General features: G+C 45.5%; 4 protein-coding genes across 4 annotated transcripts in view; 3 read left to right on the top strand and 1 right to left on the bottom strand.

The window, feature by feature from the left end:
• CPNE1 (copine 1) overlaps positions 1–19,268 on the top strand; it is a 39,209-nt gene extending 19,941 nt beyond the window's left edge. The window contains 21 exon segments of the mRNA XM_041407161.1: positions 97–225; positions 691–764; positions 766–800; positions 803–855; positions 1,592–1,666; positions 1,879–1,950; positions 2,591–2,674; positions 3,127–3,168; positions 3,170–3,217; positions 8,487–8,585; positions 9,589–9,615; positions 9,617–9,676; positions 9,758–9,817; positions 10,256–10,350; positions 10,352–10,375; positions 10,988–11,041; positions 11,121–11,171; positions 15,352–15,389; positions 15,392–15,486; positions 17,156–17,392; positions 18,128–19,268. Of these exon segments, the coding sequence (XP_041263095.1) occupies positions 97–225; positions 691–764; positions 766–800; positions 803–855; positions 1,592–1,666; positions 1,879–1,950; positions 2,591–2,674; positions 3,127–3,168; positions 3,170–3,217; positions 8,487–8,585; positions 9,589–9,615; positions 9,617–9,676; positions 9,758–9,817; positions 10,256–10,350; positions 10,352–10,375; positions 10,988–11,041; positions 11,121–11,171; positions 15,352–15,389; positions 15,392–15,486; positions 17,156–17,392; positions 18,128–18,244 (1,569 nt within the window). The 3' untranslated portion in view covers positions 18,245–19,268.
• An 18,351-nt stretch (positions 19,269–37,619) lies between these two features.
• Positions 37,620–76,421, top strand: LOC121337208 (fer-1-like protein 4). Its single transcript, XM_041407156.1, has 45 exons — positions 37,620–37,698; positions 37,798–37,853; positions 38,814–38,902; positions 41,478–41,577; positions 43,759–43,850; positions 44,446–44,487; positions 44,594–44,758; positions 45,036–45,096; positions 46,258–46,389; positions 46,508–46,570; positions 47,579–47,663; positions 47,942–48,101; positions 48,320–48,503; positions 49,274–49,460; positions 49,667–50,031; positions 50,374–50,482; positions 51,237–51,435; positions 52,189–52,309; positions 52,931–53,031; positions 53,584–53,671; positions 54,983–55,099; positions 56,235–56,387; positions 56,627–56,804; positions 57,412–57,536; positions 57,919–58,053; positions 59,799–59,972; positions 60,218–60,334; positions 60,641–60,802; positions 61,115–61,274; positions 62,000–62,103; positions 62,502–62,633; positions 63,222–63,270; positions 64,454–64,560; positions 64,909–65,040; positions 65,758–65,868; positions 66,301–66,428; positions 66,888–67,058; positions 67,832–67,986; positions 69,891–70,069; positions 71,033–71,118; positions 72,056–72,154; positions 72,420–72,661; positions 74,583–74,860; positions 75,608–75,708; positions 76,241–76,421. The coding sequence occupies exons 1-45, from the start codon at positions 37,620–37,622 to the stop codon at positions 76,419–76,421; spliced, it is 6,054 nt and encodes a 2,017-aa protein (XP_041263090.1).
• Positions 76,422–81,764: 5,343 nt separating this feature from the next.
• On the bottom strand, positions 81,765–114,133 carry ERGIC3 (ERGIC and golgi 3). Its single transcript, XM_041407155.1, has 13 exons — positions 114,014–114,133; positions 113,826–113,896; positions 113,231–113,318; positions 112,993–113,112; positions 111,009–111,102; positions 109,696–109,861; positions 107,989–108,046; positions 95,309–95,340; positions 94,571–94,667; positions 92,849–92,913; positions 91,905–92,041; positions 91,011–91,066; positions 81,765–88,426 (listed from the first exon to the last, which is right to left on the bottom strand). Exons 1-13 carry the CDS (start codon positions 114,099–114,101, stop codon positions 88,347–88,349), a joined length of 1,152 nt encoding a protein of 383 aa, XP_041263089.1. The 5' UTR covers positions 114,102–114,133; the 3' UTR covers positions 81,765–88,346.
• On the top strand, positions 82,726–85,638 carry LOC121337211 (CMP-N-acetylneuraminate-beta-galactosamide-alpha-2,3-sialyltransferase 2-like). Its single transcript, XM_041407162.1, is given in 8 exon segments — positions 82,726–82,756; positions 83,152–83,333; positions 83,627–83,832; positions 84,113–84,225; positions 84,496–84,681; positions 85,077–85,118; positions 85,248–85,366; positions 85,489–85,638. Coding segments are annotated over 8 exon segments (1,029 nt in total).
• Positions 114,134–131,012: the final 16,879 nt, after the last annotated feature.

Genomic DNA, 131,012 nt, shown 5'->3' with positions numbered 1-131,012 from the left:
GCCCCGCCCCGCCCCGCCCGCGCGTGCCTCCGCTCCGCCGCACCGGGGGCGCGCGGGGTCCGGGCCGGGCCGTCTGACGCTGTGCTCTGCCCGCAGATGGCCTCGTGCGTGTCCCGGCTGGAGCTGTCCGTGGCCTGCCGGAGCCTCCTCGACGGGGACCTGAGCTCCAGGTCGGACTCCCTCTGCGTCCTGCCGCAGGACGCGGGCGATGGCCGCTGGGCTGAGGTAAGAGCGGCCCGTGGCCGCGCGCTGCCGGTGGGTGTAAACACGCCGAATCTCCCCTTTTCCATCCCGTAGGTTTTCCTGGCAGGTGTATGACATACTTAATTCAGATTTACGATTGGTGAGCAGTCCCATTGCCCACACTCGAACATTTAGTGTTTTCTTGAATTGCTGACTTGTTTGCTCAGAGTTGTCTGTAAGGATGGATGTGACTTGCCCTAGAGCACACACTCCAGAATACATTGTTTCAGCAGTCTTTTCCCCTTAGTTTTCAGACTTTTCCCATACAATAGTGTTTTTCAATGCCGTTTCCTTTCTTGGTGAGCCCAATTTGTCACTGAGCATGAGGCGTGGTCTGGGGTGTGTAACCTTGCTGGTGCCTGTGTCCACCTGGTGCAGGTAAAAAGCTCTGTGGGAGAATATGGGCTTCTTAGTCATTGTCAGCACTTTGCTCCTATGTTTGTGCAGCTGGATCTCACAGAAAAGGTCAAGAACTGCCAAGACCTTGAATTCTGCAACAAACTGGTTGTGGACTACTACTACGCTGAAATTCGGCGTGTATGATATTGATAACAAGTCTTTGATTTAAATGATGACGACTACCTGGGAAGAATTGAGTGCACGCTGGGACAGGTACGTGTAGACGTGTTAAGTGATGTACAAAACAGCAGCGAGAGTTGGCTTCGTTATGAAAAATGAAGTGAAAATCTGCGTTGTCAAAGGCTTCAACATATTCAGGTTTGAAAACACTGTTAAACATGTTCATTTGTGTTACCATTGAACGTGGTTAAAAAAAAATCATGTCGACCACAAACCAAAAGTTAGAAATACATGTATTTTGTAATTAATTGCTTAACTTAGGAGGCACTTAGCACTAAAGGTAGTCTAGGAGTAAGGAACCATGGTGCTTGGAGGGGTCTCATGGAATTTCCTTTGCAAAAGTGACCATCAGGTGGTAAATCAGGGGGAAATAAGGCTGCTTGAGATTCTGTGTTCATTTCCTGAGAAGGGGTTTATATAGCTGTGTAGGAGAAGAAAAGTAGGATTCATATTATTAAAGAAAGTCTCAATAAATTAACTAGTATTTTAAGTTTTAGTAGCTTTTTGGCTGCTTGTGATGACAATGCCTCTTGTGTCTAAGAGGTAGCAAAAATAGGAAGCTAAAGTTAAGTTTGGGGCACTGTTTCCTGGATAGTGTGAGAATATAATTTTCAGACTGTTCAGGAGCACAAACTGATGGCTGTCACTGTTGGAAACACATTTAAATATTTTTAGAACTTTTTTGAGAGTTTGAAAACTTTGCACCTGAAGAGTAATTCTTTCCTCTTTGTCTAACATGACATTTTTATTATCTGTCTTCTAACCTTAGGTTATGTCCAGCTCAGTGTTCACCTGACTGCTGGAATTGAAGCAGGAAAAGCCAGCAGGAAAGGGCACTATTAAGGTAGATAAGTTTTTTGTTTAAAAAAACACTCTCATTATGTTGTCTGGGATAAAGTGGCTTTTCTGGTTTCTTGTCAGTGTATCTTCAAATGCTACATATATCACAGGAGAACGATATTTAAAAGAAATTACCGTTTCTTTCGTGGACAAAATATAAGCAAAACTCTGTGATTTATTGTTTACATTTTTCCCCCCTAAATTTCCATGGCAGAGATTTCAGCAGAGGAGATTAAGGATACCAGGGTTGTGTACCTGGAAATTGAAGCCCAAAACTTGGACAAAAAGGTATTGATTTTTTAAAAAATTATCTTGCATGCTTCTCTAGTAATTACATTTTGTGCCTTTTGGCCAGGAATCTCTGTGTTTGCAGACATTAAGCTAAGCCAGTAATTCGTTTGTGAGCAAAAGCTTGCTGTGTTTTGTGTTATTTACAGTGGAGTAAGTTGGAGATACAATTACATGTTGAAGTCCACAGTGTCAAACTAGAAACTCAACTGCCAGGTTTAGGTTTTAAGTTATTATTTTGCCTTTGGAATATTCTCTATATGAATACAAATCACTTATATAATTGTCTCAAGTGCACTGATATTTCTGTATTTTTGTTAAAGAAGAAAAGGTGGAAATTTAGGTGTTCTGCTCAATGTTATTTTAAGCCAAAGAACAATACAGTGATTTAGTCACCTAACTCTCAGTTAGCAAAATGATGTGATTTATAGGGACAAAAGTGGTTTGAGGAGATGATCTTGGAATTGGAGCTGATAAATGCTGATGACTTACAGAGTGCAGCAGTTTTAAAAAGGGAAAGAAAATTAATGCATAGTTTGTTTGACTTTGTTCTTTTTTGAAGTATTGCCTGCTATTTAGTTAATTCTTTACTCCATTTGGTAAAATATAGAGGAGGCTGCTTCTGGGTTTTTGTGTGCAGGATTTCTTAGGTAAATTGGATCCATTTCTGGAGTTTGACAAGCAGAGCAATGCTGGAGCATGGCAGCTCGTGTACAGAGCAGAGGTAGAATTTCCACACAATGTTTTCCTTGAGTTGATCAGACAATTTATTCTTACACAAAGTGAGAGTCCCACTCCTGGTCATGCTTTACACCAGATTTGCAGAGAAAATATGCTATAATAAGGTATTCTGCTCACTGTGGCTGCAGCAAATTTTTTATTTGCTGCCTAGTGACTGGATGGAGCTACCTGAGTAAGGAGTCTGACCACGGACAGCGAGAGAGAAGTGGATCTCTCTTTTCCTTCTCAATGGTATTGAGCTTGGCTCTAAAATTTAACTTCACTGGGAGCATCAGGCTTTTATTTCTTGCAGAGCTGTTGCTTGGCCATTGATACGTGCCAGGATTGAACTGGTTGAGGCTGTTCTTAACTTGCCATGAAGAGCCCTCATGTCATCATTCCTATTGAGTTGCATGCTGTATTCCTCGTGTGACATTATGCTGTCATGTTTTTAAGGTCATCAAGAACAAGTTAAATCCATGCTGGTGGAAGTTCAGTTGTTCCCTTACAAATTTTCTGTGGTAGAGATTTGAATAAACCTATCAAGGTACAGCCTTTAGAAATTCTGTTTGTTGTTCCAAGTCATCAATTTTCTGTTGATGCTAACTATGAGTTATCAGGTTGTCTAGTCATATTTAAGTTATTAGATTGCCTTTCTAGAATTGTAGTGTGGCAGATAAGTGATTATATGTCTGTTTTAAAATATGATGAGTTGTCAAATTGAGAAGTCAGGAAATGCAGAAGTGACACAATTTCCAATGATTAATCATAAGAAGAATTGTAACTGTTTTTTTTTTCAGTATTCTTTCCAGGGTTTCAAGTTGAGCTTTGGTGGTGGTGTCTTGTTTGGTTGGGTGATTGGTTGTTTTGGGTTTTTTTCATTGTGGCTTTCTAGCACTGTTTCTAAGTTAACTGAGAAACTTGCAGATACTGGACAAACTTAAGTGCCTTGTGATTATAACACAGAGAGGACTTCGAGGTATCTGTCAGATTTATCCACTCAAGAGACATTAAGGTTTTCCCAACTCTTTTTCTATCTGTTACAAGTAGAAATTTAGTTTGAGTCAGAATTGCATTCCCCTGTGGTCTTGCAAATGATAACTAATTCTCTGTGGCTCTGCCTTGTGGAGGTGTAGAACAGCTACATCTTTAACATGTTTCTACAAAAGAAAATCTGATAGCAACTTAATGTGTTAATTTTTCTTCTAAGCAATGCATTGATGATTTAAAGGCATTTAAATCCATAGATTGTTCTGTGTAAGTATAATTTCTCTCTACTTTTCTAACACCTAAATGCTTTACATTTGCAGAATTTTACTTCTTCATCCTCTCTCTGAAGAAATCTCATGCTGAAAGCTTAATATGTAAGATTTAGCAAAATGCATGCATGCTGATGTTGTTCTTTGTGCAGTATGGTAGTTCCTAATTATTACTGAGATTATTAACCTGGAAGTAGATGTTCAGGTGTACTGTAGCAGGAACCTCAGAACAGCAGGCTGGAACAGCAGAGGTGAGCAGACCCCGGGTGGCAAACAAAGTGTAGCAAAAAACCCGAAGCTCTGGCAGGAGCAATGGGGGTCCCGCAGTGGCAGCCGGGCTCCCACAAGCAGCAGGAAGGTGCTCCCTCCAGAGGGGGAGAGGGGTCCTGGGTTTCCCCTGAGGCACCCAAGCACTTGATGGGGGTCTCTCCCAGTGAGGTTGTTTGTTGAAAAGGTCCCAATTCAAAGGCTGCTCTTATGAGCAGAGGCTCTCCTAGGGTAAGGAGAAGCAGTGAAGGACCAAACTCCGCAGTGGTAAAAAGCATTTGGGCAGCAGCAGTCCAGCACCAAAACCACAACCATGACCTCTGATCCCAAGAGTGAGACTGCGAGAGGGCTGAGTTCAGGCCCTGGCCCCCAGCTAAGTCTTGGTATCTCTGCACTTCGCAAGAGAAAATCTCCCCCAGCTACCAAGCTCACTCCCCAGCTAAGAGACTGCAGCCGACTGCAATTCCCTGAGAAAGAAAAAAAAAGGAAAAATCCAAACATCCAACAGGTGTGCTGGGCTTGTTGGTAGGTGGCAGTGTTCTGAGAGGTGTTTGTGAACTCTTATTGGTGGGGAATCAACTGTCTTAGGTCAGAAAGAAGTCATCTTCGTTCAAAAGTGTGCAGGAAGGATATAGAGGAGGTGACTTAAGAGGTGCGTATGGTAATTTGTTAGAACTGACATGACATGGTTTACACATGCTGTTTTGTCGGGCTATATTTGCTATAGCCCAAAAATATTTGTGTTGTTATTTTGTGTTGTTTGTTTTTTAGAAGCTTTTTATGTTTTGGAATCCACTTCAGAAGCATCTACTTCTTCAAAAGGATAATTTTTTTCTGTTAGTTCATTTAAGCCAAAATTCTTGATGCATGGGCAAATAATCTGTGAAATTTCCCAATGCAGCTGTGAAAAAGGATTAAACTGTTCATATCCTTAAGATGCTGGGGAAGTTAATCAGGGGAGTCTAGACTGACAGGCAGGAGTTTCACTAACAACACTGAAATATGCAATATTGCACAACTGTTTTATTTTTAATTTGGAATTTGTTCCTCGAAACCTCTTGTTTGAGGCTTCCAAAAATTTACCTAGTGGTGAAACCTTTGGGCAGCATACAGCATTTTGGTGTATCCCCTAAACAACAACTTTGCCAGCTGTGTATGAGGATTACATGCTGAATATGTGTGTGAACACAAATCTTTTGATCAAATGCTACCTAGCATGGCAATTCTTTTTTCATTGTGATTCAGAGTGATGTTCCCCTTGTTCTGTGTTAAGAACAGCTCATATTTGTGACACAGCCTAATCTTTGTGACAGTTTGTGAAAAATAAGTGAAAGCAGCGGCTCAACCCCATAGTTGCTTAAATGGAAATAAGAAATGTAGCAAATAGAAGTAGCAAAATAGAAATTTGTATGTGTTGGTATTCACGGGTTTCATGGCATATGCACAAAGGTAAAATAATTTTCTGTGGATTTTGAAAGTTCCTCCTGTGTTGTGGTGTGTTTTTTTGTTTTATTAGTAGGTTTATTGTTTGATTTGTAATTTGGTGGTTTCCTTATGCTGTTTTCCTTTTTGTTCTTGTCTTTTCCCAGAACTTTCATCACTTTTCCTGTTATTAGATGCTAGTTTCTATTTCTCCAAACTCTTATTAGTTTACAGAAAATGTTTTCCTCCCTTGAAAATTTGTATTGGTTTATACATTGTATTCCCCGCCTGGTTTTTACTCCCGATTCTCCTGATTTGTTAAAGATTGTACCCTCCCCTGAGACCTGCCCCCCCATATAAGTCACTGTCTGCTCTCAGTTCAGGGTGCCGGGACACAGAAGAGGGAAGTTTTACCATCAAATAAAGTCACCCCAGGACCGATGTGCTGCTCTGTGTTTTACGCTGCGCCGTCACTGTAGCTGGGATTCAGCTGGGCTCCAGGGGGATCTGCTGCCCACCCCTCTTGCCATCAGCTAGCCGGGAGGAGCGGCACTCCTGTAGATGAAAGGGGCCTTTTCCTTGCTGACTTTATTCCATGGCTTGTAATGAGTATTGGAGAGTTCATTTGCGAAGAAACAATAAATAACTCAATACAGTGTCCTGCAGTATTGGAGGGTTTTGTTTGCAGCAACAACACTTTGGGCTGCCTGCCCAAGAGAATCTTGTTCAGTCTTAGAAAAAAACCCTTGTAAAAAGAGGTTTGTTTTAAGCCATACGATGTTGTGAACTAATAACTGAACTGGTCCTTGGCATGGCTATGAGGGGAGTGGGAGCAGGAAGGAGGGGAGAGGAGGTGTCTGGAGATGGCAGTGGCTGGATTCCCTGAAGCTCTCCAGGTGTACTGGCATAAAGGAGACCCTTCACTGGGAGTCAGCACCCTGGCTTGTGCACGAGAGAATGCCTCCCTGGCATGATCCAGTCACTTTTGGGTGATGTGCAAACATCAGAATTGTTGGGAGAAGCCGAGTAAAGTTCAGGCAGGAGGGGTGGGAATTGCTTCATGGTGGAGTGTTTAGATGGGAAGAGCAGATGGGGTGAGAAGGGGGAACAGTCTCTGTGGTGTCTTTTGCCATTAAGATACTGAAGGATGCCATGGTGCTTCCCATTTAGGTGATCACATTAAGCCATAATTCACCTGGCTGTTTGTATGGGTTTTCCATTGATACCAGTGGAAGACCCCCAGTAGATCTGAATAGTCCTTTAAAGAACCCTGTGTCAAATTCAGATATCTAGGCATTGAATTTGACATCCTTTTCAGAGTGTTACTCATGGGTTCATCTTGTTTCCATTGTCCTTAGAAGGATGTCACTGTGGTTTATACTGGAGTAACATCAACTTGTTGATTTCTAAAGGCAGATCTCATAAAGAGAATTCCTGAGTCTGTGTGGCATGTGAGCTTCAGAGGAGGAGGCAGCTGCTTACAGCTGTCCCTTAGTTGACTGCTTCTGGAATTATTGGTTTTTTACCAATATTGCCGAATGGGACGTGCCTTGGCCTGTCTGGCCCCTGCTGCTGAACCACAGAGCAGCACCTGTGGTGTTTCTCCCCAGAGATGCTCTGGCTAGCTGTGGGTCACAGCTGGGCATGTTGGGGCAAACCCAGGCATGCCCGAGCTCCGATGGTTGCAGGCTGGAGCTTACTAGTAGAAGAGGGTCACTCCTCAGGCCTCCCTGTGCTGGAGAAGCTTTTAAGGTGACGGTGAAGGAATGAGTCAGTCCTGAAGGAGGGTTTAATCCAGAGGTTTTGTTCTGGGCCGCGTGGCCCCTGAATGTAGCAACAGCTCCAGCAGGACTCCTCGCTGCGTGGTGTGCCCGTCCCTTTACCCAGGGGAGAGGGGCAGGGGAGGGAACACAGGGAGCACCAACCAGGTATGGGGGGAGGGGGTCTCAGGTGAGAAGGACACCTGGATGGGCCAATGGCCCCCCAGGGCGTAGAGAGCATCCTTTGAATCACTTGACGCCCTTCTGGAATTTCTGGGTTGATGGACAGTATTCAGCAGAGGTCAGGGAGGGGGAAAGGAGAGGTGGTTGACACACTTGGGGGAAAACCGCGGTAACTGAGGCAAGCCATGACATCACACCACAACATGGAGTTACTTGTGTTTTGCCGTTGAACATGTTAGAAATGCTCCTCACTGGTGATTTTATGGAGAGTTATGATACCATGTTGCTGTAAACCAGTTATTAGTATATTTTTATTTGTATATGCATTGCTGTTTTGCATTATCTAGTTCTGAAGCCTTCATTCTGACATAAAAACTACTGTTTATTAATAAACTGTTTATAATTTGGTTGGTATAAGATGCAGAAAGAGACAGACTTACTGTTCCACGGAAATTAGAATTTCCTTGTAAATTGATACTATTGTTGGACAGAAGAAAAGAGCATAGCTTATATAACAAAGTTTTAATTGCTTGTTCCCATTACCCCAGTTGCATATCTTGTCCTGAATGACCTCACATTCACACATTTGGACTGTGAAATGTTGAGGGGGTTTAACGTTTCTTTTAAATATCTATTTATTTAATCTCTTACATTTAAACCAGGGAAAGAATTTTTTTTTTACATTTTCACCATGCATACTTAAATGGGTGAGGAAGTGAACATGCTCCTCTCTTGAGATTCACTCTGGCTGTGTGTCTGCTCCTTGGTTTCAGTTAGTGATGTGGTCAACATCCCCAGTCCTGATGGCATGGGGCAGTTCACCAGCATGGATGCAGAGCTGTCATACAGTAGATGGGGCAGTGAGCTGTGGCCAGTCTCCCTAATGCAGGACACCTGCCCATTGCCTGCTTCCTCCTCCCTTCAGGTGCAGCGTGCAGATCATGACAGTGATGGCTCACATGACTTGATAGGCACTTTGAAAATGACCCTGGTGCACATGCAGACAACTGATGCTGGCCCTCTGGTGAGCTTCCTCAACCCCTACTAACTTAGTCCAGATTTCAGGCTTTCAAACCCTTTCTAATATTTCTAATATTTGACCCCAGACATGCACTTTTAGCTCTTGCCTCCGAACATGCGTATTTTTCAATTACTAAGCCAACATTTAAAAATAATAAAAACTGGTGTGGGAATTATATTTCTTTGTTTTCTTTGGGTTCTGTTACCATTCCTATTTCTAAAAATATCCTTGAGCCTGTTATCTGCTGGCTCTGTTGTCTGCTGAGCTACTTTTCCCAGCAGTTCAGCTTGCTTTGGCCTCTGCTGAGTCAAGTGAAAACAGAAGTGCTTGTTGGCGCTGTAACAGATGAGTCCAGAAGCACAGCTTGTCTCATAATGTGTGTGCTGGAGCTGGTCACCCTCCTGAGCACTCTGGTCACCTTGCCAGCTAACAGCTAGCAGCAGTCCTTCCAAGGGGCACTTGTCTTGTTCATCCGGTCTAGAGTAAGTTGAGTCACATGCTGATCGTGCTGGTTTTGGTTTGTTTGCAGTGAAAACCTGACATCTCGTTCTCCTGGAGATTGAGATTCACCTGAATTGAGGCAGCTGTATTTGCACACAGGACGTAGCCCAGGACTACTCCAGTTGCCAGCCAGCTTGATTTGGCATAATACAAAATAATACAAAAGTGGGTGGAAAGTTCTTGCCTTTTTTCTAGCCCTTGTGAATTCAGAACCAATGCAAATGGATCCAAGCAGGGAAGCACTGCCACTGGGAATCTATGGCCCAGGCTTTTTTAGCCTCTCCACCCTGAGAGTTTTGCTTCCTCTGTCTAGTGCTGGTGGCAAAAGCACCAGTTTAGCTTGTCAGATAGCGGCCAAAGTAGTTGCAGACCTTTCAAAATTAAGTTTCTTAATTCTGCTGGGTAACTCTGAAATTGGTGGATGTGTGGCACTGTCTGTTTCAGTAATTTGCTCTCCTGTAAAGGCACATATTTTAGAACTTGCTTCTGTGTTTGCTTTCTGTAGGTGGAATATGAATGCATTCATCCTGAGAAAAAAACAAAAGAAAAACAACTACAAAAATTCTGGCATTATTAGGATAAAATCCTGCAAGGTAGGAAGATTTTTGTTGGTTTTTTTTTCTATTTTCTGATCGCAGTGAAATGAATAGGTGTTACAATATCTGTTCCTCTAGATTGAGACAGAATATTCATTTCTGCACTATGTGATGGGAGGCTGCCAGATTAATTTTATGGTGAGTTGTTCCCCACTGCTTGTATTGGTAGACGACAGGACAAAAGCAGTGAGGTTGTGTTCAGTACTTTTATTGGCAGCATGAGTGACTGCAAATGCAGTATGAATTTGCAGTGATGAAGTCTGCAAAACACTAAAGGATACTGTATTTTTGCTTTTTGTGATCAAGTAGCACTTCAACGGAACTAGGGCTTCTTAAACTTCTTTTGAGAAATTGGTTTCAGTGGAAAGGATTGCTATGGCTTGGAAATCCCTGTACCCAGGCGGGAAAAGGGGTGCAGGCTTGTGTGCATGTCCCTGTGTAGGGTTGCTGTGTGCATGGGAGAAAAGAAACTGTGTGGGCCTGAGCTAACCCCCTGTTTCTGGATATATAGTTTGTTCTTCTCATTTGTTTGTGCTGACATATCAGTGATTTGCTGCCATCATGTTGCCTGATCAGGTGGGTGTAGCCTTCACTGCCTCCAGTGGAGATCCCAAGTCACCAGATTCTTTTCACTACATCAGCCCAGATGGGATAAATGAGTACCTGATTGCCAAGTGTAGTCCACAATTATGATATGTGTAATGATCTTTACCGATCTAGTCACCATGTCAAAAATGTGACTAGAACAGCTTGTTCTAGCCCTGCACTGCTTTAATGATTGAGGGGCTGCCTTTCTTTGGGAGATCCCTTTAGGAGCTACTACTGTTTCCTCTTTCTTCTGTCAGTGCCAGGGAGGGCAATGGCAGCCCTTCATAATTTGGCGTATTTGCTTGGCTTGTCCCTTCTGAGTCCCTTGATGCTTCAGCTGGGCACTGATCCCTTGTTGCAGATGATGCATTGCAAACATGAATGTCCTATTTGGTTCAATGGGAATGGACATTGGGAGACATGGGAGCAGACATGTTTGTCTGCTTTGTCCTGTAGCCAGGCTGGGACTGGTGTGGCTTTTCTCTTGCTACTTTGAAATCTCCTGAGAGTCCTGTGGGGTGCTGCGCTGAGAGAAATTATCTAACTCTCAAGCCCAAGCCTGAAACCATTGGATACCTGGTGCTAGGCCATGGGCAGCTAGATGATGTACCAATTCCTTATGGCAGGAATTCTGCCTTGGTCTCCAGCTACTTTTGGTGAATAAAACTGAAGGCTGACAAATTGCTCTTTCTCATTTTTGTTGTTTTCCTTTCTTTCCAGCAACAGACTGTTTCCTGCATTTGGGTTTGGAACTCAGGTTCCTCCTAGCTGGCAGGTAGGGCATTCACAATGCTGGGCCCTTGCTCTGTCCACGTCTACATTCCCTAACTGTTTGTAATGTCCCATTTCCTGTGGTATCTCATGAGTTTGCTTTGAACTTCAACCTCAGCAACCCTATTGCCAAGATGAGAACACCTCTTTATTAATAATGTCAGTGAGGAAGATGTTTGAAGTGCTGTGTTTATTTCACAACTGGTGGAAATCAAATGCAGCACCAGGACATTGGGCAAATATAGCTTTACTCTCACTTTGATGCTGACAAAAGCAGATGTGTGTTGATGCAGCCAAACTCCATAACCTTCAGTGAAGGGGTCTAGATTTAATTGATTGTCAATCTGTACTAAAATTTTTGTTGCTTAAAATTGATTACTTCTGCTGGGTTACAGGTGCCAGTGGATTCAGCTCAGCCCTGTGCCTGTGCTTGTTAACATTCTAGAGCCACCATCTGCTGAGGATGTTGGAAACCAGGGTTTCTCCATGAGCAATGTGGATATGTTTGACTGCTCTCTTTTCAGGTGTGTCTTTAAAACTTGCTTTTTTTAATAGCCATCTTCTTCAGAGGAGGTTGTTTCAGGTTATATTTGGTTTGTATGGCAACATTTTGGCAGTGGGGGCTACAGGGGTGGTTTCTCTGACAAGCTGCCAGAGTCTTGGCTGGTATCTAATGGAGCCAATGCCAGCCAGCTCCAAGACAGACTCATCACTTGCAAAGACCAAGCCCATCAGTGATGGTGGGATAACAGATTTAAGAAGGGGAAAAAAAAAAAACCCTGTGTGACAGCAATCAGAGGGAAAGAGTGAGAATATATTAGAGGATCAATACTAGAGACACCAAGGCTGGTAAGTAAGAAGTAGGAGGAAGTGTTCCAAGCACTCCAGCAGAGATTCCCTTGCAGGCTGTGGTGAAGACCATGGTGAGACAGCTGTGCTTCTGTAGCCCACGGAGTCCATGGGGGAGGAAATACCCACCTCCAGCCCATGGACACCCTTCCCTGGAGCAGCATGTTCCTGGATGAATGCATCTTGTGGGAGGGACCTACATGGGCAGTTCATGAAGATCTGCAGCTTGTGGGAAGGACTCATATGGGAGAAGTTTATTGAGGATTGTTTCCTGTGGAAGTGACCTTTTGCTGGAGAAGGGGGAGGAGTGAGGAGAGACTTTCCTCTGGGTGAGGAAGGAGCAGCAGAGATGACATGTGAACTGACCACAGCCCCCATTTGCTGTGCCACTGGGGGAGGAGGAGAGCAAGAATTCGAGAATGAATTTGAGCCTCAGAAGAGGGGAGATGAGGGGAAGATGTTTTCAAGATTTAGTTTTTACTTTTCTTTATCCTATTCTGATTTGATTAGCAGCAAATTCAACTTATTTCCCCATGTTTGCGTATGACAGTGGGTGCTGAGCAATCTCTCTGTCTTTATCTTGACCCATGAGCCTTGTATTTTCTCTCCCTTGTCCACCTGAAGAGTGGGGTGATAAATGGATTTGATGGGCATCTCATATCCAGCCAGGGTCACCCCAACACACTGCTGTATTTAAGGGCAGCTCTCAATGCTAGATCATGACCTTTAAGGGCTGAGATCTCTCAGCATGATGTCACACAGAATTGTTCTTGAACAAGCATTTTGCATGTAGTTTTTTTCTCTGGTCTTAGGCCAGCAAAAAGTGGAATTAAAAATTCAGTGCTAAAATCCAAGCATTTCTTCTCAGTTCAGCCTTGTCTGCCTCACTGGGATCTGGGTCTGTGGCCTTTTAGGGTCCTTGTGCAGCAGTTTTGAGTGGTACCGTGCTAAAAGCTGATGATGGACAATGTAAACAGTGACACATGAAACTGCATTGATACAAGCCAGGGATAGGCCAATTTAGATGGATCCATAGAAGAGTATGTACCATCTAAAATAGGACTCTTAAAAAAAATTTGTTTGGTTAACCTGAAAAAAGCTTTTTGCATTAAGAAACCCATTAGAGATTACCATTTCTGTTACAGAAATGGTTGACTCTTCAATCAGGGATTGTTTTCTAACTTCTGCACAAAGAAAATGAAAAGTTAGTGTTCCCCAGAGCTTCTGAGCTTGTCTAATTAGAACATAACCAATTAAACAAGGTAAATTGACACGGTAGAAGGGAAGAGTAAACACATTCTTCAGCATATCTTTGCTAGGTTATTTTTCCTGCAACTTCATAGAATCATAGATTGGTTTGAATTGGAAAGGATATTAAAGATCATCTAGTTTCAAACGCCTGCCATGGGCAGGGAGACCTTTCGCTATTCCAGGGTTGCTCAGAGTTCTATCCAGCCTGGCCTTGAACACTTCCAAGCGAGGGGCAGCCACAACTACTCTGGTCAACTTGTCACTGTGCAAGGCCACGGGGTTGGTCAGGGAGGACTTGCCCTTGGTGAAGCCATCTATGGGTCCCATAGACTTAAGTACATTCAGATACCTCAGGTGATCACACACCTGATCTTTATTTACAGTGGGAGGGACTTTGCTCCTCCAGTCCTCATCCTGCTGTCTATCCACTCAAGAGGTGTGGAAAGAGAGTTTGTCATTGAAGACTGAGGCAAAAAAGCTATCGGGTACCTCAGCCGCCTCATCTGCTGTTAGTACTTTTCCAGCATTGTTGATCAGGGGCTAACACCTTTGACTTTTCTTTTCTGGTTAATGGGCCTGTAGAAGCCCTTCCTTTTACTCTTTGCCTACTTTGTCAGGTTCATTTCCAGCTCCACCTTGGCCACCCCTACACAACTGAACTTTATACTCTTCCTGGGTGACCTGTCTTAGCTTCAACTGTCTATGCATTTGTTTCTTTCCCTTTGTGGGAAAGAAACGTTTGACCAGCAGTTCCCTACTCAGCTGTACTGGTCTCTTGCCTTCCTTGCCTGATTTCTTTCTCCTGGGGATTGCTAGCTCTTGTGTTGTATGGAAGGCTTCCTTAAAAATCTGCCAAGCTTCTGTTCTTCTCCCTTGTCCCCAAGGGCAGTATCCTAGAGGATCCCATTGACTGTCTCCCTGAAGAGCTGGAAGTCTGCTTTCCTAACCTTTGGGGGCCTAATTTTACTCTTACCTGACCCATATTTCTCAGGACTGCCAATGTCACCAGTGCATGATCACTGCAGTGCAGGTTGCCTCTGATCTTGATGTTCCCAATTAGCAGCCTTGTGTGGGTGACCAACAGATCCAGTAATGCATCCTCTCTAGCAGGGCTGTTGATTACCAGGGTCAAGAAGTTATCTTCCATGCATTCCTGGAGTCTCCTGGATTGCCTACAGCTCACTGTCCTACTTTCCCAGCAGACATCAGGACAGTTGAAGTCCCCCAGCAGGACAAGAGCCTCCCGTAGCTGGAGCAGAAAGGTTTCATCAACAGGCTCCCCTTGATCAGGCAGCCTGTAGTGGACCCCAACCATGAAGTTCCCTTTGTTGCCTTGGTCACTAATTTTTTACCCACAGGCTTTCTATCTGATTTTTACCTGCATGGCTGCTCTTCACACTGAGTCTACCTCTTGGTATAGAGGGCAACTCCTCCACCTCTTCTCACTGACTTACTACTGTTCCTTCCTGACAGCCTGTAGCCATCAATAGCTGTACTCTAGTGACAGGATTCCCATGGGTGTCCCACCAAGTTTCAATAAGGGCACAAAGTTGTAGCTTTCTAGGAGCACCAATGGCTTCCAGGTCCTCCTGTGTGTTGCTTGTGCTCTTTGCTTTGGTGTAAAGCACTCAGCTGGGCTGTTGACTGTATCGCCTTCCTGGAGGAACATTCATCATTCCTTTGAGATAATTTTCTGCTGTTTCCCTTGTGCCTTTTATTACCATAGGAGACCTTGGCTTGTCTCTGTAAGTGTGCAAGTGTGTTCCAGTGATACTCACACACTTAAAAGTTAGCAGGGTATAGATGCACTTTAGCTGGGCTTTTGATTTCGCCCCCAATGCTGACATGTCAGCCATAGGCTCATGTCTGTCAAGTCTGGTCTTACTGCCTTCCCCCTTCAAACCTAGTTTGAAGCTTTTTCAATCAGCCCTGCCAGCTCAAAAGCTAAAATCCTGAACTTCCTGATGTTAAAGGCACAAAGACTGATGCTAAGAATTATAGAATGGGGAAGAAATGTGCAAATCCAGTCTCTGCAGCTGTCCACTGTTTTCATCTCTGTGCTTCCTGAATTTCCTGTTATGCTGCTGCTTATTTTCCCTTCAGGAGTTCACAGCTGTGTCAGTTGTCTTCTGGCTGTGCTGTTTAGTAATGCTTATAAAATAATGACTGGAGGAATTGTGGGCTCTTGTGGCAGCTTTCCTTCCTTGTGTTGTAGGGATCCCAGGAACAGTGGATGCCTACTGCCAGATTCTGCGCAGATCTGACTCTACAGGCCAACCAACTTGTCTCCTATTATAAACCACGTGGCAAGGTTTGCAGCACACTTGCTGCAACAAGGAACTGCTGCAGTAAGTGCAAGTCTTAATTGTGGATCTGCTTTGGGTTGATGTTTCTGTTTTCCATGTTGATGGTTGAATAGAATGGAATAGTAAATTGATGTTATCTTCCTTCCTTCAAATTGCAAGTTTGGTCTTCTGTTGTCAGCCTACAGAGAGCACGTCAATGCTCTCTTGGTACATACTGATATGAATCTACACTGGATAGACACATTAGTTTCATTGCTCAAGTGATATTTATTTCTCTCCCAGTTTGCTGGCACTGTACTTACTGTTGATTGTACAGCTGTGTTGGGTGTTCAACCAGTTGTACTGAGGCAGCAGTTGCCTTGCTCTAATCTCTCTTACCAGGCTCTGTCACCTGTAGAGCATGCACATAGAATAGAGTTTTGTGCTGAACAATTTTGCTGTCAAGAATATTGAGAAAAAACCTCTAATAGGTTTTGACTATCTGTCCCACTATAGTGGCATGGAGTCTGAGAACTCTTCCTTGTGCTGATTGCAGGGCATCTGTGCTTCTTTATGGTCATGGGCTCATTTGTGTGCTGCTGTGGCCATGAATGCTTTTAAAATTTTACTTCATGTCTTTAAAACTTGATTTATTTTACTTAAGAATGAAGGACCTGGAGGTACTGATAGATTTTAGCTGATTTCATTCTGACAGACCAATCAGAAAGAATTTTGACGTATACTGTGCTACTTGTTTTATCACCTAGCTGTGTCAGTATTTTTGGTGCTACTTAATGTTTGTATGTATATCAAATACATTCCCCATGCTGTGAGGCACTTGGGCTAAGGAGATCCATTTCTTGCATTTCTGAGGGTATTTTTTAACTTTCCTAGCACTTTGGGGAAATCTTCCTAATTCTCATAGTGTGTTAAATATCTCTATTTTTTCCTTCAGATTTAAACCTAACTATTTAAATGAAGAAACAGCAATTGGGTACAGCAATTTGTGTTAACTGTGTGCTTTGGAATTGGAAATTCAGTTTTCTCTTATTTTCATTGTGTTTGCCTCCTTTAAAATCTGTAAATAGCGGCTATAAAACAGCAGTTGCTCATTTCAGAACGAGGTACTAAACTTCAGCTTCTGGAAAATGATAGAAATTTTAAACACTTTACCACACTAAGCCATTGGTTTGAGGTACTCCTTTCCTTCTGGAAAAGCCATTCTTCCCTTCATGTTACCTCTAGAACGTCTCACTGCTGTGTTTTGAGAGTTCTAATAGTTCTAATGCTTCTAATTAGACACACCTGAATTAAATTATTGATAAAAAAAGAACCAAGGCATTTTGAGTTATACTGCAGGGATATTAAATATCTCTAGCCTTTCTGAACGCCAGTCAATGAAACAGCACCTATCAGTGAATTTTGTATGCAGCTATGTTTATTTAGTAGTACTTTTTGTCTCTAGTAATTTTTGCCAGTTGATGTAATTGTTCTTTATAAATTGAACTTAATCCTTTCTCTTTTTTCTAATACAGAGAATATTGGAAGTGCACAATGAAAATCATTAGCCATAGGAAAAAATGCGAATGAACATAAGTTTCTTTAATGTTCTGGTTTTATCTCATGCACAGCAACATTTGATTTCTTTCTTAGCATAAGGGAGTGCTCTGCCTTCAGTTATGTGAGCTCTGGTTTTGAAATACCTAACTGTATGCTTTCTCATGTTTTTCAGCAATACTTTATCTTGCTGATCATCACAGATGGAGAGATCACTGATCTAGAACAAACTAGGCGAGCTATTGTTGATGCCTCCAAGCCGCCCATGTCCATTATCAGTGTTGGTGTTCGTGAAGCCAGTTTTAAAGCAATGGAGTTCCTTGATGGAGACAGCGATGTTCTGAAATATGTGACAGGAGAGCCAGCTGCACGGGACATTGTCCATTTTGTGCCTTTCCAACAGTTCAAAAATGTATGGGTTTTTTTTATTTCAGAAGAGTCCCATTGCCAGGATGTGTGCATCCTAAAAATGGCCATGGTCTTGACAAGGCAGCAAGCTTGCATGCTCAGAGGGCATGCCTGTGCTGCTTGTTCCCAGTGAGAGCTGAGATACTGGCTTCTGCCTTCAAAGCTGTGTCTTGCTGTCTTGCCATTCTTGAGAGCCTTCAATGTATAACTGATTTTGCATACTGTCTCTTGGCTATTGCAGGATTAAAGGGGATGTTCTCTGTCCTGGGATACAAACATTTAGGCAAAGAACTGAGATCATACTGTCAGTCTCTGGTGTTGAGGCCCATGAGTGATTGAAGTTGAGGTCAGTCTTCCCTGCTGTTAAAAGCAGTCCAGTCACTCACCAGCTCCCACTTCCACTGTTGGCATTGGTGTTCATGCATTTTGCATGGTCAGTTGGCTTGAGTGATTCAAATGAAAACCCAAAATGAGAGATCTTGCTAGTGGCTGGGGCAGATTTTCACTCAGACTGGGGGCACATAAAGGCTATGTGAGTCTGAGGTTGAGGTGAGAACAAGCGGTTTTCATGAGCAGCGCTCACTGAGACTGACTGGATGTGCTCCTGAAGCTGTAGCAAGCAATTCTAAAACAGAATGAGCAAGGCAGGTGTTCCAAATTCTCTAAGAGAGTATTTCACTAGGCTACCAGATCTGTTCTTTGTGGTGTTTCTGGTTTATTCTCCCCATTCTCTTTTCAGGCTCCCCAGGAAGCACTTTCCCAGATGGTTCTGGCTGAAGTGCCCAAGCAGCTAGTGTAATACTATGAATGGCAGGTGTGGTCCCCTCTGAAATTGCCAGAAATCGAGGTGATGTAGATTCAGGCTAGCCCTGGCTACCTGTATCACTGGGGTGAAGGAGAGCTGCCTGCAGCCACACTCTCCCTTGCACACTGTGGATGCTCAGTGCCTTGAGATTGCACCAGTCACACCACTTCTTTCACCTGCTTGCGCTGAGTCTTTGATCTTTCAAAGATTTCTACTGGAAGAAATGTAAATAAAAAAAACCCCTCCAAGTGCTGGAAGTTTTTGTCACAGAATGATTGATCTTGTTGGTTTTCTACCTTGCAACAGCGACACTTTGTGACACATCACCACACATAGTTGCTTGACGCAGCCCATCTGCTGCTCACTATCAGGGTGGGCCTCTGAACTGAGCTGCTCTAGTGCTGAGCCTGGTGGTAGAAGTGCTGCACCTGTGTTTGCTGTAATGACACTTACCATGTGCTCCTTGATAGGTGTCTTTTATCAAGCTGCATTTGAAATGGATGTGACCAAAGACTGTTGGTTGGATGCCTGAGGTAGTTCCTGTTATCCTCATCAAGTGCCAGTATATTTTTTTTATGTTTCAGTGACCATACCTTTCTGTGTTCATTTAATCACATTTTTCTATTAGCAAAATTTCTTTCTGTGATGACCTGCTTGAAGCCATTGTTGTAGTTCAAGAGCACTGCACTTTGCTTATTTATGGGGGTTGAATGAGAATTAGTCATTAATTAATGGATTGGGGTGAGATTAATGAGTCACATTAATGTGACTTTAAAAATCCTGCAGTTGGAAACACTGAAATGAAGATGCTTTGAGTGAATTCTTTATATCATACAAGTTACAAAATGAAGAAGTAACTTAGCTGTGGAACTCCAAGGAGGTGCCACCTCAGTAGTGTGAAGTGTGCATTACGTGATCTGGGGACTGTAAAACAGGCACATGATAGCAAAGCACAAATGTTTTGAGGAAGATGGTTCATTTCCAATTAGAAATAAAGAAACTTGGGCTTGTCATTGCACTACAAGTATCAACACTTTCAGTTACATAAATAAATATTCTGCTTTGACTTAGATAACATGTCTGGACTCTTATTTCCTTCCTGGACTTTTCCCTTTGTTTTCCAGCAATGTGGATGGTGGTGTTTCAGTATCTGAGTGAGCCTAGGTTCAGTGAGATCCAAAAAAAAAGCAGAACCAGTTGCCCATCACTGTTAATTTTGTTCTCCTTTAATCACTAAGACTGCTGAATCCCACAGCCCTTTCCTGCAGCAAGATAAGATGTTCCTTTACTGTGAAGTTGCAAAAGAATTTGTGTGTTCTACCCGATAAACCAGAAGATGGTGAGAATACATTGGCAGACTGCATCTGTGATCCAGGCCCTGAAACTTCAGTTACAAGCATGAGTGGAGGCAGAATTTGGGGTTGAATTCACAGAATTCCCAGGATGACATCTTCAAGATCATTGAGTCCAACCCATGCTCTAACACCTCAACTAAACCATGGCACCAAGTGCCACATCCAGTCTTTTTTTAAACACATCCAGGGATGGTGACCACCACATCCCCGGGCAGCCATTCCAGTGCTTTATCGCTCTTTCTGTAAAAAACTTTTTCCTAATATCCAACCTATATTTCCCTTGGTGCAGCTTAAAACTGTGTCCTCTGGTTCTATCATTTGTTGCATGGAGAAAGAGACCGACCCCCACCTGGCTAGAACCACCTTTCAGGAAGTTGTAGACAGTGATAAGGTCACCCCCGAGTCTCCTTTTCTCCAGGCTGAACGCCCCCAGCTCCCTCAGTCATTCCTCACAGGGTTTGTGTTCCAAGCCCCTCTCCAGCCTCGTTACCCCCTCTGGACATGCTTGAGTGTCTCAATGTCCTTCCCAAACTGAGGAGCCAAGACTGGACACAGCACTTAAGGGGTGGCCTCACCAGTGCTGAGTATAGGTACAGGATGACCTCCCTGCTCCTGCTGGCCACACCATTCCTGATCCAGGCCAGGATGCCGTTGGCCTTGGCCACCAGGGCACACTGCTGGCTCATGTTCAGCCGGCTGTCGAGCAGTACCCCCAGGTCCCTTTCCACCTGGGCACTGTGCAGCCACACCGTCCCCAGCCTATGGCATTGCAGGGGGTTATTGTGGCCAAAATGCAGGACTCGGCCCTTGGATTTATTAAACTTCATCTTGCTGGACTCTGCCCATCACTCCAACTGTTCCAAGGCTCTCTGCGGAGCCCTCCTACATTCCAACAAATTGATACGCACTCCCAGCTTCGTCTGCAAATTTACTAATGAGAGAATGAACACCCTCATCCATGCCATCAATAAAAACACTGAACAGAGCTGGCCCCAGCACAGAGCCCTGAGGGACAGCACTGGTGCCTGGCCCCAGCTGGATGCAGCAGCGCTCAGCAGCACTCTCTGGGCCGGCCATGCAGCCAGTTCTGAGCCCAGCACAGAGCGCTCCTGTCCCAGCCCTGGGCTGCAGCTTTTCCAGGAGTGTGCTGTGGGAGACAGGGCCAAAGGCCTTGCTGGCGTCCAGGTACACATCATCATCCACAGCCTTTCCTGCATCCACCAGGAGGGTCAGCTGGTCATGAAAGGAGACCAGGTTGGTCAAACACAACCTACCCCTCCTAAACCGCTTCTGGCTGGGTCTGATACCCCTGCAGTCCCGTAAGTCCTGCATGATGACACTCAGTATAAACTGTTCCATCACCTCACCAGGTATTGAGGTCAGGCTGACTGGTCTATAATTACTTGGATCCTCCTTCCCTCCTTTTTATGAATAGGTGTCATATTGGCCAGCTTCCAGTCATCTGGAACCTCACCAGTGAGCCAGGACTGCTGGTAAATGATGGAGAGCGGCTTCACAAGCTCATCTGCCAGCTCCTTCATTACTCTGAGATGGATCCCCTTTGATCCCATGGATTTATGAATATCCAAGCAGCTCAACAGTTCTCTGACTGCCTCCTCTTAGATAGTGGGGGGACCATTCTGCCCCCTGATATCATCAACCAACCCAAGAGGACAGTTGTTCTGAAGGCAAGTCGTCTTCTCACTAAAGACTGAGGCAAAGAAGGCATTAAGCACTTCTGCCTTCTCTTTGTCTGCAGTTACGTTCCCTTCCGCATCTAATAAAGAACAAAGGTTGGTCTTACCCTTCCTTTTACAATGGATATATTTGTAAAAACACTTTATTATCCTTTACAGAAGTTGCCATTTTAAGTTCAAACTGACCTTTGGCCTCCCTAATTTTTTTCCTACATGCTCTAGCAGCCCCCTTAAATACTTCCTGAGAGACCTGACCCTCCTTCCAAAGATGATACATCTTTGTTTTATTCCTAAGCTCCTCCAAAACCTCCTTGCCCATCCAGGCTGAACATTTGCCTCATCGACTCATCTTTTGGCACACGGGGACAGTCTGTTCCTGTGCCCTCAAGATCTCTGTTTTGAAGCATGCCCACCTTTCCTGAAGTCCCTTATTTTTAAGGGCTGCTTCCCAAGGAACTCTGAATAAGTCTGCTAAGTAGGCCAAAGTCTGCCCTCCAGAAGTTCAATGTAAAAGCCTTATTGGTGTTCCTCCTCATTTCACCAAATATCAAGAACTCTATAATTTCCTGATCACTGTGCCCCAAGCGGCTTCCAAACACATCTCCCACCAGCCCACCTCTATTTGCAAACAGCAGATCTAACACAGTCCCTCCCCGGTGGGCTCACACACCGGCTGTGACAAAAAGTTGTCCTTCACAAACTAAAAATTTCCTGGACTGCCTTTTGTCAGCTGTATTCAGTTCCCAGCAGATGTTTGGCAAGTTGAAGTCTCCTACAAGAACAAGGGCTGATGAACCTGAAACCCTAGCTGTTTATAGAATAAGTTGTCCACATCTTCTTCCTGGTTGGGTGGACAATAACAAACTCCCAGTAGGATGTCAGCCTTGTTGGCCTTCCCCCTAATTCTCACCCACAGGCATTCAACTTCATCATCATTAGTTTCAATATCCATGCTGTCCAAAGCCTCCCTAATATAAAGGGCCACCCCTCCACCTCTTCTCCCTTTCCTGTCTCTCCTGAAGAGCTTGTAGCCATCCACTGCAGCACTCCAGCCATGTGAGTCATCCCACCACGTTTCCCTAATGGCAATTACGTCACAGCTCTGCTGTTGGACCATGGCCTCCAGCTCTTCTTGTTTGTTACCCATGCTGCGTGCACTGGTATCCATGTGCCTCAGCTGGGCTGCTGATTTCACCCCTCAATCAGGCTTACCACTTGAGTGGTAAGCTCGGGCCTCCTTCCAGACAGCCCAGCTGCATCCCCTTCCCCCTTCAGACCTAGTTTAAAGCCTTCTCAACAAGTTCTGCCAGTTCATAAGCTAAAAACCTTCTGCCCTTAACAGAGAGATGGAGCTCATCTGGTTCCAGCAGGCCAGGTGCCATAAAAGCTGCCCCATGATCAAAGAATCCAAAATTCTGCCAATGATACCAACCCTTGAGCCACTTATTGATAATGTGAGCTCTCCTGTTCCTTTCACCATTTTTCTCAGCCACCAAAGGGACCAAGGAAAAGACTACCTGCAGCCCTGTCCTATCAACCACTTGTCCCAGTACCCAAAAGTCTCTTTTAATTGTCCTGACACGCTTCTTTTCAATCTCTTCACTGCCAGCCTGGAGTATCAGCAGTGGGTAATAATCAGAGGGCTGAATCAGCCCAGGCATTCTCTCAGTGATATCCTGTACCCGGGCCAGGGAGGCAGCAGACCTCTCTGTGGGGTGGGTCTGGTTGACTTATGGGGCCTCTGTTCCCCTCAGAAGGGAATCACCCACCACAATTACTCTTCTTTTCTTTTTGATATTAGAGATGGTGATCCATCTTACAGATGATTCATAATTGGGAAGCTCACTGGGCAGATAATTTTCTTCTAAATCATCTGTCGACCTTTCCAGATCCAGGGGCTCATAACTAATCTGAAGTGGCACCTGGCTAGGGAATGAGGGTCAGGAGCAATTTTTATTATTACCTCCCTGAGCAGGGACCCATTTCCACTACCCTTCACCTACCAGGTGTCCTTCTATTGTCTGACAGTGGGAGGCAGGGGTGTCCTCTGACTCTTGGTGGGCCTCTCTCAAGGATGGATGGGCAGAACTCCACCAATCTATTTTCCTCTCTCTTTCCCTGATACTCCTTAGTCTTTCAACCTCCTCTCTGAGCTTAGCAACCAGTGAAAGGAGATAGTTCACCTGTTCACACCACAGGAAGATTTCTTCCGCAATGCCCTGAAACCACTGATAAACTCAAGTAGTCCGTGCAGGAATGGGTCTGGACAGGTGCATCCTTTTTGGACGCTTCCATCTGGTTACATACACTCCTACTACTACAGTTTTTGATCGCGTAAAAACCATTACTACCAGAATCCTAAAACCTACCAACTAACAGAAACACCGCAAACAATACACAGTTCACCTTACTAGCAGGAAAAGCCTGCAACCCTGCCTGCTTGCCCTGTCTGTGTGAACTGCCTTGAGACCTGCCGTGCCACACGCTCAGACACGAGCCATGGCCCTGTTTGCCTGCTCCTGTCCACTGTGCTCAGGCTCGCCGTGCTCTAGCCACTAATGGGTGAGGGAGGAAGCTGCACCCTGTCTACCATTATGTAGCTGTGCTTGAAGGGCTGTGGGGTCAGGGCCACTGCTGAGCCAAAATTAATCTATTCTAATTTTTTATTCAAACCTATTTTCACCATGTTATGTTCTCTCAGGTTATATAAACAGCAGCCAGCTTCCTCTAGAGAAAACTGTTCTGTCTTTCTTGACACCTAGCCTGCAGCACCCCATTTTCTTGCAATTCTTGCACTAAGTCTTGCACTTCAACACTTAGTCTTGAAGGAAACCAAGCAACCTCTCATTTGGAGTGGCTGTCTAAACTGAAATGTGTTACAGGTGTGGAAGAGAGGGAGAAAAACTGCCAAGTCATCTCTGAGAAACTCCTCTTTCGGTTGAGAACATCCTTCACTTGTGTTTTCAGCTGCTTACAGAGCAGCTGTAGACAGAGGTCTCCTCTGTTATACACACAAGAAACCTAAGGCTGTTTTTGAGTGTGTGTGTGTATTTTGAAGCCCATTTTGCTGCTCCTTGTTAAACCTCTGCCAGCTCCCATGCAAAAGGGAGTGAGTCCTCTGTGTCTACCCTGTAAGGAGTGAAGCTGAAATAAATAGGGCAGGAGATCTTTCTCCTTTTTAATGCCTTCATTAAAAAAATCAACTCAGGTGGGAAGAAACAACGGGTCATGCCCACACCGCCGCTGCTCTCAGGAGTGGCAGGGAGGAGGAGAATGAGTGCAGCTCTGTCTGCTTGTAGCTATGATATTTTATGAAAAATCCTTTGCTAGGATTTTTCCCTCCTGAGGAGCTGAAGAGCCTCAGGAGAGAAATGTAAACAATAACTATCTGCTGCTGTAGAATGTAACAAGTGCATCTTCCATTGGTTCATGTAGATTGTTTTCAATTGATGACTAATCACAGCCACCTGTGTCGAGGCTGTGAGCAGTCACAAGATTGTGTTGTACATTCTATTTTTCTTTTTTTTAAGTCTTCTGATCAATTTTTTCTTTCTATTCTTTTAGTATAGTTTTAATGTAGTATTTTAATATAATATATATCATAATATAATAAATCAGCCTTCTGAAACATGGAGTCCAGACTCGTGTCTCCACACTTGGGGTTTTCCAATATCTGCTGGTCTGCAGGCAGAGCTGGGGCTTCTGTCCTCAGGAGAAGCAGTAGGAGATTCTGCCTTTTCAGTCTGACATTCGAGGTCCCCTTTCTCGTCAACCTCCTTAAGTTAGGGTGGGAGGTAAAAAGGATCTTAGCAGACACGGACTTAAGTTCCTCACCTTTAGACATCACTTACATCTCTTAATTCCATGGTGGCTCATTGTTTTTAGGGGTTTTCTTGCAAGATTTGGTGAGGGGCTTTGTTGGGGTGTGTTCCTGATCAGTTGTAGTTAAATGAAGTTAAGTTCTGTATGTCCCATCCTCCCCTTTGTGTTAAAAGTGGTTCTGCCCAGTTTGTCTCCTCTCCTGAACCCCTGTCTGTTTTCCTATCACCTCCCTTGTTGTCCCAGCAACCAATGTATCCTTTGTACTGTTCCTCCGTGGCGCCCTGCCTGTCACTCGGCAACCCGACCCTTTCGTCGAGAACCTTCTCTCCAGGGGGTCGAGTGATTGGTTCAGGGGCCAGGGCTTCTCCCCAGGATACCCCAGGTTGGTCAAGCCAAGTTGTCAATTCCCCGTTGTCCACTACCCCTTGGTCCTCTATTGGTTGGAGGCCAGGCCCCTCCTTTGTACCCACCCCTCTTTAAAAGTGACTGTAGCCTTGTTAACATTGTCTCTGCCTTCTGGACATCCTCGCTCCTCCAAGTCCTTATCCTTTAATAAACCCAGTTCCTCCAGGAGTCAGAGTCCGCCTTTTTATCTCTTCTGCCAGAGCTAGCCAAGGCCTTCTAAGGCACACGATCTCTGTCACAGCGGATCAGAGTGTGTGCTCTCAGCACTGCAGCTCGGGTGCCATAGGGCTCGGCTGGGCTGCCCTGACAAGGGACACACGCGGCTGCAGGGCTTCCTCATTTGCATACCAGCTCTGACGTAATCTCCCCCTGCCCCACTACCTGCAGCTTTCAGGTGTCATCTCCCTGGAAGCAGCAGGGGAACAATTAAGCTGATTTCTAACCATTAACAGGTAATTGAAGAAAACTATTAACAACAGGTGATTACAACATGAAGTTATTAACAATAGCAATTGGTTTAACTTGTTAACTCTGCAACTTAAAAAAAATAGATATTTTTTCTATTCATAACAAAGTCACTGTTCTGCAGCAAGCTGAGTTATCTCCAGGTATAGGACTCATTTATGATAGAAGAGACCTTTCCTGTTTTGGGGAGAAAGAGGCCAAGAAGTTGTAGAGGCAGGTCTGAGGAAGTTCTTTTCAGTGTGGAAGCAGACCAGAATTTGAAGGAGATGCTCTTTACCCACAGGTAAGTGGCTGAAATGTGAGCAAGAAAAGGGACACAAGTCCTGTAGCTGTAACTTAGGAGGAAGAGCTGCATGGGTGTGGGCCCATGTGAAAAGCCATGGGAAGCTAAATTTAGAAGCTACTGACCTAGGATGGCAGAATTTTGCCTGTTTTCTGTCTTTTACTCTCCTCGGGGCTCCAGATTTTAGGGAAAGTGCAGGCAGCTACTGGGCACTTTGGTGGAAGAATGGTAGGTCTGTTTCCTGCCACATGTTGCCCTGGTGTAGCTGGAATGCAGATTGATGGCACTGCTGTCAAGTTAGAGGAGAGGTCAGGTTATTTTCCTCAGGACAATGTGTTGTGTATGCTCTCTGTATCCCGCAGTCTCTGGCTTGATTTATCTTCCCGGTGAGCACAGAGAACACCCCAGAACTCTTTTTACCCTCACCAAGATTAAAGAAGCACCTTTATATTTGTGATCCCCAAAGATATTTCAACCTCAGGTCTTTGAAAAAATCAAAAGCTGTTGCATGTGGGAGTTCAGTGGGCAGGATTCCTTTTGCTTCCTGGACATGTGGCAATAAATATTGGTGACATTTCATGCCAGGCTATGGCACACTACCCAGCAGGCAGTGGGAGATAATGCCTTTTTTGCCTGGATAACTGGTTGGGTTAATGACCCTCCTTGAGGTCTAAAATACGCAGGGGACAGTTTTGCTAAAAATAAGGCACTGTCTTCAGGTGGGTGGAGTAATGAGACTGCTTGTGGTGTTTGAGGAAGCCACAGAAACTCCACAGAGAGGTGCTGTCTACTGACCAGCTTTGAGCAAGTACTGGATCCACTCAGCAGCAGCATAATTTGATGGTCTGGATGTCTCATTAAACTGACTAAGTTGCACTCCTCACTCCACTCTACCGATGACTATGTGATAGATATTAGTATAAATTCATGCTCATAGAGATATATATATATATAATAAATCATGCTTGTAGATTATCTGTTATAAAAAGCGGCAAGGTTTAGAAGTCTTACACAGGGGTTGGGAAAGAGATTACCTCACTGGATTGTGAAAACACAGGTGGTCACTGAATAGAGGTCCTAATTAGCAAGTGAAGGAGCTAGCTCCTGCAGAAACTCTGGGTCTTGGAACGCCCAAACCATCATCGGCCAATAGGCCCTAGATAACCGAGGATAGCCCAGAACTCACATCTGAATGACTAGTTCCCAAAACTTGGAATTTACGTGTCTGTTCCTGGACTCTATATTGTTTTCCCAAAGACAGCTTTGTCCGACCAGAAGACAGGATTCTTCCAACACCAGACAGAGGACATAGAACTACATGAATATTCAGGAAAATTAATAGAACAAAAGAAACTTTGCTCTGGACAAGAAAAACAGTATATAACCAAGGCTCACAGGACGGACTTTGTGAACTCGGTAGATCTGATGCGAAAGGGGCTCAGATTTGTGTTCATCCAATGTTGAGTCCCAGGCTCAGCGCTGTCCCTTTGATTGTGGCTGTCAGAGATTGTATTTCGATTCGCAAAATAAAATCTATCTTCTTTTAATTTTAATTTGGCTTTATCAAATTATTTATTTGGCCTTATCTGGTTGCTATCTATAACAACTGGATGTGGGGTCAGCACATTGAGCTTTCTGAGTGTTTTACACTGATGAGCTCACTTACTTGGGTTCACAAAAGTGGTGCCAAATGCTGTCAAGTCTGCTATGTTTTGTTGTTGCATGGTCGTGCTGGTTTGAAAGTAAACTGTGAAACGAACCCCACTCAAAAACCTTAAGAGAGATTACATGTCAGAATTAAAATTTATTAAAGAGATTATGATAAGTATGATAATACAGAGAAAACTGGTTTTAACCCACAATGACTGAATACAACCTGGCACCCTGTTGGTCAGTGTTAGGGATATGATAGAAGTTCATGCCTATGAAATATAGATATATGTATTAAATATGGTATTAAAGGGGGGGGACCAAGGTGTAATCCTAGGATGATGAGACCACAGCTGGCTGACAAGGGCGGAACACAGCATTAACATATGAAGTGTTATAAATGAAAAATGAAAAATAGCCAATTTTAATAAAAATATTTAAAAAAAAATATTTTGCGACCGTAATACAGTCTCGACTGCCACCAACCAAATCGGACAGCGTACCTCCCCCAGGAGGTGATGCGGGTGAACGTGAGATTGGCCTCGCTAGCACCAATTCTACCCCGTCCACACTGGCTGCTCCAAGGCAGCAGTTCTTATACGGTTTATTTCTCCCGCGGCAGGATGTCTTTGTTTCTTTCTGAGTTCTTCATATTCAAGTTGGCTCCTTTCCAACACAAAGCCTCTGTCTGGGAATAGAATAATACACTTCCCTGATTCCCGGAATCTGGCATTCAGATGGAAGGTGTTGATGGCCCTGGTCCTCTCAGATAGGTATCTTGTCCGGGCCATCATCGCTTGGGCGTCACTGGGTGCAGGCTCCTGTGAATGCCCATCTCCTGTGCAGCCAAAGTTTCCTTCGAATGCAAATGTGGTGGTGCCTCTCTGTCCATCTGCCGAAGTTTCGCCATGCTGGGGAAGACTCTCCCCCCCCACCATTGTACACCAGTAGCTCATTTTATACATATATATTTTGATACACCTTTTATTCCCATGAATTACTACCCATATCTATAACAAATCCCTCACCTCTTTTATTAACACATTAATTCATGGGTAATTCTAAAAAATTAAACCCACGTGTTTTATTTTTAGTGGCTTTTTATACACATACAAGTGACCTCCTTCTTAATCATCCTGAGGTATTCCCTGGTATTCCCTGCTGTGCTCAATTTGTTTCTCAAACTGAGCTAGGACGTTAGCTGCCCACCTATGTGGGGTATCCTCCTCTAAGTTCATAATCGTTGAAACTGGGTTAGCCTTTCCTGTTGCCATCTCTGGGTCCATTGGCATGGCCGCTATCTGCATCCCCTGTACAACTGAATGTATCAACCGGATAAAGCAGAGGATCAGACAGGGTAGGAAGATGACTCCAGCTATGGAACAGAGAATAAAGAAGATTAACTTCTTCCACCATGCCCCATCAAACAAATTGTCCCACCAGGATGCGTTTAGGATCGAGTTCCACTTCTGGATGGGCACATGAGCGACCTTCTTTATTTCAGCTGCAAGTCCTCTGATAGTCTCCCCATAATCATCAATTTCAATGCAGCATTCAGATTCATTGAATTTGCCACATACTCCTCCTTCCTCTGCCAGCAGATAGTCCAATGCTATTCCATTTTGTTAAACGAAAGCCCTCATTTGGGAATGCTGCCTTGATAGTAACTCCAAGGTGTCTGCAGTGTGGTTGGACACAATTTCCACCACTGCCTGGAGCCTGATTAACTGGTTCAGGAGATATATCGGGGTATGGTAACCCCAACTACCATCCTGAGCCCAGGTAGCGGGCCCATAGTATTCAATGATACGCTCTGTGGGCCATTCCTCCTCCCCCCCATTTCTGGCTCCCTTCAAAGATCGGAAATTTCTTTCTTACATCTCTCTTTTGACGATCTAGGGTCTCATAGAGAGGAGCCCCTAGTGAGCTACTTTCTGACCAAGGCAAGGAGAAGAAGGCTGGTCTGATCCCTCCCAGGGTGCATGACCCTTTCCACTTCAAAGACAGCTCACTGTATGCTTTCTTTCCACAAATCAAATATATTCCATTTGGTGCTTTCCAATTCTTTACTTCCCTTGGTTTGTCCCAAAAATCTCTTAACCCCCCTAGGGATTGGAAAGGGTTAGCCCCAGCTTTCTTGTTCCAACAAAGTCCCATGTTTTCATTCCATTCTCATTGATTATCTTTTTTCTGACTCCAGTACCCGTAGGGAAAGAAGTTCTGGTTGCCACCTTTGGCTTTTGTTATATGAATTTATGATCAGCTTGGAAATACAAGGTGTAAAACCTACAATTTCCATATATTCTCTTCCTTCTTTACTTATACAAATTGTTCCAATTATTCGCTGATCTAAAATCCATCCCTCGGGTTGTTGAATCAATTTGGAAATTTTGGTGTGATTCCATTTAAGCAGCTGTTCTGGGGTTAACCCTTCTCCTTTCCAAGGCCACTTTTCAGCTGATTTTAAACCCCCACATATCCAGCAATTTGTAAAACCTAATTCCATTGCAATTTCCTGCATGAGGTCTATGAACAAGTTCTTGTCTGATGCTGGCAGGCCAAATTCGCTATATTGTTTTTCTAATTGTTCATAATGCTCACTTAAAGTTTTTAACCTTTCCTGCTCGATCCTACGTTTCCTCATTTCGGACTTCTGCCTTTTTAACTCCTGGGTGATCTGTTGAATTTTACGTTCCGGATTCACCCATTCTTTATTTTGGGAAAAACAGAAAGTTCTGTCATATTGGAGGCAGGCTGGATCATCATGATCTTTGAGTAAACCTATGATGACCGGTTCTTTCCCCAAAGAGATCCTATTCTTGTACTTTAGATTCTCCCCCACCCAATATGTTCTTCCCCCCATGGTACATATTCCCAACTGTTCACTGTAATAACACAACTGGTTCACTTGGAAATAGCCCACAAAAATTGAATCCATTCTTCCCCCAGTCCACACAGTACAATTACATTTATGTAATTATGTAATTATGTAATTATGGGAATCTTAGCAGTTCCAATACTATGCCTTTTTCTGATAAGGGTTGACTTACCCACCCTGGACGTCACCTCAGGTGAGATGCAGATTTTCTCCCCCTCTTTTAGACAAACCTCATATCAAGTGCTGTTTGACCAACAGTACCTATGAGCTGTGCCTTTAGTGCAGTCCGAAGAGGCAAGGTTAGGTAAAGCCTCCACTTCACCTGACCGCCCTTGGTGCAAATCTCGCAAATTCGGCTGGGGTCCCACCGATCTGAATCGGTTTGTGTTTTGGCGAGTGCGCTAGTCATGGGGCACGTGGCTAGACTCAGGCTCATCAGGGTTATGCCGATTATTGTTCCTCTGCCGCTGCTCTCGCCCACTGGGTTGCCTCCAGCGGCAGGGAGTGCCATCTTCTTGGCAGCAGGAATCATTATCTCGGAGATCATAGCTGGCCTGGGCTGCGTACCTTCGCTTAAACACTCCCCACTGGTTGAGCCTTACTGGCCGGGCACTGCAGGGTACTTTGTTCTTTCTTTGGCACTCGATTGATCAAATGTGAGCCCGGAATTGGAGTTTTCCCCTTAGTCCATTTTGGAAAAGCCTAAACCACTGTATAGAGTCTGCTTCAATCACTCCCAGTTCTGTGAGTAACGTCGAGAGTAGGTTAGTCACCTGCACTTCATGGTTAAAGCCATCCTCGCACAAACCCCTAGGTCTCAGCCCCCTGTCACAATGCGCCACCCATGTTATCTTACACTAATAGCACTGAAATGACACAAACCGATAGGCTCTTGACATTCGATCCGGTCAATCTCGGTCATCAGTGTTGTCTGTGCAGGGTTAACTTCAAGTCTCCAGGAGGCGAGAGGACCTCCCACTTGGGTGTGCCTGTTTTAGATTCCACCTTCTTAATTCTGGAAGCGTGTGTCCAGCCCTTTTCAGCAGTTCATACGTTGTATCTGTAGTCAAGAGAACAAGAAAGGGCCCTTCCCAATGAGGAGATAATGGCACATCCTTCCAGGTTTTTATCAGGACGTAATCTCCGGGTTGGACTGGATGAATGGAAAAGCCCACAGGAGTTCCTTGCATTACAATTCCCTGTTTTCTTAGCTCTTGCAGGTTTCGGTTAATAGTTACAAGATGTGGCCTTATTTGCCCATCTTCAATCTTGGGGGGTCCTATCGGCATCCCGTGTTCATAGGGCATCCCGTACAGCATCTCAAACGGTGATATTCCTGTTTCTGAATTTGGCAGAGTCCTGATATTTAGTAGAGCCAATGGTAAGCATTTAATCCAGGACATTTTGGTTTCTAAAATTAATTTTGTTAGCTGTGCCTTAAGAGTTTGGTTCATCCGCTCAACCTGGCCATAGCTTTGTGGGTGCTAAGGGGTGTGATGCTCCCAGCGGATCCCCAAGGCTTCTGCCATTTGCCTTATTATTCTAGAGGTAAAGTGGGTACCCTGATCTGAATCAATATACTTCACCAGTCCATATCTAGGCACAATTTTTTCTAATAATATTTTCAATACTACCTGTGTGGTTGCCTGGGAACTGGGAAACGCCTCCACCCAATGTGTAAGCTTGTCCACTATGACTAATAGACACCAGTATCTTCCCAGCTTTGGCAGATTGGTGAAGTTGACCTGGACCCTTTCAAAGGGTCGATATGCCACTGGTCAGCTTCCCATTGTTGTTTGTTTTGCCCGGTTTCGGTTGATTTTCTGACACACCATGCACCCTTGCACCTCCTGTTTAGCTAATTCATATATTCCTTTACACCCAAAAAGTCTTAGGAATTGATCAGCCAGTGCTTGGGTTCCCCAATGAGTTTGTGCATGTAACCTTTTTAATATTTTCTGGGTGTATTCTTTAATCACTAACTCCCTTCCATCGGGTAATTTCCACTTACCTTCTTCGAATTTTCCCCCTATCTTCTTGTTTTCCTCAATTTCTTTCTCAGAGGCATGTGGGGGAAATTCTCGCCCTTCCTCCTCACAGTTCTCTGGGGTACTTACTGGTAGGAGTGCTGCGTGTTTAGCCTCCTGGTCTGCTAAATTGTTACCTCTTGTTTTAAACTGAGTTCCCCTTTGATGTTCTTTTACATGTACTATAGCGATGGCTTTTGGTTCTCGTATAGCCACCAATATTTGTTCTATTAGCTCCTCATGTAGAAGTCCTTTTCCTCTAGTACTGATCAGTCCCCTTTCTTCCCAAATTTTTCTGAAGGTGTGAACCACTCCAAAAGCGTATTTTGAATCAGTGTAAATGGTTCCAACTTTACCTTTTAACTTTAGCAGGGCCCTTAGCACTGCATAAAGTTCACATGCCTGAGCCGACCACCCTGTATTTAGAGGACCCGCTTCTATTGTCTCCCCGGTTACCCCATCTACAACCGCGTATCCAGTTTTCCGTTTTCCCTCTATGACCCGGGCTGACCCATCTACAAACCATTTTTCCCCTGTTTCCAATTCCTCTTCTTCCAAATCAGGCCGAATTTTGGTCTGCAACTGGACTATCTCAGTGCAATCATGTGTGGGTATATCTGAGGCTTCTCCATATAAGAACTGAGCCGGACTTTGTGCCGTTGTGGTTTTTAATTCTAGGTTGTGAGAATGAATTAAAATAGCCTCATATTTCAAAAGCCTTGCGTCAGTGAGCCATTTTTCTGCTTTCTGTTGCAAAATATTTCTGACGCTATGTGGAGAATACACTTCCAAAGGAGCCCCGAAAGTTACCTTTCTGGCCTCTTCTACCAACACGGCCATGGCTACTATAGCTTGGAGGCATGTGGGTCACCCCCTGCTAAGAGGGTCTAATAGTTTTGATACATAGCCCACCGGCTTCCTTGATCCTGCCCAGTCTTGAGTTAGCACCCCACATGCAGTGTGGTTGTTTACATCTACAAACAATTGAGAGGGTCTTTTTACATCGGGCAGGCTTAGTACCGGAGTGCCTCCTTTAATTCTTTAGAGCTCCGTTCATCTTGTTCACCCCACTTGGGCCTTTCAGTGGTCAATTTCTCATACATAAATTTAACCTTTTTACTATATTCCTCTATCTACTGCCGACAAAACCCTAAAAGCCCCAAGATTTGTCTTACATCTCGGTTTGATTGAGGTGAGGGCAGGGAGATAATCCCTGCAATTCTTTCCGGATCTAGCTTTTTCTGCTCCTTTACTAGCCAGTGACCCAGATATTTTACCTCGGGCTCCGTAAACTGGAGTTTAGTTTTTGATACCTTTAAAGCTCGATCTCCCAGGAAGTTCAAAAGGGCAATGGTGGTCGCCCTAACTCCTTCTTCCTCGGGTCCTGCTATTAATAAATCGTCCACATATTGTAGTAACTTAGTCCCTTTTACTGGGACAAATTAACTTAAAAGCTGCTCAAGGGCCTGGCCAAACAGGTTGTGCAAGTCTACAAATCCTTGGGGCAGGGAGGTCCACCGGAGCTGCTGTTTGCAGTTTGTCTCCGGATCCTCCCACTGGAAGGCAAAGTAATTACGGCTTTCCTCTGCCAGAGGGCATGTCCAGAAAGCATCCTTTAAATCAATTACACTTTACCAGATATCTTCTGGTGAAACATTATTCAGCAGGGTATACGGGTTGGGGATCGTGGGGAACAAGGTTTTGGTTCTTTGGTTCACCGCCCTTAAATCTTGTACAAGGCGATAACTCCCGTCCAGCTTCCGGACTGCCAGGATGGGAGTATTGTGCCTCGACATACACGGCTCCAAAGTCCCCTTTCTAGTAAGATCGTCTATTATTGGTTTTAGACCCCACCGACCCTCTAGTGGGATCGGGTATTGTTTTAGCCTGATGGGGTCTTTGGGTTTCTCCACCTCTATGCATATAGGTTCCATTTCTAATTTCTCTGCTTCCCCCCCCATTACCCGAGGGTTAATTTCTCCCTCATCTTCCAATGTTAGTTTATACAGCCTTACCATAAGCTGTGATTCCCATGCTATCAAACTTATGCCTAAGCGCACCATCAAATCCCTCCCCAATAGGTTATAATCTGCTTCTTCCACTAGCAGTAAATTCCCTAAACACATTTTATTTTCTGTTTCTATTTTGACATTTCTATTTTTTATTTTTATTACGATTGGGCCAATTTTTATTTTTACCCATAACAGTCAGGGTGATGGTACTAGTCCTGTCGAAGTTCTGGTCCTCCTCCAAATCTATCAAGTGGTGGTGCCAGAAGTCCCCAGGCCTAAAGATTTTATATACTCATGTTTGTTAGGAAAATATATCCACAATGCCAGAGGTTTATGTCCAAAAAGGAAACAGAGGAGTCCTGTAGCTTTATTCATGAATGAAGGGGGAGACCATGGGCATTTTCTACAGGGTCTCTCAAAATGGTGGAGGATGCAGTCTCCTATTTTTGCTAATTCCCAGCCAATTTTCCCCTCTCTCTTTTCCCATTGGCTGAGGTACTTGAGAAGTACAGACTTCCCTAATGGCCTAATACAGGCTCCCTTCCAATGTGCACACCACACAACTCCAAGCCCCCACCCCTCTTTTCTTTGTATCTCTGTTCTGTTTCTCTAAGTCCAAGAATTTAGCAAAGCCTTGGGTGAGCAACAGTGTCAACTGGTGGAATTTTTCCGGAATTTATGTTTCTTCCCATTGTTTTTTTCACATATAGCATCTGGCCTTATCTACAAACAGGCCCACAGTTTGTAAAAACACATTCCTCTCATTCCTTTCAGGTTCAGGTGGGGATGCTCAACACCTCCCTCAGGGCGGAGAGTTTTATAATTCAGGAGGTAGCACAGTGAGTCATGGGATATTTTGAGTCCTTGATAGTTTAAATGTTGCAGCTGCCCATTCTCCTGTCCCATTGAGTCCTTTATGACCCATTAGCAGAGATGACCCCTCAGGCTGGATGTGACTGTGCTGGTGCTTCCTTGGTGGGAGTTATCACAGCTCAGTCATTGGTGTGAAGAAAAAGGAACTCTGCCCTGTGTCGAAGGGTTTGCCTCTCCTTCTTATTTAACCCCCGTCTCATAGTCCTGAGGGGTTGGGTGTGCACTGAGCAGCTTCTGCAAATCCATCATCAACAGTTCATCAGAAATGAAGTAGAGGGGGGTAGAATACTCCTGTAGCTAGGACAGTGGTAAAACTGCATCTTCCTACCACAGCATACTTCCACCACCCCCAGCACTGCTTTTCAGGTGGTCCAGGAAGAGCCTGTGAAAAAGGGGAATAAACGGAATACCTGCAGGGCTTGCTTCAAAGCAACTGGCATTACACAGGTATGATTCACTCCTTGGTGTTTGTGGAGCTGAATAAGCCACTCTAGCCTGCTGCAAGGCACTCTGTACAGCGTGTATGGATGGAGGTGTATGGACAATCATGCTATGAAAAGCTAGTGCCGACAGAGGAGACAGAAGAGTCCTGAAACTTTATTTGAATAAAGGGAGAGAGTTCACTTTTCTCTCTTGAGGATTTGCAGGCTGCAGCCTCCTTTTATCCTAAACTCCCGACCACATATTGCCCTCTTCTTGCCCATTGGATGAGGTACCAGGAAGGTACAGCCGTCCTGAACCGCCTACCACGTATTCCCCTTTGAACCTGTCATTTTACAGCAAAGTTCAGAAGTTCAGGCTTGTGTAGACCCAGTTGTCTGTTTCGGGAGCCAAATTGTCTGGGGTCTGCAACAAACCTACTGCCCAAAGTTAGTAGAGACATTAAGACCCATTTCAAGATAACACCCATACCTTCACCCATCAAATTCTTTGTAAAGACATTAGCACACATCTTTCGAATCACCAGTGTTTGGTGCTGGGTGCTGAGAGGCAGAACCAGACCCTCAGGAGGAAGAAATGATCTCCAAAATCTGCTCAGCTCATGTTTGTTCGATAACATAATGTTAAAATAGAAACTATGCTATGTAAGCATAGTTTCTTTGCTTTAATCTGGTCTGAATTTGTGCTTTGAAAGAGTTCTGACATCTCTATCAGCTCTCGAGCTGGATTAGGCCCGGGGGCTGCAGCAGGGAGCACAGCCAGCTTCTGGCACCATGTGCCCCAGGTCTCCCTCCTACCCCTCCTTGTGAGGTTGCCAGCACCCTGTGGAGCAGCTGAAGCTCCTGTCCCACTGCCTGTGGATTTTGATGCTTGTGTGTGCCCTGCAGAGATCTGGCAGCTGGGGTGCAGCTGCTGTCACAAAGTGCTTTGGCATCCTACCTCCACTGAGTAGCACCTCAGGCCGCTGCTCAGGAGGCTGCTGAGCATGTGTTATTTCCTCATGTCAGAGGAGCCTAACCCTCACAATCTGAGCTGCCCTTTCTCACACTCGCTCTGTTTGTTTTGGAGGGTTTAAGCCACAGGACCTGTGATTTTGTGCTAGGGAAGGTGCAGGGCTTGAGCTGAAAGCAGAGCCAGGCTCTGTATTCGCAGCTGGTGTCTCTCAGTTCTGAATTCAGCAGCCCACATCCTTCCAAGCACCAGCTGAAGCATGGCCATGTGATGGGTTCCCTTCTCCTACCATTTCCTGCAGTGCTCCCCGAGGGTCCCCCGCGGCTCAGGGCTCTCTCAATCCACAGAGGTACATTCGAGGGGGTTCAGCCCGGTGCCGTGGGTTGAGGGAGGGAGGCAGTACAGCCAGGGCTTCCCCCTCCTCTCTGTGTCCCTCAGCAGGGGCTGCCTGACCCATGGGCCACTGGGGTGTGGAGTGTCTGGCCAGACCGGCTGGGGGAGTCGGGGTTGAGTCACTCTGGGCGGTGCACAGCTGAGCGAGAGGCAGTAGGGCCCACCACGAGCTCCATGGCGCTCAGCGTCGGTGTCCGGCGGCTCTCCCAGCTGCCGGGCTATGGCGAGCGGCAGGTCCATCTCAGCTTCCGAGGTGGGCTCCAGGTGGCCGGGAGGGTGGGGGTTTGGGGATTTAGAGCTGGGGGCTGCCTTCCCCTGCCAGCCACCTTACACCTCCTCTCTACTTCTCAAGGCTTCACCCAGAAGACAAGAAAGGTCTGCTGTGGCCCAGAGGCCATCTTCAAGGAGGTGAGGAAACTGGGATCATGTGGAACATGTGGGACTGGGATGGGACAGGTCAGTGTCTTGGTCATAAAATCATAGATTGGTTTGCCTTGGAAGGGACCTTGAAGATCATCTTATTCCAACCCCCACACCATGGATAGGGCCTCCTTACACTAGACTGTTTCCTGGAAATTTCTCTGCTGTCTCCTTCTGCTCTGCTCAGAGGGGCAGATGGGTCCCTCACATTGTGTATGTGACCTATACTTACAAGCTCCAGGAACTGAAATTCAACTGAGTGACACTGCTTGGAAGCCTGGGCACATCAAATCTGAAGGCAAAGCTTCCCTTGCCCTCAGAAAGCCAGATTGTCACTGCAGTTGATGCCTTGTGGGGGCAGGAGTGGGACTCGTGTTTGAGTGCATATATGTGTGCATATGTGTGTGTGTGCAGGGGCAGGGATGGGGGTGGCCTGGGAAGCATGTCCGTGTCTCCAGTGCCATCCCCACAGAAGCCTGTGACAGCCCACCTCTCCCTTGATCAAGTCCCAGTGCCAATGTGCTGCCTGGGGGGGAGGTGGGGGGGAGCAGGAGGCACAGCCGCTGTTTTGGATGTGTGGTAAGTTGAAGCCTCAGGGTGCAGCTTTTCTCTAAGCCAGATGACTCCCTGCCTGAGTGATCACTTCTCCTCAAGCACCTCTGTACGTTCCCGTGTTCTGTCTCGCTCCACAACCTTCCAGCTCAGGGACTCCAGCAGGCACAAGAATCCTTCTTTTTCCAGGGTGGTGCCGCTCTGACTTCTGTAGCAGCTGACTGTGCTGCTGGAGGGGTTCTATGCCTGGCCAGCAGGAAAGTAACTTCCCATCACAGCTGCTTTTCATCATGTCCATGGACTTGGTCACCTCACAGAGGAGCCAACCAGCCATGAGACATGGGAAAGTGTGGCTGAGAATGAGTTGTCATCCCTTTCTGCTCCATTTGTTTGCAGCTCTTTCGTTGGCCGCACTATGGGAAGCTTGTCATGGGTGAAATGCTGTCCATTAAAGTTTACAACTGCAGCAAGGTTTTCAGTAACAGGTGGGTCCTTTGATTGTTGGGGTGATCAGTAGAGGTGAGGGACAAGACATACTGGTCTTTACATTGTCTACTGGCAGTAGAAAATGTTTATTGATTATTTGATGGAAAGAAGATGAGCAGAATGCCACTTACAGAGGAAGGATGGAGCTGGTTGTTCTGGTGGGGCAGCAATACTGTATATATTAAGTTAAATAAGGAGAATGATTTAGCTGTGCCAGCAGTAACAGGGACTACGTAAGGATCCAGATCAGACCCTCAACTGGGACAAAGGTTAAAAAAGGCCCTAAAAAACAGCTACAAAGTCAGGTCTTGCTGCAGACTGAGGACCTGCTGTCATCCTGAACATCCCTGTGGTGACTGTGACCATGTTGCACCCAAATTCAACATATCTGCTGGTGAAGAAAAGCCCTGAATGCATTGTGTTTAACCTTTAATAAGACAGCAATTTCAATGTAAAAGATCAGCCAGAATTCAAAATGCTTCTAGGTGGCACAGGCATAACATTGTGAACTCAGTGGCTATTTCAACAGTTGTAAAACACTGCAGCAAAACCCAAGAATAGAGATGACAGATTGAGTAGTGGAACAAGAAAAGCAGCAGAGGCATGTCCTTCAGGACATGTGAAACACGAAGATGCAGGGAAAGGTGCCAGCTCTGATAAGCAAAGTTTAAGAACTGAAGAAAAATGCATCAGCTAATAATGCAAACGTAATAAATTTGTATACAGCTAATAATGCAAACGTTTTCAAAGATGCCAGAGAGGGCATGGAGAAAACAGATGAGCACAACACATGTGAAACACAGATGATGACAGAGCAGAAAGTATGGCAGAATGTTGTGTCACTATTTCCTGGATGCTTTTCTTATGGGAGCTGGATCAGAGGAATTGTCTCTGACTGAAATGTCAACAGAAACTGCTGCAGGACAAAGAGATACCGCAAACAGTAAAAAAACAGTAGGAGCTGACAGCCTGAAGCAAAGGAGTCCAGTGGGAAATGAGTGGATTGACACTATATCCACACACCTCCACTGCTGGGGAGAAGCATAAGAGCAGGTGACAAACAGTACAATTCAAAAGTGTTTGGTTTGGGCACTGGGATGCTCAAAATGAAATAGAAAGAAGGGGAAAACTTGTTACATTGCTGTATCTGTTTATGGTCTCTGAATTTCTGTGTGTGCATCCTTCCTGTGGCAGCAGCATCAAGCTGGCAAAGCTGGAAAGGAGGAGGATGAGCAGACAGCCTCCTTCTTTGGGGGTAGGAAGTTGGACAGGCTCTGTGTCTCAGAGAAAAGGGAGGTGAGAAGGAATACAAGAGATCAACAGCTCACAGCTGAAATTGAGATGTGTGGGGAGCAGTTCCTCTTGTCCAAGTCCTGGGTAGGCTCTTCCAGTGGTGGTTCCCAGCTGGCATTGGGAAGCTCTGCTTCATGCAGGGCTTAGCTTGGCTGCCAGAGAGATGTCATGAGGAGATGGAGGTCCATGTATACATGGGTGCAGATAGTGACACACAAGCCAGGGTTAGGACTGGCAAATGCTGTCCTGCATGCCTTACTGCCACTTGCAGGGAGCCAGATAACCCTTCTCCAGGGAGAAGCCACTTTGGCGTAGGTAAATTCTGGCCTGAATTGCTGCAGACAATCTTGTGGTCATAGCTTTATGTCCTAGTTCTATATTTTCTTGTGTAAAGCTTCTGTTTCCCAGTTGTTTTTTTTTTTTTCTAGCAGAGTCCCCCCAGCTCTGCTGGGTGCCCAGACACACACACTGGCTCCTCTGAAGCCCAACTCTGCTGAAGGGAAGATCTCCTTTGCACTCCATGAGTCTGGATCTGCACAAACCTTTAACCATCAGTGTCAGCTCAGTTGCAAGTAGCTGTCTGGGCATGACTGGGGAAAAGGCAGGACTTGCTGCAGGGTCGGTCTCAAGTATTCAGCTGCCAGACTCCCTATGGAAAACACTTCAGGGCAGCTCAGAGAGGCTGTGAGTGGCAGAGTAGAGGTCCCAGTACTCCCCAGGATGTAGGCACTGATGCTATGTACAGTGTTGTTGCAGTCTCTCTTTTTAGTCCAGTGTTATGAAAATTAATCCACAAACACCAGAGATTTTTGTCCAAAAAGGAGACAGAGGGGTCCTGTAACTTTATTTGAATAAAGGGAGAGGTTATGGACATTTTCCATGGGGTCTCTCAAATTGTTAGAGAACACAGCCTCCTTTTTATCCTGATTTCCCGGCCACATTTCCCTCTCTCTTTCCCCACTGGCTGAGGTACTTAAGAGGTACAGACTTCCCAAAATGCCTAATACCTAAGACTCCCTTGTAATTTGTATACCCCCCCGCCTTTTTTTTCCCCCTTGCGTCAATCAATGGAATTTCTATGGAATGTATGGTTCTTCTTTTATCTCTCTGTATCTAACTTTATTGATCAGCAGACTCACTGTTTGCAAAGACAAATCTCTCATTCCATTCATCAATCAGTGGAATCCTTCCCATTGTTTTTTTTATCTCTCAGTACTAGTTTTATCTACCAGCAAACCCACAGTTTGTTTGTAAAGACAAATCCCTCATTCCTTTCACCAGGCTGCTTGGTACCCTTGTCCTCAGCCTTCAGCACCTGATGACATCTGGAAGGCTAATCCTGCGTGAGTCCCTTGTGGACAAGAGCAACAGAGTCACTGATGTAAGTCCTCCATGGACAGCCTGGCGATTAGTAATCAGTAAGGCTTTTTGGGAAACTTCATGTGGTACTCTCTAGGTGGACTGGGGACTGAGGGGAAATCCAAAATGCTGTTTGAACTGGAAGCACTGTGGCATTTGTGCCATCTCTGCACAGACACTTCATATCCACCAAGAGGTTTCTAGGAGCATCTACAAATGCATGGGTTGGGCTAGGGCTCTTGGAGAACTGTCAAGGGCCTGAATGAACAGAGGGAAGCTTCGTAAAACCTTCTCAAGTCTGGGAAATGGATGTAGGAAGTGGCATCTCCTCTGCTTCATGCACCATGAAGTGCATGTGTATGGGCTGCTGCAGTGATGGAGTGAGGTGGAAGGTGATAGGGTGCCTTGAAACCCCCAGTAAGTTTTTGGGTTAAACACCAGCACTAACTGGATGGCTTAATGAGTGTCTGGGACAGCATGAGTGTTGCTGACACCTGACTGCCCCTCTGCTCTGCGGGTCCTGCTCTCCTCCAGCCCTGGCATTGGGGCTCAGTCGGTCCTTTGCACTTGTAGAAGATGAACACCACCCTAAAATGAGCTCTTTCCTGCTAGCTGGGTGTGCAGGTGCAGCTCAGTGTGTTCCAGACTGCCAGACCTGTGTCAGGGCAGCTGGCAGGCTGCAGGAAGAGCTGAGGCAGCAGTCTTGCAAGGTGCTGCACATGTGTTTACTCTTGACACAGGCAATATGACTAAACCACATGGTGGCACATGGTATGCAAGCTCTGTGGCCACCAGACCACCAGCCTGAGTGGCACAGGCACAAGTTGCCGGTGTTACTGGACTCCTGGATCATGGAGCAGGTCCAGTTAGAAATTGATCACTTCCAGGATGATTTTTAGCCCATTCAGCTCACTGGATAAATGTTCATGCCAGCAAAGAGACAGGGATTAGACTCACCTCTTGGTGCTGTTGCTGGCTTGAAGGGACTCCGTTGTATAAGGTCAGAGGTACACTGACCAGCCCTTTGCCCCGGGTGCCTCTTCCCTTGCACTAACAGCAACACATGTGCTGGTGAGCTGCTCCAACCAAAACCCAACCACATTCAGTTTTGCTGGGTTAGTTTTGGATTGTGCAACCCTGGCTGCACAACAGCTGCAGGGGATAGAAATAGGGCAGGCAAGACTGCTCATCCAAGAGCAGCCTGGGACCCTCTCAGGTCAGCTTGGATGAGACATGGCCCCAAGAGAGAATCTGCTCCTTTAGAAAACTGGAAATCAAGCCATTAGACTTCCTGCTAGTTCAAATCCTGTTCTCCTCTGGGAATAGAGCACCCCTTCTTCTCCTGGTGATTTGAAGGAGTGCTTTTAGGGCCTTAGCTTTTCATCCAGTTTCATCTCAGGCTTCTTCACCCTCCAGCCTTTGCTGCTGCCTTTCCTGATCACCGTACTGCTGATTTCTTGGGCTGCATTTCTTTTCCCAGAAATATGTATTTTCCAGGGATTGAGCTCTGAATCCAGAGTACATCCCTTTCAGCCTGCTAAGGAGTGATCTGCACCATGCTAGTGTTTTTGGCCTCTGCTGGGAAATAATTTGTGTTTAAGTTGGTTTGAGGTCAGGCTGGCCACCTGCAGACAAGGGTGTTCAGACCTGTGTTGGCTGTGCCAATACCCAGCATGCCCTGTACGTCTCTGGCTGTCCTTCCTTGTCTCTTGTGATGCAGGCTCACGATGGTGGTTTCTCCAGCATTTTAATCCAAGCTGTCCTTTCTAGGGATCCTCTGCCAGCTGTCTTGTGCCTCCTCCAGAGAGACTGCTCCAAATCCTGCATGTTATTGTGCAGGGCTCTCCCCAGTTCCCTTGTCAAAAATGCCTCAAGGCTATTCTCAGGGCCTCTTTATGGTAGATTTGTAAAGTTGAGCCAGCTTTTATTCAATCAAACATGGAGTTTGAGAAGCTGTAGAGGGGAGAGTTTTGTTACATCTAGCTTGTTTATGGAGACAGAAAATGGGAGTCTGGTATAAATATGCTTCTTGTGGGGACATGACCACCTTTCTTCTGCATCTTTCCACTAGCTTCTAATTTCTTTTCTTCCATGTCCCCCTTTCTTTCTTTTTTTTTTTTTTTTTTTTTTTTTTTTTTGTTACATTTTTGCCATTGTTTTGTGGCTACCAGACTCTCAGGCCCTTTCACTTTCTACTTTGTAGATCTACATTGAGTTGGATTTGCGCTACCAGCCTCCAAATAGCTCAGCAGGGAGCTGGGTTGAAGAGGATTTTGTCTGTCTTATGAAAGACAGGTATGAAAATCCTAGGAAGAGCAAATTTCCAGGCAGTTTGTACAGCTGCCTTTGTCAGTGGCATCCTTTGGGATGCAATCCAGCCTTATTTACTCTGCACTTCTTGCCTGGCTGATGTGTCTCAACTCCACAGCAGCAATAAGGGAAGGGGGCTCTTGGATAAAGAGATACCTTGTTATCACAATGAGCCTTTGACTGCAATGATCTGCTGTAGGTGCTGGGAGTCCTGGGACTCCCTAGGAGACCCTTGAGAGCATTTATGCAGCCCTCCTGGCTTGTGGTTGCAAAGTTGCTGGCCTCCAGCAACTCCATGCACCCTGCATGCTAGTAGTGCCCAAAGCCAGGGGAGTTGTAGTTTGTAAGTTGTAGGCAGACAGGATGACAGGCAGCAGCAAGGCCTGCAAAGTGTCACTTGTGGAACTAGAGGGAAAACAGCAGACACATGGGGTGGACAGTGGATTAGCTTAGGAAAAAATTGCTGGTGTCCCTGCCAAAAAATAAACAGGGGAGTGGCTGGGGCACTGTTCCTTAAATGCATCAGGGAACAGTCATGGCACACTGGTCTTTAGAGAAAAACATATTTTGTTTTTTACAGTTCGGAGTTAATCATCCACAATCCTGGATTTGAGCAGCTGGAGTAAGTAGCCCTTGAATGTTTTGGCTCACCCTCCTGGGTGGAGGGCAGTGCACAGCCCACTTGTGATGGCTGATGTATGGCTCATGGCATGTCGTGGGGCTTGCAGGACTGCCGAGTGGCTGAGAGCGAAGGAACTGGACAAGAAGGCAGCTGCACTAGGCAGGAAGCTGGCAAAAGGTCTGGAGACTGAGGAAGAAGAGGAAGAAGAGGAAGATTTCTATGATACATCTGAGACTGAGGCCTCAGGCATCATCTTCAGTCCTGTGAAGAGGTATCCATGGCATGGTCTTCTTTCTTGCCCTTGCTTAGGTCCTGGTGTAGAAAGTGCCATATCCTGGGGAATTCCTGCAGCTCATGACAGTCTGCTTTGGCAAAATGTCAGAAAACGTCCATCTCTAAAGGCCCTAGACAGGGTGTGCTGGGGATTTGCTCATTCTCAAGGCGATGGACCACTATTTGTGAGGTTTTCTGTTGCTTCCCTTGGTGGGGACTTACTCAAGTCTATGTTGACAAGGACACCTGCTCATGTGGGCTTTTCTTCTGTGCAGCCGCTCCAGACTCTGCTCTGCACGGGACCTCTTTGCCATCCCAACGCCGCAGAGTTTCCAGGTACTGCAGCAGTGGGTGCATGTCCCCATAGCTGCCTCTGGCCCCGCAGCCAGTCCCTTACTGCCTTGCTGAAGGCCTGGGCTTCTCCAGTTGCTACATATTCTGTCAAGGCCACTAGCATGATGACCATCATGCTTTGTGTGACTTCCCTGTACAAGATGTAAGATACCCTGAAGGAACTGCATCCATGAGTGCTGGCCACAGTATCAGTAAGCCCATGTAGTTAGATATGGATAAACAGGAGAAGGGAATCAGCTACATGTGCCATTGCAAAACACTGACTGAGCAGAGCTTCAGGGAGTACCCAGGCAGGGCTGGTACCTGCCAGCTTTCCCAGGGTCTTCTTTGTATTCCTTAGGGACAGCTGTGGGACATGACCAGGGCCAGAGGACTATGTAGGGGCTTGCTTGGACATGCCAGGAGTCTGCTAGGAAGTGGTGGCTCTGGCTGATTATCTCACACCAGGCTAAATTGATTTCAGGGAGTCTCCCAGGATGACTACGGATTTAAAAGTCCTTCTCTGGTTCTAAGTAAACATGGACTCACATTTTGTCCTATCAACCAAGCATGAAGTTTTTGTGAAGGTTGAATTTCCTACCATCATTCTCTTGAAGCAATCATTCTGTACCTTAACCATGGCCTAATTGCTTGTACTGAGAAAAAATGTGAGAACATTTCTTTCATATCTTAGACTTGTAAGCAGTTGCAGTAAATGTAAGTAAATTGTAAGCAGCCACATTCCAGTCTTTCCAATGGTGTCCGTCTCAGTAGGATTCAAAAAGGAGCATTAACTGAAGATACAAAAAGCTCTGTGGACCCTCCCATGTGGGAGCAGTGGATTTTCAACCCCTTGGGATCAGAAACTGAGAGTACAAGTGCTGGTGGGAAGGTCAGCTCTTGTCAAAAGTACTGGGGCTCTTACACTTTATTTCCTTGCTTGTCTGAAAGAAACAAGTATCTCAAATACTACTTTGATCTGTCCTGGCTGTAGCAGATTTCAGCAGCCATGCTTTTGCCTGCCCTAGGCATTGAGCTCTGCATTGAGACTGCCCTGTACATGTGCATAGTGGTATTCTTGAAACAATCTCACGATGGAGGTGTAAACAAGGAGAGTGCTGATCCAGACAAGGAGAGTGCTGGTTTTCTCCCATATTTTCTCAGGTTGGGATTAATGTAATTGAAGCACAGAAGTTGGTGGGGGTGAACATCAACCCCTTTGTTGTAGTCAAGGTGGGAGAAGAAAAGAGGCACACAGCGACACAGAAGTCAACAAACTGCCCCTTCTACAACGAGGTATGTGATATGGACAGAGGCTCTGTCCTTGCCCCACCAGTGTCCCGAGTGCCTGGGACCATGCTTGCAAGGGATGCCTGGAAGCCTGGGGCTCAGCTGTCTTGCTCTTCTCTTCCAGTATTTTTTGTTTGACTTCTATGAGCCAAAGGACATTTTATTGCACAGACTCATAGAGATCTCGGTATGTATGTCTTCATCTTCATCTTTCACTGGTTAGTGGTACAGCCTGATGTTTCTGTGTGTAGACTCTAGGTGCAATGGGCAAAGCAAGGCTACCAATACCGTTGAGGTGGTCCAGCTGGAATCACCTGCCACAGAGAGTCACAGGGCCTTCATGTGGCTGCACTGGGGCAGAGATCTAGCCCCTGCTCTGAGCCAGTGCTGGGCAGTGTTGCCTTCCCCCCTCCTCCAGGTAAGGGTTTTTCTTCACCTTGTGACTGCAGTGGGGCCTCTGGGGCACTTTCTTCCCTTTTGTCTTGTTGCCCTGCTGTATGGCAGCAATTCCCTACTGCCCCCTTACCCCGGAGTCTCATCCTGCAGGTCCTGAAGGTAAGTGATTGATGTGAGGGGAGCTCAGAAATTATTTGTGCTGTAGAAAAGCCCAGGCAGGCAGAGAGGTTGAAAATCCCTTGGCCCAAAGCACAAAGACTTTCCCAAGACACAGGGATATTCTGAAGATAGCTAAACCCAGCCAGCACATCCTTTGCCAAGAGGTCTTCAGCACTTTCTCCGTGAAAAGCTGCATGTCTCTTCTGCTGTCGAGAGTTCAGCAAGAACTGAGCAAGACTTGGGTTTTGGGAGAGATGCTAGCCTGGTGGGGTCACAGCTCTGCCCTAACCCAGCAGGATATGGACACAAGGACTTCCTGTGAGAAAACAGATCTGTCCTAACTCCATTGTTGGGCTGTGGCTTACCTGGGACTGCAGAAGCTGAACTGTTTGCACATGACTGCCTTGGTCTAGGTTTGACTGTGGGCTATGGGCTGGTGGGCTTTGTGGGAGTGGTTGGGTAGGAATGGGATAGTCCTAGGGCTAACACAGATGGGTCTATCTGCATGAGAGCATGCAACCACTACCTCAGCTGTGCTTTGGAACACCTCTTGGCAGCCCTGTGTTCCTCAGAGATATCTGGATATGTCACCCGGCTGCCCACATCTCATGGTGTTCAGGGGGACTTGTGCTGTCTGCAGGTTTTTCACTCAAAGAAGATACCATTTCTGGGAACTTGCATTGGAACATTCAAGATGGATGTTGAGACAGTGTACAACCAGCCAGGTATGAGAACTGTGCCACATACCTGTGCCTGACCCTGGTGCTGTCTGAAACTGGTCATTCTTTCATGCTCTGATGGGTCTGGTCAAGGCCCTGGCTTTAAAGCACTTAGTTTTCATGAAGATCTGAGCTTGCTTTTCCACCCAGCTCTCTGAAGGCAGGTGACACCTTCTGCACCTTCAGAGGCAGGGTCAGGGCCAGGGCAGTCTTTGTGTGGACAGAGCTGGATGTGAAATGGTAACCTGGCTGCTCCCTAGGGAACTCCTCCTCTTCCCTCTCAGATCACAGGTTTTTCCAGAAGTGGGCAGTTATCAGTGACCCCATGGACACCCGGGCAGGTGTGAAAGGCTTTGTGAAGTGCAACATCTCTGTTTCTGCACGCGGGGATATTGTGGGCTTCCTTCCCACCTGTTCCAGAAACAAGGATGAGGACATTGAAAGGTAAGTGCAGTGGGATCTTGCACGGCCCTGGGGAACACTGCCATGTCTCTCTTCATACTACCTTTTTTTGCCCCATTTTCCCCTCATCTGATGGGCAAAGACCCAGTAAAAAAGACCTGTGGTGAGGCAGGATCCAATCCTCCTGCCAGTCAGTGAATTTCCCATCATTGTGTTCTGTAGACTCCAGGAGGGAGGCAGAACATGAATTTGTCTTTCAGGAATCTGCTGCTGCCTAAGAGAGTGCCTGCAGAGAGACCCTGGGCCAGGTTCTGCATCAAAGTCTATCGTGCTGAGGGCCTGCCCAGCATGACAGCAGGCATCATGGCTGGTATCTCCAAGATCATAGGGGAGAGAAAAGTCTTTATCAACCCATATGTGCAGGTCTCATTCTGTGGGCAGCAGGTGAGTCTGAGGGGAAGCTGTGTTGGGACAGGCTGATTCTCCCTTGGCTGTGTGGCAGCATGTGGTGGGCTCATGGTGCCAGGAGCCTCCATGGGGCACAGCAATCCCACTGAAAATAGGCTGCGAGAGCCCAGGTGTTGCTGTCTTTCGCAGTGGTCTGGGCTGTGTGGCCATGGCTGTGCAATGTCTGAATGAGAAGGCTGTTCTCTGCTTTTGTCTCTACAGAGAGCTGCTCATAGGACATCCCCAGCCCTGGGCACAGCTACTGGCTGAGCTACTGGCTTTGCAGGCAGAGATTCATATCCTTAAATACAGGGATAAATCCTGGAGCAGAACTCCTTTTTCTGTGTCAAGCTGGGCTCAGCCTGAGACCCTTGAGAGACTTTACTGAGATAATGACCCAGTTTTTGCACACAAGGTCAGGGTTTTTGGTCCCACAATATCCATTAATATGAGAATCAATCCCTGACTGGCAGTCTTGTGGGCCTGGAGTGCTCCAGGCAACCCTTAGGTACCTATGAGTCTGCTGCTCGTTTGCATTCCCTTGATTGTGTAGGTCATGCCAGGGCCTTGGGATAGGCCCCCATTAATGAAACAGAGAGGAATTGCAGGAATGGGGATAGGAGCAGGGATGGTGCCACCCCCAGAGCCTGCCTGGCACTGTCTGCAGGTGGTACAAGAGTGCATGCCATTCCAAGACAAGCTCTGAGGCATCCCTTTCTCTGGGCACCATTTGGGACTATGTCACTTTCACACCTTCTCCTTCCCAGGGGGAAACGTCAGTCGAGACCAGCACCACTGAGCCCGAGTGGAACGAGCAGATCAGTTTCATTGAGATGTTCCCACCTCTGTCTAGGAAGATAAAAGTCCAGGTGCTGGATGATGCCAATGTCGGTGATGTGGCCATTGCTACACACTACATTGACCTGCAGGAGATCTCGGACCCGGACAGGAACGGTGAGGCTTGGCATGGCTGCCTTGGAGCAGGATGTCTTGGGCATCCTGGTGCCATGCACTTCCTGCTTGGCATGCTGGTCTCATGGGGCTGGTAGCAGGAGTGGCTGAAGCATGCTGACATTGTGGTGTCCTGGACAGTTTTTTTGGGGAGGTCTCTCCGCAGTGGCACTCTGGAGCATAATGAAACCCCGTCCCTGTCTCTGCAGGCTTTCATCCCACATTTGGCCCAGCCTGGGTGAACCTGTATGGCTCCCCCCAGAATTCAACTCTCTGGGATGTCCACAAAGACCTCAATGAAGGCATGGGTGAGGGCATCTTCTACCGTGGGCGCATCCTCATGGCCATCACAGTGGAGATCTTCAGCAGCCCCAGTGCAGCAGAGAGGAAGCTTGGGTACAGGATGAGAGGTGCCCTGAGAAAAATGAAGCTGAAGAAGAAAAGTAAAAAATCCAAGGAGAAAACTAAAGAACTGAGCCAGCTGCAGGGAGAGGGGGAGGCTGGGACCTCTCAGGAGGCTGAGCAGCCCAGGGAGGTCACTGTGGAGGTGGAAGAGCTTCATCCACTCCCTGAGGTGAGTTCTCCTGTGCCAATATGGCTGATTCATGCCAGTCTTTGGCATGCACAGCTGTGAAGGGAAAGAGGCAAGGGGGAGGCAGCTGTGTTGATGCAGTAGCCATCCTTTAGCCTACAACCTGCTCAGTGGCTTCACATGAGCATCAGCCAATCCATGGCTCTGCACCAACACCTCAGGATTTCCAAGAAAATTTATCCTGCTTCTGGCAGCCCAGTGGTGATCTCAGCAGCATCCTGCTGAGGTCCTGTGGAAGGGCTGGCAGACATCAGTTATGCCCTGGTGCTCAGGCAGTGCTTTGGCACACGAGACTCTCAGGCTGATTTCTGTCTCCTTGCTCAGAATGTGTTGGGGAGAAAGGATGAATTCCTTCTCTTTGCTGCCTTCTTTGAAGCCACTATGATGGACTCCTCTCTCAGCTCGAAACCTGTCAACTTTGAAGTCTCTATAGGTGGGTTATTCCCCAGGGCCCCATGTCCAGAAACTATGGGAACAGTGTGAATCTCCCTCTGACAGCCAAGTCAGTTCTTCATACTGCCCTGTCAAGTCACCTCAGGAAGTTGGGAAAGATGAGGAACGAGTCCAGGGAGTGTGCACAGTGCTTTACTAAAATCCTGAATCTCTTCTATGGGACTGGAGATTTGCACCATTTGCGTGAAATACCTGCTTTGGGAAAGTTTGGGAAAACTCTTCTAGTAAGTAGGGGTACAAATAAGTAAAAGGATTTGGTAGCAAGAAAGAGAAAAAAAGGAGGGAAACTGGGATACTGGGGTTGGCCATGTGGCACTGAGGGGATCTGACAACAAGTGATGGGAAAACAATGGCCTGAGAGTGGGTCAAAGCCCCCACCTGCTAAGCTGGATGGGTGAAGATGCTTGATGCTGAGATACTACTTGAAGAGCTGATGCTGGCCCCAGTGTAGGGATGTAGATGGTAATCAGCAGGCACTTGGTAGAGCTGGCAGAACTGAAGAAGGCATACACAAGGACCTCCTTGCAATTGCTCAGCTCCCTCTTGGACCTCCTGGTTGTCCATGTGATGCGCCAATGGTTGGACACAACTACTAGTTCCCAAAGCAGTAAATGCCTCTGTTTCTCTTGGCAGGAAGACTGCCAAGACTCTGGTATTGCCAGCTAGAAAACATCTTTTCTAAAAAACCTGAATGATCTCACTTACTTGTTTATAATTTAATGCTCACCTTCAAGGAAACTATGGCAACTCTGAAGAGGTTGTGACCAAAGGATGGCAAAAAGTGGAAAAGAGAGAAGTGAAAGAAGAAAGGCAGCCTTTATTGGATGCTGGTTCAGATGGTGAGCTGGATGCTGAAATCCTGACTCCAGATTTAGCAGCACTGAACAAATCAGTTACAAAGAGTCAGAGACCGGAGCCCATGGAATATGACAAGTAAGTGTTCTATATCTTTCTATTCCACCTTTCTTGGAGCTGTTACAGCTTCCCATATTGGTTGTTCCAGATGTTGTTAGAGGTCTGCTCAGCAATGCATCATAGGTTTCTCTTCCTTGCAACCCTGCAGCTTGCCATGGCCTAGCTGCCTGGGATTTCCTACTAGCTCTATGAGCCCTATGGTGTCTGCTTGATGTTTGCAGATGGCCAAGGATGGGGTCCCAAGGAAACTGAGACCTGTCAATAGCAGCCATCCCTTTTCTGCTTCACAAGCAGTGTCCTGAGGGCTTGTTTCCAGTGAGGAAGGAGAGGAGTACTCTTGGCATATGCTGTCCTATGTTGAGCAGGCAAGACACATACACAAGCTCTTCTGATGTTTGCTCTGGGAATATTGCCTAGGTTATCCCACAGGCCTGGCAATGTCTTGGTCTTTGTGTTGTGCAGCCTGTGCCTGCTACTACTTAGTCCCATAGCAGTGATAAATCTTGGCAACATCCCATGCTCCTGTCAGCCTCATTCATCTCAGCATGTACTGCTGTCTCTACTAGAAACCCTGTGTGCTAATTTAGGATGGCCAAGGTCAGATCCAGCAGCTTGCACCCATGTCCATGGTGCAGAGCCCAAAACAGCCAATTAATTTCCTGTGAGTGAGACAGAGCTCAGCCTCTGCTCCCTTGCTGGATGTGCAAGTGCATGGTGTGGCATATGCTATCTGTAGCAGTAGCCATAACCTCCTCTGCCTGCTGTCCTTAGGTCATACAGCTGCCTGCCCATGACGCATGAAAAACCCTGCGTGTACTTATGGAGCTACTGGGAGGATCACACCTGGAGACTCTGCATTTCCAACCGGATTGTCAAACTGGCAGAGCGCCTGGTAGCATGTTCAGGGTGTTTGTCTGTGGCATGCTCCTTCCTGGTGTGCTTTCTTTGTTGTGTATGCAGTTGCTGTGCGAGATGTTTGCTGTCCTCACCGCCCATGCAAGTCCATGTCTCTCACAGGGCTTAGTCACACCTGCCCTTTAGACACGGTTGGGTAGGCCACATGGACTCATGCTGTGCAACTGCCTAGTAGTGGTTCCTGGAGGAGTGAGTGATGTGATATGATGTCTGTGACAACAAGTTCTTCTGCTGCCAGTCCTGAGCTGTGTGAGATGATTGGGCAAGCAGACTCTCAACCTCAGGTTATTGTGAAGGGGATGCAGTCTCACCCCAGGACCTTGCCTTTCCCTTTTGGCTTGAAAATATGAAAGTAGAGCTTGCCACAGTGTATGTTAGCGGCTGCTCGAGGACTGAGATACAAGGTGTTGTAACAACAAATGCTAAGGTTATCCTCAAGCTCTGGAGAGTCCCAGGCAGCATAGTGCTGATCTGCAGCACTCATGAATCCCAGATCTGCAGAAAGGTATAAGCCATTAGTGAAAAATGCATCCTTGCAAGGTTTTACTCTGACCACTCAGCCAGGTGCAACTTCGTGAATATTGTGATTTTGCCACAGGAGCAGGGGTTGGATGACGTGGAGAAGCTCTTGAGAAGACCAAAGGCTAAAGCAGAAGAGCGGCTCAGAGAGGTGTTGGAGGAATTTGTAGGTGGATGCAGGTTAGCATTTCCCTGATGTCCTGAAGATTCTTGTTTTCAGGTTAGGAGGTCATATAATGTTCTGCCTCAGCTGTGTGCAGCCTTCTCTCTTCTCCTTTTGAGGCGGATGTGCAGAAGGAAATGCGGATGACTTGGGAAAAGGACCCTCTCTGTAGTTTTTCAAGCTTGGAGAGGAGACTCCAGTTCTGTTCTAAGAATCAGAAGGGTCATAGATGACAGCCTCAATGTTCTTGGGGTCTCACATATGTCCTAAATGTGAAGGATATTTCCTTCACTCTTTTCAATCACACAGTCAAAAGACCACTGTTTCAATCCCCATGACTACCCTGTGGGGACCGTTATGCACTTCAGTCCACAGTGCTACAGTAGAAAGGGAGTCTCAGGTGTTGAGAATCCCCAGTGTACCTTCTGAACCAACAAGCTTGAAGAGAAGACATTGCAGAAATGGAGCCTCCTGACACATCTGGATTGGAGCTTGTGTCCCTGCAGTGAGCTGTGCTTAACATGCTGGATGCAGAGGATACAGAGTCTGTACTGCTTTTCTCATTGCAGGCAATATTCACTCAGTGCAGAGAGAAAAACAATGGCTCATCCAAATAACCTGGACAGATGTCGGACAAAATACCTGATGCGCAACATTGTAAGTTTTGGGGTTTGGTGGTGGTTGGTGGGAGCCTGTGCAATCCCTGCTCTGGGGAAACTTCTGGAGGATCAGCAGGAGCTGATGCAAAGAAGGAAACCTGGAGCTAAAACTCACTGTATCAGTCATAGGCTTTTACTACAGCATCTTCCAGCTTCTGCTCAGAGCAATACAGTTTCTGGCACAGGGAAAAGAGATAGGGTCTGTCCATGGCTGCCCCCTTTTTTGTGCAGATGCTGTGCCCTGATGCCTTCCTTCACCTCCACTGGGGCATATGTAGTTGAGCATGTGCATATTGCTGCCCGGTAGGTTGCTGGAGGCCTTTTGGTGCACCGTATTCTTGCAGGCAGTTTTGCGGTGGCTCACTGAGATCCTCTACTCCTGAAAACTCAGCCCCTTGGCTGAGTATATATCCAGCAGGTCTACAATAGCCATTCATCTGTCTGTCCTTAGCAATGGCAACACTTGGGCACTTATCACCTGGCACACAAGACTAGCTAGCTGAATGAGAGCACAATTACATACCCTCCATCACAGCACAGCTGTAGAGTCATAGCCCCTCTCAGACTACAAAGCTTTGAACGGCTGACCAAAATGCAGTGACAGCAGCAGGAAATAAAATTTAGGCATATCTGGGTCCCAGTTCCTTTCCCTCTGCTTCCTTTTGTGTCATCACCTGAGCTATGGTGAGAGTAAACTGCTAAGCCTGAGAGACTTTGGAATAGAGAACCCACCTAAGAGATGAGTTTTCTGGCCTTGCCCGTCCATAGTGGGTGTACACCCTGAATTTCTTCTGGATTTCATTATTATATTTCAGTTTTGATTAATCCCAAAGTTTCTCTTCAGATGTGTACACTCTCTCTGATATGCACTAATAGTGGTGAAAGCCAAGCCCCATTTTGCAGTTTCCTACGTCTTCATAATCCCACACTACTGTGGCCCCAAGTTGCTCCTTGGCCAAGGTCTCCCACAGGGACTATCTGGAGCCTTAGACCACCAGCTTCTGGAATGTTTATTCCTTAGACGTATTTCTGCCCCAAATGATTTTAAAGCTCATGGACTTCTGTTACCGGATGATATTGGCCAGGTTGATGAGTTACTGTAGTCTCCAGCTCGTGGCACCCTTTGCTAAATGGCTTGTGACAGGTTCATGGAGGTTTGCTCTCAGCAACTGGGCAGTAAGCCATGGTGGAGGTCAGGGTGAAATGGGGCAAGATGGACTTGGTCAGCACAATAGGCTCCCTGCAGACCCCCCATGTGGGGTGGCAGTGGGGCGTGGGTGGTTGTGTGACAGCTGTGCTTTCTGTTCAGATCCTCTATGCAAAGCAGGGGCTCCGTGTGAGGCGGCAGCTGACCCGAGACAATGTCAAGGAGAAAGTTAAGGAGACAAGGAGGATCCTGGCAAAGATACGCTCCATGGCTAAAGAGGTACAGTGGCTACTAGGGAGCCCTTGTTCTGAGCTGGAGAGAGTAGGCAAGGAGAGGATACTGAGCTGGCTGCTGGGGCTCTCACCAGTCTGAGCTGAAGCTTTTCCTCTGCTGTCTTCCCTCACTATGCAAAATTCCAAGTTCCTGCTACTGGAAGTTACCATGTTTCCTGTGATAGCTCTAATGAGGGATGAGGCCAGGCAGCTTTGCAGGGCTGTTGGTGGCGGAGCAGGGGTCCAAGCAATCTTGCAGTGGGTAGGAGGCTGAGCTGGACCAGCTCCATGCCTCCTGGGCCTCTCCGCCCCACCAGCCCAAGGCCTTGTCTGCAGCAGACAGTTTTGCCTTGGAAAACAGCCTTGCTTGTGCTGCCCGCACTTCCACCAGGGGCTGACCCTAGATACTTTCTGCAGATTCAAACTTGCATTGGAATAAGATTCTCATCCATAGCAGAGACTCTTCACATTCAGAGTTTCATTGTTTTATTTTAAGTAACTGAAAAAAATTGGCATGTTGCTGTAGTGTCAACCAGAACCCCATGTTAGCTGACATAAGGTGGACAGATGCTGTTGAAGTTTGGGGAAGTCTTTCACCAAGTAAAGTCAAATAATTTTCACATCTTTAGCTATGTGAGGGTAGAGTGATGTACAATTGTAGTGATGATGTTTTTCTTCCCAAGTCACTATTTCTGTGATGCAGCTCTGCTGTTCTGGGAATGGTTGAAGACCTGCCTGTTCACAGGAAGAGGGGAATGAATTCTTTGGTTTGCTTTGCTTGTGTGTGAAGTTTTTCTTTCCTTATTAAACGGTTTTTATCTCAATCCATGACTTCTTTCACTTTTATGTTTTGAATCCAAACATCCCATGTAATGTTTCCCATCACACGGAGAGACAGCGAGGGACAGGCTGCATGGGGCTGAGTTGCCAGCCAGAGTTAAACCACAACACCTCCAGAGCCATATTGCAGGGCTGACTTTCAGAAATATGTGGCCAATGTTAGGTCCTTTATTTCTGGATCTCTAAACCGCCATTGCTCAGCAGTCCCTCCTGTGGGGAGATGAAGCTTTCACCATGTCAGCAGAAGGAGGATGACACATGCTGTTCCTCTGCTGTGATGTTCCTCCCTTCCCTCCCTCTAGCCCCAGTGCACTCTCCCTGATGTACTCATCTGGATGCTCAGCAACAACAGGCGTGTGGCGTACTCCAGAATTCCTGCACAAAACATCCTCTACTCAGTAGTTGAAGAGGAGAAAGGCAAAGACTGTGCAAAGATCCAGACTGTCTTTATGAAGGTAGGGTTTATATAAAAACAGTGTGCTCTTGCTTGCTTCATGCTGTTTCCCTCTCCTTGCTTTCAGCTCTCCTTCCTGAAATCTGGGAGTTCACAAGGAAACACAGCTCTCAACTCCATCACTACCTTTTGCCTCTGACAATGTGGTGCTCTTTCTCCTGTGCTCTTTGGTCAGTCCCAGGCTGACGGTGATCATCTTGGTCTGAGATGTGAAACCTGCAAAACCTTCTGTGCTTTCAGGTCCCTGGCTTACACACTGGTGAGATCTTTGCCAAACTGGAAATCTACATGTGGCTTGGGGTAACCAAATATGCGAAAAACTGTTTGGCAGAGCTTCCTGAGGAGCTCCATTCTGAGAATGAGCAGGAGATAGCCCAGTTCTCAGCATACAGCCCTCCCAGCCTGCTCAGCAGGGATGGTGAGTACAGATAACAGTTCTTCACGTAAACAGGAGAGCAGGGAGTTGAGATGTCCCATCCATGGATTAGTGTCTGTGGTGGGACATTGTCCCCCCACAGTCCTTCACCTCAGGCCATACTGTGATCTGAGAATTGTAGTATGTCTGAGAATTAAGTCCTGATCTAGGGTTGTCTCCAAGTCCTGACTGAGATAGGCACGTCCAGTTTGATCTCATCAGGATGTATTTGCACATTCACAGCTAAAGCAGCAGACAGGATGGGCACTTTGTAGGCATTGAATATGCTACCAAATTGGCAATGGCATGAGTTCTGCCCCACTGATGAGGCTTAGTGGTGCTCCCCTGCAGTAGATGCTCATAGCAGAACACTGCACATTTCACATGTCGCATGTCATGTACGTCCCAGAGGTGTCTGGGGAGCCCACTGAGCTTGTCTGGCTTGGCCAAACCTTTTGAGATGTACTGGCCTGAGAACCACAGTCCCTAGAAGTGGTAGCTATTCATCACAGAATGTGCCCACTCCTATTTGGCTGGCCTTCTCCTTCAGGCATTTTTTTGACCTCATACAGGACTTTGTTGGGGACTTCCTCTCTCCTTTTCTTACCAGATTTCAGCTATTTCCAGCTCCGAGCCCATCTGTATCAGGCTCGAGGGATCCTCCCTGCAGATGATAATGGTCTTTCAGATCCATTTGCAAGAGTGGTGTTTTCAACTCATTGCCAGACCACCAGGGTAAGACCACTTAAATTCTTGCCTCTGTCATCTTGGGAACCTGGGGAAAGAAAAATGACCATGCCCTCACTGACATGTTTAAGGTCAGTGATATGGAAGTCTTCCTGGAACTTTTGTTTCTCCAAGCACTCAGGTATCTCTGCTCTGAGCAGTGTGATTATGTTCAGGGAATATTTGACAGTCATTGAGCACGGTCTTAAAGGGTGATTGGTATGTGCTAGTTGATCTTGAGTGCTGATCCCACACTTTTACCACATCCCTTCTTCCACCAGCTGCATGTGGCTGTGTGAGAGAGGAAATCAGCCCAGAGTTCCTCACTTTCCTGCATGTGGTTTATTTCCACTGACTGTGGAACACTTGGGCCTTCTGTCTCCATCTGCAGATGCTGGAGGAGACACTGAGCCCTATGTGGAATGAACTACTTTTGTTTGACCAGCTCATTATTGATGGGAAGAAAGAAGAGTTGAAAACAGAGACCCCCATCATTATAATCAACCTTTTCAGCCACAATAAATTTGTAAGTATGGCCATGCTGCCCTCCTTCTGTTGTTTCTGGAAAAGGGAAGGCAGAGGATCTCTGAGTGCTGCCACTGCTCTGTTTGGTTTCCATGACAGCTTGGTGCTGGTCCACTGGTAACAGTGAGTTGTGGGGACTGTGGCTGAGGTTGAGACTTTCTGACTCAGAGATACTCTAAACTCATCAGGGGCTGATGAGTGCTTGTTGGATCCAGGATCTCTTATTTTTGAAGAAACATTACGCCTGCTTCCTTGGCAGGCTCATATCCTGGGGGAACTGATATTGCTCTTAGGGCTATTCCTTCCCTGTGTCCCCACATGTAATTGATTATCCCTCCTCAGTCCTCCCTTTTCTCTCTTTATTGGTGCTTTAAAGTCACACTAAAGCATCTTTGTCTCCTAGAGCCTCTTTGCTATCCTAAGGGTAATGACATAACTTGCACCAGGTTCTCCTGTTGTAACTCAGCAGCTTTCTTGTGGTTCCAGTACAAGACAAACCCTGTCATATTGGGATGAGTCCAGAGGAGGCCACCAAGATGGAGCACAGGACAGAGGAGGAGAGCTGAGTATATTCAGCCTACAGAGGTTGAGAGAAAGCCAGTGTCTGTAAGGGTCTAAATGAGAGATGCAGGACTCCAGGCAGCTCTTCCAAATGCAGTTTATTACATCCAAGATGTTACAGCAGTCCAGAGTCGTGGGTGACAGAGCCTGTGCCTACAGCTGTCGGCTGCAGGCAGGCCTGAAGACCCTTAGCTTAGGTTACAAATGCATTATATACTTTGCTGAGCATCTTAATACAGTAGAACTAATCTATACCTTAACTTTTATCTATAGCCTATCATAACAACTATAATTACCATATTCATGTTACTATTCTCCAATCACTAAAAGTTAGTACATTACAGTTTAAGCTAGTTGTTTTTCAGTTTTCTTGCAATGGAAAATTCTGAGAGCTTTTTTCTACTTGCAACATCTGCTGACTTGTTTGCCTGTGCTATCTTTCTGCTTGGTAAAAGCATCTTCTTCTTTGAGGTGGGTTTATCCTTTGCTCAAAGTCATAAAAACCCCTTCTAACTAACATACCCTTTGTCTCCTTGGTTAACCAGTAAGACTGGCTCAGCAATTCTTTTCTTCTATATAAAAACTTGCTTCCATCTCTATTCCTTCCTCAGCTTCTACATTCAAAAATCTTTCTGCTAAGCATACATATCTGTGAGACTTTCTTGTCAAACTTTCATCCTTCCCAACATGTGTCTTTTTGCTGTCTGCAGCTACCTGGTGGGAAAGGATGGAAAAGCTCATGTAAGGTACCAAGGGGTCCAATGGCAAGTAATGAGCACAAACTGACAAGAAAGAAAATCCATCTTGATATAAGAAAGCAATTTTTACACAGAGGTAGAACGCATGCTGTAGCTCAGAGAGCTTGTAATATATCCGTCTTTGGAGATACTCAAACCTTGTCTGGAAGAGACTCTGAAAAACCTGATCTAGCTTTGATGTACTCTGCTGCATGGTTGCAGGCCATTTGCCAAGTTCTGCATGGAGATGAACCACGAGTTAAGTGGACCTGCTGTAAACATGCCTTTATCTGTTCCTAGCTCTGATGGAGCAGAGAAAATCAAAGCAGAGGATAACATGGGTGGAAGAGTAGTCTTGTACTATCCCAGACTGGCTGGAATTAGTGGTGGTCTTTGAGGTGGTGAGATACCACAGGGATGATTTGAGTCATTCCCCTCTTTCCTGCAGGGCTCCCCTGAGTTCCTCGGGCAGGCCTTTGCTGTCCCACAGGTGAAGCTGGTTGATGAGTCATACACCAAACCTGCCCTGCAGTTCTTTGATTTCTACAGAGGCAGCAAAGCAGCGGGAGAGCTCATTGCCACTTTTGAGCTGATCGAGCTCGATTACAGTGGCTATTTGGAGGTAACAGGCTTGTAGAAAGCTGCACATGGTTGCTAGCTCTCTGAGGAGAGCCATATGGGTGAGAAGCTGGTTGCCTGGGGCCCACCAGAATTCCAAGTTGGAGGTCATATCTGGCTTTCCAATGAGAGGAGGCTGCAGGGACAGCCTCTGAGCACAAAACCAGAAGGTGGAAGAGAGGGGGCTTGGCATGGCATAGAATAGAAGTGATTTTCATCACCTGCTGTATCCTGGTTCCACCTGTTCAGCCATCAGTGCCTGAGGATGTGGAGCCCAAGGAGCCAGACTACCTGGAAGATCCCTGTGCTGGACGGTTCATCATCCCTGAGGGCATCCGCCCAGTACTGAAGGAGTTTCGCATAGAGGTGTGCCACCTTCTGCTGCACTGGCTTTCCCCTCAAGCTGGCTCTGGGTGGAGGGCAGGGCTTGGCAAGGGAATCCAGTTTGATGGTCAAATGTGCCTGTGAGGCCTGAGCAGATGCCAGAAATGGAGGTGCTTGACCTGAGGGGGAAACCATCTGAGTAGTTCAACAGGCAAAGCTGCTAGGCAGCTGAGCTGGGAGAGCAGGCCTGTGCCTCTTCTGGGGACTGTGTCCTGTGGGTGGGGGGTAGTAGCATGGGCAGTGCCATGGCTGGCATGTCTTGGACAGCAGCTTCATGTTGTTCTTCAGATCCTGTTCTGGGGCCTGAGGGACCTGAAGAGAGTGAACTTTTTTGAGGTGGATGAGCCGCAGGTGATCATTGAATGTGCTGGCAAGAAGGTGGAGTCAGAGGTGATTGTGTCCTACAAAGAGAACCCCAACTTCACTGAGCTGGTCAAATACATGAATGTGGTGAGTGGGAAGGTGGATTCTGCCACGCCAGGGTACACCATGGCTACCTTGCATCACGTCCCTGCATGGGACAACGTAGAAGGAGGGAAACTGCTTCCAGGACTTTGCTCTCCCATGACCACATGGTTCAGCTGCAAAACAAAACCTCTGTGAAACTGCCCGCGAAGAGCCATGGCCTATCACTGCAAGGCTTTGATTTTTAGGCATAGCTGCAAGGTGCCAGCAGGCTTCTCCTTATGTGATGGGGCGGTCATAGTTTGATAGCTCAACGCAGCTTTACTCCTGTGAACTCCATGCATAATTCTTTTGCAGGAGCTCCCAGAGCAGGTATACCTGCACCCTCCCCTCAGCATCTTTGTGGTGGAAAAGCGTGCGTTTGGGCGCACCGTGCTTGTGGGTAGCCATGTCGTGTCCGATGTGATGAAATTCTCTCCCAGAGAGTTGGAGGAGGAACCAGAGGATGTGCCCAAAGGTAAGCTACTTGGAGAAGTTCTTACAGAGACAACAGGCAGGTTTTGCCAGTGGCAAAGATCCCTGGCTCTTCCACTTTCTCTTAGCCAGGCAGCAGAATCCTCTCCCTGCATTCACAAGGTCATAGAATCACAAAATGGTTTGGGATGGAAGGGAGCTTAAAGATCATCTTGTTCCACCTTCTGCCATGATTAGGGACACTTTCCACTAGACCAGATTGCTCCAAGCCCTCTCCAACCTGGCCTTGAACATTTCCAGGAATGGGTCAGCCACAGCTTCTCTGGGGAACCTGTGCCAGAGCCTCACCACCCTCACAGGGAAGAACTTGCTCAAGGAGACCTCCATCTTTAGGGAGCTGGTCCACTAGGTCCAAGGATTGAAAAATTTTCAGTTCTCTCACGTTGTCAGGTCAAAGTCTGTTCATTGGGTAATAACTTAGCTAAATAGCTCTATGATAGCAATAGCCAGCACTCCTGATCTGGAAGCATGAAGAAGAAGTGAAAGATTGATTCATCTGTGGCTATTTCTGAGTATGGAAGGTATATCTCATAATTCTGAATTCCTGGGAGTCAGCAACAAGCATATTGATGATGGTGGCCAATCTCAGTACTGTAGTTGGATTTCCAGCAGAATTTTTAACAGGGAAGATTTTCCTGTGGCCAAAAGTAAGAAGTAGTGGGCAGAAATAAATGAATGGAAACATTAAGTTCTTTATTTTCATCTCAGCTTGCAATGTCTCATCTCACCATCTTCCATCTCAGACTGTGGTAAACATTGGACTGGCAGCTGGAGACCCAGGTTCCAGCACTCACTCCCTTAGTTTTGTGAAGGTGAGTGATGTGTTTGGCCCAACAAATTTTGAAGTTTGTAAAGCCAAACTGTAGATTACAAACAAAAACACCAAGAATTTCAGAAATTCTGTGTTAGGTTTCATCCACCAGGTCTTTTTCTGGACTGAAACACTCCTCTCTCCTGCCTGCTCATTGGCAGTGCCATGTGCTGGGGCTTTGGCACAGGGCCATTAAGGAGTCCTGTCCTGTGCCTTGAGAATGGCTTCTTTTGTAGCGAAGAACAAAGCTGGAGCCACAGGCAGCTTTGCACCTCCTGCGCTCTGCCTGAATACTGAGCCTTTGCCTTTGCCAGAGGCTCCCACGGCACTGGAGAAGGATGCATGAGTGCCCTGGGTGGTCATTTCTTCCCTCTGAACTCTCTTCTCTTTTCTCTCAAGCCTCCTTTGAAGAAAATTCCTATCAATAAGATTGTAAAGAAGGAAGATGAATATGAAGAGGAAAAACCAGAACTGGAAGAACTGGATTGGTGGTCCAAGTATTATGCGTCCCTGAAAGAGCTGTATAACCAGGTAATGTTTTGTGACAGCTGCCAACAGAAGGGAAAATAGGCTGCACTGGTCTGAGGAAGATATTTTCAACCATACTGAGTGTCACAGGAGCTCTCCTGGCATGGATCTGCAGGAAGATGTGAACTTTAGTGTATCAAGCATATTTAAGGTAGTTAGGTATCAAGCATCTACCAGGTGGGCTGATTTCAGCAGGAGGTGGGTATTGAAACATCCCTGAGGCTCGGTGCTCAAGTGGTGTGAGAATGAGGCATCTTATATTGAGGGACTCCTGAAAATGTGATGTTGCTGACTTTAACAGGGACTTTCATGCTGCTTACTCTGTCCTGGTTATGTGTTATGGGAGCAGATCTGCTCCAAATTTCCTTCCTTGCACTGTCAACTTAAATTCCAATCAAAAGAAGCTAGAAGGAGGATCTGGGGAGAAGAAAAAAGTCATTAAGACACTCGCTGGATGCCATCCTGCAATGATGTTATTGCAGAGTGATTTCACACTATGGCTTACTTACGCTGCTGGAAAATGTCAGTGTTCTGTGCTTGGAAGGAGAAGCCTTTTCTGTCAGGGATATGAGGTGATTGTGTGTGTTTCAGGCATGCAGTGATGAGGAAGATGCTGAGAATGATGACCTGAATGATGCAGGTGAGTTCTCTAGCAATACCTCACTCTTTAGTGGGGAGAACCAAGATTTTATACCATCCCAGAGGGTACTGGGCTTGTGAGAATGGCGTCTGTGCAGACAACACCCTTGCAACATTCAGCAACAACAACATAAAAGTGAGCAGAGAGGCTGAAGACATTGACAAGGGCTATCAGGTTATTTCAAGTTGAAAACACCAAACTTTCCTGAAAAAAAATTGGAAAAGTCAGAAAAGTCCTGGAAAATAGTGAAGTTTTGTAAAATGGTGCTAAAGCAAGTGCTTTCCTGTGTGAGAAAAATGCAGAAAAATCATCTGCAGGGATCATGGGATTGTCTAGGTGAGACCAGGAAGCAGTGGTAGGATGGAGAGAGGATGATGGACAGGAAAACCTGTCCAGGATCTGGGCATCACTCCGTGCTTATGGGGTACTCACGTGGTGTGCAAGTGAATCAGGTAACAGGAGGTACCAGAGGTAGTGGACAGTAATAACAGTATTTTTATGATCTGAGAACAGTGTTCCAGCGGTAGGTTCAGGTTTACAAAGGTGTGAGCAGTGACTCATATGGCTCTGACCTGGGAAAGTGCAAAGTATAAAAATGATGTAAATCATCACAATTTAAGGAGAGACTTTGAGGGTACCTGCATGCCATTAGCGCTTGAGGGATCTGGAGCCTTGGGAAATGGGACAAGCACACACCCACTCTGTCCTTGGTTTGGTTGTGCCCCTGTGAAAGGTTGAGACATGGTCGCTTTCATCTGGGTGTGCCGAAAGTGGCAGTGATGCTTCAGTTAGCCACCCAAACCAACAGGCCAGCAAATAAGCACTCATCCACACAGGAGGGTGGGCTCTCCTCTGTGCCTTCCCTGACAGCACCTGTGAGCTGGCCCAACCACCTTCCTTCATTTGGTTTCTGCCCAATTCCTGTCTGAATGGTGGCCATGCAGGCAAACAGGCAGGTAGATCTGTCCCAATTTTTGTCCGCCCACCCATCCAGTCATGCTGTGCTGGGAAATTGGAGATGCTGGAAGGACACCTGTTACAAACAGCAATAGCACCAGTTGCCGTGACACAGGCCAAAGCCCTGGGTGGAAGCAGAAACCGTGGCTGGGGTGATTTCATGAAGAGACACTTGACATGATGGGCGAAATTAGAGTGTTTCCTAATCTCTTATCATCATTTCTAGATGGAGGGAATTTAAATGCATCTTCCATTGACATGGAAGCAGAGGATGAGGCAGTGATTGAAGCTGAACCTGCTCAACCCAAGAGGAAGCTCATTGCCACCCTTCAGGTGATAATTGGGGTGACCTAGTCACTTTCAGCCCTGGCCCTTGGTCCATGTCTTCCTCACTGCAGTGGAAGTTATGCTGGGAGGAGAACCTGCAGTGTGTGCTGAGGCCCCACCATTGCTGGACTTTGATGCAGCTAGTAAGACCTTGGAGCCAAGCTGAGATGTGCATCCACATCTAAGGCTGGCCGTAGGGACATGCAGGAAAACCATTAACGCCATGCACTGAGTAATACAGAAGTAAGGTAGGACTAGGTGAAATGATTGAAACAGAGAAAGAATGGTCTTTCTGACTCCCCTTCCCTTTGAGATGGCAAGAAAAGGCCCAAAATTACTTTCTACTTATTTCAGATCTACAACTCTGAGCTGGAACACGAGTTTGGTAATTTTGAAGACTGGTTGTGTATTTTCCCCCTTCATCGTGGCAAAGCAAATGAAGATGAAGATGGAAATGAGGATGAACATTATGTGGGGAAGTACAAGGTACTGTTTCATTAGGATGATATTTGTGCTGCTTGTGGAAGAAGATCCTTATGACCTGTATTTCGGAGCAAGCCAAAACAAGCAAAACCTTGCAGAGTGCATGGGTGTGCAGTTTGGGCTGCAACATGACCAGGGTACTGTGAGTGCCTGTTGAAGCAATTGTACTGTGGTCCTACTGTTATTATCTTATAAATCCATCCAATTTAGATTTTTTAGCTGTGACAAGGAGAAAGCACGAAGCATAAAGGACTCATTCTGGTTGCAGCTGCTGGGTCTATTCAGTATACATACAAGTATTATATAAGTAAGCTTCACTGGTTTTAAAGTTAGGAAAACTTATTTAAAAGAGGCATCATCCTCCCACCCAGGAGCTCTTGAAGACTCTGAAATATCAACTTCAGAAATTGTAGCTGTCCCTAGAAAACATGTGGTGTCCTCTCTCTTTGGCAATCCAAAGTGCCTAGAGGTGCTCAGCTCAGATCTGACACTGGCGGTGGTATGACAGCCTGCAGCCTAAATTGCAAGCAGGGATTGCCTGGGCCATGCAGACATGATTTGACCCTTGGAAAGGACTGTCCCCCATGGGCACAGAGTGTCTGTGGTCTGCATGGGGAAATGGCTCTGATTTTTTAGCTGGCAGGTGAAGCTGGTGGCTCCAGTCCTTTCTGCGATATTCCCATGTATATCCAGCTGTTCCTTGAAAAGTGTTTTCTGCAGGGCTCCTTCTACGTCTACCCCACTGAGGAAGCTGTTACAGAGCCCAAGGTCTCCCAGGGCATTCCAAAGAACAGACCCATCAAGGTTCTTGTAAGAGTTTACATTGTTAAGGTAAGTCTCTGGGGGAGGTGACAGTAATGCTTGGTGGTCTCTCCCATCCCTGTGGACCTTCTCTGCTCAGTAAATGTGAGCAGTGGTGCTTGTGAAAAATGTGATGCTGGCTTGAAGCTCTGCCAGTGGAAGGCACCTACATCCTGTTCATGGAGAGTCTTCCATGCTTTGTAGCTTGAGGATGGGCAGATGGGCATTTCTTGGCTCCTCACATCTGCCTTGAGATCATGAGCAAGTAGGTGGGTCCACAGCTGAAGACATCAGTGGCTTGTAGAGTGAGGATTTGTGTGGGATCAAGTGGCTGTTTCACTGCTGGAGTGGTTGCTGGAGGGACCTGACCAAGCGGGCTTGGGTGGTGTCAGGCCTGTGCAGTGTTCCTTGTGCAGGTTGCCCTCCACAGCTGTGTACAGCAGTATCTCTTATATATTCCAGGCTACAAATCTGTCTCCAGCAGACCCCAATGGCAAAGCAGACCCCTATGTGGTGGTGACTGTGGGGCAACAGCAGAAGGACACCAAGGAGCGATACATCCCAAAGCAGCTCAATCCTGTGTTTGGAGAGTATGCAGGAAGGTTTCATCTAGTGGGTTTAATAAGGACAGTGCAAATCTGGGGCTTGAAATGTGGTCCAGCATGTAAGGTCTTCTGTTCCTTTCTGATGGAGAATCTTGTGCTTTTACACAAAGCCCTTGGGCATGTCTCTTGCCTCCAGCTAACTCAGGAGCCATCATGCTTTGGGTTAGGAGGCAAGCACACCCAAGGACTTGATTTAAAATTGGAAGCTGAGCATTCCATAACTCCAGGCCCTCTATCCAAGCCATACATCCTGGAAAAGTAATTCCTTTGTTTGAACATGCACACTGAAAATATCACATACTGCATTTAGAGAGAACCAAAGTTTATCAGAGACCTTTAAGTTGTCAAATACAGTTCTTAAATGTGTAGGATTATCAAAGCAGAGCATGTGTTTCATTTCCATCCTTTTTGCTGATTGTGCTTTCCCTGTTTGATTCTGTCCAGAGTTGTGGAGCTGACAGTCTCCTTTCCTATGGAATCAGAACTCACTGTGGCAATATTTGATCATGATTTGGTTGGATCTGATGATCTGATTGGGGAGACCAAGATTGACTTGGAGAATCGATTCTACAGCAAGCACAGGGCCAACTGTGGAGTGGCTGCCCAGTATGACTTGTAGGTACCAATTTGACATGTGAGGGCCAGACATTCTTCTCACCAGCCACACGTGGGTAACAGAGCTCCTCCTGTTCTGCGAGACAGAATACGCATTTGCAGGTGCTCCACAGATTTGCTACAAGTTACATGGATAACTCTATCTCTTTAGACACCTACCAGCTTCCAGTGATAACTCTAATTCCTACTGCAATCTAATATACCTTGCATAAAATAGCAAAAAAACTTCTTTATTCTTTACACATTGGTGTTCTGCGAGAAAAGTGCTTGCTTGACTCTGACCTCTTTCAGAAAGTACACCAGTTTCTCTAGCAGCATTTTGTAAGCAGCAACACTGAGGACATCTGATTTCCTTTGACCTCCTTCCATATGGATTCTCCAGATCTTCGGCCAGATTTCTGCAAACTTCTCTTCTCCTACCCTGCTATTGAAAAATTAGCTGTGGGAATGGAGCTGAGCACCCAGCACAGCTAAAAGTTCTTTCTCGCTCAGGAACTGCATCTAGAATTGCTCCTGCTCCTAGCATTGCTTCTGCTGCTCAGAAGCTAATAGCTCTGTGGGGTGCAAGTCCAGCTTGTTTTCTGTCAAGAAAGAATTTGTTTAGCTTTTCATTCATTAAGACTTTCTGTAACTTCTTTAAGCCCAGGGTTTTCCAGTGGAAATCTGAGCAGGGTTCTAGTGATATAGCCTGTGCTTTGGGAAGGAAGGCTGTTTCACAGCCTAGAAAAGAAACTTAAGCTGAAGAAGTTCTGATGTTTTCTTTTTCCATGCAGAAATGGCTACAACATGTGGCGAGATGCTTTTAAACCCACACAGATCTTGGATAGTTTATGCAAGAAAAACTCAATCCCTGCTGCAGAGTACAGATGGGAGGAGATCAAAGTGGACAATAAAATATTCAAGGTCCCTCCAGAGGCTTTTCCTGAAGGTACAGAGGGCTTGTTGAACTGGTCCCTTAAGCAGCTGCCTGTGCTCAGCAATGCATGTGTTGGTGGGTGGTCTGGGAGCCCACAATCCTCTCTTCCCTGAGGTATCCAGGCTGGCTTCCCCACTGTGCCCTGCATGGCCCAGTTTTTTGGGTCACTGTGAGGTGCATCCTTGGTTCAGTGCCCTCATTTTGGTGGACATTGTTGCACTGGGAGAAGATGTGATGCAGGCCATTAGATACCAAAGTGGCTTCCCCGGCAGTGGGTGGAACAAAGTAAACCTAACTTTCACAGCAGTGCTGGTCATGGAGGGTTTGTTGTATGCCAGTTTATTCTGGTGACTGGCACTATCACAAAGCTGTACCTTCATCTGCTTATGATCACTATCAGCAAGAAAATGAAGTCCTGTTTGAGGTTATGTGTTTTTGCAGTTTTTTGGGCTTTTGTTTTTTTGGTTGGTTGGCTTGGCTTTTTTTTGTGTTGATGGTTTTTTGTTTGGTTTTCTTTAATGCTTTTTTTTTTTTTTTTTTTTTGTTTGTTTTTTTTGTTTGTTTGTAGGTGTTGTTTTGTTTTGGGTGTGTTTTGGGTTTGGGGGGCGGGGGGGAGGGGGGAAGGGAGTATTTCTTTCCTGTTTCTAGCTGACTTTGTCCAGGAATGCTCTGTGCTTCCAGTGGCTTCAGGTGGCCTTGAGTGATTCCACACTGCTCCTCTCTACTGTTGATCTCCACCTTGTGGGCAGCTTCTGCTTCTCATTTGGTGTTTTCTTTCCTTCTACCTGGCATTACAAACCCTGAGCCAGGACACACCAACCTTTCACAGTCTCTACCAGCGGTAATGGAGATCTTCCCTCAGCAAAGGCCAGGCCCTGCTGCTGCCAACACCTGTGCAATTGAATCCAACCTTGAGGAAAGACTACAGCAGATGTGGCTCACATGTGGATGGCTGAGTACTGCAAGGCAGTACTATGTAGCCTGTAGGAAGGATGATCCCTGGCCTTACCTGCTCAAAGTGAGGACACCTACATGTATGGCCGACTTTATTTTCTCCTTGTTTCAGTGAAACTGTTCCTCAGTTTTCTGGTGGTTTCTACAACTTATGCAAAGAAGGGAAAAGAAATCCTACTCAGGAGAGGGCAAGGAACCTCCAGAAGCCATTCCTCCTTTTTTTTCAGGTCACTGGATAGCTGGGGAGGGAGAAACAAGGTGCTCTCCTGGTGTTCCCTGACAGCTGGCTCTGGTTCTGACATAGCTACAGCTGGTGCCCTGTGAACCTCTGTTGTGCTTGAGCACTGCTTGAAATGGTTTAGGTCTCAGATTGATATCCAAGGGGCAGTTGCGCTCCATAAACCCAGGAGTGAGTGGGTCATTATGCCCTCACCTCTTGGCTCTGGCTTATCTCCCACCAGAAAGATTTGGTCCTGAAGTGTCATTTGACTTCACTGTGCCAAAGGAGTCAATTACTGATTGTGTTCATTAACAGAGAGCACAGCTGCATGTCTTGAGACTGACAAGTAATGCCTTCCAGTAGCACTTCTCTGGCAAAAAGTCATCCATGGATCTGTTGGCACTACCACAGAGATGTGGGGACTTAAACTTCCCCAGAGGATGAAGTCCTTCTCAATGTCCCTTGGATCTTTTTCCCAGGGCCAGAGTAAATTTGTTTTTGCCCTTTCCATTGCATTTCTCTTGGCTTGTTTTCTTCCTGCCTGCCATTTCTGTCACCACTGCAACATACTGAACTCACCCCCTTCATCTTTGCCCTCCTGCTTCTCCCCATTTGTTTTCCTGGAGAGGTGCTTGTTTGCCCAGTCCATCATCTCCTCTTGCTTGTGCTAATGACTGATGCCCTGACATGACTCTTGCTGGCCAGAAGCCTTTATTTTCTCCTTGGCTGTGTCCTGCTACAGAGGTTTCTGTGAGGAACAAGAGAGGAGTGGCAGAGGAGAACTTGTCGCTGGATGTTGAACATAAGGCTTTGTACGTCCTGCAGCACTGGGAAGAGATGCCAGGATATGGGTACAAGCTAGTGCCAGAGCATGTGGAAATCCGGTCTTTGTACAACCCCGAGAACCCTGGCCTTGTGCAGGTGAGATGTGTTTCCGTGCCAAACCTCAACATTGTTTTGGGGAAGGACCTTCTGGACAGCTGGTTTCTAGCCAGCTGTCTGGTCTCCTGTGAATCTTACACATTGTCCCCTTCCTGGGTGGGTGACTGGATTTGTGTCTGTGGATGGCTGGCCCAGCTATGAAGTGAGGACATTGGCCATGGTTATCCTTTGCTCACACCTACCCTCTGACATCTCATGATGCTTCTGAACACCCTCTCCTCAAAGAAATACTGTCCACTGATGTTGTGTTCACAGTGTTGGTGACCCAGAGTCCTTCCTGTCTCCATAGGCCATTTAGCACTGGCTCTGATGAGGATGCTGTGTGGGTAGCAATAGACCTGCTCTGCTTTTGAGCCTTGCCACCATGCACCCCCGTGGGTGATGGTATCCTTGCCTCTACCTGCCTCCTCTGCCTTGTCCCATATCACTGCTGTTTTGCAAGAACCTTGTTCTCCTCCTTTGGCTTCTCCATCCTTAGTTTTGTGCAATGCAGTCACCTGAACTCACCATTTTAATGTCCTGCACTGAAATCTCCTGTTCCCTTGGGTACTGGAGGTTTGAACAAAGCAGAATTCTGCAGTCAAGCTGGCTTTGTTTGGCATTGGAAATGCACAAGTCAGACCTATCACTTCTTAGTTTTGTTGGTTTTGCTTAAGCATTGCATTACCATATGCTCCTTATTAAGACAGAGGGACATGTTTGGAATGGATTCAGTGTAGGTGAAGTGGTTTTTCTTGGGAGCAGAAATAAGCAATCTTTCATAGCCTTAATTTTTTTCCCTGTGTAAAATTGAATCTCATGTCACTCTCAAGTGCTGGGAATGGAGAGAACCAAGCAGGGGCTTTCTGATGAGAACTTTCCTTGCAGGATCAAGCCCTTGCTCCTTGAAGAGCTGGAGAGTGGTCTGTCTCTTGAAGTATCTTTGCTGTCTTCTCTCATCAGGGCTCCTTGCACATGTGGATTGACATGTTTCCAAATGATGTCCCTGCACCACCACCCGTCAACATCAAACCACGACTGCCTGTCAGGTACCACCTGCCGGGGTAGGCCTGGGGCTGGTGGGCTGCATGAAGGGTCAATGTCCCTTGCCATGGCTGGTGGGATGTGCCACAGGGCACAGGCTGAGGGTCGGTGCTAGTGTGGCATGTAACCCTCTGACCACAGGATGTTCTTTTGAGTGTATCATGTTGGGCCATAAGAGCTTCAGCTGCACAAAGGTTTGGGGAAGGGCAGGTCAATGTCTCTATGGCTGGACATAAAGGTAATAGAAACCCAGGCCAGAGCTACTCATCAAACTCTATTCTGGCTAGTGGACAGATGTCCTTGGGAGTCTGAAGAAATGCAGTTGAAGGAGGAAATCTGCTGTTTTCAAGGATCAAATTGTACTTTTGAGATGGAGGGTCCAGATTATTCTCAGTTATGCACCTGAAAGGACAAGAGATAATGAACATGACTTGCAGCAAGGGAAACTCTAACTGACTATAGGGTAAACATTTTCCCAGTGAGAGTGAAGCTACCCTGCAATAGGGACAGATTGACTCAGATGTGCTGGGATGTCCATCCCTGGTGATATTAAAAACTGATGCAGACAAGGCCCTGCACAATCAACCTATGAAGCTTGAGCAAGAGCTTGGAGCAGAGACTGCAGAGATCCCTTCCTGCCTAAGCTTTTCTGAGCTTCTATGGCTTAGTTGAGCAGGGTGGATTTCCCATGAAACAGGGATTTGGTTTGCAAAAGCTACCTGTATTGAATATGGTTGTTTGTCTTGTAGGGTTCTAGTGTCCAGAAAGGGTTTTATGCTTGGCAGTGAGACTGCTGGCCTGTGCTTGGCGGGAGGAGCAGGAGGAACCACATGGCTGGGAATTTTCAAGTCCTGCTGCTCTGGCATTGTGCTTAGGGCTTGATCTGCCCTCCCATGCACCAGGGACAAGGGCATGTGTCTCACCTCTGTGTCCTTCCCACAGCTATGAGCTCCGTGTGATTATCTGGAACACGGACAATGTGATCCTTGATGATGTCAACCCAGTAACAGGAGAGCCTTCCAGTGACATCTACGTGAAAAGGTCTGGTGGGAATGAGTGGGAGGCCAGAGCCTGGCTGCCCTGCTCCCTGCCCTAGCCCACACACTCACTTCCCTCCTCTGAACCTCTGGTGTGAGGTGCCTACTCCAGTCCTCTGCATGGGCTGCTCTAACCCCAGAGATGTTGTCCAGGTGTTGCTCTGGTTTGACCCTTTCCTGCTACCCTATGGTGTTCAGTGCTTTCATACTTCTGCTTGGCCTCTGAGGCTGGCTGACAAGGGTAGAGGATAACTGAGTTTCTCCTGCAGCTGGATAAAAGGTCTTGACCATGACAAGCAGGAGACAGATGTTCACTTTAACTCCTTGACTGGGGAAGGCAATTTCAACTGGAGGTTCATCTTCCGCTTCAATTATCTCCCAACTGAAAAGGAGATCATCTACAAGAAAAAGGACTCTGTCTTCTCCATGGAGGAATCAGAGTTTCGGGAACCAGCTGTTCTGGTCCTCCAGGTCTGGGATTATGACAGGATTTCAGCTAATGACTTTCTAGGTATGGTGTTACCTGGTGGAAGTGGGGTGACCTGCTGAAAGTGGGGTGACCCTTACCTTGCTGGAGCATTTCCCTGGGGTTAATCTCTCTGAGAAGGGACAGTAGGACCATCAGATCAAACTCTTCATCTCAGCAGTCATCTGGGCTGTTTTTTCACACCTGAGCTACAGACAAAGCCTGGAGATAGGCACCTCCCCTACACAGACATGTAGTGCTTGCATGCTTGTCCCAGATCCTTGGTGTATTTTTTCAGGGCCTGTCACACCACAGGACTTCCAGGTTCTGCTTCCTCACAACATTTCCAATAAACTTGCTTGTTTTCTGTGCTCTTAGATATGCAGGTCTCAAAGTCTGGGCTTAAGAACATTTTTCCCAGGACCTTATGTTGTGGGAACAGGGACAACCTGTGTGAGACTAGACAACCTTTGTCAGACTATTGGCACTTGAGTTGCAGCATCCCATTGCTGGGGCCTCAGAGCTCCCTGGATGCTCTGGAACTTCCTGGTAATAAAACCTGCTGAGCTGGGCATGCAGCAAGGCCCAGTGCCAAAACCGAGCTAGTGGTGATTCCCCACACATTATGCTACCACAAGTACTGCTGATTCTCTCTGATTTCTGCTGTCATTCCTAAGCTTATAGCACTCTGTTCCTCCCTTCTTTAAATGTTAACCTCCCTAATAAAAAGCAGCTCCTTTCCCCTACTATCTCCCGGGCATGTTTAAACACTCCTTATACTTCAACCTTTCATAGTGTATTTAAGAGGCTTTACTGCTTGAGGCATTTCCAGTGGTTCAGCCATGAAGAACTGAGACACTATTAACAATTCCAATGATTTCTGGCATGTATAGGAACATAGGAATCTAGAAGTTCTAGGAACTTCTAGATAGTAAGGGGCTTCTGCAGGTTTTATTGCAATCTCCTGCCCCAAGAAGGCTGGATGCACTGTAGGTCAGGTTGCTTAGGACATTTTCTGGGTAGGTTTTGATTATCTCCAAGGATGGATTCCTAGCATGCTTCTGGAACCCTTTTCCTGGCTGCACCTTTCTCACAATTCTCAGTTTTTTTTACTTGCAGCATTTTGTGTCTGTTGCCTTAGGTGCTTTCATTATCCATTTTTGAGAAGAGTCTAGCTCCATCGGCTCTGTAGCTTCCTTTAGGCTGTGAGGGATGCAGCAAGATCACCCTCTTGATCTCTCTTCTCTGGATTGAACACATATGTGTCTCTTATTCCTCTTGCTGTGGCACCTACTATCTCAGCCAATAAAAACTATTTAGTTGACACCTTTCTTGTATTGGGAGTCCAAAACTGGGCACAGTATCCAGATGCAGTCTCACTCAGAAATGAGCAGAGAACACTCACATCCCTTGTCTGCTTTTACCAGTACAGACCAGGATGTGGTAAGATTGTTTTGTTGCAAGGGGTCAGTGCCACAGTGGGACAGGAGCTCATTCTGAGCAGAACAGAGGCATAAGGCCAAACAGGGAGATGAACTGAGTCTGTTGCAGATCTATGATAAACTTGAAACTTTTAAAGCACTTATAATTTTAAATCATTATAATTTTATAAGTTTAATTGACATTTCCAGGAATTAGAGAGGAAGATCAGCTTGCACATGTGAGGAGAGCAGGGTGGGACATGATAAAGGGGTGAAAATAACTCACCATATGAACTCACCAAACAGCTCTTATCAAAAATGAGATGAGACCTGGGGCTTCTGCCTCTTGGTCTCTAACTCCTGAGCTAGTAATTTCTTATGCAGAATTTCAGGTTCTCCATCTGTAAATTTGAAGGGTGCTGCTAGATCATTGCAGCAGCTGGGACCTACTCATGGCACTTGGGAGTGTGGCAGAGACAGCCAAATGTCATGTGGGGCTGACCTCAAGGTTTTACCACGTGGTCTCCTCTTCCCTGTGCCTGCAGGCTCCATCGAGCTGAAGCTGCATGACATGGTGCGGGCAGCCAAGAGCTCCGAGCATTGCACCATCAAAATGGCCAAGGAGAATGCAACACCTCGATTCTCCATCTTCCGAAATAAGCGCATGAGGGGCTGGTGGCCCTTCATCAAACTCAGAGATCAAGAAGATGACGAGCGAGAGGAAAGGGAGTACAAGAAGAAGAAGAAAACGAAGTGGAGCAGCTCAGTCAGACCAGAGGACAGGGAATTCACAGACCCCAGTGGGAACAAGTATTTCCTGACGGTAAGGTGGGGAGCTGGCACTGGGGAGTGCAGCCAGTGTTTTTCCTCTGCCTTGATGGCAGCCTGTCCTACACACACACAATCTACAAGGGCAGCAGTGACCCAGCTTCTACAGGATCCTGAAGACTTCTTCCATCTACTGCTGATCCAGCACTTTGTCTACCCTGAAGAACCAGACGCATGCAGAGGTGTCTGACTTCATGTATTCCTCTGAGCTTTCCACAGAGCTCAGGTCCATGAGGGGAGCTGTATTTGTTTAGGAATTTAGTGTTCCCACTGAAAGACCTCAGACCATGTTCTCCTTGCTCACTCCTACTCCAAAGCAAGAGGCATATGGCTCCCCATCAGCCAGTCAGGACAGCAGCAGAAGTTTGTCCTGGCATCTCTGCCTGCCCAAGACAGGCAGGTGCCAACTGACAAAGGACAGACTTGCTCCTGATACCCCGGCTACTGGACCACTGTGTGTCTCCAAGGGTGAATTTTGCTCAGTGCCACTGTGGGAGGGTAGAGACAAATCAGGTAGTTGTGGAGTTCATTAAAATACAGTTCCTTGTCTGCAAAATAGTTTCTTACCAGGCCACAGTTTCCACTGGCTGTGAAGTAAGACTCTAGTCAATGGAGAAAAAAGCTCTGAGCATCTGTAAGTGGAAATGGGAGAAAAATACCCAGTTGTGGCAGGATGTGTAGTCAGCGGGCTGGTTTGTGAAGCAACACATTCAACTGTGGCTCAGACATATTGTCCCTCCAGGGTAAGGTGGAAGCGGAGTTCCAACTGCTGACTTTGGAGGAGGCTGACAAAAGTCCTGTTGGCTTGGGCCGAAAAGGGCCTGAACCTCTGGAAAAGCCCAAGTGAGTATGTGCATTATCACCTTTAGGTTGAACAGACAGTGCCATGTTCTCGGCAGTTGTGTGTATGGAAACCAGGAGTATTGGCTTGTCTGGAAGCCAAGAGCAATCTCCGAGGTCCTGGGCATTGGGGTCTGCAGGACCAGGACTGCCAGGGTTTCCCAGAGCTCAAATGAGTCCACAGGACTTGAGGCTGCGGCACCTGGCCCAGGATTGATCTAAGGAAGATACTCAAGGCAGCTGTGCCATAACACTGCTTGTACAATGGTCAGGTCTGTCTGTGTGAAAAGATCCCTTGTGTACAAGGGTGAAGGACAGATCTGGGGGCACTGGGACACTGTTCCAAAGAGTCCCATCCTGTTGTCTGTAGAGTTTCCACAGACAGTGTGTTTACTGTAGCCCCTGGGCTGCTCCGGCCTGGAAGCAGCAGGAAGAGCTGGTAATTCATGAGGGTAGCAGGACACCAAAGCAGAAGGGCTAATGTGATGTTCTTATATATGTGATGTGCTTATATATTCTTCTCTTCCTGTTCTAGTCGGCCCAAAACAACTTTCAACTGGTTTGTGAATCCCATGAAGACCTTTGTGTTTTTTATCTGGAAGCGGTACAAGAGATACATAATTGTGCTGTTTGTTGTCACTGTTCTGACAATCTTCCTGGTTCTTCTGATCTACACCATGCCTGGATACATCAGCGAGAAGATCATTAATGGATAAATGCTCTTCAGCAGAGGACTATTCAAAGACAGGGGTGATTGTGGCAGGAATCAAGATCTTAAGATCAGAAAGTTTAATGAAAACCTGTGGGTGCAGAGACAGCCTAAAGAGACAGAGACCTGCAGAAGTGAGCTTTGTTTTCCTCATGAATAAAAACTCCTTGGCTACTCTGTCTGATGCTTGTCCTTTTTAGCTGCTTTCTGGAGCTGGGGGACAACCTGTTTGTGTGGTACAGGCTGATCCTGGTTCAGCAGTCCTCACTACTGCCCTTTGCCCTTCCTCCTGAGAAGTACAGCAGCAAGGACTACACTAGGACAACATGGAGTCATGAGTGTGCATCTGTGTTTGGTGTCAGGCTGACGTAAACTAAATGAGAAAATAAATTCATAAATTGTTCTTGGCATGGTTTGTGGTGCACCAGGTTTCCTGTCATCTGCAGACAAGCTCGGACATGATCTGATCCCAGTGGAGGCGTTTCAGCCAGGGTTTTGAGAGGATAGGTTCCTTCTGAGTAGTGCAGGTGATGCTTAGTGGGACCACAGCTTTTCCAAAGAATTTATCTGACTATGCAGTTTTATAGCAAAGGTGCCTGCCTTATGGCCTTTTGAATGGGGCAGGAATGGAGTATTTTGGGGACAAAACTGCATGGGCAGAGCCAGGCAGGTAGATGTGAAGCAGGTGAGGACTCTGGCTGGACATGAACCCAGAAGTCAGTGTCGGGCAGACATGATGTTCCCCCAGTGAGTCTAGAGTTCAGCCATGGGGTGGGGACCCCAGAAGGCAAAGAGGGAGGCCTCTCTCCCTCTAGGGGACCTTTGGGCTGCAAGGTGGGAGCGAAATAGGCTGCAAAGGGCTCAGGTCATGCAACACCTGCTTGGGGCTACAGCAAAGCCCTGGGCTGTGACAGTGCTGCATTGCTCCCTGTTTTTCTGCAGGGCCTGTTTAGTGGGATGTTGCCTTCTTAAGTAGTACCTGGTCCTCCCCGGCAGTGCCCAGTGAGCCCCAGCAGTGACTGCTCCATTCAAACAAACTCAGTGCACTCCAGCACATCCAGTACACACCTCCAGAGAGCCCTCTTGGCTCTTTCAGCCATGCTCAACCACATTTCCCATCACAGCACCTGTTCAAACACTGGCATTGGTCTCCTTCTCCTAGCAGATGAAGCTGGTGGATTTTGGCTTCCTTTCTCTTGTTGCTTCCGCTTTCCCCGAGGTCTGGGGAACCGGCGGTGCGGTTCCCGCGGTTCCAGCAGCTCCTGGCCGACAGTCTCCTGTCGATTGTCGGATCTCCGACCAAAACGAAGCAGAACAGTTCAGGAAAAAGTACCCAAAAAGCCGCTGAAGGATTCCTGCCGCAGTCTCGCCAGGACAGGGAAAGGGGAAGAAAGAAACTTGTTGCTTAAGCTAACAAAAAAACCAAGCTAGCTAAACAACAAAGTAATATCCGGTCTTTTTGACACCCAGCACACCCTGGAGGGAAGCTTGAACAAACCCCATGGCTCGCAAGGCTCCCACACCTGCACCCCGCCCACTGACCCACCTTAAAGTTACAGCAAACATTTCTGGGCATAAAGCCGAGATACGCAGGCTTCCTCAAAATACTTCGGTTTATAATTGCTGCTTTGTGCCTGAGATCTGCAGGTGTGTGTCTGTGTGTACAAAGTGAATGGAGGGTGGGGTGGTGTCTGTTCAAGGTGTGAATTTGCAAGCCAAGAGGTTCAGTTCTGCCTTTGCTGCTGGCAGCACAGTGACCCTAGGCCTCTGCCCCAGACCCCTCCAAGCCCAAATGTGACCATGATTCATGCCAGCAGTTCCCCTTCCTGGTCAGCACCATGACTGCTCTGATCTCAGTGTGCAGTGGATGCAGGAGGACTTCAGGTCACCCATCACCTCTGCCTTCATCAGCCACATGGACCACTGCAAGGCTACTGACAACAGCCTGGAGAAAAAGAGCAGGAGTGGAGGGCTACAGGGATGCACCACGGGGGATGGGGTGGCCCTTCATCACTGTGGGCCTACTGATCTGTACCAGATCAGGCACCACCATACCATTTGTCACCATGAGTACAGAGTGGTGTGAATATATTTGGGTGTCAGCAAAACACCCAAAGCAAAGATTTGATAAAGGCATGTGACAGGTTATGGTGGCCAGGGGTGTAAGAGACTGAAGATGGGTCTAAGGCCTAACATATTTGGTCTGCAGTTATGCACATCGACAAAATAATGTAGAAGAAGAACTTACTGTTAGTTGGTAGGACTAACCTTCAGAAATGCAACCATGTGTTGGTCACCTGGTGGGATTTATCCTTTGAAAGGGAAGCAATACAATAAAACTGTTGTTGGCATGGAAGTGTGATCATAGGCCATTGTGATCTCAATCTCATGTGTTGACCCCATGTGAGATGATGTTGAAACTGGCCACTCCTGAGGAGGAGATACAGGGTGTGGTCCTGGGGTGGAGAGAAAGGATGACATGATGCACACCGTGTTGATCCAGGGGACACCCTGAAGGTGTGCTGCCCTCCTGCCTCTCCCGCTCAGGAGCCATGCTCTATCTCCTTCTCCTGCTTGGCGGCATCTCCAACATCCAGGGGTCAGTACGTATTTATTGCTAATGCAACAGATAAAATTGACTTGCTTTGCTGTTCTGACTGTCTTGAGTTTTTTGTGCATGGGCATCCTCCCGAACCCATAACACCAGGTGACAGGCACCTGTCAGCTGAGGACAAGAGCAAGGGCGGAGATGTTTGTATGGGAAGGCTGTGCTTAGTACTGGTCTCACACCATGAGTTGAAGAGAAGGCTCTCACATGCCCAGGCAGGGTGGCAGACTGAGGGCTGAGGCAGGGTCTTCCACAGCACAGATCTTTGACAAATGTGAGAATGTCACCAGGAGCAGCCCCAGGGTCTCTAGGATGGATATCTGGACAGCTGGAGCCTCTGGGTGCATTGAGGAACCAGCCTCATCCCAGCAGATCTCAGCAGTAAGGGAAGCATGGTGGCAATAAAGGGTGCCAAGCACATGATGCACAGCAGCTGCACCCTGATGCTGGCAGCTCTTGGAGCACCTTGGAGCTGCCTATCTCCCACCTCCTGGTAACATGCTTCTCATCCAAACCTCCATGCTATGTCCTTCTGCTTCCTGGCCATGTCCTCTTCCCCTGCTGCTGCTCTCCATCCTGTCCACAGGCCCTTCCCTTTCCAGCTCGCAGACTGATGGTGTGTTTGTTGCTCGCATCATACCATGGCAGAGGACCAGATTGTGCTGTGTTGCCTGACAGTGGATGTTGCTGTTGTCCGCATGTGATGAAAGGTGTGAGATGACCAGCCTGATTGTTGTTGTGCCTGAAATCCATGGACCCCGTCTGCACATCTGACCCAGCACAGTAGAACAGACTGGCCCACACCGGTCCCTCCAGGAGCCAGATCCATGTTCTGGCCATGCTTGGGATGTATCACCCCCTTCTTCCTTGGAAGAGTAGTTTGGTAGGTGGCCAGAGGCCAGGATCAGCTCAGCTCCCACATCTGCAAGTATTTATCCCCTTTGGTTTTGACCTAAATTTGTGTTGGCCCTAACAGTTTCTCTTTTCAGCAGTGCTGTGATTCCTTGGCATTGACATATCCCTGCTAAGTGCTGGTAATGCTATCCCTGTGTTGCTTATAATTCCAGATTTTTAGCAGGTCACAGAATGAAATTTTGGACATGGAGAAGAGTGCACTGCTGGCACTGGCCCTGCTTCTCTGGGCTGCAGGAGACACCTTTCTTCCTGAGGACACTGCAAAGGCAGAGCCCTTTCTTTAGGGACACCTTGCTTGATCTTGATATCATGGTGAGCAGCACTACTGGCTCCCTGTGCAGACCTGCCCTGGGAAACTAAGACCCCATATGGTGCACCTGTACATGCCTGGGGCCTGGTGCAAAGAATCAGCTGCCTCTGTAAGGGTGCTCCAGCAGAAGGAGGCATCTTCTGGATCCCTCTCTCAAACTCCCCAGAGATGACCTGCTACCTCAGCACTTCCTCTGCACATGAAACATCCCAGTCTCTCATTTTTGTTCTTCACACCGTTGCCAGGAGCTTTGGGATCAGGACAGTGGAACTAGTTTTGGTTTGTGTCTGATAAAGAAGTTCTCTCCTTCTTTGATTCCTTCAGAATCAACTGCTGCTCTGCATGATTCACGGTCTTTGTAAGTGTGGTGAGGATTGAGCACACTGGAGCTTGGGAAAGCAAACAAGTGGAGCCAGCACCACAGAGCTTGTGCTGTGCCTACTTCTTCCAACCCATGTTTCATTCTCTGTGTGATCGAGAAAATGTGCTTCACGAGAGCTCAGGGCACAGCCTCTGCCTGGCTCCCAGGTAGTGGTGCAGAGGCCCTTTGATCCTGTAACCAGTAAATACAGACACTTTGCGTTTTCCAGTGCTGTTCTAGTTTGAGTTCTAGATCCTTCATCTTTGCATCAAACTTCCTTGCAAAGCAAAGTGTTGATCTCCCCTTGGATAAAATAATCACTGTTCAGCTTGCACTGCTTTTTCACTGGCTGTGCTTTTCAATTGCTGAGCACATTTCACAGTGCTCCCCTCTGAGCCAAAATACATCCAGGTGCGCAAGAGTCCTGGTGAGGTGTTGGATGTACAAGGCTCTTGAGAGCTCTGTGCTGCTGGTATCAGTGAGCCATCCCAGCAGGACACACAGGGGCAGGAGAGCAGCTCCACTCCAGGCAGATTCTCCCACCCAGAGGAACTTCTTAAATCATTGAATTCCTGATTTGGCCTTGGGAACCTGACTGGGGCATTCAGCTTCAGGGCTGCATGGAGAGGCTGTGCCAGAATGCTAGAGTGGCAGGTACTGATGAAGAAGGGACAGCAGCTCTGACCTCACTGCACCACCCACAGTTCTCCCCCACAGCATGGTGCAACATTTCCTCTTCCCTTCACAGCTGCTGCACTTGCAAAAAGCACTGCAGAAGCTATTGAGCCCAGAAGCATCACCTTCACCAGTTTGTGCTCAGTGGAATGGGTGCTTGCAAGAGTACAAAAGATGAACTCATAGGAACTTGTGAACGCCAGCAGGAAAAGTGTGGGGGCTCTGGTAGCCACCCTGTGGGGAGAAGAGCTGGCATTTCATGGCAACTTCCTGCTTGGGAGAACTCACATCTGGGTTTCCAGTTGCACTGGTGACGGCTTGTTTGTGCTTCCCCCTTTAATATGGGGTGATGGTTCCTGGGCTTTTAGAAGGGACAGGCTATTAGAAGAGACAGCAGGCATCCCATGCTTTAGCCACCTAGGATCATGCAGCTTCTTTTTGCTGTTAAGTAAGAAACGACACAGACTCACCAGCAGAAGGATGGTTTGCACAGTAGCTTGCTTTACTTCAAATTCTCTCTTTTTATACACTGTTCCAATACAGATAGACCAGACTGGTCAATTATCAATACATTTCACCTGATTGGCTAATTAACAAAATGCCTTTCTTATATACAATCTTTGAGAAAAACAGGAAAACAGAGAGTAAGAAAACAACACCTGCAGGTGGTTTACAATAACAAGCTATCACTGTCTATCTTAAACTCCCTAAAGTCTCACAAGCTGATTCTGGGAAAATTTACCTAGTTTTCTCACTCTCTGACCAGGCTGTCACAGCCACAGATTCTCCCATTCTGTTCTGTCTCCCATCTCTGTTGGCTGACTGGACCCCTGGGACAGCAGTTTTGCTGTCTGGGACATGTTCTGGGGGTCAGATCTGAGTAGATCTGAATCAGATACCATGGTGAGCAGGGATGTCCATTAGGGCTCTGTTCTCCAGGAGCTGCAGAAAATGGTTTCTATGGAGAAATGGAGCTAGTGCTGACACATAGCAACTGAGGGAGGCACAAGGTGCTGCTGGGAGAACATGAGGGATTTTCTAGTACAGAGGGAACACCTGCACAAACCAGCTGTGTTCTCTTCTGACCCTGGGATGAAGGCTGTCCATGAAGCTCTGCTCTTTGCTCTTGCCTTGGGCCACAGAAGCCAAGTCCTAAGTCACTGAGCACTTCACAAATTCCCTGAGGAATGGAAAACCCTTTTCCCTCTGACCTTAGGCTACATGCTTTTTGATAGAGAACAGATGTTCTACCTGGCAATGATTTAATGCCCTTGAAACTGCAGAACCCCAGGACTGCTAGGGTGGGAGCTGCATGGTGCCTGCATGGGCTTAGCAGGGCAGACAGACGGTGGGGCTCCTCTGCCCCGGCTTCTCTTCATGCATGGGGAAGAGGGCTCACTGCTAGCATTGTGCACTTGGTAGGTGAATGTACACCACTTAGGATGGCGAAGCTGGTGTTTGACTTGAGCCAGGGTGATGATGCTTTGCTACTAGTTCACAGGTCAGTTTACAAATCCTAAATGTGTTGCAGGCAGAGAGAAGTTTCTTGTACAGCACATGCTGCCAGCCAGCTCTGTCTGCCCTGAAGTAAATGGTGGCAGTGGCAACAGCAGAACACAGAAATAATGTTATTGAACAGTTAGAAAAGGAAATTAATATTGGGCTATTTCAGTTCCCTCAGGGTGGGTGAGCATCCAAGGGGTGTCCTAGGAAGCTGGGCAGAGAGGGCGGGTGAGAAGGCATTCTGTGGTGCCACTGCCACTGGTGTTTGTGATGTATCACTGCAGGTGGCACATAGGATGCTGTTACAGATGTACACAAAGGTGGTGCTGGGCCTGTGCTGCCCGTCCTGTGGCAATGTTTCTGAGCCCTCACAGATGGCAGTGGTCCTGTCTGTTGGGTTCCCTCTCTCCTCCACACCCTCACTGCCCACTGCACAGCCCCCACCAACAGCTCTGCATGGTTCAACACCTGCTACAAGGCAGCCATAGGGCCTCTGCTGACAGGTGCACACCATGAGCTCTCCTCAGATGAAGTTCAGTGGTGGTTGGTAAGTGAGGGAATGGGCAGGTGCTTATTGGTCATCCCAGGCTCCCTGAATCTGTTTGCAGTGGGGCAGGGCCAAGAACAGATATGATGGGGATAGAGGGATGCAGAGATCCCAGCTCAATCCTTCCTCCCCCTCATACCCTGCTGCCTGAGCTGTTTTGCACCCTTTTCCTAATATCCCATCTGTTTTTTCTGTTCTTTCCCAGGTCTCTGCTAGGAGAAATGGGGCTCTGTCTCCCTTTGGGCTATTGGTGGAGGTGCTAATGCTGCATGTCACAGTGCTTGTTCCCCTAGACCCTGCAAGGTCCCCTGAGTGGTATCCAGCTCCAGGCCATATTTCAGCAGCTCTTCAAGGTCCTCTGGGCCCTCACAGCTGATGTGTGGGACCCATCTCATTGCAGGACGTATGCAGTGGTGGGGAACTTGGGGCAGCTGAGTCAGAAAAAACAGAAAGAGTCCAGTCATGGGCTGCTAATTGACGCTCATGACTGGGTGCTGAGGTGGGTGACCTAAAGGGACTTGGTCTCTCCCTGTCTTCTGAAAACCCTAGCACGCCTCAGCCCCTGTCCATGCTGTTGAAATCTGCCAATACAAACCCTGTGAAGGAGGTGGCTGGCTGACCCTGCTCTCCAGAGCCCTACATCCCGGGACACAGGCCTTGTGTCACCCATATCCACTCTTTGCTGCTGGCTGGGGTGACCTGCTGTCCCTGGCTGGTGGGACCAAGAGCCTGGAAAGATGCACCTTTGTTTTGGGACACACCATCCTGCTGTCCTTTAGGGTGAACAGAGCAAAGATCACTGGCTTTGAGCTGGATGTTGGAATGAGAACAACACATCTCTTCATGTGTTGCATATTGGTAAAGCCTTATAGAATAAGAGCCTTGTTACCCTAAAATCATAGATTAGGCCTGCTGTATCAGCTGGGTGCAGCTAACAGCTAGCCTAGCAAGTTACTGTGAGAAAGGAATTGCACCTGTGAAAATAGAGGCTCTGACTGTGAGAATAATTCTGTACCCATGAAACAAGAATGTAAACATCGTTAGAGAGGAAAGTTTTTGATGGACACATACACTAGCAACTACTAAGCAATGAACTGATTTGCAGTAAGTTACCAATTAAACATGATGCCTTTAGAACTGAGATAAATATGATAAATATGAACTGTGAACAATAAAGATTGGGCTATTTTGCATGAAGAGGTGTCTTGTCCATCTCTACAGCGACATTCATGTACCCAGAAGAGTGCAGTGAACCTAAGGCACAATGTTCACCTTGTCCTTGTCCCCTTCAAACCTCTGGAGCTGCAGTGGGTTACCAGTGTCTTCTCCACGGGAGAACTCACACGGTGTGTCAGCATTGGGGGATGGTGTCTCTTGTGCTGGAAACCCTGCGGATGGCGCAGTGTGGTCGGGGTTTCCAGTGCCTCACTGGAGACCTGGCACTAGTCCTGATGGCACAAAGGGTACTGGGCATCCCTCTGCCCTGCACTTTGAGGTAGCTGGGCATTGACCTGTCCCCACAGGGCTCAGGCAACCTGTAGTACCATACTCCTATGAGCGGGATGGCAGCTGTGCCCACAGAGGGGCCATGGGCTTGATGCGTCCCTTCCTACAGCTGGGCCAGCTCAAGGGGTGGGAGATGCCACTAGGCTGGGTGCTGGGAGACAACAGATACCCTCTGCAAAGAAATGGGTCCCCTCAGCAGCAGGTGTACATGATCACTGCTCACCTCTGCTTTTGCAGCACATGTGAGAGTTAAACAGTTCATCAAAGAACAAGCTAATGGCTCCATGGGCTCCAGCTCCTCAGGGACAGGCACAACTCTGCTGGGCAGTGAGCCAGTGGCTGCACTGTATTGGGCTGGCTGTCCTGTTCCAGCACAGAGAGCACCATATCACTCCACTCCCCACTCAGGTGTTGATCTGGGCCCAACTTTCCTCAGGTACATCCATGACAACTGGACACAGCATCACGTGTGATACCTCTCCACTGGCTTCACAGCCCTGCTCTTTGCCTTGCACACCTGCCATCAGGTGAGCACAGACAATGGTAGTACCAGCTGCTGCCACTGTACCTCCCCTTGCACTGCTTGTCCATATGCTTGTAGGATGCCCCATTACCCACACAGCATTGGCTCTTGCTGGCATGCACACAGGTCTCCGTGTTTGGCTTTGGAGCAGACAGTGAAGGGAACTGGCCCCACTAATGGGAAAAAACCTCACCGGTCTGGAGCCTTCTGCAGGACGAGAGCCCTGCGGCTTCACTGATGTTGAATTCAGCCCCATTGAGTAACAGGTACATATAGGAAGGATTGTATTCTACAAGTGATGCATTTCCAAGAAACTAGAGCCAGGCTGTTTGGCCAGGAATTATCAAAGAACACTGCCAGCAGCTGTCCTGGCTCTTTAGCTTGCTGCTCCACCTCACCACCTGGGCTCACAGACCCTGCAATTTGCAGGGTTTTGGTACTGCTTGTGCTGGTCCTACCAGCTGGGTACTGTGGGTGCCATTCTCCCATGGCAGTAGCAATGATGTGTTCAGCTGGACAGAGGTTGGGCACAGTTCTGCCCAAGCTGGTTGGGAGGGACAAAGAGGAGATGCTGGGGCTGGAAGTGGGCATGGAGCCTGTGTGTGGCCCTGCAGGGCTGTGAAGCCAGTGGTGGACAGCAGCTGCTCAAATGTGGCTGTCCACATGACAGAGCGGGTATTTTCAACCACAGATGGCTTTTGGGGGAGGTTTGTAGTTGCTCTTAGGAAAGGAAGATGCCCTCCTCATCCTGCCCAGTCTTTTACTAAGACTTTTATTTTTACAGTCCTTAACTAAGGGAATATTTTTTAAATTGTATCAAGAAAGAATAAGAAGGGACAAATCAAACATGGTGACAGAAGACAAGAGAATCAAACACATTTGAAATGATCTTACGTTGAATAAACTTTGAAAACACATGAACCACCACCTCCTTTGCTTTTTGACCCCTTACAAGTCTGAAAAAGCATCCCTGCAGAACATGGGGATGCAGATCAAGACTGCAGACCCTGGGGACTGACCTCCCCAAAGAAGTTTTTTCGTACTCCAGAGCAGGGTTAGCAAGATGTCTTTTATCACTTTCAATCACTAACATCCTTGGTTCAGATTCAGCTTTATCATGGTTCTTAGTCACTTGGGCTTTCAGTCTATTCAAATCACCAGAACTCTTGGACTCATATCCTTCCTAGTGATAGCAGAAGCCTGTATTACTTAACTTTAATGAACTTAGGTTCATTAATTTTCTATCTCTCCAGATAGAATCTCCATTTCAGTGTCTTAGATTTCTTCTCTCCACTATTCCCAGTTTCCCATGATGAGTACAAGTATTGCACCTTCACCTTCCCTTCACTTTTCTTTAGTCCTCAGGTGTACTCTGGGAAATAATCTCCAATGCTTGTACCGGTTACAAGCAATTGGCTTTCCTATCAAGGACAAGCCAGCCCTTGACAGGAAACAGTGATAACTGTTTTACTGTGGGTTAAACTCTTGCTGCATTACTTCCTTTCATCTTCTCTCTCCTACTACTCCTATAAATTTAGTTGCAAAGCTGAAATGCACTGATGAGCAATTGAAGCTGTTCAGGTCACTTTTTGATCCTGAGAAACATACAGATACTGTGTTCCATTCCTCATGCTGTAGTATGTGATCCTGACCCACTGGATTCATTAAATATCCTTGTAAAAAGGCATTTAAAACAAACCTGCTTTTCAACATTCTTGCTTGGAGATAATAATTCTCCTTACCCATGCCACAAATTGCTTTTCTCCCCAGCTGAGAAAACAGCAGTTTTTATATTCCCTGGTTTACAGGTAAGTTCAACTAATTAAAAAACTCAACCACATAGCAAAACCAGCTTTAAAATAAATTATAAAACAGCTTTCTCTCTGCAGTATCTGATCCTGTGCCTGTCCAATTGCTTGGACCAATATCAGAGTCATACCAAAGCAAATCCAGATCTGAGATTTAAGAGTAATCAATCTGTTTTACATCAAATAGGCAATAATTCACAAAATTTTTTCCTCATTATTTTCAAATTTCTCCCAATATAGTTTCAGATACCAAGCACTTTACTCACTTGTGTAATGATTTAACACAAAAAAGCCCCATCATCATCAGAATCTCTACATACTCTGCCACAATGCAATGTGTCGTTTCATTCTTATTTCCAATTCAGTATCAGGACTAGTTCAAATAATTTAATTATTCTTCCATATGCCTTACTAGCACAAGAGAGGATGGACTTTATTTGAAAATATATACCAAGAGGAAATGAAAAAAAAAAAAAATCCAATTAAAAAATCAGTTAAAATTCCGGACACTTTTTTTTTCTGAAACATCAACTTGCATCTTTCAGAAGAAGAACAACTGGGAGCTTCCCCAGCACAGAAAGTACATCCCAAATGCTTAGGTTCCCCATACAGTCCAGGATGGCTGGAAGGCAACAGATGGGATTCAGCACATTTTTAGAGGTCTGACCTACAGCATCAGCGCACTCAGAAACATTTTATGGAAAAATTAAAAATCCCTGATGGTGCTGCTAGAAAGCTTATTTGATGGCAACTTCAATCCATTACAGGTCTCCTGACAATAAAGTACATTATTCCTAGAGGCAAACAGAATGCAGTATCTCCAGCATCTCTGTTGGGAAGGGGAATAGAACTGGAGGAACATGGACTGACGCAAAAAGAGTGTGACAGTAGGGCCTGCAGAGCCAGATGCGATAGCTAATCTTTATAGCAGCAAGGTTCAAGTTGTTCGAACCACAAACTAAGGCCAAAGAATCAGGGAACAGTAACATATGGGTGGTTAGGGCCATCTGGAAGTTGCAAACCTCTTCTCCTGTGCACTCTCACAAGATCACTTGTGCTTCAAAGAGCCTGTTCAGTTTTCCATGGAGGCTTGGGAGGATTACTTTGTTTTGTCTGTTTTTGTTTGTCTGTTTGTTTGGTTTATTTGTTTTTAAATGGGTTGATGCCATTGCTTATTTATGTTGTCTTCCCAAGTTCAATTTTCTTCTGGATGGCACGTGCTGAGTGATAGATGAAGGAGTCAATGAAACCAGCAACTAAAAAGAAAAACCAAATGGATGAAGTCAGACATGCCTCAAAGAGAGAACAACTCCCAAAGATAGAAAACACAAACCCTGCTGTCAGAGGAAAGGAATCCCAGGTCCACCAGACAGAAGGCTCTGCTGCTGCTGTTGCTGCTCAGAACAGTAAAGTCCTCAACTCCTCAGGACAGACAAGACCCACCCTGCAGGACAGAGGTGATCATACTTCTCTAGAAAAGATCCCTTTTCCAGAAATAAAAGACAGGCTCCGTCATGTGTGTTTACTGATGACCGAGAAGAGTTTGGAGATGAAGCTGATGTGCTTTATGCCACTTGTTGCCTTGACTCAGCTTGCAAAGGACATGTTTCCCATTTCTTGCTCATTTCACAGCAACCTTAAAAGTACCATATGCTGCCCTTAAAGGATGCCCTTTATTGGAGATGGCAATGTACACCCACCAGACACAAAGCAATACAAACCACTGCCTTTAATTCTTTCTGCAATATTTTCCTCAAACCTCTCCAGCCCTGAAGAAGCCTATTAACTCAGTGTTTGTTTGTGACCACAGAAAAACTCAGAATGGTCTACTGTACCACAAACCCCAGACAACCAAGGTTTTCACAGGACAGGAACCTTGAGCTCCTGCCAGGGAAGGAACACAAAGGTTGCTCAGGAGCTATTTTCCAATGATTGGATTTTATAAAGCTTCATACTCTTTTATTCAAAACTTCAATCAAAGGAATAAGTAAATGATTGCCTGGCTGTATACAAAGACATTTCAATATGATACAAAGCAATGCAGGTAAAATGGGAATTGAATCTTCTGTTTATTACTATATAATATGGAATTCTTGGACTTAATATTTGGTCTATCATGCCTCAGATAACTCTTGAGTGGTGGTTTTGCCCTGAAATTATCTCTACTTGTGGGATCAATTTGATACTGTTACACGAACACTGAGGTGACTTTAGAGTGATAGCATAGCACAGAACCATCTAGGTTAGAATAGCATAGAATCATCTAGGTTGCAAAAGACCTCTAAGGTCATAGCGTCCAATTGCCCCCAGCTCTGCCAAGCCCACCACTAAACCACGTCCTTAAGTGTCACATCTATACATCTTTTAGATTCCTCCAGGGAGGGTGACTCTACCACTGCCCTGGGCAGCTTGTGCCACAGACAACCCTTTCTATGACATTTTTTTTTTTCTAATATCCAATCTAAACTTCCTCTGGTACAACTTGAGGCCATTTGCTTTCATCCTGTCCCTGTTAGAAGAAGAGACTGACCCTCATCTGGCTCCAACCTCCTTTCACACAGTTGCAGAGAGCAAGAAGGTCCCTCTTGAGCTTCTTCTTCTGCAGGCTGAGCAACCCCACCTGCTCCTTATCAGACCTACGTTCTAGCTCCTTCCACAGCTCCATTCTCTTCTCTGGACTTGCTGCAGCACCTCAATGTCTTGCTTGTCATGAAGGGTCCAGAACTGAACCCAGGATTCAAGGTGCATCATCAATGTGTAGTGGGGGACAGTCACCGCCATGGTCCTGTTGGCCACACTACTGCCAGTACAAGTAAAGACCTTATTGGCCAGTAGTTGATTTGATCTCTAGAATACAGAGTCTGAGCATGGTGTATGGCAGAAACATGAATTGGCTGTCAAACCCAGTCAGTGCTAAGGGGCACCTGAATTTGTCATGAAAGTAATTTCTGAATAACTTTTCAAATCAGAGAGATGAATAGGATAAAATTTATTGCAGACAGAAATTCTGTTTAACAGTATCAGGTTAATTGAGCACTGTGACATCTCAGATGATGGGAAAACCTCGCAGATAAAGGTATGATGTTATAGGTATTTGATACAGATGTTAAGTGAAACAGAAACTGGTTTCTCAGGTCCCTGATCACATCTTCAGGCTGGTCCTTAACATCTACATGTCTGACTATGAGCACCCTGGATTACTACCTGGAGAGCACAGCTGCACCAATGCACAGAGCTGAGCAGATACTGATTAGCTATTCCAGATGCCAGCACTGAGAGTGAACTGCAGATACTCAGATGGATCTGCAGGAACCTCTGAGCCCCTTCTCACAAGACCCCGTCTAGTCCTTGCAGAATACTAGCTAGACCTCCTATGTTTGGAAGCAGTTTGATATCTCTCAGATATATATTATGCCCATGGCAACCTGGGTTCACAGACTTAACTGGCATTGATTCCACATGAAAACAACTATCTACTTACAGACCCAAGCTGGCCAAGAATGCAAGTACAGACACTTTCATATGGTCTGTGAATAACAGCTTTGTCAGAAAACAAAATGTCCTGTAGAGCATCAGAATTATATATTATGACAGGTCTACAGATCTAATGAAATGAAATGCTGTAATAGGTCTACATTATCTACAGCATCTCGTAAGCCTACAGTGCTAGCTACAGTCTGATGGCACTCCTGTAGCTCTGCAGAACATGCTGTATCACTTCCCAAGAACTGAAATAATATCTCTTAATCTAAAAAGGACTTACTACTAGACATGCAGACTTTAGTGTAAGATAGTAAATATTTACACTTTAGAAAGCAAAATGATTGAAAGGTGCAATACCTGTAAATATGCCTCCAACAATGGCACAAACTCCAGTGAGAAAGTGAGTAAAGGACCTAGAATTTGAACAACCAGCATGAGCTCAGATACCAATGTCAGGTATGTAACAATTAACTAATAATTCTAATATTCATCATACCATGTAAGTATGCATTACCTAAATATTCATAGCTAACAATTCTCAAATTAAAGAATTAATTAACCCCTATTGGCTACAGAATAGAGTTTGTCACTGCTACTTTTAGTCAGCAGTACTAAGAGGAAGTACTGAATTTATAAATTTGAAAGACAGGCTTTAATTCCCTAAGACATTATTCATTCCTACCCAGTGAGAATGCACAGGAGGGTCACGTGACACAGTAATTAAATCCTAAGCACACGTTAATGTATTTTAAGATATAGACATTTTCTGCCCTCCATTATGAACCTCAAAGATTGGACAGCTACAACCCCTTCCCTTCCCCTGCAGTTGCATTGCCAGCCATTAACCCAGAGAGAAGAGGTTCCACACTGGCTGGAAGATGTAGAAAAGCTATAGCAAATGCAGAGTAAGGAACCAGCTGGACTGTGTGGGTGCTGCTGGCAAAATGGGTATGCTCCATAAATCTAATCTTCCCATTAGACGTCTGAACCAAGAACCATTATATCACGCTTCTGCTCCATGCACCACTTTCCTTTTCCATCTTGATACATAGTAACAGAAAAAACCCAGACCACAGTTCACACTGAGAGGAAGGGCATCGGTGAGCACCTCTTCCTTTCCACAGCCTGGGAAGGGGCTTGGATGAATTTCAGGCATTTGCACTATCATGTCTAAATGACAATGAAGTTTCAATCTATGCAAAATTACAAAATCAATGAAGGATGAACAAAATAGAATGAAATATCTCTTACCTGTGTTTCTCTGTCAGCTTCACCATCATGGGTGAAAGCTCATACAGCACAAAGACACCAGGCAGACCCTGGTCTCCCAGTAGCCCATTTGCTATTTTCTCATGTCGTGTAACTGAGAACTGGTTAGTTCTTACCACCTACCAGGAAACAAACACAGCAAACATTGTTTTGCTAACAGGGAATAGGAAAGGTTACTAAAACATGAGTTCAGTGAACCACATCAGTGTAGTCCTGCCCATATGGGCAGCCTGACAGTGGCTAGAAAGAGTCACGAAGAGCTCTATCAGGATCAGGTATTTGCTATCAGGTCTACTTTTACTACAGGCTACCAGTCAAAGCTGCAGCTAGCCCATAGTATGAGGGAAGCATAACACCCAGGCTGGACTATTTGGTCTCTGTTGGCACACAATAGGATAAGCTGTCCCTGTCAACCCTGAGTCTATGTCATCCTCTGCAGGACCAAAATGCAATCCTGTTAAGCGTGCTTCAGGAGACAGCACTGATAGCAAAAAGCCATAAATAATCAAGAGTGAGAACAAGGAAAATAATACATAGAGGCAGGAGAGCAGAGAAAGGCAGAGATAGCCTGTCTTCACATAAATTAAGATCACCCTTCAGCATTCTTCTGCGCCCTGCCATTTTTCTACACATTGTTCATACTAGCCCTATTCTTAGAGCAATTAAACTGGGTTTCTGTAAAACGAAATTATGTTCTATCATCCCTACTAAGTTATCTGACACAAATTACAATCCAAGTGGAGAAACATACAATCCAGGTTTCTTTACTGAATTCCACACGTGGGGTTCCAAGTACTGAATGTACAATACAGCCCCTGGTATACATCTGGAAACACATCTGAATCCACAGTTACTGTCAGCATCAAGAATATGAGGAGAAAGTGAAGGCTTTCACTTGTCAGAGTAGCAGGGAAAAAGATACTTACTTCACCATCTACTTTCCTGTACACAGTGGGGACCACTTTGACAAAATATTGAAACATCATGGAAGCTGTAAGCAAAGACAGAGAGAGACACAATTAATATAAAGCAATAAGCTGGAAGCTTTTCACTGACAGGTCAGGTAGACACAAACTGGTTTTGTTCAGCTTGTCAGGGAACATCTTTCTGCACAATAGCTGCTGGATGTTTTCAAGGACAGTAAAGTTAATGTCTGAAATGTGTCTTCCTTTTGCCAAAGTGAATTTCATTTCTGCTCCAACCAAAACCAAAACTCATGGCATTTTGGCCTTGAATAAATAGAAAAACTTCTACAAACTTGCTATACCTTTACCAGTAAAACTTCTTGCAAATTCAATTCTAGTCCAGGAAATTTCTTAACAACATGGCCCTAAGAAAACTTATTCAGGTCTAAATGAGTATCTCAAATCAACTTCAATTAACACTGCACTTTATTCCTGTGAAAGCATGGCATTTATTGTATCAGACAATGAAAGGGAAGATCTGGACCACTGAAGACCCCTTCTGTTGCCTCAGACCAACCTGTTCCTTCAGTTCTCTTAAGGATAACACAATGCAAGAAGAGAATTATATTCTATTAAAATTCCCTAGAGAAGACTATCCATCCATTTCTGCAGCAGAAGTAATTCTTTCATATGGTAACTTTAGCTGCAATAAACATAAATTTGACCTGCAATCTACTGCTCCCACTTCTTTACTGGAGCATGTCTTCAGAACAAATTCTTCAAGAATTTACCAACTGAGGTAAATTTCCCTGAGGCTCAGGATGAAAAGCTTGAGCTTATGCAGAAATTTACCAGTCAGCTACAGGTCCTCCCTCTCAGATAGTTTGTTACTCCACAGAATAACTACAGCATCATAAATGTATCAAACATTATGAAACCTTTTAATTTTTTGTACTTTTTTTTTCAAATGCCATGCTCTGATTTGGGTACAAGGATCAAAATCAGTGGTAGAAAACTTTAAAGAACAGATTCAGGTAGGACTAACAATCCTATCACCACTTCAAAGCAAATGACTTCTTTCTCCAAGCTTTATTACATAAGCTCCAATTACCTTCAAAGACAAACTATTCAGACTTCAGTGGATCTAAAAAAAAAACAAACACCTCTGCAGTGGCATGTAAAGGACCTTTCATAAAAAAGCAGGCTTGTGGATATAAACTCAAGCACAGCAGCAGGAAGAAAAATCTGTCCCACAAGCCAGAAAATTTGGAGCTATCTAGAAAAGATCAGCAATATTTCAACTTCACTGCAGCTTTTCAAGCTCTTACTGTTGTGTATGTCAAGGTCAGGCAGACACCACAGCTCTCCAGCAACTACCAATTAGGTCTTTTTTGATTACCCTGCATCTTCTGGTTCTCTCTCACTGTATGTAGTAGTTAGACAGGGCTCTCCTTGAACTATATCTGAGGTAGGCTTTTAATAATGACATGCTGTACCTGCTGTTGTGCATTCACAAACACTGAACAGAGACACCTTTCAGGAAGGTCACAGAATCCAAACATGTTGGCAGATTTCTTCCAGGCGAATGGAGACAGCTGCTCCAGAAAGAGCACAAGGTGGAGGAGTCACATTTCACATAACACTGTCAGGGTTTTTGTTGAAACTGAGAACTTTGCTCCTGTTCTCTTCTAACACTTATTAATAGAGACACTTAAAAAGAGGCTTCTTTCAGCTGTCTTTTACCTTGCTGTGCAGTGACGGCTGTCCCATCCAGAGGGTTCACAATGCCAGGATAATCCCTTCCAAATGAGAGATGTTTGATATAGTGCGTCATATTGATCTGAAATGGAAATGCTAGTAACTCAAATAGCTGCACAGCACATGAGGGGTGAGGTAAAGGGCCTGATGGTCATGACTGGTATATTTTTCTGAGCGTGGCTCTAGAATGGAGACAGGTGCTTCTTTTCTCTCTGCATCCCAACAGTAAACTCCAAAACATTTGCTTTTCTTTTTTATTCATAGGAGATTTCAAGACAAGGTATTTCTCCTTCTCCTGCTCCACAGATCTCAGTGTCCTTTCCTCCCATCTACAGAGCAGGCTCTCCCACCCACTCCTCTCTCTGCAATAGGAGCACATGCTATCAGCTGCCTTGAGGAATAAATACGAGCATTGTCTGCTTTCCTCCCAGCACAAGGTAAACTTCAACAGATCCAGAAGCAGCTGTGACAATATCAACCTTAAGAAACTGTGAAGCATAGATTAAGGAAAAAGGCAGGCTCAGGAAGAGAGGCACAGGCTTGCCAAGCAGCATGCAAATGTCACAGAATGTAATTCAGAACACTCTGAAAGCAGGACCCAGGTTCTGCTTAGACCCAAAAAGCCAAATCTGCAGCAATCTAGGATCTCAATGTAGCAATGTGAGGGAAATCCAGAAGGAAAATAGACTAAAAGAACTAGAACACTGCCTTAGGAACACTTACATTATCAAGTCCGAAGCTCTGCAGATCGTGAACTGTAATAGAAAAATAGTTAACAATATAGCTCACACTGTCATAGCAATAATACCATATTCCAGCAATAAGGCAGCTCCTTTCATTTCCATCACAATGTAAAATGGCAAGAAAATTGCCTGGGTTTCTCTCTTGCTTGCATAGTAGGGTGCGTGACAGAGAAAACTGCTGTAATGCCCCTCCTTACACAGAGCCACTGCTAGAATGAAGGAAAGTAAATTTAATTTGGGGTTACTTCAGATTAGGTATTCAGTCCTCACTTGCATGTATTCTTCATCTAGGGCAAAAACAAGATCCCAGAGGCCAGAAAAGAAAGCTCTGCTGTTAGCTACGCATAACTTCTCTCACTACTGTAAAACACAGAGGCACAACACATCTAAACTAACAAATGAGCAGAGCACATGCTTTAATATAACATGCAAGTGCCTTTAAAAATCATCATCGTCTTAGTAACGCTCAGCACTCTGCCTATCAGTCTTGTTACTGCTGCCCAGAGAACATACTAGGAAAGGAAAAGTCTTTGCAGAAATGGTCCAAGCAGGGTATTTACAAACCACTAGTAGGGCCACAGTAACTGTCACCAGTGTTGGGATTTGGGGAATTTGGCCCACCCCATCTCTGCCCTTCCCACATACAGCAATGTGACAATGCTGGCAGCACCACACACCCCTAGAAGGGATTTGGCAGAGATATGGTATGGGGATTTTTGAAGGAGTTTTGAATGAGTTAGAGATGGTACCTCTGAGTTTTTTAGATGATGGGATTTATTTTTCTTATCTTCTACATACGCAGGAAGGGTGAGTTTGGCTCACATCTTCACTGCATGGTTCAGAAGGTCACAAGACTTCTAGTTACAAGACTTTTTAAGGATTTATTCACCAACAAAACACTACCAACAAGGATATTTATGTTTTTGACCCAATCCTTAAATATTTCATCTTATGGACTCATGCTACAGTATAAACTTTCTTAGCCATTCATGTTATGACCCATAAACCTACAGTACTGCATTCTAAACCTCTTGTTTACCTTTGTAACTACTTCTATTTTTTCTGTATCTTAAACTCCAAAACTCTAAACTTTCTTCTATTTAGCTTAACATGTCCCTGCTTTAAACTATAAATCCACATTCTCGCTTCCAGCACCTAAGTTTGGAAACCTTTTCCAGGGTCTCAGATCAAATCCTGTGTTTAATTCTAAGCTTTGACTTACAGGCCCAAAGTTCTGAGAGACCCTTGCATTTCGGATTCCAACATCTTCCCCTTCTTTCTATACTAAGAATATTCTTTTGATGGCTTAGTCAATTATCTTTTGTATGCACTGGAGCAGGTAAGGCACTGCTATAAGTACAACTATTATGAAAATCAATATATACATGCTTATCTTTAAAATCTATGGGAGGCAATGGCTATCTTCTAGTTTGCTACTTAAATGACTTTATGGAATACCAGGAGCATCAATCTCAGGATGAAAATCTAAATTGCAACTCCATTTCAGTATCACTCTACCAGGTTTATCCAAAGTCATACAATCAAACTCAAAGAAGCCAGAGGCTGTGGCCATTTTAACAGGTAAATTCATGGGCTCAGGAAGGCAGACTTCACCTTTCAATTTAGCAAAGTAAAACACAGTTCAGTAATCGTGGGCTATTACTTTAGGAGCTAATGGAGTCAGATCACCAAGTATTGCTACATTATTAACAAAGATTAGAAATGCTGCTGCCTTGAGAGCCTTGCACAAGACAAGCTGCTGTGCTGATTTGGCACAGCCTGGTTTTTGGTAGTGGGGGAGGGCCACAGGAGTAGCTTCTGTGAGAAGCTGCTAGAAGCTCCCACCATGTCCAACAGAGCCAATCTCTGATGGCTCTGAAGATGGACATGCTGTTGGCTCAGTCAGAGAGGGTGGTAATGCCTCTCTGATGACACAGTTAAGAAGGAAAATTGAAAGCACACGCGCGCAGTTTTCTCCAGGGGTGGTGAGGCGCCGCAGCTGCTGCCATCCTGGCACTGCCCGGCCATCCCCAGCCAGCCGTGCTGCGGGAAGAAGGGCAGGGCCAGTGGCAGCAGCCTCTCGTTCCCAGCGCCCCGCAGGAAGAGAGGCGTTAAACAGCGCCAGTGCTGTGCTGGCCGTCACCGCCCACTTGGTGGTGTCGGGGCCGCATGGCCAGCAGCAGAAATATGGTGAGAGACTCTCCGGCAGGGAACCTAGACGAGATCAATGTCTCTGAGCAGCGGGATCCTGTAGGAATCTTCGAATTAGCAGAACTTGTTATCAAAAGTACCTATGAGCAGCAGTTTTACTTCTAGGCAGAGCAGAGGAGGAGGGGAGCACATGTGAGGGAGAACAGCAGGACAACACCAAGGTCAGTGGAAAAAGAGGGGGAAGAGGTGCTCCAAGTGTTAAAGTCGAGATTCCTCTGCAAGCCATGATGAGGACTATGGGGAAACAAACTGTCCCCCTGTGATGCACAAAGTCCATGGGGGATGCAGAGATCCACTCGCAGCCAATGGGAGAAGTGCTCGTGCCAGAGCGGGTGGATGCCAGAGAAAGCTGCGATCCAGTGGGAGACCCAAATAGAGAGAGAGGGCCTCTGCTTCCAGGGATTGAGGGCCCTTGCTTCCAAACTCAAACAGCCTATCCTTAGGGGACTGCACCCCATTGACAAGTGACATGCCACAATAGTTTTGGGAAGACAGTTTGTCCGTGAGAGGGATTCATGCCATAGCAGAAGAAAGACTCCTCTCCCTGAGCAAACAGAAAAAGATCTCAGGCGACGAAGTGATCAAAACCCCCATGTCCTGTCTCCCTGCACTGTCAGTGGGAAAGAGGGCTCAGCTGGGGATGGAAAAAGGTGGTTTAAAGGCTTATTTTACTTCTCATTATCTTCCTCTGACTCTGTTAATAAGAAACTTACTTTATACCTTTAAATTTGAACCTATTTTGCCCTTAAGAGTGTTTTCTCTCAGTCCTCACCTCAACTCATGAGCCCTTAGTTAGTTTTTTTTCTCCCTATGCCCAGCTGAGAGCAAGAGAGGGTGAGCAAGTAACTTTTGTGGGTGCCTGGTGTTTAGCCAGTAGCAAACCACAACAGCTGCAAAGCTAAAGATCTGATTTGAACTAGCCTCTCCTTTAAAGCCTTTACTTGAGTATGCTGTGAACTCTTTTTTTTTTTTTCAATTAACATTTTTTCAGTAAACTACCAGAAGCTGTACTTGTATTTATACAAAACTCCTACTAAACCTAAAGAGACAGGCATGAAAAATAGAGAATGTACAGTTAGAAAAGGAAATGCTAAAGTACACTCCCCCTAAGGCTCTGATGAAGGGAGAGGTCCTCTTGCAGCTAAATGCCCAGAGAATAGGTTGTGGTACTTGGAATTAAGGTAATGGTTCTGCATTTCAAAGAGCTCAGAGATGCACTGGCTTCAGATATTCCTTTTGCTATCTCTGACTGGAGTGCAGACCTGTCACTGCCACTACCACAGCGACAGCACACAGGTTTGTGTTCCTGTGCTGAGAACTGTATCAATGAACTTTAAAAAAAAAAATTCCCAGTAAAAATTTGAAAGTATATGTGATGGTGGGCAGGGGAAGGAAAGAAAGAAGTGGCCTTGGCATTATGTTATGCTATTCTTCTTAACAGTTACCAACAACACTAGGCTGTTTCATGCTGCACTTATTATTTGCACTCAAGCCAAGAGTTCTGTGCCTCAGCTGCCAGTGAAGTGTCAAGTCTTGCTGCCTTTTGTACAGACACTAGCTGGCTAACATTCATTTATAACAAAGTTCTACAGAGATCCTGGCTCTGATGGGTCTGCATTTAAACTGGACCTACGTGATTATCCTTGTGGGTACCTTCTATCTCAGGACATTCTATGATTTCATAACACCAAAGGAATAAAACTTTCTTTGTCCCACCATCTTTTGGTCCCTCAGCTCATTCCTATCCCACCCACCTTTCAGTCATGAGCCATCTCAGACTCTGTAAAATGCTGAAATGCAAGTCTTGCTTTATCTGAGGCTATTCTTCCAGTCAGAACAGCTCCAAAGTAAGGTTAATCCCACAGCTGCACTGGCACAGTGATGCACAGAGAGGCAGAGGGATGATCCTTGTGGTAGCTGTGCTCCTAGAACCCTTTGCAGGATTATGGTGTTCATCAGATTTATCACCTGGGTAGTCACACGTGTTGGCACATGTGAAGTTGTACTGAGGACTAGTGAGCATGACAAAACTTACAGGAATAGCACAGTACCAGAGAAATCCCAGGGCATCATTTGAGAAGGACCAGACATTAACTAACATGTTACACTAGATTTACATTGTGTGTGACCCCTATTAATAGTTATGGCTACTGAAAAAGAAATGTTCCCGGAGTGCTCTGCTATGCTTTCCACAACCAAGTAGTTTTTATAAAACTCCTCTCCAATAAGTGACTTATAACCCTGCAGTAGAGCTGTTCAGTTTCTAAAAGTCTTCCACCAGCCCGCAGATTTATTTCTCCTTGATCACTGATGATTATGCTAAGCACATATGTACATACTCTACATTGCAGATACATGTTTAGCCTAACACAAACCAGCAGGCTATTTAGCCTGCTAAGCTAAGGAACAGGACAAGAAAAGAGAACAGAAGATCTTTAAAAGACTGTCTGCTAGGACCAAAGACTCTTATTTCTGAAGAAACAAATACATTTTTTCATTTCCTTAACTACACCTAACAGGCAAAATAAAGATACCTGCTAAACAACTTAAGTTTGTCAAGAATTCTGTCTGCTTTATAGAACCAAGATTTGTTAATGGTTTTAGTAACACAGTTTTAACTAATGCTATCGATCTGAAGAATTCTTCCCATCCTGCATTTCTGACCTGGACAATTACAAAACCTCCTTGGACTTCACAAAACTCAGTTCTTAACCCCTAAAAGACGATTAACAGCACTTACAGCCATTCAGGACTCTGTCAATAAACATGTGAAGGTTCCAAAAAACCAAAGACTGCCACCCAAACACATTGCTCCAAGGTGAGAAAGGACACCACTTTTCAAAGTGGGGACGAATTTTCTGGAGGAAAATATCTTACAGGAGCACAGAGGCAGGAAGATGGAAGTGGCATAAAGATGTGTTGTGAAGAGGGGAATGAGGCAGGGAGCAACACATTAAATGTTGCAGCTAAGCAAAGCTGAGAGTCTGAGCCCTCTGCCAGATGCTACTGACTTGAAACACCACATCTCAACCTGCAACTGCCATGATTACCCATAGAAAAATCCAATGGTTTACTAACCCCTGTAAACGTTCCTACAAACTACTCACAGATCAGCTGGCTTAGTACATGAATTTTCAGGAAATATTCTCTAACATGTTGTACAAATGAGATTAAGTGAGATAATTCTCTCATCTGACTTGAAAAGGCAGAAGTTGCTCTAATATATCAGTGTATTCTCCTCAAGCACATTAGCTGCACAGTGCAGCCAAACATATGCCAAAACATTATGTCCAACACGGGGATACTAAAATAATTTAAGACAAGGATTCTCCACCTTTTCCACCTCGTTTACCATAGAAGAATGACCTTGCACAGCTCTCCCTTTAGCTTCCTGGAAACCTCCTCAAATCCCAGCCTAGATCAACAGCTCCTTCCAAAGGAGATTTATGGGCTCAGCAAATAACAAAAATCATGTTAGTTCTGTAGTTCAGAGGAAAAAAAAGGATACAGCAACACCTAATCTCAACAGCATGCACTGGGAAAACAAGCAGAGTAGGAGAGAAAAGAGAAATGTTCATATCCTTACAAAGAGATTCAGGTAGAGTAGTACTTAAAGTTCGTATCAAAAAGGGGAAGAGAAACATCTATGCTTGTGTGCTTTCTAGGCCATATCAAATCACCCCCTAGACAGCTAAAGGACTGACACATGGTCAAGCAATCATTTAAAGTGCAACACAAAACTCAAAATACAGTAATTAATCACGAAAAGGAAAAACACACTGGGATGTGTGCATATGTTAAGTGAACTCCAAAGCAGCATGCCAAATAACAATATTGGTTATATTTAGATTATTTTTCAGTCATAAGAGAGATCATTTTAGGAGCAAAGCTATTCAGATATGCACTCAAGGTTTATATTTACAACATATTAGCATTCAAAGCTGCGTAATAGGTTCTTTATTCTTAATCAGTCCTGTGCTATTTTCATCCCACCTGATGCACAGAGGGAATAACAAATCATGAGGCTGATTTTGTTCATTTTGTTACAAGATCCTGACAAAGGTGAATACTAGGAAAGATTAGGGGCAGGAAAATAACTGTTTGACCAGAGTATCACAAGGGAGGTTAAGTAAACTCCTTTTTTGTTTGCTTCAAAAGCTTGTTCATTTGTATTCAATACTGTGCAATATATACATTTAACACTAATCAGTAGCTGTAGACTTACAGGGCCTTGTAGCTGTGTGGGCCTCCGAATCCTTCCCACAGCAATTTCATCCCCTCAGCCACATCTCTGCTGGAGCTTCTACGATAGCATGATTTTTGGTACGGAGAAGGAAAGGCCGCTCCAGAGGGCTACCTGACAAATGTTAAGCATTCCCAACAACTGGTACAACTTGAGCTCTGATGGATGATAGTGAAGCAACAAATGAAAATGTCATTTTTGTTGTCTCCAAAACAGACTTGTTATAACTTGAAAACAGTTTGTCCACCATAAATGGGTGAGACCATGCGTCTTTCAGCACCAAGGCAACCAAACTGTGGTAGGAGGTCACTAGGGGAAAAAGAAAAGTCCTCAGCAATGCTGAGGATGAAGTAAGACTCAGTGTTCAGTATTCAGTATGGGGATAAAATAGTTCCCTAACAGACACTACTTTGGGACAAAAGTTAGAATGAGCTCATACACACCTCCTCTATGGAAGGAATAATGTACAGGTGATCAGAGAATTTGGATCTCCTTCACACTGAACTGGTGTCCTGATGGAGACTGATTCCACATAATTTTTTCTTAAGTATGTTGTTGGGCAGGAGAAGAACTGAGATAAGCAACTGCTACCTGTAGAGGCCTGTGCAATAGTAATGAGCCCACAACTAGCTGGGCTATAGGAAAGGAACAGAGAAGGAGACTGCAGTCGCTGCGGAAAAAGGAGCTAGTGTCACTTGCTCTTTGCTGACACTGAGAAGGTGCCAAGGGACTTGAAAAATGACAACCAGTCTGCAGTCAAAGACTTGGTATCTTTTCACAATTCAGTAATCAAAACACTAAAAAGTATGTAAAATAAGACAGGCTATTTGGGGTCATCCACAGCATCCAAGGATGAGTTCAAATAGGTTCTGGCTGTCAAATAAGCTCTAGCAGAGAGAGAAAGAAGCCCTTCATTAAATAAATAAACAGAACACTAATGAAGATGTACAACTGACCAGTGGATCTGACTCTCAGAGAGATAACAAAGCTTCACACCTTTCTAGGGAAAGCTGGGTGGCTCCAAGGAGGCAGCTCCTTTTCCAAGACCATAATCATTGCAAAGAGCAGCTAACCTGTGTTTTTTCCTTCCACAGCCATCATCACAAAAGAGGATGAAAACAAACAGTAATCTCTCAAAAACAGCATCTTCAAAGATAACTTTGTTCCTCCAGCTGACATGTAGGGTGTAAGAAAACCACAAAATGTGGACCACATACAGACTGCTTCATCCACAGAAATTGTCACAGTCATTCAGAGTGTGCCTTCAGGACAGAATGTCCTGAATGATGCCATCAACACCATCTTCTTTTTAAGCAATTGAAGGAATCTAATGAGACATTTTAAACAATCCTGAAAAGCTCTCTGGCTTTCAAAAAAGCATGATGGCCAATGTCTTCTCTAAAAAATACTGATGATGGCACCTCAGCAACAGAGTGGCCCAAAGACAATCTAAAGCAGGAATGAGAACCCTCAGCTTCCCCTTCACTATAAGAAATATAGCAAGAAAGATGGAAGTGATACAGATAATGTCACTCTCCTCAGGAGCCTACCATTAGGTAGGTGAAGTTTCCACAGGCAGGAAAGTCACTCTCAACTACTGCAGATGAAGCAGAAGATGGCTGCCGCTGTAAAGGCATGGATAGACATGGCAGCAGCCCTTGAAACACAAACGTCAGAGGTTAAACAGCTAAATCACCCAATCATTCCTCTTTCCTCTAAGACAGGAAGGAACGATAGGAGATGTGAATTGCTGCAAAAGAAAACAGATACAATATTCAGAGTCATAAATAGGCCCACCTGATGCTGGAGGCTGTCCTTGCAGATGCAGAACTGAAAGAGAGAATTTCACCAAAATCTGCAGCACACTGCATGACCCAAACATAAAATCTCAGTTTAACATTCTGTTTAAATGTATTAACAGGACTACATGTTAAAGCAGACCTTACTGAAAGAATCAAACACCACAAGCACTTAAGTTCTTGTCTGGAACTATGATCCAAACAAGATATGAGTTCTGGAAATATCTCACAGAACTCTGTCCTCTAAAACAAATTCTTTACCTGTAATTCTGTGAAAGTGAAAAAGCGAAAGAGAGAACTTCACCAAAATCTGCAGCACACTGCATGACCCAAACATAAAATCCCAGTTTAGGATTCAAAGTCTAAACAGACAACAGTGAAGCAACTCCAACCTCAGCAAGAAACAAATGAATAAGCAGGGTTTGAGGCTGTGCTGCTTAAAACAGAAGACTATTAAGTATCAATAATGTTTGACTCTAGCCTCCCTTAATGCTGGAGAACCAAAACTACTAGTTCCAGTGTTAAGAATTCTGATTGGAAGTGCTTCAGTCCTCCTCACAATCTCTTTCAATCCTCCTCCTAATGATCTGGGATTTCTTAGTGTAACTGAACAACAAATGACCATTTGCAGCCAGTAAGACATTCCAGAGTTGGGGGTCTTCTCTGACACTGATGATTGGATTTTGTCCATGTCACATCATGGTGCAAGCCTAAAGTGACCAATTTTAAATGCTTCCAATAACTTGGGATGAAAAGCAGCATCACTGCTTGCTTCAAAAGCAACACATTTCCAAAGGTTCAGCTCGGACTCTAAGAGAACACAGGATGTGAAGAACAGAGATGGAGTACCTGTCCAAGAAGTTCAAGCATTGTATTTATGCACTAGCTAATAGGTAATTAACCATTTGAGATGGCATAAAGGCATAAGATCAGCCATGTGAGTCATCCTAGACAGGACAATTCTGATGACCTGAGATTAGGAATGAGTAGCAATACATACTAAAACATAGTAATGGTGAAAACTAAGATAAAATACTACCTCTAGTAGTAAAGTGCTCAGCCTCTAATGGAGAGCTGACAACACAGACCTTATGCAAACAAAGTTATATATATATAAACTGAAGTTGAACAGAAATAAAATTGCACCTTACACAGCGCTGCCACGTGTGTCAGCCCCTCTTATTCTACTTTCTGAAATAAAGCCATTTCAACTTGCTTCTCCCTAGGAAGTTACAGTTTCAAGATGTTAACACCAAGCACATAATAGAGTTCAGAAGCTCAGATCAGGATTACATCTACAGTCAGATCTACAAAGTGCTGCTTAATAGGACTCTTGCAACTGTCACAGCGATGCCCATGCCCATTTCCTGGCTGGAGATCTAGGATACAACAGGAACCCTCAGCATAAGAAGAGAGGAACAACAAAAGAAACTGAAAAGCTGATATGCAATCTTCAGTATTTCAATGCCACCTCAAAATAAAAATCCAACCATCAGCTGTACAAACGTGGCAAACGCCAATAGGAGGCAAGAAGAATGGTGCAGTGGACTGAACTTTTCACACTGCTCATATTCTTCACCCTCATATTCTCTACTGATTCATATCAGTAGAGAATAGAAAGAAAAGCAAAAACACTGTCAGTCATTAGAGTTCTGCATCAAGTAGGTCTAGCAAAATTATTTAATGTGACTTTCAACAACAGTTTGGAATATTCAGACTTCTCTTAGACACTCAACTTCATCCTGTGTGACATTCTGTTAAATGTATTAACAGGACTGCATGTTAAAGCAGATCTTACTGAAAGAATCAAACACCACAAGCACTTAAGTTCTTGTCTGGAACTATGATCCAAACAAGATATGAGTTCTGGAAATATCTCACAGAACTCTGTCCTCTAATACAAATTCTTTACCTGTAATTAAAGGGAGGAAAAAACCTCAAAATATTAGAAAGAAAACTTACAGTGAGTCATGTACAAGAAAACAACCACCCTCTGAGTAGTCCATTTTCCTTATGGGTCTGGAAAAATTCCAGATTGTTTGTTGGCTAGTGCCATGAAAACACTGCCAAGGAAAAGGCTGGGTAAATAGGAAAATCCCACATTACAAATAACTAGGAAAGCAAGAGAGAACAAAAGGAAGAAAATCATTAGGCCACTGCTTTTCATGCTTAGCCTGAACCTCAATTCTGGATGCAGTCTGGTACCTTCAGACAGAGCTGAACTGAAAGAGGTTCAGAGAAATCCTGCAAGAAAGCTCAGAGGTTGACTGGCATCCACAAATGACCAGCTTCATAAGCTGTGACTCTTCAGCAGGGAAAGATATGCCCTGAGCCCTGTACAGGAAAGGCCTATGAAACGCTAAGGGGAAAGGAGAGAGCGGGAAGCAACCACATTCTTTTTCCATAGACAAAGAGGAGGCCATCAGATACAGCCAGCAAGAACAAGCAAATGAGTGGATGAGGTTGGCAGTAACTACACAGCCCTTTTGGGTTTATCTGTGTTTTCTGAGTGAATTGTAATTCATCTGTACAGCATTTCTGGTGGACATGGAATTAGAGAGCTACCCTGACCTCATACCCTCCTCTCTGTACACAAAGTACTTGCTCTGAGGCAGCAAGCCTGCATTCCTGTCTGTTACAGAGAGATGTAATACAGAGATGCTTCTCTTTAACATATATGGCATGACTTCGTTGATTGTGGCTGTAGTAAGGTTGCTGTTGTCATGATAGTTTAAGCACACAAAGGAGGTTTTGCCACAATAAGTGAAATATTGTTTTATTACTAACGATCAGTATAATGGGGGAAACCAGGCTTTTCTCATTGTTATTGTTTGTACAAAAGTGCTTCTTCTGTGCTCAAAAGTTTGTCTGTTGTTCTCCAAATACACCAGTTACTCTCACCAAGCACATTCACATTCTCCCCTGACGTTAACCTCAGCAGTACAGATTAAACTGGAGTGAATGATAAAAGGAAAAAATACAGATTTGATGTTTGGATTCTTCACTGGATAAGGAATTGGTTGGATGATCACATGCAAAGGGTAGTGGTCAATGGCTCAATATACAGATGAAGACCAGGAAAAGTGGGGTCCATGTTAGGAACAGTACTGTTTAATACCTTCATGAATGACATTGACAGTGAGATTGAGGGCATCTTAGCCTGTTTGCAGATAATAGCCAGCTGAGTAGTGAGGTTGATGTGCTTGAGCGGCAGAATGCCATCCAGAGGAACCTGTACAAGCTTGCGAACTGGGGCCAGTGAACATCATGACCAAGTGGAAGGTGCTCCACCTAGGTCAGGGCAACCCCCACTACCAATACAGGCTGGGGATAAACAAGTCAAGAGCAGCCCAGAGGAGATGGAATTGGGGGTGTTAGTGGACGAGAAGCTTAACATGACCTGCCCATACGCACTGGCAATCCAGAAACTTGCATACTGGGTTCATTCCCAGCAGCATTCCACTCAGGTGAGACCCCACATGCAGAGATGCCTCCGCCTCGGGGATGCCCAGCACAGAAAAGATGTGGACCTGCTGGAGCAAGTCTACACAAGCACACAAAGATGCTCCAAGGGCTGGAGCACTTCTACGGAGAGAGGCTGGGAGAGACTGGAGAAGAGAAGGCTCTGGGCAGATCTGAGAGCCCCTTCCAACAGCAAAAGGGAACTATAAGAAAGAGGGGAACAGACATTTTAATAAGGCCTGTTGCAGTAGGACACGGGGCAATGCTTTTACACTAAAGGAGCGCAGATTCAGACTGGATATAAAAAATTGTATATGTTGAAAGTGATGAGGCACTTGCACAGGTTGCCCAGAGGGCTGGCGGACACTCTGTCCCTGGGAATATTCAAGGCCAGGCTGGATGGGGCTCTTAGCAACCTGCCGTAGAGTGGAAGGTGTCCTTGTTCATTGCAGGGCGGTTGGACTACATGGCCTTTAAAGGTCCCTTCCAACTCAAACCATTTCATGATTTTGTAAACAACCACTATTGTTTTTGCCACACTGTATCATATATATGCTCGAGGAAGTCCTTCACAACTTAAATTTTACTCTGAACCTCATGAATAGAGGAAAATATCCCTTCCAGAGGTACTGGTAGTTAGGTTCAGGGCTGAAAATTTTACTTGAGGTTGATTGACTGCAAAGCAGCAAAGTTTTGCAGAACTGAGAGACCGCCCAGAACCATTCTCTACCAAGTCCTTCCACACTCATGTTGCACCACCCCTAGAATCCACTTTTCTATTTGTCCATGATAGCTCCAAACCACTGTAACAAAACTTCAACAATGTCCTCCCCACTGAAGTGGTGATGCTGTTACTACAGACAGCAATGCAAAGATATTAAAAGAAAATGGTAAGACACACTTGAAACCAAAAGGTCCAATAAACAGGAAAAGAAAATACTTTACCATGTACATGAGACTGTTGAAAACTTTTTCCTGGTGCAAAGTGGAAATTTCCAGCTACCTGCAAGAGACAGTAAACATTCATAAATGGTCTGAATCTATGTAAGCCAAGCAGTTGTACTGGTGTTTGGATTTTTAGGATTTTGTTTACACAAGACAGACCCCAACCAACTCATTTTCACAGGTGACAGTAGCAGCAGACTTTATCCTAAGAGAGGTATGAATTCCCCATGTTCATTACAGGCAGTGATGCTGAAATCCATAATTAAATACTGATGTGGATAACAGCTGTTCTATCCAGATTATTTAGTGGACATAAAAATGAGAAAAGGAGGAATTAATTCCAAGTAGGAAACTCACTGGTCCTTCAGAAAATACAAAACAGTATCAAAGAAAAAGAGAGGAGAAAGTGAGAGTGAACACTTATAACAATAATCAAGAGCAATCCAATGTATAAACCCATGAAAATAAGAGCATGCAAAAACAAAGCATTTAACCTACTAAACCCCCCTCCCAAAACAACCCAACCCCCAAAAATCCGCAAAAGACAAACTGGTAAAATTTCATCCTGGACTCTGAAAGGGATATGGATATTAGGTGCCAGTCCTCCCTGACACTTACTAACAATCCCATGCACTCTGCCCTGGAAGATTTGAATGTTTCAAGCTCACACACTGTATAATATCTTTGATGCCTGGGCAAACCTATGCCTTATGTTAACTGCAGACCTGTTGAGAATTAAGATGGGCAAAGTTCCAAGTGCCTAAAAAAAGGCCCCAAAAAGTTCCCCAGTGACACTCTCACTTGGACCATTCCTACATCCAGTACTCCCCTTGGAATCTTCCTGCTCATCATACATTATGAGAGAGGGTCCCATAACAGTTTGATACTTATGATAATGCTCAAATCACAATGTCTGGGTATGAGAGTACAAGGTCTACTTTCTAGAAATAAACACTGTGGTCTCCAGGAAGAATACACAAGGATTAAAAAAAAACAAAAAACCCAAAAAGAAAAAAAAAAAAAACCAAAACAAACCCCAGAGTTTGAAGTTAAAAACAAACAAAAAAATAGCCTGGGTGCAACTTCTTCTAGAAGGTACCTGGGTATGCAATCTGTGTGTTTGTGGGGGTAACCCACAAAATGACAGGTTACACAGTTACCTGGTGCATCTTGTGTATTTTCATATATCACTTGCATAAACCACCTCTCTGAGCATTTTCAGCCTTGACAACCAACTCCAATAGCCTTGTTTCCATTGTTTTTCAAAAGAAGATAACACTTCACATCTCCAACACCTCTGCAGGCGAGTTGTTGGTTACTGCTATCTTCGGCACCCACTTGTGGCCTCTGATTTAAAACCGGAAGGGCAGGTGGAACAATTCAAGCTCAAAGAAGCTGCCTCTCCCCCTCCAGAAATCTCAGCAAAAAGACTTGGTACCCAGGTGGGAGGAAAAGGCGAACTCCTCCAGCTGCCATGCCTTCCTACCAGTGCACAGAACACAAACCAGAATTAGCCTCTTCCCCACTGCTCTTCCTGACTGTCCTCCTGAACCCCATGACAAGCACAAAGATGTTGCGGATCCCAGAGGTTATTCTACTATAGTCTTGTAAGCACCTAAAACTGGAAAAGGAGAGGAGTGCCCTAACTCTGCCTTTTCATAGTCCTCACCATCATGCAGCAAGCTCACAGCAAAAGTTCTCTCTCACCTTGTTGACCTCTAGGAAACCATACACTTGGCAGCCCTCATTCTTCTGCTCTTGCATTTTCTGGCTAAACCCTTCCCTCTTGCACTGCTCTATGCTATCTGGGTTCTTGAAGGCCCAGCCTCGCCGCCTGTACGCTTCTCTGACATCGTCACAAGTATTACAACACCTGCAAAAAGCACAAGCACCATCTTACCATCTTTACCATTAAGAAGAGATGCTCCAGCTCAGGACTTGAATCCTTGACAAATTCCTCTTCAACAAAGCAGCAACACAAACACTGGGGACTGGACCTAGGAAAGTGGCCTAATGCTTCTGAATGAACATGAGCTTCTTGATGTGCCTTTTGAGGTTTGGAAGTGAGGATGCACACTGTTTGAATACAGGACTGGAGTTCTAAGAGGGCTCTACCTGGCCATTTACACAGCCAAGGCAGCCCTTGGCAAGGAAATCTGCCACAAAAACAACACCAGTGTCCTACAGTTGTGAGCAGTTTGGAACTTCCTCACATGAACAAAGCACCTGCCTGTTTCTGTTGCTCCTTTCCTCTGGTTTTAGGCCAAGACATTGGGCTAAAGGGGGGCTTAACTGCAAACTTTCTTTGTACTTTTCTACCTGTGTACAATACCTTGGTTGCCAGAAAAAAAGCCCAGGTTTCTTCCTTGGTTTCATGTTTTGCTGGACATGTTGAAGGAATTCCTGCTGTTGAATACCTCAAGATGAAAACATTTCTGGGAAAGGATACAACTGGACAGATGGGACAAACCAAGTTATCACTGAGCCAAAAATAGCCAAGATTAGTCCAGAACCTATATGGACTATCATGGATCGATTCTTATAGTAATTTCCTGTTCGGAGGAATGAGAAATAGGAAAAGATGCTTGTTGTTTGTGTGAGCCATAGATGTTTGGTCTTTGCTCCTGTAAGGATACAATGCCAGCAGCAGAAGTGAGAAGGCAAGGCCAGGGCATAACCAGGTTTTACATCAAGATAGCTCATGTAATAGTGAAATAATTTAAACACCTCTGCTCTGGACACCAAACAAGCCCAGAAAATCTCTTGCCTGCTGAGATACAACTTTTGTACTGCTCAAACAGGCATGTAGACAATCCAAATAACTTACAGATGCACCTTCTCAACAGTCTTGAGCACAGCTTCCAAAGGCACAGCCAAACCACAACAGCTCTTATCACTGAACATGTGCCTGAGAGCAGGATTTCATTGCACAGACCTTTACAGACATTTGGAAAAAAAATATGCATATAACATACCAGCATTCAAGCGCTAAGAAGATAGGAAAAAGGTGTAAAGGTTACCTAATGTCCTCTGACTCTGCCCCGTAACAACTCTCGCAGCGATCAGCATCCAAAGAATTTGGATCAAACACTTTTTCTTCTTCTTTTCCCAGCTCTAAGACAAAACAGGACTCAAAGTGATGAGATACATCTAGAAACTCTATCTTGTACTCTTGTTCTGCTCTATGCATAATGAATACTCTATGCACACACAACGTGCTACTGCACATCCTGCACCCAACACCCACCTAAAACGGTATGTATGTAGCCTGCTGAGGTGTGGAGTAAAACCAAGAAGAAGCATAGTATTTGTCCTCTCAAGAACAGCCTCCATGGAAAGAACTGGCTATCTGTAAGCCTTGCTGAAGCATCAGACATTACTTGCAAAAACGCTTTGCTAAAACGTGTCTTAAGTAGGCCCAACCAGTACATTATGAGTCATACAGGACCTGCTTAAAAACATGTAGAATAGTTTTTGTCCCCAGATAATAATTTTTAAAGGCACAACCTGTGGTGGCTGCTAAGTGACACAGCAGTAAGAACACTATCGCGACATTCCCATGACAACCAGAGAAACCCTTGTGCCTGCCAGTTGTTCAGCTCTTGCCTTAGTTTAGCCTTTCAATGTCAACAACAGAAATGTTAAACCTAAAGTGATACAAAGCTAAAAATTTGGTCATGTTGATACTCAGAATTACACTGACTCCCAGAAAAGGGAATAAGTAATTCATGTTTTGGAAAGCAAAAGTCAAAACAGTATTACTGTGTGTCCTAGGTTGATGTTATGATGCTTGTATCCCCAGCCGTCTGTTCTGTTTATGCTGGATATTATGTCCTGTGCCTTCAAGACGGGCTCTGAAAATTGAAGTTTTGTTTTGTTATTAGCCTGCTCACTAACGCAGTCGGTGGGACACAGAGATGGGGCAGTACATAGGGTTGCTTTTGCTTTTTGCTCTTACTTTCGCTTTGCTCTTGCTCCTGCTTTTTGCTTTTGCTTGTTAGTTAGTTTAGCTAGGCAGTCCGAATTTTCCCTGGACTATTCTTCTTTCCCTTTTCTTGGAACCATTTGAACCTGCTCCAGACCTGGGAAACACCAGGAGTTTGCACCTTGCAGCCTGCAGCAGCCATCCCCAGTGCCGGAGGGACTGATAACAGAGTGACCACTTCCAGGAGAGACTTCCTGAATTTGTAATCCTTTTCAGATCGGTGAAAGAGTGTTGTCATCCGGTATTGTTCATTTTGCGTGCTGGGGGGTTTGTGTGCTTTGCCTGTTAAATAAACAGGTTCTTTCCACCTCTCTCTGAGGAATCCTTCCCGAACTGGTTGGGGGGAGGGGGTGTGTGCGTTTGCTTTCTGGAGGGGTCCCCTTTGGAGGTTTTCTCCCAAATTTGCCCTAAACCAGGACACTGTGTGACTGAAATGCTTTGTCAAAATCCTTTCTGGTTGGTATCAAAGAACAAGGATGAGTCATAACATGTAAAAAATGTAGAGGAGAGTTTATGTAGCCAAGGATCACTTATTACAGCTTGCAAACAATAGATCAACTCACATACATTTATGCAGGTGTGCATTAACACACGCAGAGTTATGGAGTAAAATGCAAGTTTAGGCTTAAAGGTTAAGTCACTGGAACCTTCCCTAGAGAAGGGCTCTTTCCTTGAACCACATAGTCCCATTTGTTCACCCACTGTGATTTAAAGATACAACCAAAGCCAAGTTTTGCAAGAACAGCTGCTTGAATTCTAATCCCAAAAGACCACGAACTGTGCAACTTTATTCCTTGAATGTATCCATGGGTCTTTGTCATAGTTTCAGGGGGACTGGGCAAAGATTTCCTTGCAAAAGTACTGAGTGTAAGAGTAGTTTAATAGATCTGCATGTAATAAGTATTCAAGAATTTGTGGCATTTAAACACTCTACAGCTGTCAACTTGTCCCCACAGAACAGGCATACAGTGGAAAGACTAACAGAGCATACACCCAGGACAGGCAGAACAGCATCTTACCATGTCTCTCAGCCTCTGGAGTTACACGATTCCCAGCTTTATCCAAACGTTGTTTAAACAGATTGTGCTCTACATCCAGCTGCTGCTCTCCTGCTACATCCATTGCATCAATGCTCAAATCTGAAACCAGCGCACAAGGAAAGTGATCTATAAACATGCATTTGTTACGGGCACACTGAGCCTCTTGAGTCCCTGCCAAGGACAAAAATTATCATCACCATTCAGAAGTCTTACTCACAAGCACAAGGCATATGTGGAAAAATAACATCTAGATTGATCTTCAGTTTATCTCCCCTTGATTTGTCAACGTACAATTCTGGGTGAACCTGGGAACAAAGGAAAAACAGTCCCATTTTACTTGTAAGCAAATCAAAAGGCCCATTTCCCTTGGTGCTGTGGCCCAGGAGCTGATTTTTAAGAGGTTTGCCAGACAGCTGAGCCACTGCCATGCACAGCCCAGCCCTTGCCATTTGCAGTGCTGTTAAATAACAGGGGCATCTCTGAACGTGGGGAGGGAACAGGGCTTCAGCGCTTGCTTTCCCTTCTTGGTAGGGCACGGCATGGCATGGCATGGCTGCTCGCAGGCGGTGAGACGTAGCGCCGTCCCCCCCGCGGGACGCCACGGGCGGAGGAGGGCAGCCCGCTCCCACCGCCGCGGTGACCGGACAGGGCACAGAAAAATACCGCGAACCGCGGGTCTATGCGGAGCGAAGCGGCTGCCTGGGCAGCCTAGGGGGGCGGCCCGGCGGGGGTAGGGGTGAGGGCCCTCCGGCCGCGAGTCGGAGGTAGCGCCGGGGGACTGGGGCTGTGTCCGCTCCATCGGCGGTACTTACCTCCTTGGTGAGGTAGTACTGCAGCTCCGAGAAAAAAAGCAGCACCATGATGAGCCCGCTAACTGCCGTCACTGCCGGGGAGACGAGAAACACTGTCAGTCCCGCCGCAACCCGACCGCCGCCGCCCCGAGCCGCTGACGAGCGCCGGCCCGCTAAGATTCCCCGGGCACTCGCAGCCCCCCACTCACCCAGCGCTCCCCCACACGTCTTAACCCGAAAATCTTCTAGGGTCTTAGGAAAAGCGTCAAACCGCTTCAGCCGCCACAGCGACTCCATGACGCCGCGCGGCCCGGAACCGAACCCTTCTTCCGGCGCCGGCCTCGCCCCCGCTCCCGGGCCCGCCCACGGCGGAGAGCCGCTCTCTGTAGCTGGCTGACTATCAGTCTTGTCTGTGGCCTCCAGGTGGGATTACGAATATATGTTATTCTGGGAAATAAACAGAAGGCAAAGAACCTTGTGCGCTACGGTCACGCGTTTTGGGAACGATCCCCTCTGTGCCGCCCAACATAATAAACATACCACTTTCTAACTTTTAACTAGGTAGAGAGTCTTTGTCCGCGATTTTCGGTTTTAACGATTCACTACCAGTGCTTTGGAAGAAAAAGGGAAGGAAAGGGAAGGAAAGAAAGAATCTAATTGTATGGAAAGGATGCTGGACTTTTATGGCGTAAAGAAGGTGACTGCCACTCATACGTTTCCAGATCAGTTTAGCAGCTTATCTGTCAAGTCTTATTTCGTAGACCTTTCTTTGAAGATGGTAAGCCAAGTCTGTCTTATTATCTATGCAACACCAAAAATATCACTAGCATCACCAGTAGCTCATCACAGAAATGCCACAGAAAATAACAGTGGATATTTGTTTATTTTACAAGCAAGTTTAAGAAGGATGAACAAATACAAAAAGTCACAGAAAGTACTAAAACATCTGGAAGAAGCAGAATGTATGAGATTAAGTGTACCTGGCAAATTCTTTCCCAAGTTTCAGCACAAACAGCTTTTTCTTGAAAACTCAAGAGAGCTATGTTAAATCATAGTTCTCTTCTTCTGACCAAACAAGCAGGGTGTTCTGTTTAAGATAAAAATAAGAAAGTAATTGTATCTGAAACAGGTCTGCACTGCATACTAATATGACATCTATTGTCTATAAAAGAAATACATTAAATCACCTCTTCTGTCATAAGGGATATCACCATTATTTTCCCCTTTTTTATGAACACTAGATTATATGATTATATGTAATATATTTAAATATGCTGGTTTATTCCATACCCAAATAACTTATAATGGCAAGAATAGAAGGATGTTTTTAGAATAAATTATATTATCAATAAGTGAATGGCTTTGTTTTCTAATCTTACTCTTAGTTTTATACAAGCAACTTTCAGACAAGAAACTCAGTAGCTGATGTAGCCATGACATTTTCTGAAAAATCCTTTTGCTAGGATTTTTCCCTCCTGAAGGAGCTGAGGGCCTCAGGAGAGAAATGTAAACAATAACTCTGCTGCTGTAGAATGCAACAGGTGCATCTTCCATTGGTCCATGTGGAATGTTTTCCATTGATGACCAATCGCAGCCACCTGTGCCAAGGCTGTGAGCAGTCACAGGATGTTGTTATTCATTCTATTCTTTTCTTGTTCTTTCAAGCCTTCTGATGATCTTTTCTCTCTGTTCTTTTAGTATAGTTTTTATGTAGTATTTCAATATAATATATATCATAATATAATAAATCAGCCTTCTGAGAAACATGAAATCAAGCCTCATGTCTCCACACATGGGGAGTTCCCAACAAGCTGAGATATAAATATTCAAATTATACTGAAACACACTATAAACACTTGTTTCCAGAGCGATGGAAGCTCAGAGACTTTACCTGGAATGTGTTCAGAAGTGAGGCTGTGTGACATAACTGCAGCACACAGATTTGCACAAGCCCTGGCCTCAGGCACTTGAGCACCTGTAGAACAGAAGCAGATACAGAGAGCTGTTCAAGTAATTCCTATGTAAACAGCTAGGAATTTTAACTTTTTAAAAGTATAATACCTGGTTTATTTTATAAACAAATCACTAATTTTCAGCTGTGCAATGTCTAATTTCACAAGGAAGTGCAACTGTTATAATCTTGGTTTTGAAAAAGATAATGCAGCTGAGAGTCAAGAGATTTATATATTAATTCCAGATTACATTGTTTTACAGACTTTTGGGGCAGTTTACCAGCACCTAGGTTCAAGTTAGCAATAAACATCAATTAAAAGTAATTGCTTGCTTTAGTTGCAAAGCTGGGGTTGTCCCCAGCAATTCACTTCCAAAGTAGTAAAAATCTCTTTAAATTCTTTACTCATTTGTCCTTGGCACACTTTAGAAAAGCAGGGTAACAGCTCATCCTTTGCCCAAGGCATTACATCACTGAATGCCACAGTAACTCACAAAAAGAAAAAACTGCACCCCTTTGATTTTCATGCAGCTTTTAATTAAAATAACATTTATAACTGGTAAAAGTTGGCAGATGTTCTATTCTTTTCCTACAAGAATGGTAATAGAAGAACCTCCATCAGGGGAACAAATGTGGCTGCCTCTGAGGTTAGACAGCATCCCCAGAGGTTACAACCCTTGGCAAAAGCCAGTTAATGTCACCTTCTCCCAGAACTGTAGATTGGGTTGGGTTGGATTTTTTATGGAATATCTAATGCCACTTTAATCAGTCCTTTCCTAGTAACTATAAAAATTCTTTACAGTTTTGGGTTTGCTGTAAAAAAAAAATCTCATGTTTGCCTGAATGTATTTATAAAGCTCCTGCCAGTACTTATTGAGGTGTTGAGGAGGGGAGGAGGAAATTTCTGACATGCTTCTATTAGAGAACTTGGATTGAATAGCTGTTAAATAGAATTGGGACAATGTCGTCCACACACCAGATGAAGCAATTTTTCAGCAATTCTTGGTCACAGTCAATATAGAAGGTAGTATCCAAACTATGGTGGTGAGTTCTTCAAAGAGATTTCAAGTGCTTTCCCACTGGAAGAAAAACATGTAGCCCCAGTGTTTAAAGTGCAGATATTTGGCTGCCCATGGGAGGCAAAGGCCAGCAATATCTTTCCAACCTGGTAGCTTTTGTGTGGGAATCACTCCCAGACAAAGTTAATTTTGGAGCTTGGCTCCAAAGTTCAGAGATTGAGCCCAGAAAGTGAATCAAAGCAAGTTTCCTTAGGAAGGAGAACACCAGTTCCTACTGCTGGTGCTCCAGATCATCATCTGGCAAGTGGAGAGAAAGGCCAGCAAGGTCTTTCTGTACTCACACCTATTGTGTGGGAGCGATTTTTGGACATTTTGAATATCACTGGTAAGATCCATTTTTGGTGGTTGGCTCCTGAAAGAGCATTACAGTGATTTTACACAGGAAGTAAATAATCTAGCCACCATGTTTCTGGTGCAGATGATAGGCTGATAGGCTGGGGAGGTGAAGGCCACCAAGACATTTCTGTCATGGCATCTTTTGTCTTTGAGCAATACCCAGATGTATTCTGTAATAGAGCTTGATTCCAAATGTCCTGAATGTGAATGATGGTACCTTCCTTTGGAAGGGAAGGACCTAGTCCTACTGTTGGTGCTGCAGATGTTAGGCTGCCCAGGGGAGGTAAAAGCCAGCAAGAATTTTGGAAAATTTTGTGTGGGAGCAATAGCTGCACATATTTGATACTTGAGATAGTATCTGAATTTTGGTGGACAGCTCTGGAAAGTGAATGACAATTCTTCTCAATAGGAAGAAAAGCACATATCCCCAGTGTTTCAGGTGCACATAATTGCTACCCAGGTGAGACAAAGGTCAGCAGAGACCTTTCTGTCTTGGCACATTTTGCAACCAGTCCTTGGACATGTTCAATACTCAGGGTTGGTTGCTAATGTCAAAACTGTCTTCCTAAATGTGAATGATAGTCCCTTTCTTTGAGAAAGGAAACAGTTCTGCTGGTTTTCCTTCAGATGGTCATTTGCCAGGTGAAGGTAAAGGTGATTTAGACCTTTTTCTCCGGGAATCTTCTCCATGGCAGCAATCTTAGTAAAGAAATTTAAGTATTGAATACATCCATTATTGTGGTCTCCTGCGAGAGCATTAAAGGCCTTTGCCATGGGAAGGAAAGCACCTATTCTCAGTATTTGAAGTGCAGAAGGCTGCCCAAGGAAAGGTAAAGGCTAGCTATTTTGGAAGTGGAAACCATATTTCTTCTGAGATGAGGCGTCATATTGCTTCTCTTTGGCAAGGAAACTGAGTAGGGATCCACACACTGGGTGGTTTAGAGAATGTCTTAAGTGAATTCAGTTGCTTTTTGCAATTAAAAAATTGCAGTGCTAGCCGTAAGAGCTGTTGTGCTGTTACCATGGAAATGCAAAAATCAAGCTGTTGAACTTTTTGTCCTTGTACCTTTAGTATTTGAGCAGTCAGTGGTGCCATTCAGTTTTGGCTCCTGACTCTATTAGATTGAAGGATTAAGATGGTACATAGAGCTGAGAAGGAAAGTGCAACTACCAGGATGTGTGATGCAGTTCAATGGGTGTAGTTGAAGGTGTAGCCAGGAAGAGCTTACTCACCTGGCCCTTTTGTGAGCTTCTTTGTTTTTGCCTGATGTTTTCATTTTTGTAGCTGGACTCTGAGGGAGTGAAAAAATTTATTGGGACATATAATTTGTGTTGCCATTTGAATGCGGGGCACTTTCAGTCTCTCTGACTCCAAAATGTCCATCTACTTCTTGTACAGAAAAATGTGGCCAGTAAACTGCTCTGTCAAAACATGCCAGTGCCATGCACTTTCCTTCTCAGGTATGTGTACGATCACATTTTGTCAATCTTGGAGTCTGAATCTAAAATGAAAAGTTTCTAGCTACATCTCACATAGATATGTGCCAGGACACACAGCTGCTGAATTTCTGCTTTATCTCACAGCCTTTCATGAACATGTCATGCACTGGGGTTCTATGCCTTCCTTTTCAGCCGTGTGTCCTGTCAAATTTTTTTTACTGCCAAATCTCATTTCAAACCTTAAAATGTCCGACAAATGTTCCATAAATAAAAGGTACAAAAAGCCAGCATTTGCATTAACCTGCACCTGCTGCCTATAAACTGCAACAAGCACACCTCTGCTATGTGCTTTCCTTCTCAGATTCTTGTACCATCACACTCTTGCAGTCTGAATCTAAACTGAAAAGTTTAGAGCAACAGCTTGAAACAGAAAAATTCACCAGGACAGAAAGCTTGTTGGGTCTTGCTTGTTAAATCTGAAAACTTATTCACATTGCAATTGACAGTCCCTTTCCCCTTGTAGCCACTATATATAACATATATATATATATATCTCACTATATGTGTGTGTGTGTGTGTGTGTGTGTGTGTGTGTGTGTGTATGTTGTATATAACACAGTGTAACTGCAGTCACACTATGTTGCTCTGCACTCTTCTACTCAGCTATATGTACCATCACGTGCTTTCAGTTATGGAGAGATCAAATCAAATTAGTGTCTCAGCCTCTCCTGTATACAGGCACTGGGAGGTTGGGATAGCCCAAATAAATCAGATTGTTGGTGTAATTTCATGTTAATACAGCCTGTAGAAGTGACTTGTCTTTGGACTGATGATGCTATTGCGCTCTCATTTAAATTTAAAATAGATGCCATAATTGCTAATGCAAATTAACATCTCAGAAATCCAACCAGCCTGCTCCTCTTTCCTAAGAACATCCTTTGAGGGCTGCACAATGTGGTTACAGAGACAAGTACACCTCAGAAGCAGAATAAGAAGAGATCTAACTGGGATATTAGGGACAGGATTGGGAGTTTTAAATGGAATTGATTCAGAAATACTGATGAACAAGCTGGCCACTGCAGCAGGTGGTCTAGCAAAATTGAAACTGCCCTTACAGTCATCTCTATTGGCATTAGGAACTAGCCAGTGGCAGATTTCAAAAGTACTGCCAAAGTGGGAGAAAGCCAGGGACCATGACCACAAGTTAATAGTAGAAGTGCTTAGTACAGTTCAAGATAATGTGTCTTTAGCTTTCTGTTGTATACAAGCACAGTTATGGATGCAGGCAAGAGCAGCTTTGATCATACAGGAAGGGGGTGAAGGTGATTTTCCGGCTGAAATCTGAAAGATTGTCTGGGATAATGCGATTGATTTTGAAAGAAAGTTTCAATCCTGGTGGATAATGGTAGATTTTACCTATGATCCTGCTTCTAATGCGGCCACTGCCTTTGTGCTTACTATATGTAATGCCACTGTTTATGTTATCCACCCCATCATTGCACTAGGATGAAAAAATGAAAAAACAGTGCTCTACCCTTCAGAACATAAGTTGTGGGCATGAAAGGTGAATGAAAAGTGGCAAACAGTAAACTCAGAATCTTGTGCTACTAGGGAACAACTAGGATTCATTTGTGAAAGCAATACTATTAATGCTCAAGATGTGTGTCTTGACATCGAACTAAGTATTTGCCACTTCGAGATTCATCCAGTCACTGATCAGAAAACTCTGCTTGTATATACTGGTAAAGGTTGTGTATGCTTGAGAACTGCTTGTGCTATTGTAAAAATCGATAACGACATTATTTTGGCTAGTAGAAATCACTGTAGTTTTTGTATACTACACCGAGTAGCTGTGTTAACCTCCTTATCTAATGTACATGATAAAGCATTAGGAGACACTTATTATGGTAGGGATTTGCATTAAGCAAAAGAATTTACTTTTTTTCTAGGAAACGGGGCAAATGAAGAAGAGTGGAAATTTTCCAGGGTGGACATCCATTTCGGATTTAGGTGAAATGTGCTGTTTTGAATTATTAAGTCTGTAGCTTGCTAGCATAGCTGAGATATGCTGTTTTAATTTGTTTAGTCTGTGACCAAGACTGCCTGCTCTCACAAAAGAGAGATGCTCAAAAAACTGCCTCAGCCCAAGGAAAAAATGCGAAGGAGATAGGAGGGGCCCCTTGAACTTTGAAATAGGTGAAAACCAAAGCTGAGGCTGCAGGAGACAGGGCAGGATGACCCAGGAGTTCTTTCTGTACTTTCTGACAAAAAACTAGCTGCAAGTGTAATGCGAAACCAGTAAAACGGATATGTATAAAACTATTGTGAAATTCTATGCATATGTATCAGTAAGGGAGATAAAAAAGGATTGGGAGTTCTCAGAGGTGCGCATGTCCTTTAAGGGGGAACAATCCCCACATGAGTCCAGTGCTGTAATAAACATAACGGCTTTACAACTTTTACAAAGTTGTGGAGTTTTTTTTATTTCCACAAATCACAGTAATGCAAAACAGCACTGACAGTCAGAATACAACCTGACACTGTTGGTCAGGGTGTTGGTAGCAGTCCCTCTAAACGGTGGCTGCAGTCCTCCTGGAGTGAAAGATGTGGTTCTGTTGAAGCAGTGACTCTGCAGAAGGCTGTAGTTTTCCTCTGAAGGTCCAATGGTGGCGTAGATGGGCCTGGTGTTCCTCTGGGAATCCAGTGGGAAAAAGCTGCTCAGGTGTTGCAAATATCAGATTATGTCCTGGCAGGAATGCTTGGCTCCTCCCTCTGGGCGGAGCACCTCTCAATGGGATGATGTAATTTTATCAGTCATGCAGTGACACTCAGTGGCCCGTTAACAGAAGATATTTTCCAGAGAGAGGATTGGTCCTGGAAGAGATAAAGAAAACTGTCCCAGGTGGCCCAATTAACAGAAGATAATTGCCCCACAACTAACAGATGACAATAGAATACACACCCCCAGCCACATCTTGCATTTCCAGCCTAAGACATTATCCACCCCTTATTCTATTACTATCTGCATCATACTTAAATCAATAAACTCTCCACAATGAAACAGCATTACACACAGTTCTCACTTAAGACTAGGTTTCCCTGCGGTACACAACGGGTTTCTCCATCTTTTCATATTACCCACCAAGGGTAACCAGGTCCTTGAGCAAAAATAATCCCATTGATGGGTTTTCTTTTGCTTGAGGTGGGACTAATCCAAACAGTCTTTCCTAAAATACCTTTCATGTGTAGCACAGAGACTTTATGTCCATCCACTGTGTGCAAGGGCTCAGACTGGGCAGGACCAGCTCGATTGGTGGACCCTTGGGTGTTGACCATCCAGGTGGCTTTTGCGAAGTTCATTTCCCAGTTTCTGAAGGTTCCTCCACCAAATGCCTTCAGGGTAGTCTGAAGTAGTCCATTGCGTCGTTCAACTTTTCTGGCAGCTGGTGCATGATAGGGGATATGATATATCCATTCAATTCCATGTTCACTAGCCCTTGTGTTTATAAGGCTGTTCTTGAAGTGGGTCCGATTGTCGGACTCAATTCTCTCAGGGGTGCCATGTCTCCACAGGACTTGCTTTTCCAGGCCTAAGATGGTGTTATGGGTGAAGTGTGAGGCACAGGGCACGTCTCCACCCATCCAGTGGTGGCTTCCACCATGGTCAGCACATAGTGCTTGCCTTGGTGTGTCTGGGGCAGTGTGGTATAGTCCATCTGCCAGGCCTCCCCATACTTATATTTGAACCATTGCCCACCATACCATAGGGGCTTCACCCGCTTGGCCTGCTTGATTGTTGCACATGTCTTACAGTCACAGATAACCTGAGAAATACTGTCCATGGTTAAATCCATCCCTTGGTCTTGTGCCCACTTACAGGTGGCATCTCTGCCCTCATGACCTGAGGTATCATGGGCCCATTGATCTAGGAACAACTCCCCCTTTTGTTGCCAATCTAAGTCTGTCTTTGACACCTCTACCTTTGCTGCTTGATCTACCAGTTCATTGTTTTGGTGTTCCTCATTAGCCCGACTCTTGGGGACATGGGCATCTACGTGATGGACTTTCACAGGTAGCTTCTCCACCCAAGTGGCAATGTCTTTCCACTCATCAGCAGTCCAGATTGGTTTTCTTCTCCACTGCCAGTTGGCCTTTTTCCACCTTTCCAGTGAGCACCACAGAGCATTGGATACCATCCACAAATTGGTATAAAGGTATAGCTTTGGCCACTTCTCTCTTTCAGCAATGTCCGGGGCCGGTTGAACAGCCTTGAGTTCAGCAAGTTGACTTGATCCACCTTCTCCTCTAGTAGCTTGTGTAACCTTTTTTGTGCAGTTCCATATGGCTGTTGTCCACTTCCGGTTCATCCCTACAATGCGACAGGAACTGTCAGTGAAAAGAGCATATTGTGTTTCTTCTGCTGGTAGTTGGTTGTATGGTGGAGGTTCTTCAGCCTGTGTCACTTGTTCCTGCTCCTCTTTGTCTGTGAGACCAAAGTTTTCACCTTCTGGCCAGTTTGTAATTATTTCCAAAATTGCAGGTTGTGAGAAATGGATTTGTAAAGAACTCTCAATCCTGACATAAAGCTCACACATCTGTATGCAAACACTGAGATGAGATGTGCTTATTTAGGAAGGCCATGGAATAGAGATGACATTGTTGAGAGAGAGATTGTATTGGAAACAAGTTTCAATAAGTTTCAAAATATGGTCTTACAAAAAGACTAGATATTTTAGAGAATTAGAACTGTGAAAGATGCATTGTAGCAGGACCACGTGGGGAAAATATACAGGTCATTGGTGTTTGAAGTATTAGCAGCGTTGTGTGGCAAAAGCTAATAGGCTGAAAAATATTTATAAGGTATTGTAACCAGGAAATAAGTTTGCTTCTGACGGAGTGGCACTGAGTTTTACATCTCTTGTGTCTCACTATTCATCAAGACTGATAATGGAATAAAATCTTTTAAAACGCCTCTCAGTTGCCCTGTCTCAGTGCCCCGTAAAAGCTGTGAAAACCAGCACCAGAGTGATTCGGGTTTTCAGTACTGGCATGCTGTGTGATGAGAGCAATCCACTTGCTTCATGTGGCGTCTGTGGTGTGGTGGGTAGGGGGAACCTTTCCTTTAAACACCCACTCCAGCACTGGTAGTCGGGGTGCCAGGAGGAGTTGTGCTTCCATGCCAGTCACCTCCGAGGTGGCTTGAACGCCTTCATAGGCAGCCAAGATTTCCTTCTCTGTGGGACTGTAGTTGGCTTTGGACCCTCTGTAACTTTGGCTCCAGAATCCCTGTGGTCAGCCTTAAATCTCCCCAGGCACCTTCTGCCAAAGGCTCCAGGACAAGCCATTGTTCCCGGCTGCAGAGTAGAGCACATTCTTCACCTCTTGTCCTGTCCCGACTGGGCCAAGGGCTACCACATGAGCAATCTCCTGTTTGATCTGGGCAAAGGCTTGTTGCTGTTCAGGGCCATAGTGGAAATCATTCTTCTTGCAGGAAACCAGGTTGAGAGGGCTCACAATGGGCGTTCTCCAAAAACCTATGGCACCTAGGAAAGCTTGTGTTTTCTTCTTGCTGGTCGGTGGAGACATTGTAGTAATCTTATTGATGACCTCAGTGGGAATCTGACACTGTCCATCTTGCCACTTTACTCCCAGGAACTGGATCTCTTGGGCAGGTCCTTTGACTTTACTCTTCTTGATGGTGAAGCCAGCTTCCAGCAGAATCTGGATGATCCTCTCTCCTTTCTCAAATACTTCCACTGCTGTGTTCCCCCACACAATGATGTCACCGATGTACTGCAGATGTTCCTGTGCTTCACCCTTTTCCAGTGCAGACTGGATCAGTCCATGGCAGATGGTGGGGCTGTGTTTCCACCCCTGGGGCAGTCAGTTCCAGGGGTACTGCATGCCCCTCCAAGTGAAAGCAAACTGAGGCCTGCATTCTGCAGCCAGAGGGATGCAGAAAAATGTGTCAGCAATGTCAGTAGTGGCATACTACTTTGCTGCCTTGGACTCCAGCTCATACTGGAGCTCCAGCGTGTTTGGCACAGCAGTGCTCAGCGGTGGAGTCACTTCATTCAAGGCACGATAGTCCACAGTCAATCTTCATTCTCTATTAGACTTGCACACAGGCCAAATGGGGCTGTTGAAAGGTGAGTGGGTTTTGCTGACCACCCCTTGGCTCACGGATCATTTTATGGATGGGGATCATGGCATCTTGATTTGTCTGATGCTGCCAGGGGTGCACTGTCGAGGTGGCAATTGGCACTCGTTACTCTTCCACCTTCAGGAGTCCTACTGCAGATGGGTTTTCTGATAGTTCAGGCAAGGTGTTCAATTGCTTAATGTCCTCTGCCTCTACAGCAGCTATGCCCAAAGCCCATCTGAGTCCCTTTGGGTTTTGTAATAGCCATTCTGGAGGAAGTCTGTGCCTAGAATACACAGGGCGTCAGGGCCGGTCACAATAGGATGTTTCTGCCACTCCTTCCCAGTCAAGCTCACCTTGGCTTCCAACAGGGTCAATTACTGCAATCTCCCTGTCACCCCAGCAATGAAAACAGGTTCTGCCCCCACATGTCCCAATGGTATTAGGGTACACTGCGCACGAGGATCAACTAAGGTGTCATATTTTTGTGGCTCTGATGTGCCAGGCCATCTGATCCACACCGTTCAAAAGATCTGGTTTCCCCGTAGCTCTTCCTGGCTAGAGGCAGGGCCTCTCTAACCCTGGTTATTATTTCTTTCCTGGGCATACATGTTAGAGGTTCCTTCAAGAGGATCTGACCCTTGATCATACCCAGCAGCTCGGTTTTTGGACGTTGAGGCTACCTTCACCTTAGTGGATCTCCCTCGGTTAGTGTTTCCCTCCTCGAGTTGATGCACCTGTGCTGCCGGACAGAAGTGGGTTTCTCATCCCACCTTTCCATGTCTTCCCCATGGTCATGCAGGAAGAACCATAGGTCAGCCTGGGGGGTGTACCCTCTTCCTCTAGCTGGGGGACGTTGGGCTCTGACTTTGGGGCCTGTGACTTGAACAGGTGCTGCATTGATCTTCCTCACCTCCTCCCTCATCTCCCTCATCTCTTCTTTAAACTCCTCTTAGAGTTCCTTGACCACAGCAGAGACATGACCCTGCATCAGGCCATTGATCATACTCTTGTAATTTCTAAGCTTGGTGGCAACAGAACCCACTGTCTCTCGGTTGGTATCAGCATTAATCATTGCAATGAAGGTGGTGTATTGAGATGGCCTTAGATGTGCCAGACTCCACAGCATTTGACCTGTGCACCTGACCTTGCCAGGGTCATTATCATGCTGTCCATTCCTCCCAAAGAGTACCTCCAATGCTACCACTTCTCTCAGCTGGATCCCTTTCTCTAGAGTCTTCTAGTGCTTTCTATGATCCTGCTCCTACATTCTCTCCCTGTGGACAAACCTCTCTAACACTCATTAAAAGTTGCTCCCAGAGGGGAAGGGGCCCTGGTTTCCTTACAAATACCTGATTCATACCTGAGTCCTGGGTCAAGGGTCCCAAATTCCTTGCCTCACCACGATCCAATTGTACACCTGTGCCCATAAGGTCCCAGACCTGAAGTAACCAGGTTGTATAAGCCTCATGTCCCTGTCGTACTGAAGCATGATTTCAAAAAGTTAAGATTTCAGCTGGGGGTTAGAAGCAATTCATAGTGATCAGGATGTAAGTTAGATAGGTAGACGATAGGTTAATGATTATTAGATGCTTAAGCTACAGCTGATTGTTATGCTGTTTGCTATTATGAGGCTGTTTGTCGAAGGAAGTGGAGTAAGTGAACCATTATAAGAATGTATTGAAACTAGTAGAACAATGGTTACCACCTGGGCTTTATGTAAATCAATCACGAAAAAGGGCGCCTTGGATCGTGCCAGAGGGTCACAGAGACCTGATGAAGATGTTCCTGACTTCATCCTTTAAGAACACTAATGCAATTCGAGACCACCAACTGCCTGCTGAGGTTCCACACTGTGCAGGATGCCTCCCAGACCCAAGCTGCCACCACCACCAACTCAGGCTGCTTTGACAGTGCCAAGCACCACCATTAAACTGACATCAGGAACCTTGGCTGGTGAGTTTTGTTTCACAGGGGAAAGGTTGGCATTGCTGTTCAGGTAACTCTGACCATGAGTGACCAACTACCTGCTGAGGCTCCACACTGTGCAGGCTGCCTCCCAGACCCAAGCTGCCACCATCGCTGCCTTGGGCTGGTTTGACAGTGCCAAGCACCTCCTGGAAACTGACATCAGGAACCTGGGCTGTTGAGTTTTTTTTAATAGTAGAAAGGCCAGCATTTGTATTTCAGTGGCCTGTGCCCCTGAGTGGCCAACTGACTGCTGAGGTTCCACACTGCACAGGATGCCTCCCAGACCCAAGCTTCCACCACTGCCAATTCAGGCTTTGACAGTGCCAAACGCCTCCTGCAAACTGACATCAGGAACCTAGGCTGGTGAGGTTTTTTTTCATAGCAGAAAGTCCTGCATTAGAGTGGAGGTGCCTCTGACCATGAGAAGCCGACTGCCTGCTGAGGTTCCACACTGCGCAGGATGCCTCCCAGACTCAAACTGCCACCTTTGTATGTAGAGAGCATTTTGGGCAGACACTGTGGCCTGGTTGCACAACCCTGCAAAAGGCATTCTGTGGATTTAGAGGCATGCTTGCAAACACTCTGTGTACATGCCTACTTGCAGAGGCATACTGCTCTTGGTCAAATAATATGAGAAAGTTTGCCAGCTGTACCTAAGGGAAAAGGATGTGAAGAAACATGGTCTGAGGATATGAAAAGAGGATGAGAAGAAAGATGTTCTTCTGATACTGCTGTCAAGCTGAACTACGTGACCAAGATATGTTAAGAAATGCTCTTTGTTTTATGCACAGTACTCTGTAGCCAATCAAATACATCCTGGTGTCGCGTGAACCCTGTATTATGATATAAATGTACCCTTAGATTGGTAATAAACGGGCATTGATCATACCTCTGTGAGGATTCGATCTTTGTCTCCAAGGGCTCCTTCCTTTTTTCCTCCTACCCCCTCTCTTTCTTTAGCCACCACCACCAACGTGGGCTGCTTTGACAGTGCCAAGTACCTGCGGCAAACTGTCATCAGAAACCTGGGCTGGTGAGTTTTGTTTCATGGTAGAAAGGCCTGCATTGTTGTTCAGGGGGCTGCCTGCTGGAGTTGAGACATAAACTTTAAGGAATTTAGAGATTTTAGAGGAGCTGAGATATTAGTTAGAGATACGCTTTACTGGAGTTAATTGAAATAAATGGGTAGGCCTTGATGAAATTAAGAGTTAGTAGTTAACTAATAATTGATTGCTTGTCAACACAATGTTTGGTTAGGTAGGTGTATAATGAAGAATATAGAAACCTGACAAATAGCTTTTAGGAACGTAAGACAATTGTGAGCCTCCTCTGTTTTGAAGCCAATTGAAGACAGGGAATGGGAGTTCTACCACGGGTTCATTTGTCATATTTGCATTGAAAAAGTAGAAAGGTCAGAATGAGGAAGACTTCATTTACTTCCTCATTTTGGGACCCCTCCCCATGAAAGGGACCACCGACCCATTTCAAGGAACAAACTATGAATGCTTAATAGCTTTTGAACTAATTAACACACGAAGTGGGGAATGGAATGTACCAAAGTTGTGAATATGTATTTGTATTTTGGGTATTCAATACTTGTATAGATAAAAGGACTCTGTAATCACCTGTAAACTGATGTGTGTATTTGGGAGTTATCCCACATGCTGCCCAGCGTCACAATAAACATACACGTTCTAACTTTAAACTGTTAGAGAGTTTTTGTCCGTCACAGTGGGATATTGGTACTAGATCAATATACATATTTATTGGGGTTCGCTGTTACTTTTCTCTGCCCCAATACGGGTAAGGTGGTTCTGGTCAGGCCGTGCTTCAAAGGACGAATCTGGACTCTTGGGTTTTCGGTCTTCGATTTTGTTTATTAATTCTTATCTACAAAGTTTTCTGTCTGCCCAGCTGAGGTCTGGTCAGCAAGGCAGCCCAATGCACTCTCCTCCGCCCACAAGGCGGCTGTGTCTTTTATAGTGAAAACTATATATAACATATTTACCTTTTATTCCCAAAACATTTCATCCTTATTAACAAGTGCACCTTCACCATGAACCAATCCACAAGTGCCAACATCACCACAGAAAATGGATGACAAAAAGAAGAAAGAAGAACCTGGGAACACACCATGAATCCTCCATCTTGTCTCCATAACCCCCCTGTACCAACCTCTAAAATCTATGTTTTACCCTGTAGATATATCATTCCTGCACCATTCAAACCTGAAGGTTTCTCATTTCCCCATACACAGATGGCACATCCCTAGAAGGGTCAAAGTCAAGCCACCAGACACTTTTGGCAACACTCCAAGACCTCTGAGCCCCCCAAGGGTTCTCTCGGCAACTCTGGGCATCCGGAGTGATGTGCTGAGTTCCCACACATATTTTTTTAAATAAATCAAGTTTCCACACTGCGCAGGAGGCCTCTCAGACCTAAGCTGCCACCACTGCCAACTCAGGCTGCTTTGACAGTGCCAAGCGCCTGCGGCAAACTGACGTCAGGAACCTTGGCTGGTGAGTTTTGTTGCCTAGGGAAAAGGACGGCATGGGTGTTCAGTGGCCTGGGGCGCTGTGTGGCCAACTGCCTGCTGCGGTTCCACACTGCACAGTACGCCTCCCAGACCCAAGCTGCCACCATTGCCAATTCAGGCTGCTTTGACTGTGCTAAGTAGCTCCTGCACACTGACATCAGGAACCTGGGCTGGTGAGTTTTGTTCACAGGGGAAAGGTTGGCATTGCTGCTCAGGTGCCTCTGACCATGGGTGGCCAGCTGCCTGCTGAGGTTCCACACTGCGCAGCCTGCCTCCCAGACCCAAGCTGCCACCACTGCCAAATCAGGCTGGTTTGACAGTGCCAAGTGCCTCCTGGAAATTTACATCAGGAACCTCAGCTGGTGAGTTTTGTTGCTGTCCTGGGTTGACTATATGATGCTTTTATCCCCAGTAGTCTTGTTCTGTTTATACTGAATAGTAAGTTTTCCACCTTTAAAACTTGTTCCAGAGAGTGAAAGAGAGAAGGAAGAAGCGCGTAGTTTGTTTTCAGACACTACATTCACTCCTCCACATTCCTCCTCCTGGAGTGTGTTGTCTGCAGAGAAACAGACAGCAAGACAGAGGTCTCCTTTGTTTTTAGTTAGTGTTAGCTAGCTGAGGCAAAGAAGTTCCCTGGACTGTGGTTTTTCTTTTTCTTAGACCTGTTCAAACCTGCTCTAGACTAAATACCCATAAGAGCATCGTCAGCTCCACCTCGGTGGCCCACTGGGCTGGGCCTGGGCCTGAGGAGAAGACTTTTCTGAGTTTGCCATCTCTTTTTGGAGCAGCAAGAAGTTTTATTGTTTAATATTGTTTAAGTTCTATTGTTTAATAAACAGATTTCTTTCCACATTTCTCCAAAGAAATATTTTCTCCCGAATCGGTTGGGGAGAGGGGCCAATTGAATCTGCTTTTCTAGAGGAGATCCTTTGGAGGTTATCTCCCAAATTTGGCCTGAACCAAAACAAATAAAGTTAGTGGCGCCCAATGTAGGGCTTGAGAAAGTAGAAGAAAACACTTTATTGATTGCATGTTGGTTGTGCTTGCTCTGTAGTAGGTTAAAGCAGTCAGTAGTCATCTTGCTTGAATTTCTAATGTCTCTTGGAGTAAAGGCCTTCGTGTAGTTCTGGTCTCTAAATATTTTTGAAGTCTCAATACCTTTCTACTCAGTAAGATTATTGTCCCTATCACATAGTCTTTACAGTGAACAGGCATGGATTAGAATAGCTATTGTGCTAGCCTTGGTGATAATGATTTATAGGGCATTCATGAAGGTACTGGCATTTGTTTATGATAGGTATGGTATATAGTTTATTTCTCCAATCTAGCGTCCCAGTGCCAATAGTATGTTTTGCGAATTTATTAGTAATTGCACTCAGCTGGTTAGAGGAGGAGTGGGGAATTAGGCTTTCCAGCTTTTCCTTTCTGTCTTCTCCTTTGACAAACACAGCAAAATTTGCAAATTTCTAGCTTGGGTGGCCAGGGTGGGCCAGGGCGAGTGGCCACAAACAGAGGCGATTTTCCAGGGGAAAAACAAGTCATTCCCCCAGGGTTTGGGCATCAGATGAAAGCTGGCATTTGGGGCTCTGAGGACTTGCATTGCCCTCATTTGTGGCAGCTTTACTTGTGGAGAAATCCAGCAAAATTGGGAAATTTCTAGCGAGGGTGGCCAGGGTGGGCCAGGGTGAATGGCCACAAACAGAGGCCATTTTCTAGAGGAAGAATTAGTCATTTGCCCAGACTCTGGGTATCA

This window comes from Onychostruthus taczanowskii, unplaced genomic scaffold, assembly GCF_017590055.1.
Source record: "Onychostruthus taczanowskii isolate IOZ18803 unplaced genomic scaffold, ASM1759005v1 scaffold256, whole genome shotgun sequence".
Classification (NCBI taxonomy): domain Eukaryota; kingdom Metazoa; phylum Chordata; class Aves; order Passeriformes; family Passeridae; genus Onychostruthus; species Onychostruthus taczanowskii.
This window is presented reverse-complemented; position numbering and strand designations above follow the sequence as displayed.

Coding starts and splice junctions, on each gene's coding strand:
- LOC121337208 (XM_041407156.1), top strand. CDS start 37,620: ATGGCGCTCAGCGTCGGTGTCCGGCGGCTCTCCCAGCTGCCGGGCTAT. Junction 37,699..37,797: donor GGTCCATCTCAGCTTCCGAG/GTGGGCTCCAGG, acceptor CTACTTCTCAAG/GCTTCACCCAGAAGACAAGA. Junction 52,310..52,930: donor TCAAACTGGCAGAGCGCCTG/GTAGCATGTTCA, acceptor ATTTTGCCACAG/GAGCAGGGGTTGGATGACGT.
- ERGIC3 (XM_041407155.1), bottom strand. CDS start 114,101: ATGGAGTCGCTGTGGCGGCTGAAGCGGTTTGACGCTTTTCCTAAGACC. Junction 111,103..112,992: donor TCCAGAGGCTGAGAGACATG/GTAAGATGCTGT, acceptor GTTTTGTCTTAG/AGCTGGGAAAAGAAGAAGAA. Junction 91,067..91,904: donor AAGCTGACAGAGAAACACAG/GTAAGAGATATT, acceptor TTCAAATTCTAG/GTCCTTTACTCACTTTCTCA.